This window comes from Panthera leo, chromosome E1, assembly GCF_018350215.1.
Source record: "Panthera leo isolate Ple1 chromosome E1, P.leo_Ple1_pat1.1, whole genome shotgun sequence".
Taxonomy (NCBI): Eukaryota; Metazoa; Chordata; class Mammalia; order Carnivora; family Felidae; genus Panthera; species Panthera leo.
The window spans coordinates 29,391,433-29,522,066 of record NC_056692.1 but is presented as its reverse complement, the minus strand read 5'-3'; the positions used below and the strand labels follow the sequence as shown (position 1 = coordinate 29,522,066).

Here is a 130,634-nt window from a genome sequence, read left to right as displayed (position 1 = left end):
ATGGACAGATCTGGATGAAGGATACCTTGAGGAAAGGATTAAGTAGTCTCAAGATTTTGAGCCTTGGAAGAATGGATTTGCTCAATAAATATTGACCGTGAATACATAAATGATAGGAATGGAGAAGTGCAGGGTTTCAAGCTCACACATACAAGGCCAAGGCCAAGGCCTAACTGATTCAACCAGTGAAGTTACAAGGAGCCGCTTTTCGATTTAGACAGTTTATTACTTAAAGAGGGGTGCCTGGGTGGCTCAATCGGTTAAGCATCCAACTTTGGTTCAGGTCATGATCCCACAGTTCATGAGTTCAAGCCTTGCGTCAGGCTCTCTGCTGTCAGTGCAGAGCCTGCTTCGGATCCTCGGTCTCCCTCTCTCGGCCCCTCCCCCACTCGTGTGCCCTCTCTCAAAAATAAACATTTTTTTAAACGTGTATTTATTTTTAAGAGTGAGAGAGTGTGTGCAGGGAAGGGGCAGAGAGAGAGGGAGACACAGAATCGGAAGCAGGCTCCAGGCTCTGAGCTGTCAGCACAGAGCCCAACGCAGGGCTCGAACTCACGAACCGCGAGGTCATGACGCGAGCCGAAGTCGGACACTCAACCGACTGAGCCACCCAGCCGCCCCAGTAAACATTTCTTAAAAATAAGTAAATAAAGGCAGCAAAAAGAATTAGCCAACGGTGCGAGCTCCCTGGGATTTTCGGCTCACCGAAAACCACCACAGCAGAGCAAGAGGGGCCAGGTGACTGCAGGGTGAGTCGTGGAGCACACCGTGCTGAAGAGCTGGCTCGAGACCGCGGGGAGGCAGTGTGAAAGTCTGAAACCCACGCCTCACCGGAACCCCGGAGAAATGCGAAACTTTCTCCTGACAGCTTCCCAGGAGAGACAGGAGGCAAACAGAAGATGGCCTTTCACCAGCTCCTTCCAGACCTCGCATCCACTCACGTCTGCGAGGATCGCGAGGCGCTCTGCCAAGATTCAGTGAAGGGGTGGTTCGAGCCTTGGCCTAAGTGGATGACATGTGCAAGGACACCGTGATACCGTGGCTGAGCTGTTCCTCCACACAAGGGACAGCTGGTTCTGAGCAACAGAAGATGAGCTTGGTTCTAAATAGCTGCACAGACCGTGAAGTTACACTGGGACCTTCGTGTAGACCTGATCGGGGCCGGCCACAACTACAGGTGCAGATCTGTGGGTCATTTGCGGAGAAGCAGGGGTGTGACCGAGTGCATTTCAGCTCCAGGGTTCAGGTTCCGACTGTCACTCACTACGTGTGTGTTCCAGTCACCATGGCCGTGTGACCAATTACCTGAAAACTTAGTGGCTTCGAGTAAGAATATTTATTTTGCTCCTGACTCTGCAACTTGGGCGGGACTCTGCATTTCTCACATGAGTCTATGTCTCCGCCCGGTGTCTGCTGGGGGCTGAGCTGGCAGAAAGCTCACTCATTCGCACACCCTGTGGGTCGGGACTCCAGCTGGGGCTGGGGCTCCCTCACATGCAATGTCTGAGTTCCCAGAAAAGCATTCCAGAAAGGAGAGCCAGGCAGAAGCCCCATCTCTTTAAAAAAAAAATTTATTTTTTAGTTTATTTTTTTTGAGAGAGAAACAGAGCATGAGTAAGGGAGGGGCAGAGAGAGAGAGGGAGAGGGAGACACAGAGTCCGAAGCAAGCTCCAGGCTCTGAGCTGTCAGCACAGAACCTGATGCAGGGCTTGAACTCAAGAAGCCTGAGATCATGACCTGAGCTGAAGTCAGCCACTTAACTGACTGAGCCACCCAGGCGCCCTGATGTTTGTTTATCTTTGAGAGAGAAAGAGAGAAACAGAGCATGAGTAGGGGAGGGGCAGAGAGAGAGGGAGACCCAGACACCGAAGCAGGCTCCAGGCTCTGAGCTGTCAGCACAGAGCCCGAGGCGGGGCTCAAAACCACAAACTGCGAGACAATGACCTGAGCTGAAGTCAGACGCTTAACCAACCGAGCCACCCAGGCGCCCCAGGAGCCCTATCTCCTCTTGTGACCTAGCCTCAGAAGTCACACAGTGTCGCTTCCATCACCAAGGTGGTGACAAAACTGCTGAGTTTCAACAAAATGAGAAATAGGCTTGGACTCTTAGCGAGGGTGTGGGAAGGTTCTGGAAGAGCATGAGGAAATGAAAAGAGGGCTGTGGCCATTTTGGGACTCTCTCTCTCACGCTGATGGTAAAATATACGTAACATAAAATTGACCATTTTAACCATTTTTAAGTGCACAATCCGGTGGCATTAAGTACATTCACAATGTTGTGCAACCATCACCCCTATCTCCAGAGCTTTTTCATCTTCCCCAACTGAGCCTGGGAACTGGAACACTGACTCCCTATTCCCTGCCCCCTCCAGCCCCTGGGAACCGCGGTTCTGCTTTCTATCTTCATGAATGTGTCTAGTCTACGTACCTCGGATAAGTAGCATGGTACATGATCTGTCCTTTTGCGTGTGGCTTATTTTACATAGCATAATGCTTTCAGACTCTAACATCATCTCTTGAGCCTGTTTTCCTCATCTACAAAAAAAAAAAAAAAAAAAAAAAAATGGAGAATAGAACCTGCTTCCCAGGGTTGCTTAGAAGATCTAATAACACATTATGGTCTACAATGTCATGACCATGTGGAATGCCTACAACCACTGTAGCCATTTTCTGACCATGAGGTAAGCAAGCCTGAAGACAAGGCCAACTGGCCAAGAATGGTAGTGTGGAAAGAAGGAAAGACCCATTGAGGGCAATGTTGAGGCACTGAGTCAGTCGACCCTGGAACGGCCCTGCCTCAGGCCTACTTGGTATGTGAGATGAAAATCTTCCCAATCTGTTTAAGTTGGGTTTTCTGTTCATTGCCATCAAAAGCAGCATCCTAACCAATATGTTCGTGTAAAGTCTGATATGTTACCGGGAACCCAGTAAGTGGAAATGAATGTCAGCGATGATGGTGGTGATGATGGTGATGGTAGGTGGGTTCTTGGAGGGCAGAATGTTGAGGTAAGGATAGCAGGGACTGTGGACAATCAGTCACCTTTAGGGGAGGGAGTGGACAAGCAGAATCAACAGAGGATGAAATGACAAATAACCAGGAAAGGAAAGGGGAAGGGAAGTGTGATGCAAGCCAGGGAGGTGAGCGTATCAGTACGCGAGGGATGGCCCCACCACGTAGAATGCCACAGAGTTCTCTTCCACTCACAGTGGTGGACCTCAACGGGGCCTGAACTTGACACACAAAAGCCCAGATGGATGTATTTGCTGATGCCCCCTGAGGTGTTCTTCTAGACCAGTAAATGATTCCCAAAGTGAGTCCCCAGCTCAGCAGCACTGGCAACACCTGAGAACCTGCTAGAAATGTAAAGTCTCTGGCCCCACCCTAGACCTTCTGAATACAAAACTCTGGGGATAGAGCCCCGGAATTTGTTGTAATTAGTCTTCCAGGTGACTCAAATGCCTCAGAAGTCTGAGAATCATTCAGACTAAATACCTATGCGGTAGGGAATTTGCTCCTATAAATTGCCTTGTAGGGAGACATGGAGAGAAGTAAAACCCAGGGCAAAATCAATCCCTGTGAAGGGTTGATGAGTTTCCCACTGGGGTAGGGAGGCTTTCTCCGTTCCAGGTTGAGGAAAGGACTCTCTCTCTGCCCACTAAAATCAGATGGACCCAGCAGAGAAAAGATAGGCTAAGCTCCAGAGAGCCTTAAGGGAACGCCTGCAAAGGATTTAACTTTGGCTTTTTCTTTTTTCTCAGGACTCTGGAAATAGTCATGTCTAGCATCAGATGTTCAATATTCCTTTTTTCCTCTGTTATAAACTCCTCTGGCTGATCCCAAACATAACAGCAGAGTCTTTTAGGCACACTGGAGCTTGTATTTGTGATGCTCATTCACATATTTGACAAACATTTCTTGTGTGTCTACTAAGTCCCGGGCATTTTTCTGCGTGTTTATGAAATAGCAGTGAACAAAAAAGACAGAACTCCTGCCCTCATGGAGCTTACTTTCTGGAGGGAAACGAGAGAGAATTAAAGGGAAGTGTGGCCTTCCTCTCATTACATCACACTTGGAATAAAATCCAAAACTATGCCACAGTGTTCTTCAGAGACCAGACACATGCCTGCCACAGGGCCTTTGCTCTTCTCCCCGAGCTTCATGTGGTCTGACCCTCTACTTCACTTCATTCTGGATGCTGATCATGTCACCCCATCAGTGGGATCTTCCCTGAACCCCTTATCTAGACCAGCACATCCACACATAAATCTATCATACTATGTCCTTACCTTACTTTCTTTATAGCACTTTTTCCCTAACATTTATCGGTGTTGTCTGTTCCCTCCATTAGAATGTAGACTCCAGAAGGCAGGGATTTGGATTTGCTTTTTTTCACTGCTGTATCCCCAGCATGAAAACAATACCTGATTATAATAAGAACTCCAAAAGTATTCACTGAATGACTAAGTCAGCCCTCTAGGAGAGCAACAGTAGCATTGTATGGAGGGGCGCGTAGTCAGAGTTCCACTCAAGGAACCACTAATGACCCCAGAGGCATATCTGGGAACATGTAGGTCAGGTGTCCTAAACAGAGCAACAGAAGATGACCTATGACCTGGGGAGGCACGCCCTTGGGCTACACCTGATTTGACACATCGGTGGGGTTTTCACTAACTACTGTAGCTTTGTTAAGGAACACAGGACGGGGCAGCACCGGGGAAAGGACCTGCCCAGTGGAAAGAGAACGATCAAAAGTACCAAAGAGAAGGGAAGCCCGGGGGACTCAGTCGAGCAAGCGTCTGACTTCGGCTCAGGTCATGATCTCCGCTTCATGGGTTCGAGCCCCGCATCGGGCTCTGTGCTGACAGCTCAAAGCCTAGAGCCTGCTTCAGATTCTGCGTCTCTGTCTCTCTCTGCCCCTTCCCTGCTCGCACTCTGTCTCAAAAGTAAATAAACATTAAAAATTTTTTTTAAAAAATACAAAAGAGAAGGGGCGCCTGGGTGGTTCAGTTGGTTGAGCATCTGACTCTTGATTCCAGCTCAGGTCACGATCTCGCAGTTCGTGGGTTCGAGCCCCGCGTCAGGCTCTGTGCTAACAGCTCAGAGCCTGGAGCCTGCTTCTATGCTGTGTCTCCCTCTCTCTCTGCCCCTCCCTCACCCCTGTTTGCACTCTCTGTCTCCCAAAAAATAAACATTAAAAAAATTAAAAATAAAAAAACAGAATCAGGGCAGTTTTTTCAATGATGACCACAGCATTATTTCCCATTCTGAAAACAGTCTAAATGTATCAATTAAAAACAGAAATTGTCAAATTTCTGCAAGATTGCAAAAAGAAGCAAGAATCAAACACATGCTGCCTATAAGAAAGACAGGTTATATAAGGTTGTATAACATCCTTCTCCCAAGAATTGATATAAGAAGACATAAATCATCAGTAAGGTTATAAATAAAAGACTCAAACAATACTGTCAACCAGCTTGACCAACTGGTCAGTTTATAACTCCACTCAACAACAGCAACATACACAATCTTTTCAAGTGCACATGAACATTTTCCAAGCTAGATCATGTTCTGAATCATAAATCAAAACTTGATACATTTCAAACAATTCAAACAATGCAAAGTACATTCTCAGACCACAATGGAATGAAGTTAAAAACCAGTAACAGAGGGGCGCCTGGGTGGCTCAGTCGGTTGGGTGTCCGACTTCGGCTCAGGTCATGATCTCGTGATTCATGGGTTTGAACCCTGCATTGGGCTCTGTGCTGACAGCTTGGAGCTTGGAGCCTGCTTCAAATTCTGTCTCCCACTCTCTCTCTGCCCCTCCCCCACTCACACTCTGTTTCTCTCTCCTTCAAAGATAAACATTAAAAACAATTTAAATTAAAAAAATTTTAAGAAACTGAAAAGCAGAGAACAGACTGAAAAGAAAACAAAAACAAAAAAACCCTAGAACAGAGCATCCAAGGGTATACACACAATAGGAATACCAGAAGAAAGAGAAAAAGGAACAAAACTATTTGAGAGAATAATGACCGAGGATTAACGCCAGATGCTAAACCACAGACCCAGGAGGCTCACAGAACACCAAGCACAATAAATGCCCCCAAAACTACAAACGTGGGAGCTGAACCTCCTAGAAGCACCATGGCATGCCGCCTCACCCTAGCCCCCATGCATCAGTGTTTCCTCAGCAAACTCCCGAGGGAAGCCGCCCAGCAGGACCCCCTGTGGACATTCAACCAGGAACTTTTCAAAATCCAGCTGGGAGGGGATGTGCCCCCACCTACACGTTTTCAATCGAGAAAATCCAGGAGCACATGGGGAAACATGAAAAACCTCAAGTGTCTGGACTTCTGAGAGGAAACACCCGGTCAGCACAGAAAATCTTGTCACAAAAGATAGGCTAGGGAAATCATCAGTCATGAGACGTTTTCACTCAAATTACCCCTTTCAACTTGCTTTCCTTATTATATCAGTGTCTCTTCTCATCCCTTCACTCAGACCTGTTTTTCTAGAGCCTTCCTACAGTTTATGTATTGAGACTCTTGAAAAGCGCAGGGAGACCACCCCTACAGGGTCAGCAAAGGCTGGGGTCCGTCCATCATTCGAGATGCAGGGGTGTTTCGAGACCACCTGGAATGAGGTGAGAACACAGAGGGAAGACCCAGGACAGAGCCCACAATCGGTGAATGCGGCACTCCCGCAACCACAGAGAGCTCAGAACCAGCCCTCAAACACACACGCGTGCTCACGGCTTTGCTCTACTACTAAGGAGTCAGGAGGTCCTGTCCTGGAACAGAAGCGTGTCCCGCGGAAGCCGAAGTGGCATCTCTAAAGGGACAGGCAAGTCTGTAACGGACATATTGAGCATATTGTGGGTACAGGGACAGGAAGACAAACACTGCAAGAGGGGTGGGGTGTGAGAGAACAAAACCAGACTTTAAACCCTGGAGGCTGGACACCGGAGAGAAGACACATGGGAAGCTCCTTTCAAGGACAGGGTGTTTCATTCAGAGAGACTGGTCGGGAAGGGCTTATTCCAAGCTTGCAAGTCCCACCACCTCTATGCTGACAGCACCTGGTGCACTGAGGCAATTCTGCCACTGACAGGCTGGCATCTGGGCTCTACAGGCTGAAGGACACGGCCTGGACAGGACTGTCTTTGCTTCAGACAGCAACCACAATTCAGGGTCCCCAGGCCACCGACACCTCTGGCTGGCTGGCAAATCCAGAAGGTAATGCTAACCTTGAAAATTAAAAGTCATTTACCAGCAAAAAATAGATTTACTCAGGAATAACAGAGAATTGCAATTCGGGACATGCAAGTCACAAAACGAACTACAGGCATGGCCTGAGAACAAAAGAGAATATTCTTTTAGAGAGGAAAGTGGGGGAGTTGGAAGGAGCTGTTACAAGCAAAAGGTCCATTGGTGTGAACTGGGAGTTCCAAGTGTAGGGCCCTTTCATTGGCTGACTCGGGACGGTCTCATTGGCTGGGCTGTTGCCAGGGATGGAGAAAAATCTCCCTTCCTCCTGCTGGGTAGCATAGGCTTCTTCCTGTGGGCAACGCAGGGTCCGCTCTTCCCATCGGGTCTGCAAAAGGCTGCAAGGAGTTGTACAGCCCAAGGGCTCCCCGTTCGGGCCTCCTAACTCCATTTTAAACACGGTTTCCTTTATTCCGTTTTGCACTCCCGGGGCATCTTAGTCTGGGCTGCTGTAACAAAAACACCAGAAACTGGGTGGCTTAAATCAACACATATTTATGTCTCAACAGTTCTGAAGGCTGGAAGATCCAGCCAAGAGCCAGTGCTGATAGGTTCAATTTCTGGGGAGGAACCACTTCCTGGTTCACAGACAGCCGTCTTCTTGCTGTGTGCCCACATGGCAGAAGGGGCAAGGGTGCAATATGGAGTGGTCTCTTTTATACAGGTACTGATCCCATTCATGGGAGGTCCGCTTTCATGACCTAATCTCCCCACCCCATACCATCACACTGGAGGTTACGGCTCAACATGTGAGTTTTGAGGCAACATGAACATCTAGTCCATAGCACATGACCTCCCTCGGGTTCAATAATTCACAAGAACTCACAGAGCTCAGAAAAGTGCTTTACTTTTCAGTGTGTGTAGACACCGTATGCACGGTCTACACAGACTTGCAAGCAAGAAAGACTACCAGACACCGCTTTTTACATTCACAGCTTCTAAGGCATGTCGACCAGCCTTGGCCCTAGTATTTCTCATGGGTTTCAAAAGATCTGTGTCTACAGCCCCAATGATGTCCTGAAGAATCAACTCTTTAAAAAAATTAGCTCGTGAAATAATAGCACAAATACTCCTACTAATTAACTAAAATCAATAGTGGGGAGAGGCAGAATAAAGGAGATAACATACCAGTATTAGTTATAGATCGCAGATCCATTTCTGAGTAATTAAAACAGGGGAACTGGCCAGTCTTGAATAATACAAAAACTTGGCCCTGCTCTGATCATGCCAGAGTGACTGAGTCAGTCCCTGATACCTGGAGTCCGGGATAGTATTTTTATGTCTGTTTCTGGGTTTTCTGACTCTTCCCCAGGGTATCAGGGGGCCATCTAGGAGGAATCTCCTCCATGATGGGATGGCCAGAGTCGTGAGTGGAGTCATCCAGTACCTCATCTGACTTATTTTGCAAAAGAGAAGTCAGATGAATACAATGTTGCCCCAAATCTGAGGACTCTAGGCTGGGCAGCAGCCCTGCAAGGCGAGAGGAGTGTGAGGTCTCCCCACTGCAAACAGAATGGCTTGAGACAGCGAGGATGCACACACCTCGATCCACATCTCCAGAGCACCTGGCAGAGTCCACCTTGGGCTACCTCCTCGCCTCTTAGAAACAGAGAGAACAGCGCTTCCCCATCATGACCTGTACGGTCGCCAGGGAAGAGCTCCCTCCGTTGCCCCTCGGGTCTGCAGGGAGAGCCACAGCAGGACCCCGAGGATTAACCCTCAGCATTCTCCTCTTCTAAGCCTAGCTGTTTCCCAAGTAGGAACTGGCTTCAGACAAGGCTTTTGTTTCAGAAGATCGACGAAGATCTTTTTGACCTCTGCCAAAAGCAGAGAAGAATCACCGAAGAACTCTCCTTCCCAAAATCAAAGGAAGGAAACTTAAAAACTGCATCTCAGCCATTGCAGGGATGTCTCCCCAAAAAAGATGATCTCTCTCCCAAGGAAGTGAAGGTCCTTACCAGGAAGGGACGCAGATCAACACACCTGTCAAGGGTTCGCAGAGCTCTGGGCCTGGTTCGAGAGCCCCGGGACTCCAGCACAAGGCCAGAGACACGTTAAACTCTCAAACATTCACAGAAAAGGTCCGGGGTCCCCACGTCCCCAGTGCTTGACCTCTTTTTTATACTACAAAGAGCCTGACCTGAGCTCCCCTCTTAGGAAATCCCAGGATTCGTTTCACCAAAATGAGGTTAAATTTCTCCCACTTTTGGACTGGGACTTTACATCCTGACAACATCAGGATAGAAGGAGCTTGGGAAATTCTGGCAATCCATTCCCTCCTGCCCCTTAGCAGACTGGGGTTATTTTCACTGCACAGAAAACACTGCAGGAAAAGATACCCCTTGTGCTTCAGTCCCGTAGCTTGTTCTCTCACTGGCCCCGAAAGTCTCTGGGCCCCCTAGCCTGGTCAGTCCCCACATCTGGAATTAGCTCAAATGAGGACAAGAGAAAGGGTTAATGCAGTGCCAGTGACAGGCGTGCGACTCGCAAGAGGGTCACACTGGGCCTGCATCCTGTGGCCAGGGATGAATAGGAATGTTGCCGTTTCCCACGGGACCTGCTAGAAGACTCCCTTGGCCACAGGTGGTCACCCCAGCAAGAGAACTGGCATGGTCCCGGAGGTAGCCCCACATGGCTCGTCTGTATGATCGTGGACCAGGGATATCAAGCTCAGCAGTCCAGTCGACTGTACTGGCCACAGTGGTATCTACACCAGCCAGTCAAGTACCTCACAGCCCTTCGGATGAGAGGCTCTCACTGAGCACAGTTGTAAGAAGCCACGACGCTGGGGCGCCTGGGTGGCGCAGTCGGTTAAGCGTCCGACTTCAGCCAGGTCATGATCTCGCGGTCCGTGAGTTCGAGCCCCGCGTCAGGCTCTGGGCTGATGGCTCGGAGCCTGGAGCCTGTTTCCGATTCTGTGCCTCCCTCTCTCTCTGCCCCTCCCCCGTTCATGCTCTGTCTCTCTCTGTCCCAAAAATAAATAAAAAACGTTGAAAAAAAATTTAAAAAAAAAAAAAAAAAAAGAAGAAGCCACGACGCTAGTAAGAGCAAAACCACCACAATGTCAACCCAGGTCAGGGTCACCCTTGCCCAGTGGTGTTCCTGGCTCCAAAGCCTAAGCTATGGGAAGAAGGCCTCCCGCAAGGCTCTCGTGGGTGCAGCCAAAGAGTGTCCACCAAGAGTGGGAGTGGGAAGGGTTCCCAACATGGGACCTGGGTCACCTTGACCTTGAATCACAAATTCAACACATTCAGATCATGGTTTGAAACCTTAGTCTGAAAAGTTTCCTGCTGGATTAAATATTTTAAAACCGTTGATGGGGTATGAGGTACGAGGAAAGGAAGGGAAGCAGGGCCATTCTCCAGTGGAGGGAGAGAACCCATTTCTTTTAGAAACTCTGATCTGGGTAGAGACCTGCGATGGGCAGTTTCCCTTAAGGACAGAAAATAACCAGGAGTCTGAGCATACACCCGAATCCCACATACAGGGGGTGAATAATACTGAAATTCAATGACATGGGATTTTTTTTTTTAAATCAATATATTAAGCTGAATAGCCCTATCGAGAGTAATCAAAACATTAAGATCCGAAGGCTGCCCCAGATGGCCAGGACCTTACACCAACCCCCCCGAGAAAGGGCCCACGGTGGCTACAGATTCCCTCCAAGAGGAAAGGGCGCTAATGACTTTACCTCCCAAAACCCCATCCAGCTGCCAGCAGCTGGGGACCTACGGGAACAAGAGGGAGGAGGTCACCCTGCCCTGATGGGCACCAGGAGGCAGAAGTGCTTCCTGGTCCACAGCGCGATCACCTCCCCCTCCCCCCACCTTCCCCTCCCCCCTCCCATACTCTCAACCCCGAAGAGTCGCAGGAAGCTCTGGGACAGTTCCACCTGCAGGCCTTCCACCACTGTCTTGGGCACCCAGAGGTCAGTGTCCGTGGCCGGCCTACTTGCAGGAGCAGATGGAGAGCGTGGCACCCGCAGAGAACACCCAGAAGGCCGGGTACACAGCTTCGGTGAAGTCCACCTTGAACTTATACATCAGGTGGACGTTGTCGGTGACGGCAAAGAAGATGACGAAGCCATGGTCACAGTTGAGAAGCACGCCGACCCGCGTGGCCTTGGTGGAGGGCAGCGTCTTCTCCACATTGTTGTGCCAGGCAGAGACCTTGGTATTGAACCACTCCACGCACCAGGAGGCGCCGTTGCGGCCCAGCCGGCTGTCGGGGCCCTGCCGCGGCATGCTGCCGTAGCAGATGCCCACCCCGCAGAAGTTGTTCTTCTGCAGCTCCACCTCCCAGTAGTGGATCCCCTTCCTGTAGTAGTGCAGGCCCAGCACCTGAGAGCAGTATGTGAACCTCTTGGGGTGTGGCTGGTAGCTCAGGGGCAAGTCGGCCACGGAAGCTACAGTGTAGTTCTCCAACAGAGCCACCTTGTTGTGGGCGGTGTTGTAGTCCAGGCTGAACTTAGTGGCATCTAAGAAAGCATGACCCAAGGAACCGATTACAAGGAGCCCAAAGCGTTCTCACTTTTAAACCTTGCCCCAACTGGTCGTATTTGCTCATTTCTGTTATCCACCTGTCCATCTATCCTTCCGTCTACCCATCCACACATCCATCTACCCACATAGCCGAATATCCATCCACTCACCATCCGTACACATATCCATCTATCCACCCATTTTGTCCAGCCAGCCAGCCATTTGTCCATCTGGCTAGCCATCAATCCAGCCATCCGTCCATCTATCAGCCACCCATCTATCTACTCATCCACCCAAAGCCATTTACTGAGCACCCGATTCTGCGCAAGACGCACGATTCTGAGCGGACTTGGCACCTGACTTCATGGAGTTCACGCCACAGCAAGCGAGGCGAGCCCCTCCGCACAACACTGTGAGAACACGCGCCGCTAAGTGGTGGGCACGCCGCTACAGGGGCAAACAGCTTACGTGAAGGGTGGGGAGAGCACGAGGGAACATTGCCCACGTAGGCTGGAATCTGAGCCGAGCAACAGGAAGATGAGAATTAAACAGAAGCAAGCGGAGCGGGGCAGAGGGCACAGCGAGAGCAGAGCTTGGGGTCACAAGGATAGTGGGCACGGGCTGGGACCAACAAAGGCTGGGCAACTGGGAGAGAGACGCCCTGGCAGGAGAAGGGGGACATATTGGGGCCACACAGCGGAGAGTTAAGGGGTCTAGATTTTATTTGGTGGGCAGCAGGGAGCTGAACAATGTTTGTGAGCATGGAAATTACCGGACTATATTCCCCTGACACTTCCAACCAGTTCCAGGGGAGCTGAAGACTGAGCTCAGCCCTGTGTGGTCCCCACCCTCCACCTCCTTCCTAGGACACACCCATCTCTACCCCTTCCCTCCCAGGAGACCCTGGACCCTGGGAGAAAGGTTCCAGGCAGCACTGCACAGGGACAATCCCTAGCCTGGGAACCTGGAAACCGGGAAACCAAGAGCCCTGGGGTTTCACCACCTCCTGCCACTCCCTTGCTAGGTGGCTTAGGGCAGGATGCTTTTCAGAGCCCTGAGTCTCCCCGTGGGCAAAATGAATGGGCTGGGGAACATGTTCTCTAAGGTCCTGAGCTGCTAGAACTCACTTTCCCTGCCCCGGAGCATGGGGATCCAGAAACACTTGGCTCAGCACACCACCAGCAGCTCAGCAGCAGTTAGCTCTGGCCCAGAGCCAGGCCTGGGTCTAGCATGGGGGAGGGGACGGCAGGAAGCTCCAGGGAGGCCGGTCCTGAGAAACCCAGGTACCCACCCATCCCCCCAGGCCTGCTACAGCTCTGGAGAAAGGGGGGCCAGGGCCGCAATTTGCAAGACAGATCATGGCCGCTGCAGGGAAGTGGGTACACATGGAAGGTGCTGCTGTGTGAGGCTGCGGGTACAAAAGGGAAACCGAGGGAGCGATGGTGGGAGGAGCCTAGACCTGGCCGTGAGGCAGAAACTCCAATCACTTCCACTTGGACAAGGGAGGGCAAGCTTGCAAAGGAGCTTAAGGAGTGACCAGTGACCAGAGGGGCAGGTGGAGCCCAGGGGAGCCCAGGGACTCAGCAGCCTTAGGGAGAGAGTGTTCCTGGAAGGAGGGATACAGCTGAGAGGTCCAGCCAACTGAAGGCTGAAAGGTGTCCTTGACATTTAGCTGCACGGGGGCTGCCACTACCCTCAGCCAGAGCTGAGCGTGGGGACAGAGGCCAGACTGCCCTGAGAGAATGAGACTCTTGGTTCTGGCCCCCCACAACCCTCCCCCCCGGCCCGGAAACTTTCAGAAACACAGAGACATGCAGGGAGATTGTGTCAAGCTCCCCGGGGCATCTGACACGCAGCCACAGCTGAGGACCAGCACCGGGGGACGACATTGCAGCTTCATTTTTCCATCTTCCCTCAAAAAGATCACCAAGGAAATGAGTTTCACAACAGCTTTCCAGGCTGGTCCCCTGCCGTCTGATCTTGCAGCACTGGCCTGGGGCCCAGGAATTTGTATTTTTAACCAGTATTCAGGTGAAAGGGAGGTGGACACAGCGCAGGAGCCAAGAAAAGCTGGCTGCACTGGCCACTGTTTTTGTTTTCATTTGTTTGTTTTGCTTTGCTTTTGTGATGAGGGAGATTTAAACACGCTGCGGAGGGGCAGGCCCCAGGAGAGGAGGTGAGGACGAAGAGGTGAGTGCCAGAGCAAGAGCATGAGTCCACAGCAGGAGCCTGGCTGGCCTTGGGGAGGGGCCAGGGAGGGCAGGAGGGAGCAGGTGTAGATGCAAGAGAAATGGCAATAACAAGAGCATGAGGGGCCCCTCTTCTCTGTGAAGCGGGGTGGGAAGGGCATGCAGAAGACTGAGGCTGTGACAAGTGGGAAGGCTCTAGAATGGCAGAGGAGCCGGCGGGAAACCTAGAGCGGGACTGAGGCACAGCCGTGGGCAGCAGGTGCCAGCCCAGAGAAAGGGACGAGCCGGGCTCACGAGGGCTGGGGGTTCAAGGCACCTCTGCAAGGTCTGTGCTGGCTAGGAAGGGAGGTGAAGAAGGGCAGGTGCTGACGGAGGACGGGCGAGTTGCTAACCGGGGTAGAGGGAGCCAAGCGGGACCTCCCAACAGTGGCGAGGGCAAAGGTCTGTGCAGAGAGCTAAACAGGAGAGCCCGAGGGCCAGCGGGACCGCTCGTCAGGGCCAATGCTACTCACACTCTAGGAGCTCGGGCCTGGACTTGGCTAAGAAGGTGTCCAGCACCTTGGTCGTGAGGGACACCGGGTTCGGCTGCACAGCGGAGGCTTTGGCTACAGCTGGATGAGGACACAGAGAGCCGTTTTCAGAACCAACTCAGGGTGGACACCCCACTGCCCCCTGCCCGCAATAATTCAGTCTCCAGGCCTGCTTGCTTTAAACCCAGTAACTGTTCTGGGGCTCCAAAGGTGGGCATATGGACGGGTGAGGCAGAGGCAGAGGAGGGGAAACATGAATTGAACACCTGACACAGAGTGACCAGATGGCCAGTCCTCCCTGAGGAAACTGATTTTCAAGAGCTACTTCCACAAACACACACCTGGACAGCCAGGAGGATACAGGTACGTCCAGACAGGGCTACACTCATTATTTGTCTCACTCACATACACTTGCCCTCACCTCCAACCTCAGGCCCGCCTGCCACTAGAGGACAGAATCCCAGAACTCGGGCCCCATCGCAGAACCTAATGAGAGAGGCGGCAGCCTTCCCTGCATTTAATTCCACACCTGGGCAACCTCAAGAAACAGAAAGATGTACAAATGCATAACTTACGAGGTTTCTTGTGTTTCTTTTCTTCTTCTGAAAAAGAAAATTTTTTAGAATTAAGCTACGTTCAAGCACTGCACAGTGACACTTTCAAAATACCGTAATAACAATCATTTGCTTGAATGTGACCCATGCAGATAAAGCTAGGATGTTTTAGCTGGAAACAAGCAAATGAATCTATGGGGACAGAAACCTGCCACAGTGGTTTGGGGGATTGACACTGATCATAAGGAGCATGAAGGAATTTTCTGGGGTAATGGAAGTTTTTTAACTTGATTTGAGTAATGGTAACACACATATGCATTTGTCAAAATTAATCTAACTGCACATGTAAGATCTGTACATTTTACTGTAGGTAAATTACATCTCTATAACAGGGAAAATGCAAGAGAAAACATACCAAAAAATAAAGGGAACCAGCAAAGAAATGGCTTGCCGAGTATCACAATAGTCTTTATTTTTTTTAATGTTTATTTATTTTTGAGAGAGAGACAGACAGAGACAGAGAGAATGCATGTGCATGAGTAGGGGAGGAGCAGAGAGAGGAGACAGAGAATCCAAAGCAGGTTCCACGGTATCAGCATAGAGTCTGATGCGGGGCTCAAACCCACGAACTGTGAGATCATAACCTGAGCTGAAATCAAGAGTCACACTGAGCCACCCGGGCTCCCCTATCACAACAGTCGTTAAAAACTATCTTGGAGTGTGCACCTGTGAAGACTAAGTTTAGCTAAAGCAATGACTCTCAGAGTGTGGTCCCCAGAAGCAGCAGCATCACCGGAGAATCTGTAGGAAATGCAAACTCTTAGATCTCATCCAAACACCCGCTGAATCTGAAAGCCTGGGGGTGGGGCCCAGCAATCTGTGTTTTACAAGCCCCTAGGTGACTGCGATGCATACTCAAGTCTACTTGAGCTAGAAGATTTCAGGTTCCCTCCACCACTTTCCTCGCCACTGGAATGACAAGGGGTGTTTTGGATCTTATCCCTGCCCTCCCGCAGGGTGCTTTACGCTCCAGATAAGCCCCCCTCTCTCCTATTATCCTCTCCCTCCCCCCACACCAGCCCCCACTCAGCCCCACATGACCCCATAGCTCTCCTTCCTCCCACTTCTGAGTCCTTTTTCCAGGTGTTGTCTTCACTCTGCCCCCATCTCCTCCTCACCTGCCCACTCCCACTGGACCAGCATCTTGGGAGGACCCCACGCTGTGCCACGGACCTAGGGCACGGCACAGGCCCCCTCCCCAGTCATCACAGCGGTTCAGAGTGTCATCTACACTGTGACCGATCCACTCCTTCCCTGCCAACTTCCCCATCTCAGCCCCCAGCCGGCACCACAGCTCACTCCTGCTAAGAGCGATGCTTGTGATCTGGGGCAGGGGCGAGGAAGCTTCTGGGGGAGCGTGACCTGAGAAGGACATAGGTGCACAGCATTTGTCCCCCTATCTTTCCCTTCCCCAGTCACACCAGGTGCCCTTCTACATTTTCTTGGTGAGCTGAGGGCTCCCTGCTCCCTCCACACCAGGCACCCTGGCCCCTGGCTCCACTCCATTTGGAAATGCCAAAGACAAACTAAACTCTAAAAGCAAACAACACAGACCAAGAGCTCCCTCATCCCCCAGGGGCAGCACTCCTCCGTTCACGCTCACTTTTCAGGGAAGCAGTAACAGCCACAGTTCAGTAGCATATTTATGGCCTTTGAAAGAGCTTCACAGGGCGCCTGGGTGGTTCAGTCCGTTGAGTGACCAACTCTTGATTTCAGCTCAGGTCATGATCCCAGGGTCAAGGGATGGTGCCCCGCATCAGGCTCTGGGCTGTGCATAGAGCCTGCTTGAGATTCTCATTCTCTCTCTCTCTCTCTCTCCCCCTCTGTCCCTCTCCCTGACTCACTCACTCTCTCTAAAATAAAAATAAAATAAGAGCTTCACAACCAACGTCTCAAGTGACCCTGAGGTTCACTAATAAGAATCCCGTGAGGTCAGTATCATTATGGTCCAAGTTGGACAGATGAGGAAACTGAGGACCTTTCTTCTCCCCAGCCCCCACCTCAACAGCATGTGCCTTCTCAATGTGTGGCTGATATGGCCCCAAAGGGGGCAAAAATTCATTCTTGGTGGAAGAGGGTGAAAGAAGTCTTACTCTTTATACGTATAAAAGCATAATATATAGGGGCACCTGGGTGGCTCAGTCAGTTAAATGACTCTTGATTTTGGCTCAGGTCATGATCTTGTGGTTTGTGAGATTGAGCCCCTCATCAGGCTCTGTGTGGACAGCAAAGAGCTTGCTTGGGATTCTTTCTCTTCCCCTCTGCCTGTTTCTCCACTCACTCCCTTTCAAAATAAATACACATATTTTTTTAAAAAAGCATAATATATAGGGGCACCTGGGTGGCTCAGTCGGTTAAGCATCTGACTTCAGCTCAGGTCATAATCACATGGTTGGTGGGTTCGAGCCCCGTGTCAGGCTCTGTGCTGACAGCTTGGAGCTTGGAGCCTGCTTCACATTCTGTGTCTCCCTCTCTCTCTCTCTCTGCCCCTCTCCCTCTCACGCTCTCTCTCTCAAAAATAAATAAAACATTAAAAAAACTTTTTTAAAGCATAACATATAAACAGGCATACTGCGGGGCACCTGGGTGGCCCAGTCGGTTAAGCATCCAACTTCAGCTCAGGTCATGATCTCATGGTTGGTGGGTTCGAGCCCCGTGTCTGGCTCTGTGCTAACAGCTTGGAGCCTGGAGCCTGCTTTGGATTCTGTGTCTCCCTCTCTCTCTCTGCCCTCCCTAGCTCATGCTCTGTCTCTGTTTCTCAAAAATGAATAAATATTAAAAACAAAAAAAAGTTAAACAGGCATACCACATATGTGTGGTATTAAAATTTCACCAATGTGGGCCATTAGGAAAAAAATGTCTTCAATGGCTGGGAGCAGGGCGGGTAAGAGAAGGGCAATAATGACAAAAGGTTAGGAAGTGCTATGATGGTACAAGCACATGACAACTCAAGACAGAACAGCGCTGAACTACCGGCGAGGGTTGGCCTCTGCTCCTCCAGGACCATGGCCAGGCCCCTCCAGGGGGCTCTGCCCGAGAGCCAAAACTTGGGTATCGCTAAGTATTTCTCAAGACGAGCCACCATTGGTAACCTTGCAGGCCCAGGCAGCCCACACAGCCAGTGCCGATGGGCCAGTCCTGCTAAGCACCCCAGGGGAGCTCCTGCGACAGCCCCTCCAACTTCCACTCGCTGTGGCCGCAGCCATGCCGGTCTCCAGATACACTCGGGCCCCCGGCAACCTGGGACGGGCTGAGCCCACCCAGAAGGAGCGGCAACACCTGTGAGTGTGTCGGCCAGAGCTCCGGCCAGCCACGGCCAGGCCACAGCCACAGGGACAGCAGCAGGGTTACTTACTCAGGACCTTCTTCACAAAGTGTGCGGGTTTGTGCGTGGACGCTGGGCCATGCTCTCCAGGGTTCCCTGGGCCAAAGAAGAAGGGATTAGTTTATGCAGCTCTTCCAAAGCAACCCCAGGAACCAGCTTTGCCACGGGCCGGCAGAGAGAGTGTTTTACAAAGGCAACTCCCACGGACTTTTCCCATCCAGTCATTTACAGGAGCTAGAAACAAGGGGACAGAAAGACGAGTTTGGTGTGTCCCTCTTTTCTCTGGCTTAAAACGTAGCCGGGATCAAGTCTTTTCTCTGCCAGCACCCAGCTTCGTGACCTCTGAACCCTCTCTACGCTTCCATTTCTCCCGGTGTAGCCGGGGATGAGCACCTTGCTTGTGGTGGGGTGGCCAAGATGCCTGTTGTGCAGTGCTGGTTCCTCTCCGTCCAGTTTTTCCACCACCCCTCGTCCCCCAGACCAGCGATCACTGCTGCAGCAGGAAAACAAATATGCGCGTCCAATGCATCAACAGCTTTACCCGCTACGGAGTGCACCACACCTGTCCCAGAGGCTCCTCTGCAAGGACACGTGGGTCGACAAGCTGGAATTCAAACTCCCCCCACCCTGGGTTACACAGTAAAATCTACTATGTGCCAGACTCTGTGCTAAGCACTGGGGAGAGAATGCTGGATGAAAAACAGACCCAGCCCCTGCCCTCACAGAAATGGCAATCTAGTGGGGGAAGAATAAAATGACAGATGTGCAAAGGTTCCCAAGGGATGACAAGGATCCTGGGACCTAGTCTGAGCAGTGAGAGTGGCGATAGGGAGGTCTGCTGAGAAACATATTGTTTCAACTGCTCTCTGAAGGGTGACAGGAGTTAACTGGTGAAGATGGTGGAGTCTGAGTCTTATAAGCAGTGAGAAGAGCACATACAAAGGCCCTGTGGCAGGAAGCTTAGCATATGCAAGCAACTGAATGCAGTGAGATGTATGGGAGGAGGGGACACTTCAGGGCTGGAGAAATAGACAGGACCTAACCAGGCAGGGGCTTCTAGGGCCAGGGTCAAGAGCGTGGTCTGAAACCTACAAGCAAGGGATATTTTCTAAACGGGGTGAGAGGGAGAAATCAGATCTGCATCTTAAAAAGCTCTCTCTGGCTGTAGCAGGAGTGGATGCAGGACTATTTAGAAAGCTGCCACAGGTGATAGCTGGCAGGGAAACCACTGGACTGAGTCAGGAGATATTTAAGAAGTAAAACCTGGTGATGGACTGGATATGGCAGCATGAGGAAAAAAAGGGAGTGCCGGGGGGAATTCCAGGTTTCTCTGACCCTAAAACCAGCCATTCTTCCACCAAACACACTGATAACCCAGGGTCCATTCAAAAGCCATCTGAGGGCTGCCTGGGTGGCTCAGTTCGTTAAGCACCCAACTGTTGATTTCGGCTCAGGTCATGATCTCATGGTTTGTGAGGTCAAGCCCCACATCGGGCTCTGCGCTGACAGTGCAGAACCTGCTTGGGATTCTCTCTCCCTCTGTTCCTCCCCTGCTTGTGCTCTCTCCCTCAAAATAAATAAACTTAAAAAGAAAAGAAAAGAAAAGAAAGAGCCACCTGAGCCAGCCTCAAGATCACATGCAAAAAGAGCCTGTCCAAAAGTCCCATCATTGACATCAAGGCCCCCAGAAATGTTTCAGGAAGGATGGCTACAATGTCAGGATGTTTCCCCACTACCTCCCAGATGGAGGGCGGATGTTTCAGGATCCCAAAACTGAAGCCCCAGTGCTCTGGGTCAAGACCCTCTCCCCGATTCCAAAATGCTGATTCCATTTCAGGGGTCCCAGAAGGGGAGCATGGGGGCTGCTAATAGTTACCTAAGCCGGTGGGTCCCTCGGGCTTCTTGTCCTGGGGCAGCCTGATATACCGCTTCAGCTCATTTTTGAGGTCTGAGGTGCCCTGGCAGACACCCTTTATCAGCTCCTGATTCAGCTCCATCTTGGGGACGAAGACCGGCTTTGTCGAGATTCCCTGAAGTTTGATCGCTTTCTGAAACAAGCCAGGGTATTAGTTCAGGCAGCTGCAGGGAAGCCAGGGTCTGAGCTCAGCCCTCATGAACTCCAGGAGGAGATTCCCCGTGTCCACGGGCACTCAGTCCAATCAGCCTTCTCAAATTACAGGCCAGAGGTTGCTGGGGGCTAATGTGCCACTTTTGGTCACAGCGCTGTGGATCAGGGCCCTCAGAGGCCACTCACCTACCAAGGGGGAAACTGAAGTCAAGAAATAACCAACGTGGGGTCCCTGGGTGGCTCAGTCAGTTAAGCATCTAACTCTTGCTGGTTTCAAGTCATGATCTCACAGTTCATGAGTTCAAGCCCGCGTCAAGCTCTCTGCTGTCAGCACAGAGCCTGCTTCAGATCCTCTGTCCCCTTCTCTCTCTGCCCCCCACCCCCGCTTGCACGCTCTCTCTCAAAATACATAAACTAGAAATAAATAAATAATGTGGAAGGAAAGGAGGAAAAGAAAGAGAGACAGAGAGAGAGAGGAAGAAAGGAATGGGGGGAGACAGAAAGAGAAAAAGTGTCCTGCTAGGAACACTGCCAATTGGTGGCAGGGACAAAGCTGGGACATAAATCTCCTGACCCCCGTGGATAATGCTCTTCCACTCCTCCAGCTGTGGCTGGAAAAGTACAGGAGACTCAGGACCATCTCCAACCCTCAAAAGACCAGCTCCAAACACCCATTCTAAAACTGGACAGGGCTGCCTCAGCGGGCAGAGGGTTCGGCCAGGGCACATCCAGGGAAAAGGGAGGATCTTACAAAAGTCCCCAGACTTGAGCTAAAATCGGGTCACACAACATCAAGAGGTCCCCAGACAGGGACTTGAATCCTTCTCCGAGAGCTCTAGGCAGCTACTCCAATACACAAGAAGGACCACAGAGATGAAACTCGATGGCACTGAGCCTAGGCCTGGAAAGAAGTCCGTGCGGGGGGAAGAGAAGACTCCCAGCCACTCCTCTACTCTCCCCAGGACCTGAACAAGGAACCTGGGCCTCTGAGGTGTCGTCACCCCATCGATGGGGCTCACCGGGACACCCGCTGCACGCTGCAGGCCAGGGGAAGGGGGCAGTTAAGAAGGGAAGGGCTGGCCCGAAGGAGCAGATAGCAGACACATCGACAAGCACATCTAAAACAACGCCACCGAGTGCTACAGCAGAGGCAGACCGACCCACTTGATCACCAGGAAGGGCAGAAGAGCAGGATCTGAGGAAGACGGGGGTGGGGGAGTCTGGAGCGGCCTTGGGAAAAGGACAGCCGCGGCATTCCCATCCAATGCCGGGTCTGTCTGGGTAATGGTGATGCTCTGCTGTGGTTGCAGCACGGGGCAGGAGAGGAGTGTGATGCCAAAGACAGGGGTGCTAAGGGACATGAGGTCAGATAGGGCGGGGGGGGTCTGTGCTTTAGGAAGACACTTCCAGGGTCCATGGGGAGGGGGGAGGGGGAAAGGGGCGTAGGCAACATTCTAACATGGCCCCCAAAATGCCCACCTGATCCAGGGGTACACACCTTATATAATCCCCTCCCTCTGAGTATAGGCAGGACAGTGACTATGGTAGGACGTCACTCCTGTTATCAGGTTACCTTAGATGGAAAAACTGAAGGAATATTGTGGATGTAATGAAGATCCCAAATCTGTTGGTTTTGAGTTCATCAGAAAGGTGAGTATCCCGGGTGGGCCTGACTTAACCAGGTAAGAGCCACTAAAAGGGACCGGGCTTGTAAGAAAGAATGAAATCTTGCCATTTGCAATAACATGAATGGAGCTAGAGAGCATTATGCTAACTGAAATTAAGTCCGAGAAAGACAAATACCATATGATTTCACTCATTTGTGGAAATTTAAGAAACAAAACAAACAAGCAAAGAGAAAAGAGAGAGAGAGAGACAAAGCCAGGAAACAGACTCTTAACTGTAGAGAACTGACAGTTACCAAGAAGTGAGTGGTGAAATAGGTGAAGGGGATTAAGAGCACACACATCATGGGGCACCTGGATGGCTCAGCCAGTTGAGCGTCTGACTCTTGATTTCCACTCAGGTCATGATCCCAAAGTCATGGGATCAAGCCCCATGACTGAGTGTGGAAGCCTGCTTAGAATTCTCTCTCTCTCTCTCTCTCTCTCTCTCTCTCTCTCTCTGCCCCTCTCCCCTGTCTGCACTCTCTCCAAAATAAAAAAAGAAGAAGAAGAAATAACTAATTTTGGAAAAAAGCACACTCATCACGATGAACACTGAGTAACGTATAGAATTGCTGAATCACTTAAGGAAAAAAAAAGAATTGTTAAATAACTATATTGTACACCTAAAACTAATGTAAAACTGTATGTGTTACACTGGAATATTAAAAAAAAACCACAAAAACAAAGAGGGGCGCCTAGGTGGCTCAGTCAGTTAAGCATCCGGCTCTTAATTTCAGCTCAGGTCATGATTTCAGTTCGTAAGATCGAGCCCCGCGTCAGTCTCTGCACTGACAACACAGAGCTTGGGACTCTCTTTGTCCCTCCCCCACTCGTGCTCTCTCTCTTCTCAAAATAAATAAATAAACTTAAAAAAAAAAAGAAGAATATTCTTTCTAAAAAAGGAAAAAAAGAAAAGATTAATAATCTAAGCAGGAAAAAAAGGGAACAGACTTTCCTGGAGGGAGAAATTCTCTGCTGGCTTTGAAGAGGTAACTGCCAAGTGGAGAGAGGGCCACGTACGTGGCAAGGAAAGGCAGCAGCCTGTGGGAACGGAGAGCAGACCTCAGCCACCGGCCGGCAAGAAAGCAGGGACCTCACGCCTGCACCACAGGAACTGAATTTGCCAGCAAGCTTGGAGATGCCCCAAGCTCAGCAGCCCAGCCGAGCTCAGCCGGTCCCAGCTCCTAAGCCATGGAGAGTGGGATAACACACATATGCTCTCCCCAGCCACTGAGTTTGTGGTAAGTTGTCACACGGCATAGAAAGTAGATACAGCGTGTGTCTGGGGGATGCTTCAAATGACCTCTTACAGCCCCACCTCGAGGGCCCCACTGCACCTATAATCAACATCGTAACGGCAGGCAGAAAGAGCGTTCATCAAGACCTACCTCCAGAAACTCGAACTCGTCCTCCTTGGTCAGGGCAAGTTCAATCTCCTCCTTCAGAGTCTGGATCTCACTCTTGTTCTTGAAGAGGATCTGGTAAATGTTGTCGAACTTGGTATTGACCCTCTTCTGCTCCTCCTTTATCTTTCGTGTGCAGATGGCCTCTGCGGCATCAATGAGTATCTTGATTTCCACATACTCTTGTCTGAGCTGCTCCGTCTTCCTGCGGGCAGTCTCCTAGCGGGGTAAGACACAGGGGCGTCCATCAGACAAAAAAGCTAAGCCTGTGTACAGAGCAGTGGTGAAGTGTGGAGCACGGGAGACTCTTCCCTGTACTTTGTGGGAGTACAGACGGGCACAACCGCTTTGGGTGGGAATTTGGCAACATCTAGTAAATCTGAAGGTGCTCAGACCAAATCAAGGAATATACTCAGATGCCCGCCCCAGAGACAGACTCAAGAACGCTCACAAGCAGCATTGTTTGAATTGGCAAAACCCCGGAAAGAACCGAATGTCTAACAATAAGAGACTCGAGGGGTGCCTGGGTGGCTCAGTCGGTTGAGCGTCCGACTCTTGATTTCGGCTCAGGTCACGATCTCACAGTTCGTGGGATTGAGCCCCACATCGGGCTCTGCAGTAAGTGTGCAGCCTGCTTAAGATTCTCTCTCTCTCTCTCTCTCTCTAAAATAAATTTGAAAGTTAAAAAAATTAAAAATAAGTAAGAGACTTGATACAAATCTACAAATTATTCACAGGATAGAATATTGGATAGTAACGAAAACTAATGAGCTGGGGCAATGCATGGACAAATGAGGGAAAAACCACCTGTAGAAGAAGACGTCCAGCATGATGCTCTTCATATAAAGCTTAGAAACAGACAGAATGGCTTCCTTTCAGTAAGAGAACACCCCTGGAGTTTCTGAGGGCACGTGGCTGCCCTGCCAGACTACATTTCCGAGGATTCCCTGCAGCTAGAGTTGGCCATGTGACTAAGCTACTCCCAGTGCAGTGTGAGCAAAAGTGGTATGTGTGACACTCTTCTTCCCTGTCCCTTTTACTCCCGGCTAGAACAGAGGTCTGATGGTGACCCAGCTTCAACCAAAGAAATGAGGAAAACCCCCCATAGTAGTAAAGTAATAAGAAAAGACTCTGGGGGTGCCTGGCTGACTGGGTCAGAAGAGCATGCAACTCTTGACCTCAAGGTCATGAGTTCAAGGCCCTCGCTGGGTACAGAGGTTACTTAAAAACTTTCCATATATATATGTATGTATGTATGTATGTATGTGTATGTGTACATATATGTGTATGTGTATATATACATATGCATTCTTCTATACACGTGTATTCTTCTATATACACGTATTCTATATATATTACATATATATAGAATAAATATATTCTACGTATATAAAACATAAATATACATAAATATATAAAATACATACATTCTATATATATGTATTCTTTTTATATATAATATTAAAAACTTACAAGATTTGTGAAAACTAGACAAAAAAAATCTCTAATTCTACCACTCCAATACTGGTACTACTATTCTCTTCCTATCCTTCCTTCCAGTCTTTTCTCCCATACTTCCCGTAATGGGTTGAATGGTGGCCCCCAAGAGATCTGTCCAGAACCTGCGAAGCTGACGTTACTCAGCAAAAGTCTCTGCAGGTGTAATTAAGGTAGGAATCTTGAGATGACATTATCCTGGATTATCCAGGTGGGCCCTAAATCCAATGACAAGTGTCCTTATTAGAGACAGAAGAAAAGACACAGAGGGAGGAGGAGGCCATGAGAAGACAAGAGGTGGGGGCTGAAGTAACACAGCCACAAGCCTAGGAACACCTGAGCCACCAGAAGCTGGAAGAGGCAAAGAAGGATTCTTCTCTAGAATGAGGAAGTGTGGCCCTGTCTTTGATTTCAGGATTCTGACCTCCAGAACTTTATGAGAATACATTTCTCCTTGTGAGCGGAGGTTGTGGTAATTTGTTATGACAGCCCTAGAACTGATACATTTTATTTTCATAAAAAGATGTAACTCTAGTGAGTATACACTTTTGCTTCCTGTTTTTTTTCCCATTTAAACCATGACCACTTGGGGCCTCCAACTCCTGATTTCCATTCAGGTCATGATCTCGCGGTTGTGGGATCGAGGTCCGAAGCACAGAGCCTGCCTGGGACTCTCTCTCTCTTTCCCTCTCTCTCTGCCCTTCCCCAGCTCGTGCTTGTGCGTGCTCTCTCTCAAAATAAATAAACATTCAAAAAAAAAAAAAAAAAAAAAAAAAGAAAGAAAGAAAGAAAGAACACATAATCACTTTTTATATTAATACTTTTTTCTTCATGATTTTTTTTTAATGTTTATTCATTTTTTACTGACAGAGAGAGACAGAGTGCAAACAGGGTAGGGGTTGAGAAAGGGAGAGAGAAAGAATCCAAAGCAGGCTCCAGGCTCTGAGCTGTCAGCACAGAGCCCAAAGTGGGGCTCCAACTCCCGAACTGCGAGATCACGACCTGAGGCGAAGCTGGACGCTTAACCGACTGAACCACCTAGGTGCTCCTTCATGACTTTTTTTTTAAGTCAGCTCTACGCCAGCACGGGGCTCGAACTCACAATCCCGAGATCGAGAGTCCCATGCTCTACTGACTGAGTCAGTCAGCCGCGTCTATATTACTACTTTTTAACCCTAACTTTTAGTGATTGACCCCGTCCTCCTCACACCAAGGTCAGGGCTTGTAGACAGTGTTCAGTCTCGGTCTATGAAGGATCTCCCCTGGGGACATGGCTTTCTGGATGTCCTGCATGGGTGATGTCTAATTCCGACGCCATGTGTGACACCATGTGTGTAGCCCTGTGGAGATCAGAGCTGAGCCTGTCCTGCCTGGAGGCTGAGGGAGGGTCTGGGGCCGGGGCTGGCAGTGGACAGCCCTGTCACTCACCCGTATGTCCTGCTGCCTGGCTCTCACGTCCTCCAGCGCCCTCGATGCGCCATTGATCTGATCGCATATGATGGTCAGTTTATGCTTCAGCTTGGTCTGCGGAGAAAACAAGCAGGTGAGAAATCACCTCAGCCCAGCCCCCACCAGCCAACACCAGAAGGTCCCACAGGCGTTTCTACTGGCCCAGGTCTTGCCTGCCTGTAGCTGTTTGAAGCATTCTCTTATTTATTGCCTCCCTTCCAACTTTTAGAGGGACAGTGCAAGAAAGAAGTTAGGAGCACAGGACTTAGACCGACCCATTCCCAGCTGTCCAAGAGTCTCTCACCTAGGTCCTTGGCCTTGAAATAGATACAAATGTTCCCACCCCGCAGGGCTAGTAGGAGGATTAACTGAAACAATGTAAGGATTTAGCATAGTGCCTGGATCCTAGTACAGCCAAACTAAAGTCAGCTTGCGTTACTAAGAGCTGCTTCGTTGGCACACCCATTTTACAGACAATGAAACTGAGGCAAGAAGCCCAGCAAGGGGGCCAAGTTCACACCATAGCCAGAACAGCTGGGGCTGGGACAGTTGCTTCAGTCATTCTAGCCAGCCCTCCCACTGCAAACAACCAGAAAAGCAGACAAATTACTGGGAAGAAAAATCTGCTTAATGACAAGGGAGAGCTAACTAAGCAGGGAAGGATGACACAGCCAAGATCTGGGAGAAGGAAAACCCAGAGAGAAAACCCTGGTTTCTGCAGTTGTTCTCCCAGAGTCATCTGCCAATTCCAGAACACAGCTGGAAGAGCCACGGTCAACCTCAGGGAAGCAGGAACAAGAGTCAGAGTCCAAGGCTCATTTGGTATGCCCCACAGGCAGGGACCTCCGCGGGCTAACACCCTAAGAATGAGGATCAACAAGCAGGAGGCCAGTCCACCACCAGGTCAACCCCCGAAACTGAATTAAGGTGACTCAGAATTACAAAGTCCTTAACCACCTCCAGGAACCAAGGTCAATTATGCATGAAGGAAAATAGTATCATCTTAGGTCTCTTAGTATTTCTATCAATTTTCAGAATCGATATTGGAGTGTCCTGCCTCCCTGCTCAGGTGAAACGTTATGGTGTAGAAATGGCAAGGAAAATCACCACCACCGTAAGAGTAGCTAGTGTTTCTTATATATTCACTGCAAGCCAGGCATTGTTCTAGTGCTTTTCAGGTATTAACTTAAAGCTAAAAACAACACTGTAAAGTGAGAGCGACCCACCCTTTATAAATAAGGACACTGAGGGGCGCCTGGGTGGCTCAGTCGGTTAAGCGACTGCCTTTGGCTCAGGTCATGATCTCGCGGTTTGTGAGTTCAAGCCTCGCGTCAAGGTCTGGAGCCTGCTTTGGATTCTGTGTCTCCCTCTCTCTCTGCCCCTCCCCCTCCCTCTCTCTCCCTCTCTCTCTCCCTCTCTCTCTCAAGAATAAACATTTCAAAAAAAACCACATAAATAAGGACACTGAAGCAGAGTCATGAAGTGGCTCGCCCTAGGTCACATCTCTGTTAACTGGTGTTCCAAGATCCTGGTGTTACAATCAAAGCACTGAGTACGTTAGAAAAGTCTAGACAAAAAACATTTACTTCCCCTAACGAGCTAGCTCAACATCCTCCAGCCCTCCCACACCACTAGAGATATTCAGTTCCGAACCTGACCTTGAATCTGGATTTGAACAACACAGTGACAAGTCACATAAGGCGCTAGAAGCGGAGACCAAGGCCACACTAACTTGACCCCGAAAGCCCAAGTTACTGATGGTGTTTCCAATTCAACCTCTGTGACAGTGCCCTCTGACCTGGCCTCTCACAGTAGCCAAGATAAACTGTGGGCCAAAGGCAGGAGGCCAGGCCATGGCAGATCCGGCCTCACAGGGGTCAGAACGGCAAGAGAACTCAGAACACCTGGGGGGCTGCCAACAGCCCAACACTGTTCCACCTCCAACAGCCACTCTTAGTGCACCCCAGACCTCTGTGTTCGGGAAAACTTTATCCGTCAGTAATCAAACACATATGACAGTCCCCTGATGGCAGAGAGGGGCCTCCTTGGCTCCAGACACAGGAAAGTGGCCCAAGGACTTTGAGAGGTGCAACATTCCCCTCATCAAGGGTAGAGAACTTTTTGAAGTTCTGAGGACCTGTTCACAGATCAGGGACTTGGGTCCGCCATGAGGACGTGGGAGGCAGCAGAGTCCCGGGTCTGCCCCACACCAGTGGTCAGGACGAACCAGCCTCCCACAGCTGGGCCACTGCCCAGCTGGGGCTGGCTCTGTCCCAGCAGCGAGCGGTGGCAGGGCTAGACGTGGAGGCTGATGGAAGAAGCAGCAAGGCAAGGCCGGTTACAAGGATTACGAAGCCAAGCGAGTATGGCACACAGGCACACTGGGTGCAGACTCCAGCTCCGGGCCCCAGAGGCCGAGAGAGATAGATGCAGCTCCCGGCCAGGCTGAGAGGAACCCTCCTGCCCCTACTTGCCTTCTGCCTCCCTGGATAAGAACTTCTAGAAGAGCCTTTTGGCAGAAGCCGGCTGCCCAAGTGCTCAGGGACAGGCCCGGGCACCCCAGGGCCACGAAGATCTTGGTCGCCTGACACCACCCCCAGCAAGCTCTCTTCCCAGAAACTACACCGGCAGGGCTTAGGCAGCGCTCACACGGCTAGGAAGAAGAGGCAGAATTGAAGCTCAGGTCTCAACACCCAGCCCAGGTCGGAGCCTGGGTCAACCAGCCACCTGCCTGACACCAGGACCTGCCCACAAAGCACTTCCCACACAGCTCATCTCCCCAGGGCCTCCTGACCACCCTTGCAGGTTGAGAAGAAATGCTCTTAACCCCATTTTACAGATGAGGAAGCGGGGCTGGGAGAACTGCAGCGACTTGCCCTGAACCACAGCTGATATGGAGCAGAGCAGGGCTCCTGGCTCGAAAGGCGAGGCAGGTTCTTTAGTGTGGCAGCTGGAGACCCAGGCGGCGAGGCCCGACATAGCTGTGCCTCAGAGGTCAACCCCTGGCCCTCCAAGACTCAGGGAAGAAGTCCTAAGGGACCCAGCTCAGACAGAGAAGCAGACCAGGCCCAGGAAGGGCCATGGCTTCATAGGAGCAGGGCCCGGAGCCTGGTCCCGGCGCCACCGCAAACCTCCGCTGGGTCTCTTATCTCCTTCGACAACAGGACAGTCCTTGACTGTGAAAATGAAAGGCAATCAGGCCATGCCTCGGAGCTCAGGCTGATATAAAAAAAGGTGGTTCAATTACACCTTTCAGCCTCTGCCTTGAGTCCACAAGGGGAAGTTATGATTTCCCCCAAACCATTAAAATCAACACAGATCTGGAAGGCCCCCTACGAAACCACCTGGTCCCGCCTCCTTGCTTTACTGAAGACTCAGGCCCCAGGAACCAAAGGCTGTGCTCAAAGTTGCACAGCCAAGGTGGAGGTCACTATGGTGCAAGAGTTTGGCTGTCCCTCTGGGTAGTATCCAGAGATATTTGGGACTCTGCCCACCATCCTGCTCAAAACGATCCTCCCTGGTCACTCTCTGGCTCACCAAAAGTTTTTGCACACATGACCTCAAGCCTGCAAGAACGTCACATCCTCCATGCACCCAGATATAAGGGTGGTCATGGAGAGAAACGGCAAACCGTAGAGTCAAACCCGTTGGGGTCCCAACAGCTCAGGCTAAATTAACTTCTCTGGACCTCCATTTCCTCAACTGTAAAATGGAACTAATTATATTCAATTTCAGCTGCCGGGATTTAAATGCGGAAACAGAGGTAACCTCCAGGGCTCATATTTGACGTTGGAAACCCTCTGCTAAACACCATCAGACAAATACTAGGCTTAAGGCAAGCAACCACCCGTCTTCAGCATTCCCCTTTTTAAGACAGAGGGTGGGGGGAAGAAAGTGGACCAAGGATGACAGAGGAGGGTTGTGTGTTCTCCCCGCCCCTTTCTATTACGACGCTGGGGACGCCCTGCCCCGGTTCTCAGGCCCAGCAGGGCCCATCCCCCTACCCCAGGTGATCCGTGGTGGGCCACTATGCCCACAGTGGCTCCCTCCCCCAACACCCCTTACCTGCAGGTCTGCACTGGCCTGGCTCAGGGTCTCAGGCGAGCAGGCCTTGTGCTCCACCAGGCAGATGTGACAGATGCACTCATCATGCTGGGGGCAGTAGAAGTCCCGCAGCCTGTTGTGCTGGGGACACTTGCGGCGCATCAGGTCCTTGACTGGCGGCTGCAGCTGGTGGTCCCGAAAGGCGGGGCTGTCGAGGTGCGGCTGCAGGTGTTCCTGGCAGAAGGAGGCCATGCACACCAGGCACGTCTTGACGGCGGGCGCCTTCAGGCAGTGGTCGCAGGCCACCTGGCAGGGCGGGCTGGGCTCGGCGGCGCGGGCGGGCGGCGTGCAGCCGTCGGGGGACGAGGGCGCCGCCCGGGCCACCTCGGCCTGCAGGAACTGCTCCACCACCGCGCACAGCACCGTGTTCTTGTGCAGCTGCGGCCGCTCCTGATAGCCGGCGCGACACTGCGGGCACAGGTACGGCGGCTCCTGGACGGCCCACGTCTCGTCCAGGCACGAGCTGCAGAAGTTGTGGCCGCACGGGGTGGTGACCGGCACCTTGAAGTGCTCCAGGCAGATGGAGCACGACAGCTCCTCGGCCAGGGGGACCAGCTCCGCCATGGCGCTCCTGGGGACCGGACGAGACGCGCTGGCACTTCGGGCGCGAACGCCGCGCGGCCGCCACACACAGCCTAGGAAACGAAAGTGAGCGGCGGGAGGGGCGGGCCCCGAGGGCCTTTCAGGAAGTCACGTGGGGGCAGGGGCGGGGCGGGCCGCGCTCCGGGGCGGGGGCGCCGGGGGTCGCGGCGCGCGGTCGCAGTCGACCGCGCGCGGAGCTCCAGAGGCTCCCTCGGGTGCGCGCGGGCGCCGGACTCGGGGTTTCAGGTTGCCCCCCACGGCCCGCCGAGGAGGAAACCTGCGCGTCAGGTGAGAACCCCGGCCCGGGTCGCGCTGCTGCCCCGGCGCGCCCGCCGCTAGTGCCTTTCTGAGGAGAACTCACCCAGCCCCGAGACGTCCGCTCCGCGCCGCCAACCGTGAAGCCGCGCCTCCCCGCCCGCCTTTAAACCCTTCCTCCCTCCCCCTCCCCCGCCCCGTCGGGCCCTGGCACAGGGACCCAGAGCCCCTGAAGGCCAGAGCCCATGGGCACACACTCAGACTTAAAGCTGGCGATTTCTTTCCATACCACCTGTACAATATGCTTTTTTTTTTTTTAATTTCCAGTTCTACTTTAGTGGGATTTGCAGACATCCCAGTTGTAACAAAGGTTCAAAGGTTTTCTCTCTCTCTCTCTCTCTCTCTGTCATACACACACACACACACACACACAATTTTGAAACAAACGTTTTTCACCAGATTGTGTATTTAGATTTATTTCCTTTTATTCGGCTCTGTTCCCGGCCCCTGGCCTGAGTGCAGGAAAAACGGGTGTACAGGAGGAGAGAAGAGAAATATTCAAGAGAGGGGAGGGGGGGCAAAAAAGCAAGGCAGTGCCTTGGGAGGAGTTAGTTGGAGTTTGCACTGGCGACGGGGCAAGCAGCAAAAATAAGGAAAAGGTAAATGTCTTAAACTACTGCTAAAAGTAAAAGCTACTATTTATGGGGCATCTACTCTCTGCGAGACAAGTCACATACGTATGTCATAAACACTAGAAGACAGATCTTATTACATCCATTTTATAGGTGAGGGTCACTTTTTTTTTTTTATTTTTTATTTTTATTTTATTTTTTTAAATTTTTTTAACGTTTATTTATTTTTGAGACAGAGAGAGACAGAGCATGAACAGGGGAGGGGCAGAGAGAGAGAGGGAGACACAGAATCTGAAACAGGCTCCAGGCTCTGAGCTGTCAGCCCAGAGCCTGACGTGGGGCTCGAACTCACGGACCGTGAGATCATGACCTGAGCCGAAGTCGGACGCTTAACCGACCGAGCCACCCAGGCGCCCCTTTTTTATTTTTTTTTTAATGTTTCATTTATTTTTTTTTAATTTTTTTTTTTTAACATTTATTTTTGAGACAGAGAGAGACAGAGCATGAACGGGGGAGGGGCAGAGAGAGAGAGCGAGACACAGAATCCGAAGCAGGCTCCAGGCTCTGAGCTGTCAGCACAGAGCCCGACACGGGGCTCAAACCCATGGACCGTGAGATCATGACCTGAGCCGAAGTCGGACAGTTAACCCACTGAGCCACCCAGGCGCCCCGAGGGTCACTTTTTATTTATTTTATTTTTAAGTAGTCTCTCCGCCCAACATGAGGCTCAAACTCAGGACTCTGAGATCAAGAGAGCAGGCTCCAGGGACTGAGCCAGACAGGCGTTCCTACCCTCCTTTTTTTTTTTTTTTTTTAATAATTTCTCCACCCAAGTTGGGGCCAGAATAGGGTCACATATTTAATACAAAACAGGACTGAGATTCTAGCTCAGGATTGCTTTGCTTAAAATTCTAATTCCTGGTTTTCCTACTTCTATTCCTCTGAGACTCTTAACCCCATTTATTCTCTCTCCTATTACATTGTTGTTTGCATGGGGAGGAGGAAGGCAGAAGGCAGGGAGGGGTCAGGAATCAGATTTACGCATAGTATCTCATTTAATCCTCCCACTAAATCTTTAAGGAAGGTATTATTATCTCCTGTTACAGATGAGAAAACTAAGCCTTGGAGAAACTAAATAGCTTCCTTAAGACTACAGATACTGTCGTGCAGCCTATCTCATTCTAGAAACCAAACATTTGCTACCAGAAAATGTTGCCTCCCAAGGGGAGGGATGGAGCCGTTTCCAGGAAATAAATTCTATGAAATCCTCCATGACTTAGCTCTTGTGGGTGAGGTGGCCTGGTGACTCAGCCAGAATGTCTGTAGAATTTTCTTTCCAGGCCAAGAAGTTTCAAAGGGCTGGTTAGACAGTGAAGACGACTAGGTGGAACATAGTTTATGTTTACCAAATTCCACGCACTAGATATTTACTACGACCTCCTGAGACAGGGAAGCGGAAGGGACTCCATTTTAGAAAGGCTCCATTTACGCATGCTCCGTATCCCACCTTGCGTCTAGGTAAACCAGAGAAGCTACCACGTTCCCACTCCAAGGGGGAAGCGAGGAAGTTAATCATTCTCTGAGTCTCGCCCCAGGCCCCCAAGACACATGACACCATCTAAGAAGAACCAGATCTCAGACATGTTCCAGGACATTAGCTTCGAAGAAACCTGGGTGGACACTGGCATCAGTCCCCCTGCCCTTCAGTGATTTGTGGAGTAACACCTAGCGTTCGCCTGACACTCCCTTTGAGGGGACCCTTTCCTGGATTCCCGAACCGATATGTACCCTGAACCCCTTTCCAGTATAAGCCCCTAACCCCAAGCAACAGGGAGACTCACTTTTCCTTTTCTGAGTCTCCTAAACACTCTGTCTGCTATACTCTGTCACACTACTCAGTAAACACTGTTCACTTCCTCCTTGACGTAGGAGCATGGGGCAAACTGGGGACAAAGTACAGGCTAACAGCACCCCTTCCCCGGGTAGAATATGTGTGGTATTCCTTCGACACTCCTGGCCACCCAAGAACAAAGGAAGGGGGTTTAAATGCTTACCATGGTGATGTGGGAAACTAAGACAAATGAAAGATTAAATTCCCTTAGTGCCTACAGCCCATTGACAAGTCCTTGAAACCAGCAGAGTGACCTCCCCCTAGGAGCTCAGCTGCCTCAATGATGACACTTTGCTAGGGGCAAAAGAGGACCTTAACATTATCCCAACCTCGAGGATCCTGTAAGTCTACTTTAACATATAAAAATTCCTTGGGAAACTGCCTTTATCTCAACTCCCCCAAGATCATACTCCAAGCTATGGCCCCCTGATATGCATCTGAAGGGTCTCATGACTGAGGTTTTACTAAATGGTAATAATTAGTGTGTTCCTAACACAGCTAGCCCCTCAAGGTCCTGGAAAAATACCTTAGAGACTTAATCTATCCCTAACCCCTCCCAACCTGTATGTATATAATAAGTTACCCATTACGACCTCAGTACAGCTCCCACCCAAAGGTCCTGTCCACATGTTTTAATAAAATCACCTTTTTTGCACCAAAGACATCTTCAAGAATTCTTTCTTGGCTGTCGGCTCCAGACCACGCCACCATCACCCCAAAACTTCATCACTCCTGGTTCACCTTTCATTTCTATCCTGCCTGAAGCCAAGGACCCTCCTGGCTGGTCCGTTGAGGACCCACTGTGGGTCCTCAGACCAGGCCTGCCTACATCACTATCGTGCTAAATTCATCCCATTGTGGTTGGAGAATATGCTTTGTATTATATCAGTGGGGTTTTTTTAATGTTTATTTTTGAGAGAGAGAGAGAGAGAGAGAGAGAGTGTGTGTGTGTGTGTGTGTGTGTGTGTGTGTATAAGCAGACAAGGGGTAGAGAGAAAGAGAGACACAGAATCTGAAGCAGGCTCCCGGCTCTGAGCTGTCAGCACAGAGCCTGACGCTGGGCTTGAACTCACAAACTGCAAGATCATGACCTGATCCAAAGTCCGACGCTTAACCGACAGAGCCCCCCAGGCGCCCCTTTCAGTGTTTTAAAATTTATTGAGACTTGTTTTATTTCCTGAATGTGGTCTGTCTTACGGGTTTACTGTTTGCGTGGCACCTCTTTCTCCCTCTTTGTCCTCTCAACCTATTTGTGTCTTTAAATCGTGGCTTTTGTAGACAGCATCATTTTGTTTATGCATCCAACCAACCTTCGCCTTTTAATTGGAGCATTTCATTCATTTCCATTAAATTACTGATAAGATTTACGTCTGCCATTTGCTGTTTCTTTTTATGTCTTCTATCATCTTGGTTCTTCTATTTCTCCATAACTGCCTTCCTTTATGCCATCTTCTGGTGCACTTTTTTATTCCTTTGCTATTTCTTCAGATATTCTTTCTGCCCTCCTCCTCTCCCCTCTCCTTAGGGAACTCCCAGCATGTGTGTGTTGGTCTGCTTGTTGATGTCCTTCAGGTCTCTGAGGCTCTGTTCATTTTCCTTTGCTCTTTTCCCTTTCTGCTTCGCAGACTGGATCATCTATCTCAGTTGATCTATATATCCAGGTTCACAAATTCTTTCTTCTGCCTGCTCAAATCTGCTATTGAACTCCATAGTGAATCTTTCATTTCAGTTTTTGTACTTCTCAACTCCAGAATTTCCATTTGGTTCTTTAAAACAAAATTTTTTTTCCTCCCTCCTTACTGATTTTCTCTATTGAGAGAGACACCGTTCTCACACTTTATCTCCTTAGACATGTTTTCCTAATGTTCTTTGAACATATTTAAAATAACTGAAAGTTTTTGTCTAGGGGCACGTGGGTGACAGTCGGTTAAGCTTCAGACTTTCAGCTCAGGTCATGATCCCACAGTTTGTGGGATCGAGCCCTGAGTCGGGCTCTGTGCTGACAGTGCAGAGCCTGCTTGGGATTCTCGCTCTACCTCTCTCCCTGCCCCTCCCTCACTTGTGCCCTCTCTCTCTCTCTCACTCTCTCTCAAAAATAAACTTTAAAACGTTTTTTTAAATTAATATAGACATTCAATTAAAAAAAAAAAAAAAAGAACTTAATGGTGAGCAGACAGCCTGAAGATAGAGAAAACTGAGTCGTGAGGGCAGGAAAGTAATTAGCCAGAACGTTCCCAGTCCCAACGATACAGGTGGCAGTGGGGGAAACGTGTGGCAGGTGCCCCACTGCTTACTGTCAGGCCAGACACAGCAGCTTTAGGGACAGCCACCAAAACATCTTGGGAAAAAATACTGCTCTGAAATTAGACTCTCTCTCCTCTAGATGGGTGATCTTTGGCAAGTTACCGAATATTATGTTGGGAGAAATTAGATGCATCGCTTCTTCAAATCCATAGGCTAATCCTATAGTATTCATAGCTGGCATCTGAGTACCTATTTCCTCATCTAGAATGGGACCACCAGCCCAGGCAAAGTGAGGCAAAGACTTAGTCCCTGGCGGCTACTTTTGCCCAGAACCTTTTCTCATCTCCCCTCTTGTCTCTCACTCCTGGAATAAACTGTATAGTTTAGAGTTCCCACATCAGACAATTATCTAATTTCAAGTAAGAAGAAATACAGCCACATTTTATGTGGCTATGTGTAGATTATGTTTTATAAAGAAAACTGAAATTTACTGGATGTGGTACAGTATTTTTCTTTCGTACTGCATCTTTCAGAAAGGTCATGCCCTCCTAGTTTGACATCATGACCCTTCTAGTAGGCTGCTAGTCACAGTTCAAAAAACACTACTCCAGAGGGAAAGGGGGACTCATAAACTGATTATAAACTGAAGAAAACACTCCCTGAGGTCAACACTTCTCTTTGGTCTAGTCAATGTTTATTAATTATCTTTTTAAACTGAGGTGTAATTGACATACAACATGAGTTTCAAGTGTACAACATAATGACGTGGTGTTTGTATACACTCCCTGCAAAATGATAACCACAGTAAATCCAGTTAACATCTATCACCATGCATAGTTACAAAAAACCTTATGTGATGAGAACTTTTAAGATCTGCCCTCCTAGAGGGGCGCCTGGGTGGCTCAGTTGAGCATCTGACTTCAGCTCAGGTCGTGATCTCACGGTCCGAGGGTTCGAGCCCCACATCAGGCTCTGTGCTGACAGCTCAGAACCTGAAGCCTGCTTCGGATTCTGTGTCTCCCTCTCTCTCTGCCCCTCCCCCATTCATGCTGTCCCTCTGTCTCAAAAATAAACATTAAAAAAGAAATTTTTTTAAATAAAAAAAAAGATCTGCTCTCTTAGAACTTCCAAATATGTAATATAGTATTATTAACTATAGTCACCATGCTGTATATTACATCCCCATGACTTGTAATGGAAGCTTATACTTTTTACCTCTGCCTTTGCCCATTTTGCCCACCCCTCACCTGCCCCCCACCCCCATCACTGGCAACCACCAATCTGTCCTCCATATCTGAGTTCGTTTTGAGTGGGGGGTTGCTTAGATTCCACATATAAATGAGATCACACAGTATCTCTTATTTCACTTACCATAGTGCCCTCAAGGTCCATCCATGTTGTCTGAAATGGCAAGATTTCATTCCTTTTTATGGCTGAAGAAGAAGTGCATGTACATATACATTTTCTTTATCCATTCATTCATTGATGGACACTTGTTTCCATATCTTGACTATTGTAAACAATGCTGCAATGAATACAGGGGTGCATACTGTTCCCTATAGTGGCTGTACCAATTTATATTCCCACCAACAGTGGAAATCCCTTTTCTCCACATCCTCACCAACATTTGTTATTTCTTGTCTTTTTGAGAATATCCATTCTAACAGGTGTAAGGTGGTGTTTCATTGTAGTTTTGATTTGCATTTCTGTGATGATGAATGATGTTGAGCATTTATTCATACACCTGTTGGTACTTACTAGTTAATTTGTTTTCCAAACCCTAGAAAGAAAGTGTGCTATGCAAGGGACGCCTGGGTGGTTCAGTCGGTTAAGCACCCGACTTCAGCTCAGATCATGATCTCAGAGTTAATAAGTTTGAGCCCTACTTCGGGCTCTGTGCTGACAGCTCGGAGCCTGAAGCCTGCTTCGGATTCTGTGTCTCCCTCTCTCTCTGCCCCTCTCCTGCTTACTCTCTCAAAAATAAACATTAAAAAAAAAAAAGTGTGCCACACAAGAACTTCCCCAGTACCAAGATCCACCATCCATGTTGAGCTCACTCTTTCTGGAGTAATACTTTTCATTGCAAATCAATAAATCCACATTTGATACACATAAATGTTATCCAGGTTAAAACTGGACAGCATCACTGGCCCAACAGCTCCTAGATCTGATGAATTTTGTTGGTATCTCTCGCCTCATTGTGAAACAAGACAGCAATACTCAACTCATGGAAGTTTAGTTCAATGTGATTTTATTTAGAAATTTGCAAAGCTGAAGGAGGAACCCGATGTTTTGTTAAAAGAAAGCAATTTTCACAGTATATATTTAGCCATTTTAGCTCTGTTTTGAATAATAACAGAAAAGGAAGTTTCTGTTCAGTCCTCACTTCACACTCAGCCAGGTGCTTGAGATCTTGTAGAAAGAGAACACATTCCCTGGGCCAAACTCCTAGGAAATCCTCTCACCCAGGTGGACCACCCGTTTGTCCCCAGGCAAATACACGAGATCTTATTTTCACTGTTCTACGCAAGGTTCTGAAAATCCTTAATTTTAATGTTGAGAAAAATGTGAAAGGATTCCTTAACTCATTGCCTGCAACAAATCCACCTACTTTTTAATTCTTGACAGTTACAAGTATAAAATACTTGAAATGTATAAGATGCTCCACATTTAATGGAACAACTTGAATATTAAAAAATTCGGTCAAGTAACATGCTTTCATGTCTTAAAATGTTACTTAATACAACGTTACTGAAACAAGATATGCAGCATTTTCTTGTACTTGGTGTTATAAACTCCTACTGACGATGGCTACTTGATGGTCAAAAAATAAATTAAAAAAAAAGAGAAGAAACCATATACGCTGATATATAACAATGCCTGGAGGGAATGTCATGTTTTAAATTTTGTTACTGAAATTAAGCCTGGAAGAAGGAAAAAAAAGGTCTACAAAAGCAACACCCATGTTATTTTAAATGATGAGGTAGATTTTTTTCCTATGCAGTAAAGTGAACAAAAAACGCACACAACTTTCAAATCTTTAAAAAAAAAAACAAGTTCAGGTTATAGTCCCTTTCACAAACAAGACATTTGTAGACTAGGAGGTGGAGAGGTCATCCTCGAGCAGGCTCTGTACTTGGTACGGTACTCGGAGGTTCAACGATCAGTCTTGGATCAATCAACTCTCTCCAAAAAACAGTGATCTGAGGAAAGACACAAAACATTTGGTTTAGAGGCTTCATTTTGAGGTCATCTGGGTTTTAGTCGATTAAAAACTTCAGTCAAGTATATTTCCATTTGTGCAGAATGGTTGAAGACCTGGAATGACGTGAGTCCCAGTAAGCTGAGTTCAATTAGGGCAGAAGAACTTGTTTACCTAGAAGGCAACTACACTTTACGTTAAACACATTTTACCCTTCTTTCATTTGGAGCAGGGGGTGGGGTGGGGCGCAGGGCGGTGGTTACAAAGGGGTCAGGGAGGTTTGCCCAACAAGACCCTGTGGCTAGGCGGCCCACGCACTCTTCCCGGGACTGCTGATGTTCCTCTGCGCAGCTCTACAGTCGCTCTCCTGTGCTGCCTAAAACCAGGAGCTGCTTCGCATCTCACCAAGAGCAGCCAATGTGAACACTCGGCCCGTGTGGACGAATCACGAGGGCCATCTAGTGTCAAGGAGAGGTAATTACAGGCTCTGCTTCAGGCCCCGGTTTAATAGGCATAGAGAGGGGAAACTTCCAAGGTTTAATTTTCCAATGTAGTTTCCAAGAATACATTTCAACAAAAAAGCGCAGAGGCATACGTTGCCAATAAAGAAGTACAGGAGATGTGGCCAAATCTGCTGATCCTACCACAGACCCTAAAAATGTGTTTGGGGAATAAATCCCTAAGAGTGTCATCGATCCTAAAGACAAAGCAAAACGCAGTCTGGTTAGGGTTTCTACAAGTTTACATTTCAGGTAAAATGTGAGTCTGCAATACTGAAAGCTACAGAATAATATCCATAACCTTTCAAATATAAACACCTTAAGAGGAAGCATTTTCTTAAATATAAATTCTAGTTAGTTTAATGCTAGCATAGCCTCATGAGCCAGCATTGCCAGCAACTCTGGAAGTCTGGCTGCCTAAAAGCTAAACCATATACTTCTTAAAAGGGCAATTTAAAGATTAAATGGAAGTCAAAAGACAGAATCATCATTTTCATGTCATTTTTCAAAACATCTAAGCTGGCATCAGTCAGAATCACGGTAATATTTGGGAGGTAGTAATGACTGCAAAGAGACACGATGGAGATTTCCGGGGGGGGTTGTCAATATCCCATTTCTTTTATCTAGGTGCTGGTGACACAGGTATGTTCATCTGTGATAATCGTTCAAGCTGTATACATACGTATAATTTTCTCAATGTATATATCAATAAAGGTTTTTAAATACACTGTTCTTTTCTACTGAAACCCTTATGCAATTAAGATTTTATACAACTCTATAATCTTAAATAAGACTTTGTTATTCGTGAATCTTGTCGTGTAGGCTCTTTGAGATCCGGGACGGTACCCTAACTTGGCACTTGGCACTGAACTCGCCACCCTGTAGGCAGACCAGAGATCCCAGGGCCTAGATCTTTTACGACTTTAATACAGGCAGTTCAGGCGGCTGCGATGTCACCTTCCAGACCACCAGAAACCGGAAGCTGCGATGTCACCTTCCAGACTACCAGCAACCAGTCGAGAGAGAATGGACGACCGAGCAATCCCAAGAAGAGAAGCACGCCTACCCTCTTCTCCTGCGTCACAGCGTACTCCACTACCTCAGTTCCATTTTCGTTGTGATAAACCAAATCAAATTTCCCAGGTTCTTTCATGGCTGAAACCAGACGGTAGGAAGGAGAGACAGTAAGTCATTTCCCAGTAGTGAAAATGTTCCTCTACAGGGAATTTATATCATTAGAAAAACAACCACAAACAAATTGTCCATTGAGGTGGAGGCTGGGTACGCACACGAAAGCATGGAGTGTTCAGTGACAGGAGACCCTCGGAAACACCCTGTAACAGCAGACGGGAGCCCCTGGGCCGTTTGCCAGAGACCATCTATCCTTCGTCAAAAAGAAATGAGCTCCATACACTGTTATTAGTACTCCCAGAAAAGAACGTGTGACCATTAGGTAACCCGACAGATACAGGACCTGTTTCAGCAGGTTAACGTGATATGAATTCTGCAAAATTTGTGTATTTTGCTCCGTCCTCAGAAATTAAACGTGCTTACTACTTGGTAATACAGCAATCCTCGCGTTGCATGGTAGTGTGGGACCATAAAAATGACCATCCAGGCTGACATCATGCAAAACTATCTGAATAATCAATGGAAAAATTATGATTGTCTCATGACCTTTAAAAACGATCAGAACATTAAAATTACTGTACAGGGAGATGAAAAGATATTAAAACTAGCATTTATGTAGTACACTGTAATCTAAGACCTCAAAAAGACCGAGAATTAGTGTTCTATTTCTTTGTAAGAAACTTATCAGGCGAAAGAAAAGAAAAGGAAACTTATCAAGGGTGGCTCGAACAGTGCTTGCCTTCCTGTCGCATAACAACAACACAGAGAATCTTTACACTTTACGGAACTTGCAGACACCTTTCTAAGCGTGGATCAGCTTTCAGGATTTTTTCCTTTGAGATCTTGACATCATCGTGAAATAACTCTTGGAGCTTCTTTGTTTCTGTTTTGCAACTGTGTGATGTTTTTGCTGATGCCACCTCCGGGACCTCTTTATCCCTGTCATCACCACTACCTTCTTCCTTTATGTCAAGTTCACATAAACTGCAGTTCCAACATCCCCACGGTTAGCGGTTTCTTCTAACTCCACAAGTTTAAACTTCACTTGGGTGTCACCTCCAGAACTACCACTTTTTGTTTCTTTGTTGTACTTTCATCTCTGTCGACCAATTCCCTACCTCCATTATCCTTTTTGTAAGATGCCCTGTGGGTCTATCACTGAGATTGTACAAGGAGACAGCACAGCCTCATGCGATGCTGCGTGTATGGGAACTGAGTAACAGGTGCACGGTGACTTATCACCGGGAGACTTGGAAGGACGTGACATGACTGGTCACCGATCATGATGGGCATCTGTTATTTATGTAGCGATCTGTGGACTGAAGAATTAGCAGAACTTTGTGCCACTAGTCAGTTAACAGGTAACATATCGAATGTCTTTGGGAACTGGCGTTATTTAACTAAACCATGGTAACTAAAGTTCCTATATATCAGAACCATGCAAAGCGAGGACTACCTGTATTTCCACCAGTGAGCAGATAAAAGACACTTCTTGGTGCCCCAAAGAAGGAAAGTTCTAATTGGATGTTATCACTGTCAATCACCTGACAAGCAGTGATCAGGCTGTGTCGTGGAATCTGACCATGGACAAATTTCTTTGCCCACCGTTCCTAGGAAGAGAGATTTCCTCAAATAAAACCTAATGAGAAGAAAGCTGGAAAACCAATTTAAGTTATATCTAATCATTTACTTAACATTATAAAGGGACTTCGTTGGAAAACCATGTTAACTGATTACTGTGTACGGGAGTTTTGAATCTTTTACTCACTACATTATTTAAACACAAGGAGAATATAATTAATTGCCTTTGGTTCTGCTAAAGAAAAAGGGTCTCCCCTGATCTGTGGCCAGGGACCCCTACAACACAACCCAAGTGAAGCCACATACAGTAAAAGCTCTCTTATTCTCAGATTTTAGAACCAATAATGGGTGAGATGAATCAGGGATAAAGCAGGGAGCCATTTAAAACGATGTGTGAGAGTGTGCATGCACATATACTTTAGACATTCTATTTTGACTTAACACACTGAAGTATGCTCATTTGCCAATCTTTGGAGATAGACCTGAGAAGGTCTTCGGAGCCCACTGACTAGAGTTCTCTTTCTTTCATAAACCACATACTTAATGTATACCTGCAATTTCTACAATTTCCAGTTCTGAGTTTTTCTAAAGGGATACAAGAATGCAAACACTAGCAAGGCAGCCTGAGTTCAGAATCTTCCTAGATTTTTACCAGATTCCTCCCAATCTCAAAGCAGATCCACCCACACGATTGAATAGTAAATTTCTTAGTTATACTCCTGGGTCGGCATTCAACTTGGGTTTCACAGAAATAATTCTTTTTGCAATCAACGTTCATTAGTTTATGCAGTTTTTATGAAACTGCATAATTACAGGAATAAGAACAACTTGCCTAACAGCTTTGTAAACAGATCCAACAATCCGTAGTGGACACACACCTCCACTAGGGGGAGCTCGGGTCTCCTGGGCTGCTCTGTGCGGACAGGGATAGTGGACAGTTAGTCCCAGAGGCCAAGCAAGAGAGCAGCTCCTGTGTGTAAAAGCTATTTAGAAACCAATGTAGATATAAAGAGACTAAATTTTTGAATTCTTTTCTACAAGACTCACCAGGTAAGGATGAAAGAATTTCTATATCTACTTGCTGGGTGTCTGGATTGTGGCTTAGTATTTTTCCTTCCTTTCAAAAATAAAAGTCCAAGTCAAAAACCAGCAGGTAAAACACTGGAATATACTAAAACCACTGAATTATACACTTTAAAATGGTTAAAATGGTAAATTTTACATTACATAAATTTTATCTCAATATGAAAACTTTTTTTCTTTAATAAATCAATATGTAGGAGAAATAAAACTCCCACACACCAAGCCAATATTTCCCCTGAATCTAAATCATTCCAGGGTCAGGTACCACACAACTAGGCACAGCCCCTATAGCCCAAAGTCTGCTAATTATTCAAACGAGCCAATCCTAAACTGCTTCCCCCATCCCGCCTGGCCTATCCCAAGGAAACCCCAATAAAGGCCCTGCCCAGGCTTTCTCTTCACTCCTGTCTCTGCCTCTGGATGACACCCTGGTGCTTTCTTCCAGGGTCCTGCATGGCGTGGCATTCCCCCTCCCTCGGGAAACGTAAGTAATAAATTCTTCTTTCATTGCACTGACTTCTGTGGCATCACTCAGCCACCTTCATCAATTAAAATCCCACAGGTAGGTACGTACACGTGAGACAGGGTTGAGCGTGGAGGAGACTACATCCTTTGAAGACAGATTTAACTTTTGAAGACAAGCTTCAGGAATAAAGCTAGTGATCAAGCTAGATAACAGCACTTGAGGTCAAGGCAAAAAAAAAAAACTGGTACTGATTTTCACTTTCCAAATGGTTTTGAAAATCATTTCCAGAAAGTTCTAAATACCGGGAAAGTAAGAAAATAGCTTTCCAGGGTAAGAACTATGATGACCAACATAGATTTAATATGCATTAAAAATAATCAGAATCAGGGTGTCTGGGTGGCTCAGTTGGTTGAGCGTCCAACTCTTGATTTCAGCTCAGGTTGTGATCCCACGGTCATGGGATCAAGCCCTGTGTTGGGCTCTGTGCTGAGCGTGGAGCCTGCTTAAGATTCTCCCCCAAGGCCCTTTTTATTCTGTCCCTCTCCCCCACTCATGCACTTTCTCTCTGAAATAAAAAACCAATAATGGGGCGCCTGGGTGGCTCAGTCAGTTGAACACTGACTTCAGCTCAGGTCATGATCTCACGGTTCCTGAGTTCAAGCCCTGCTTTGGGCTCTGTGCTGACAGCTCAGAGCCTGGAGCCTGCCTCGGATTCTGTGTCTCCCTCTCTCTGGTCCCTCCCTCGCTCATGCTCTGTCTCTGTCTCTCAAAAATAAAATAAAAAACATTAAAAAAAATTTTTTTAATAAAAAACCAATAATAAAAATAAAAAATAAAAAAATCAGTATCATCTAGAATCATAGTTTGTAGAGGTTGTAGAACATACCAATTCTATATTTCTAACTTGTAGTACATCACAGAATTAAAGTAATTATCTATGGTAAGGTGATAAAACATCCTGGTTTGCCTGAAACAAGTCCATTTACATTTCCTTCCAGGGTAATCATTAATATAATATTAACCCTTTTCATGCACAAGTATACTGCTTTAGATGACAAATTATATGTCACCTATATAAAGGGGTCAAGATGAAAAATGTGATAAAATACCAGTTACCCAGAACTGACCTACCTTCTAGCCTACTTTTGAGGAAAGGTTCTTACCAAGATTTTAAAAATCTTTCAAGGTTTAAAAAAAGTCTTCCAAGGTATCAACTCATTTTTTAAATGGACTTAATATTCCGTATATTACATAAAAATTAAAAAATGTGCATTTTAACAAAGTTTTCTTTTTTTTTTTAATTTATTCATTTTTGAGAGAGAGACACAAGCACAAGCAGGAGAGGGGCAGAGGGAGAGGGAGACAGAATCCGAAGCAGGCTCCAGGCTCTGAGCTGTCAGCACAGAGCCCGACGCGGGGCTCAAACTCGTGAACTGTGAGATCATGACCTGAGCCAAAGCCAGGCGCTCAACCGACAGTCACCCAGGCACCCCTTTAACAAAGTTTTCAACAAAATTTTGAATGGATGAAAAAAGGAAGGGAACATGTAATTCTGTAATCCCACTGATGGGGTCAAACTTTTACTGAATTGTGATAAAGCTCATGCCAATGTGAAGTCCCACACACGTGTTAAGTGAATAAATTACAGGGACAGTACTCGTGAATTACCTGTGGTGAACAGATAATATAAAAGGGGCCATGTTAGACCATAAGAATCTGCAGTAATTCACAATTATATAAAAGAGATTCCTATGATGAATGTAATCAAATTTTCTGGCTGAAAGCTATTTAGTATTTTCTTTCAAAGTTTAGGATCCTGGGAGAGTGGCATTCAAATAAGCTTGCTAAGCTGGTTGTCTAAGCTGGTTAGAAAAAAAAAAAAAAAGAATTAAACTTGTCATTATTCTACATTCTTCCCCAGATGTAAGGAAAATAACACTGGGGGCTCCACAGTGATACTGTTAAAAAGTTTACATTTTGATAATGCTCCCATTTTCTACAACATTATTTACTGAAAAAAAATCAAAATTATCCATATTAGCAGTATTAAATACGACTTTAGCTTGTTTAATATACTGACACTTAGTTATTTTTAAATAAAAAGCCTTACCTTGTAGTCAGAGACATCAGGAGAATAATCGGATGTCAGCTCCAAAAGCTAAAAAAGAAGAAAGAGCCCACAAATACACAAGCCCCGCAGTTCCTCTCCCCTGCCCCCAAGAAAACATGCAGTGGCGGGGTGCCCACTCCACCATTCTGGGAGCCCTGCCATGACCTGCGGCGAGACAGAAGTTCCAGTGGGAGAGGTTTCTTCGGTTTGGGGTGGAGAGGGGTTGGTGCTACGCAGAGCCTTTCTTAACTGAGCGCTTGCTAGGTTCCACACACCAAGCTCAGCCATTTTTATTCATTCAGAAAACCATAAGTAGGTACCTACTACATGCAATGCACCGGACAGATATGATCTGGAAAGGGTCTAGTACATACACATATATAATCCTGACCTGCCAATGAGTAAGTTTATTTGGAGGGAGAAGAATCTTTTTGGTGGTAATTGTTGTTTTAAAATGTACCTTAAATGCAATCTTTTCTCCAACTTGTGGGGCAGCTGCTAACAGCGGTAACAAACTGTAGTCCTTGTGTGTCTCTACCGGATTCTGAAAGACAGCATGAGTCACGTGACTTTGTTACTGGTGACAAAAGTGAAGCCGTGACATCAACTGCAGACACACCCCACGGGCCTAGCGGAAGAAGCGCACTCACGATAAATAATACTTGCCTGGATAATAGTAGAGGAGTTCGTTACCATTTCATTTAGTTGCTGGTGCTTCTGATACTCAGGGTTTCTATTTAACACAAAGGAAACAGCTTGCCCTCGGCCCCGGCCTCTCCCCCGCACACCCCGACCCCTAGCTCCCTTCCAAGAAAGAAGGTCCTCTCCTCTCCCCCAGCCTCTTCCCAAACTGGTGGGGAGAGTCACGTTGGGAGGGGGCCCGGGAGGAGCCTGTCTGGCACCGTTTGCGTCCGAGAGCTTCCACCCGGCAGCGTGTGGGGTCTGCGCGCACGGCCCCGGGCCCGGACAGCCTCTTCCTGCAAAGAGGCCTACAGGCTTTAAGAAACCCGCAGCGCGCTCCGGGGCGCTCTTCGACACCGTGCACTGGTCGTCCGACTCCGAGCTGGAGTCCGAACTGGAAGATGATGCTCTGGTCGTCTTGCACTTGACGGCCGCACAGGTGAAGCCAGTTTTGGCAGCCACTTTGTTTGCAGTCGTGTTTTTTGTCGAGGGCCCTTCCTTTGATAACTCGGTTGCTGTTTTCTCTGAGCAATTTCTGACCTCCAAGAGGACATTGCTGACACCATCACTGGTGGACTCATGAGAAGACTCAGACTCTGAGGAGGAAATGGGGCTGTCTTTTGGACAGACGCCCGCGCCACCTTTCCTTTTGGCTTTGACAAGGCTGTTCCTAGCAAGTGAGCCTTTCAGAGGACCACAGTTCGAGATGGCCCAGTCCTTCACCGTCTGTGCTTTAGAAGACCTGGAGTTCTTGGTCTGCCTTTTAAGTTCGCATTTCTCCTTCCTCTTTGGTGACTTTCTTTTGGTTTCTTCGTCATCACCATCCACTACACCACACATGGCTTTGTTTTTCCTCTTGCCCTTTTTCCTCATACTCTGATCTGTGGCAGCTTTAGGTTCTAGATCCAAGGTCTTCCCATTGCTACTGTTCTCTTGCCTCTTCCAATGTTTCTTTGAATTTCTGTAATCTAGTTCGGTTTCTTCACCCTCCTCCAACTTAAATGCCCTCTTCTTTGCTTTTCTGGGTAATAAATGACTATCGTCACCATTCTTGACTGTTACAGTATTCTCCGCGGTTTCTCTCTCTTCTAATTTAACTCTAGCAAAACAACAAGAGAGAAAGCTACAGTGAGTCATTCACAGGCATGTCTCTGGGACACAGTTAGATACCAGGATGGCCGCACACTATACCTGTCATCAGTCAATGGAAAAATGTCAAATAACTTCAGGACAAAAGACTCTTTTTGACAAAATGGTCTATATGGCATCCCTTAGAGTCAACTTTGAAGTGACGAGTTTTATTTATTGAATATCTACTGCATCCCAAGCATTTTCTAGACATTTTCTCTAATCAAATGCCACCATGAAGTAGGTATGCTTCATTTTAAGACAGATCACAGAATTACAATTCAGGTAAGTAACCCACCCAAAGTCCACAGCTAATAGGTAGCAGAGATGGGATTCAAACCTCAGTCTGTCTAACTTCAAAGTTCACAATCTCTCCACTCTATTATGCCGCCTACTCCAAATGGTGATACTGCAGAGTACCCACTCTTCTTTTTATTTTCTTTTTATTTTTTAAATGTTTATTTATTTTGAGAGAGAGAAGCATGCACGTGCGTGGAGTGGGGTAGGGGCACAAACTGTGGGATCATGACCTGAGCCAAAATCAAGAGTCGGACGTTTAACCAACTTAAATTGTATTAAAAATAAAAATTTTTATTTTTAAATGTGGGCTGCTTTTTCTTAAAATCAGACTTCATTTTCATTTTGTTGAAATTTAGGAAAACTTTCTAACAATTTATGTTCTCTGGGACAGTGACAGCCATCACAAAATTCCATGACATTCTGTGATTATTAATTTTATGTGTCACCTTGACTGGGCCATGACAGCCCAGATATTTGGTTAAACATCATTCTGGGTTTGTCTGTGAGGATATTTCTAGACGAGATTAATATTTGAATGGGTAGACAAATGCCTTGGTGGCTCAGTCAGTTAAGCACCTGACTTCCGCTCAGGTCATGATCTCACGGTTCATGGATTCAAGCCCCTCATTGGGCTCTGTGCTCTGGGCTCAGAGTCTGGAGCCTGCTGCGGATTCTGTGTGGCCCTCTCTGTCTGCCCCTCCCCCACTCATACTCCGTCTCTCTCTGTCTCAAAAATAAAAGAACATTAAAGAAAAAAATTTTTGAATGGGTACACTAAGTCCAGCAGATGGCCCACCCCAATGTGAGTGGGTCTGACCCAATCCATTGAAGGTCTGAACAGAATTCCTTCTCTCTGCCCAACTGTCTGAGCTGGGACCTCAGCCTGCTCCTGCCTTCAGACTCACACTAGAGCTGGAACTTACACCATCGGCTCCCCTGGATCTCAGGCCTTTGGACTTGGACTGGAACTTTATCATCGGTTCTCTTAGGTCTCTGGCTTGCCAATTGTGAATCTTGGGACCTCTCAGCCTCTCTATTCTCATGAGCCAATTCCTTATAACAGATTCATATCTCTATGTATTTATCATTTCCTATTGCTTCCAGTTCTCTGAAGAACCCTAACACACATTTCATCCAAAATGATTACAGTAAAGGAGCTCTGTTGCTCCATGGCCTGGCAACAGCTACCTCTAATATGTGCAGTCCAATGACAGAGAGCCCAGAGTGTCCCCAGTGTCAAGTTCATAGCGGGTGCTCAAAATCGTCTGCTAAAAACAGGCAATATACTTTTAATATGTTTATATCCAGCTATATATTTCATCAATTTTTTTTAGTAACCAGTGAAAGATGTATAATCATATTTGAAAATAAAGTATAATTGGTGAATAAGAATATATAAGCATTCTTTAAATTCTTTTAAGGGACGGTAATACCGGTGGATTTATCTCAATGTGGCAGGTGAAAAAATCCTCAATTATTCTTCAGAATACACAGATACACAGACACATAGAAAGCAAAGTCAAAGCTACTGATATCAGGATAAAGAGAGAAAAAAAAGTATGAACAATCAGAGATTTAGATTATAAAAATACATCATCCTGTATCCCCAGGATGGACTTCAGCATCTAGCAGCAAGGAAGTGATTCTTAAATGGGCAAAAACTAGCTGGAAATCCTGTGACTCTAAGAACAACTGGGGAACTTGTAAGAATAATGGATTGTCCCTTGACATTCTTGATTAATTTGTTTTACTTTGTAGCAATGCTATGATTCAAGTTTCAATTCTAAGGCAACCAATTAGGACTGAATTTTCCATCAAACTTTGAAAATGGTTGCAAGACTCTGTTCAGTCATTGTGGTTTATTAAATCACTGGAACCCGGCACCTGCTGCCTTTCAGAGGAGCCTGCAAGACCCTCATGCTTACAAAAGCAGCCCTTGGCATCACCTTACCCATTCTGAAGACAGTGAATCTGTGGATTCTGATACAAAGGTATGACCTATGACTGCTGCCGCCTTATTCACTATCTGTGATTCCTGAGGAGAATCATTTCTGTTGGGAACATAATAAGATTGAGGAACAAAATGCCATCCAGAAAGTAAGAAATGGTTCACCTGGGTCTGCCGAGTTACCAACCAATTCCTTTCAGGGTATGCACTTTCCCTGGCAATGTCCTTCATTTCTTTACTTGGATCACAGACAACAAACATAGCTGTCCTTGTACAAAGAGAAGTGAATTACCTATGTAATTAGCAGTGAAAGAGATTTAATTCCAAGAAATTTCTAAAACAGACTCTCCAGTGTTCATGCAAACTCTGTAGGGCAAGCCAGGTGATATTATCAAAATGCAAGGTGATCCTTTTTTTTTTTTTTTTTAAGATTTATTTATTTCAGTAATCTCTACACCCCCTGTGGGGCTTGAACTCAGACCCCGAGATCAAAAGTCACATGCTGTTTAGACTGAACCAGCCACGTGCCCACGTTAAAGGTGCTTCCTTTAAATGTGCAATTTATTGGGGCGCCTGGGTGGCTTGGTCGGTTAAGTGTCCGACTTCGGCTCAGGTCATGATCTCACGGTCTGTGAGTTCGAGCCCCACGTCGGGCTCTGTGCTGACAGCTCAGAGCCTGGAGCCTGTTGCAGATTCTGTGTCTCCCTCTCTCTCTGCCCCTCCCCTGTTCATGCTCTGTCTCTCTCTGTCTCAAAAATAAATAAACGTTAAAAAAAAATTAAAAAAAAAATAAATGTGCAATTTACTTTCTTTCTTTTAATGTTTTTTTATGCGGGGGGGGGGGGGGATGGACAGAGAGAGGGAGACAGAGTATCTGAAACTGGCTCTGTGCTGATAGCAGTGAGCCCGATGTGGTGCTCGAACTCACAAGCCACAAGATCATGACCTAAGCCGAAGTCGGACGCTCAATCGACTGAGCCACCCAGGCGCCCCTAAATGTGCAACTTCCCTTCTAGGATTCGATCACACAGAAATACAGGCACGTCCAACTGCATAGCCTGACCCCCCCACCCACTGCGGGCCACCCACTTTTGGCCAAGGCCCAAGCGATTGGATTCAAATCCTTGTTCTGCCACTTTAAATTTTTAAAATAGTAGCTCAACCTTTCTCATTTGTAAAAATGGGGATAGTGATAATAATTTTAATACTCAGATGAGCTATCATGTATATTTAGGGCAGTGCCAGACTCAGAGCAAGTACCATCCAAATGTTAACTCTAATTTTTGTTAATACAATAAATGTTGTTAGTCCTCCCAGGGCAGGAGTTAGTGGGCTTTAATGAATTTGTCCCATCAAACGGAGATGGAATTCAACAAGGAGAGTAAAAAGGTAGAGCTGGACTCTCTTTGGGTCCCCTCTGTTCCCTGCAGTCTCCCTCCCGTCTGGCTGTGGCATTATCACCTTCAGAGAGGTAAAGCTACTGGACCAAGGGAACACAACTGATGAGTCAAGATGCACACCCAGGGTTCTGACTCCCGACCTTGAATTCTTAATCACATTGCTGTCTTCCTTTTCACACAATACTGAAAAAAAAAGTAACTCCTATATTGTTGGTATAAAGACAGACCTGTGCAACTTTTCTGGAGGCTAATTTGACAGTACTTACCAAATTTTAAAATTTGACCAACAAGTACCTCTTCTGGGAATGCATCCGGCTAAATCACTGCCCAAGCACACACAGACACGCAAGAATGCTCACTACAGCAATGTTTACCAGTGGAAACCAGAAAACAACTACCATGGGGAGTGCCTGGCTGACTCAATTGGTAGAACATGTGACTCTTGATCTCAGGGTTGTGAATTTGAGCCCCACGTAGAGATTACTTAAAAATAAAATCTTAAGAAACAAACAAAAACAAAACAAAAAAACTGCCATGGTCAAAATGTTGGTGTCCCCACAAAATCCATGTTGAAATCCTAACCACCAGTGTGATGGAATTAGGAAGTGGGGACTTTGGAAGCTGCTTAGGCCATGAGCGTGGACCTCTCATGAATCAGATTAGTGCTCGTATCCAAGAGACCCTACGACACTCCCTAGTCCCGTCCACCACATGAGGACACAGTGAGAAGGTGCCATCTACGAACCAGAAAGCAAACCTCACTAGACACCAAATCTGCTGGCACCTTGATCTTGGACTCCCCAGTCTCTGAACTATAAGAAATTAATTTCCGTTGCTTTATTTTTCAATTTATTTTTAATTTTTTTTAACATTTATTATTTAGTTTTGAGACAGAGGGAGACAGAGTATGAACAGAGGAGGGTCCGAGAGAGAGGGAGACACAGAATCTGAAACAGGCTCCAGGCTCTGAGCTGTCAGCACAGAGCCTGACGCGGGGCTCGAACTCACAGACAGCAAGATCACGACCTGAGCCGAAGTCGGACGCTTAACCGACTGAGCCACCCAGGCGCCCCTTTAATTTATTTTTTAGATTTTTTAATGTTTATTTATTTTTGAGAGAGAGACAGGGACAGAGTGTGAGCAGGGAAGGGGCAGAGGGAGAGGGAGACACAGAATCCGAAGCAGGCTTCAGGCTCTGAGCTGTCAGCACAGAGCCCTACTCGGGGCTCAAACTCACAAACCTCAGGATCATGACCTGAGCTGAAGTCGGACACTTAGCTGACTGAGCCACCCGGGTGCCAATTTCTGTTGTTTATAAGCTACCCAGATTATGGTATTTTTATTATAACAGCCCAAATGAACTAAGATAACAACCTAAAATGTCCATTAGGAAGAAATTGGTTAAATAAATTTATGGCATGTAAAAGAATACTATGTGGCATTTAAGAAACATTGTTTTTACATTTATTTATTTTTGAGAGACAGAGCGTGAACAGGGGAGGGGCAGAAAGAGAAGGAGACACAGAATCCGAAGCAGGCTCCAGGCTCCGAGCTGTCAGCACAGAGCCCGACCCAGGGCTCAAACCCATGAACCGTGAGATCATGACCTGATCTGAAGTCAGACGCTCACCTGACTGAGCCACCCAGGCACCCCTACTATGTGGCATTTAAAAAGAAGCATGTAGGGGCACCTGAGTGGCTTATAGGGTTCAGCATCCAACTCTTGATTTTGGCTCAGGTCATGATCCCAGCGTCGTGGGACTGAGCCCTGCGTCAGGCTCCACACTGAGCATGGAACCTGCTTAAAATTTTCTCTCTCTCTCTCTCTCTCTCTCTCTCTCTCTCTCTCTCCCCTTCTGCCCCTCTCCCCAGCTCATGCACTCTCTCTTTAAAACAAAAAAATAAAATAAATTTAAAAAAAGAATGATGTACATCACATACCATATACACTAAAATGAAAGATACCCAAGATATGTTAGGTAAAAAAGTGAGGTGCAGGGGTGCCTGGGTGGCTCAGTCAGTTGAGAGTCAGACTCTTAATTTTGGCTCAGGTCATGATCCCAGGGTCATGGGGTCAAGTCCTGCATCAAGATCTGCGCTCAGCACAGAACTTGCTTAAGATTCTCTCTCTCTCAGGGCGCCTGGGTGGCTCAGTCAGTTAAGCATCCAACTCTTGATTTCAGCTCAGGTCATGATCTCACGATTCATGAGTTCGAGCCCCTCAGGCTCCATGCTGGCAATGTGGAGCCTGCTTGGGATTCTCTCTCTCCCACTCTCTCTGCCTTTCCCCAGCTCTCTCTCTCTCTCTCTCTCTCTCTGCCCCTCTCCCCCAATGGTACTCACTCTGTCTCTCTAAAAAAAAAAAAAAAAAAAAGTCAGGTGCAGGACAATATGTATATTATAATGGCATGTGTATTTAAAAAGTATATGTTTGCGTGTGTATGAGAAAAAAAATCTAGGAAGACAGACCCCAAACTTAACTGAGGATACTTCTAGAGAGTGGGGTAATACCGGAAAGAGTATGTGAGAAGATAAATAAGGGACTCTTTACCTTGAGCCATTTTAAAGTATAAATCTTTTTTCGTCTGTCAAAGCAGAAAAAGTCAGACTGTGGGCGCATAAGAGAATGGGCCGTGAGGAAATGGCCGTGGCATACAAGTGAGGAGAAACCTCTCCAGCCTCACGGGATAGCCACCACCTGGCTCACCTTTCCCCATGAGACTTTTCAGTACTCCGGCAACCCCTACAGAATCCTTCTGCGGCCAGATGCATCTCTTCACCGAGTCAGGCTAGCTTTTGCCTCCACTAGTAATGGGCTACCCAACATTTCCATTTCCTACATGTCCTTCAAGGTGCTGCAAAATTCCCTGACCCCTTGTGTTTCACGAAGATCTCTCCCTTCTCCACTGTCTCCTGCGCTTAGCAACACAATCTAGTGTAATTATCCAGGCTGCCTGCCTGCATCACACAAGAAGGTAACATACAAAAACATGAAACTAGTTATCTTGGTCTACTCCAACAATATTAGGAACCTTTAAAAAAAAGAGACTAGGCTTTCTTCTGCAGCTCTGGAGAAAGGTGAATCTGTTGGGGGAAGACAGAAATGATGGAAAACAGGAAACCACAAAAACATATGAAATTTTTACAAATTGGGGCACCTGGGTGGCTCAGTCGGTTGGGCGTCCGACTTCGGCTCAGGTCATGATCTCACAGTTCGTGGGTTCGAGCCCTGCGTCAGCCTCTGTGCTGACAGCTCAGAGCCTGGAGCCTGTTTCGGATTCTGTGTCTCCCTCTCTCTCTCTGCCCCTCCCCTGTTCACGCTCTGTCTCTGTCTCAAGAATAAATAAACATTAAAAAAATTTTTTTAAACAAAAATTTTTACAAATTCAATTTTTTTCCTAAGGTCTGCCCCATTAACCACCAAAGCCAGCTACAGAGATATTTCTTACCATACACAGTTATGCATTTTAAGTGTTTAGGAGGAATTCGGCCTGCCACCGTGCTATGTTTATTTCTTATAAAAGCCATCATCATTTGCTTTTGACATTGTTCACTTCATTATACAGAGTGCAATTCCCAGGTGATTCATTACTTGAGGTGTAACTGCACTGCAGTTAGTAATTCATTAGGCAGGGGGTAGGTCAGAAAGTAAACTTCACAGGAGGGGATACAGTCCTTACAACCGTAACATTTAAGCAGTTCCTGAATTGCACAAATAATGGAAAGCTATTTCAGTGAATAAAAAGGAAAAAGAACTCTTTTTGAAATTTTAACTATTTCAAATTGTCTTTAGAAACGACTAAACATTAGTAAATCACAGCATTCCCATTTTTAAGAGAGACACACACACAAAGATGTAGTAATTGTTCCAAACTGAATTCCCTGATGTTCTGAAGAAATCTCATGAATCTGACATGCTCTGAGGAAAGAATATTCAACAAAGAGCAAGCAGAGGAAGCAGCCTGGTTCAAAACTCTAGAACTTTTTCATTGTACCTGAAGTTTTAAAAAGAAGCCCTGAATAAATTAGTCTAAGATAAGAATCCAAACTGAAATGATCCTGTCTTACCATTTTATCGAGACAAATCAACCACACATGGGCAATTCATACCACAATGGCTCCTCGATACCCACCTCTGTGTCATTTTTAAATTTTATTTATTTATTTGGAGAGAGAGAGAGAGAGAGCGAGCAGGGAAAGGGCAAAGACAGAGGGAGAGAGAGAATCCCAAGTAGACTTTGCACTCTCAGCCCAGAGCCCTACTCAGAGCTGGACCTCACGACTGTGAGATCATGACTTGAGCCAAGATCAAGAGTCTGAGCTCAACTGACTAAGCCGCCCAGGCGCCCCCTCTGTATCTTTTTTTTTTTTTTTATTTCCAAAAGCATATTTAAAACTATTTTATTTTCCAATTCACAACCCAAAAGGTCCCAAACACCTACTTAAATGAACCATAAAATACCCAGGTGAGGCAAGAATGACACCGTAAGTCTCAGGAGATCTGGCAGGAGCTTACTAAGGCTGGACAAACTGCACGCTTGGAAGAGAACATGACTGTTCTATTTGCCTGGGCCCCCTGCACCTGACCTTGCCAGCCGCCAGGGGAAGGCCAGGTCTCATGCACATCCGCATCCGGCGCATGTAACACAGTGCCTGGGTAAGAACGCGCTTGCTAAATCAAGGTTGCAAGAAGCACGCGCCCGGCCCGGGCACCAGATCACGGTCTTCCCAGGCTTGTCCCAGTAACCACTTGCCCCCGGAGCACTCCGGGAAGGATGCTCCTCCCAGTGCAGATTCCTGAGCCCCATCCTGGCCTAGACCAATCAGCATCCCTCCGGTGCACGAATGAGCAGCTTGACAGCCCCACCCCACGCCCACCCCCACTCCACACCCCTCACCCACGCGCGGCCTCCAGAGGCCCGAGGCGCCCCGGGCGTGCGCAGGCGCGTCCCCGGCCCGCCGCCCACCCCGCCACCCCCAACCCCGCGCCTCGCCCACCTGAGGCAGTCGTTGTCTCGTACCAGGCGCGCGCTCTCGGCTGGGGGCAAAAGCCCCCCCTCCAAGTAGAGGCCCAGGATGGCCCCAGAACTGAAGCCGAAGCGCTGGCGGATGAGACTAATGAGATCCGTGACCACTCGGCATCTGTTCAAGTCGACGAGAAGCCAAAAGGCCGTGCAGTGAGGGGTAGCTGGAGGCGGATAATCAAATTGAAGCCGTAGCCTAACCGTCTCGGAGGCCGCCATCTTGCCCGTTGCTCAACGGAAGCCGAGAGACACCACAGGGCTACCGAGAGGCGTGCTCGGCGGCCCGCCCCCTGGGGCCTTTTAACGTGTGCCCTCTATTGGCTGCCAGTGGCTACTGCAGGCTCCCGTGACCCGCAAGAACGCGGAGCGGGGTTGATTCGATTCCATTTTGCTCATCGCTGGGCTAGGGAAGGGCATAAGTGAAATAAATGCCTTCACTCCTTTCCCGCTGAGCTCTATGCAGGGTCGAAATTTAGGCAACTCTCTGGATAAACAAGCACTTCTCAGTCGTTGTCTTCTAAGATATTTGCTTATATATGGAAAAGAATTTCAAAAAAGCAGTTACTCCCAATACATTTGACAATTTTTTCGTTGGTAAAGAGTTGGAAAAGATGCATTTCCTGGTATATTGTAAATATACGTTTAAAATAAAACCACTTGTCACTCCTTTACATGTGCCTAGTGGAATTGAAAGACCTTATCGGTGTAATACCTACCACCATCCATATTTTATTTTTATATTTTTAATGTTTATTTTTGAGAGACACAGAGCGCAAGTGGAGGAGGGGCAGAGAGAGAGGGAGACACAGAATCTGAAGCAGGCTTCAGGCTCTGAGCTGTCAGCACAGAGCCCAACCTGGGGCTCGAACTCATGAATCGCAAGATCATGACCTGAGCCTAAGTCAGATGCCCAACCGACTAAGCCACCCAGGTGCCCCATCCATATTTTAAAATATAAAAATAAGCCCCCTTATTAACCACTAGGTAAGTAAATCATAAAGTGTACATCATTCAAATTTCCATTCCATCCGTTCACATAGCATATTAATTCCTTTAGTTTTCATGACAAAGATATGAATTATGAACTATTACTATTCCCATTTTGAAGATTTAAAAAAAAGGGTTTAGATTAAGTAACTAACCCAAGGTTACTGGACTAGTAAATGCTAATATTTTGTAGTCATTGGACACATTGAAAGAAAATTTTTTGGGAAATTTTATTTTCCTGTAACCCTAATGCTGTAGATCTTATGATTGAGTTATTATTACTGTTATGAATGGTACACAACTGATCAAAATAACATAAAACATCACACATTTGGTACATAATTATTAAACAGGGAAAATAAAATGGACATGGAAACATCTATTAACGAAATGGAGCTGCCTTTTTTTTTTTTGTTAGGTCAAGTCTTTCTGGATGAATATTGCTAAAAGAGACAGGGCTCCACATTGATTCTAGATCAATTTTTTTGTTTTTATAGATGTAAAATCCTGAGAAAACTTGTTCATTTATATAAGTGGGTAAGACTAGAACGGCTTGGCGCCTGGGTGGCTCAGTTGGCTGAACGTCTGACTTGGGCTCAGGTCATGATCTCACTGTTCTTGAGTTCGAGCCCTGCATAGGGCTCTCTGCTGTCAGCACAGAGCCTGCTTTGGATCCTCTCTCTGCCCCTCCCCGGCTCACACATGCATGCACTCTCTTTCCCCCCTCTCAGAAATAATAAATAAACATTAAAAAAAAAAAAAGAATAGAAGGACTTATGTCGTTGGCAATGTCAGCCAGTTGTTTAAACTCCTTCCACGTTACATGCTAAAGTTTCCTAGAGATCTTCCTTTAAAATTTTTTTTCAGGGGTACCTGGGTGGCTCAAGCCATTAAATTAAGCATCCACCTTCGGCTCAGGTCATGATTTCGCGTTTGTGAGTTTGAGCCCCGCATCAGGCTCTGTGCTGACAGCTTCTCAGAGCCTGGAGCCTGCTCCAGATTCTGTTGTCTCCCTCTCTCTTTGTCCTTCTCCCACTCAAAATCTCTCTCTCTCTCTTCCTGAAAAATAAAGAAAAACACTTAAAAAATTTATTTTCAGTACTCCATCAGCCAACAATTCAATTATGTTGCATAATGTTAAAAACAAAGAATTGGGAATCACCTGACATCCAAAAGGAGCGTTTGCCCAGTCGCTAGAGTCATTCACTTTCTCAATATTTGGGAAGCTCCATTGAGACTTAAGGGATGACTACACCACTTAATCTTACATTTAGAGGTGCTTGGTTTATGGAGCTAAATGAGATGAAATGGGCAAAAAATGAGAATTGTAATCAAAGACTTGAATATTCATGGGTAGAGAGATAGTGGACGTTTGAACTATTACAGATTTACTAGCAATTTAATTTGATAGTCGAAATCAATTATGTTTATAAGCACTCATTTGACTGAATTGAAAGAGAGTATTAATATCTAAGAGAAAGGAGTTGATCCCAATAGAAAGAAGCCGTTTTCTCAAGGTCAGGGCATTACTAGATTTTATGTATCAGTGATTGCTGCCTTGTCCATTATTTACTGTAGAATGCACTACAGTTCTCCCTAAAGTTAATCTAAATTTAATAAACCTGGTACAAATAAATAACCAAGTATAGTAGGTGCCAGTAAGGCTACATAGATGGAGACAGGAGAGAGAAAAAGATACTTTTACTTTGGAGAACAGAAACAGTGCCATCACATTCTCAGGCAATCAGCTTTAGGAAGAAGTTCAAGTGGGGGCGCCTGGGTGGCTCAGTCTGTTGAGTGTCCAACTCTTGATTTCAGCTCGGGTCATGACCTTACAGTTCTTGGGTTTGAGCCCCGTGTCAGGCTCTGTGGTGACAGTGCACAGCCAACTTGGGATCCTCTCTCTCTGTCCCTCCCTCTTTCTGTCTCCTACAAAATAAATAAATAAGTAAACATTAAAAAAAAAGATTCACAGATGAGAAAGAAAAGATTAGTGAACTTGAAGACACAGTAATAGGAGCTATCTTAAATGAGACACAGAGGGGCACTTGTGGCTCAGTCGGTTAAGCATCAGGTCATGATCTCACAGCTTGTGGGTTCCATCCCCTTGTCAGGCTCTGTGCTGACAGCCCCAAGTTCAGAGCTTGTAACCTGGAGCCTGCTTTGCCTCTCCCCCGCTTTCACTCTGTCTCTCTCTCAAAAATAAATAAGCATCAACAACTTTTTTTTTTAATGCTGAAAGAAAAATACTGTGACCTTGAAACTCTTTACCCCATGAAATTGTCTTTAAAAAATGAAAGTGAGTGGTGTCTGGGTGGTTCAGTGAGTTAAGTGTCTGACTTCAGCTCAGGTCAGGATCTCATGGTTCAGGAGTTTGAGCCCCACATCAAGCTGTCTGCTGGCACCACAGAGCCCACTTTGGTTGCTTTTTTTAAAAAAATTTTTTAATGTTTATTTATTTTTGAGAGAGACAGAGAGAGAGAAAGTGCAAGAGGTGGTGGGACAGAGAGAGAGGGAGACACAGAATCCAAAGTAAGCTCCAGGCTCTGAGCTGTCAGCACAGAGCCCGACATGGGGCTCAAACTCACAAACCGTGAGATCATGACCTGAGCCAAAGTCGGACACTTAACCAGCTGAGCCACCCAGGTACCCCAGCACAGAGCCCACTTGGGATCCTCTGGCTCCCTCTTTCTCTGCCCCTCTCTGGCTTGTGCTCCCTCTTTCTCTCTCATAAATAAATAAATAAATAAATAAATAAATAAATAAATAAATATTTTAAAAAATGCAGAATCTCGGGGCGCCTGGGTGGCTCAGTTGGTTAATCGTCTGACTCTTGATTTTGGCTCAGGCCATGATCTCACAGGTTACTGGAATCTAACCCTGCATTAGGCTCTGCACTGACAGCCCAGAGTCTGCTTGGGATTCTCTCTTTCCCTTTCTCTCTGACCCTCCCCCTGTCTCATTCTCTCTCTCTCTCAAAAGAAATAAACTTAAAAAGAAAAAAAAAGGAAGAAGTTCAAGTGAAAAAAAGAGATGTATAATCTGATTCTCTTAAAACCACGCAGTCCTGTTTCACCTTAGAAAGTGTTTGGGTAAAAAAAAAGAAAAAAGAAAAAAAATCAGATATAAATCCAGAAGCCAGTTTAAAAAAAGAAAAGAAAGTGTTTAGGTACTCTTCAGCACTTACTTGCCCCCAGTTCGAAGACTGCTACTCCAAAAGCGAAAAGGTACTTAAGCAGCAGGTGGCTTTTAAGTGCTTGCATGACTATTCTTGTTTCCTTCCTGGAGATAGTCAAATGTCACCATTCTCTCTACTATGGGAACCAGGCGTGATGACAAAGGGTCGACACTACACTGTAATTCTAAGAGTCAGATCTAACCTTAGCTATAATCCAATTGAATCTAATGTAATCTAAGAGTCTGAAACAAAGTATTAAATTATTTTAATAAGGCTGGGTGGTAGGTACCCAATTCTGTGTGCTTATCTGTATTTTGCCATGTTCGTGACTACAAAAATTTATAGAAAGGACCTATTCTTTTTTCAAATTACCCTTTAGAAGTTTCTAAACACTTGTCTAAATTATAAATTCAGATACCCTTTGACCTGGCAATTCCACATCTAGGCATTTATCCTACAGATAGACTAATACTATGTGCAAAGGCTCCTGCGTCGTGTTTGCTGAAACGTTGTAAAAACAAACAACGAGAAACAAATAGTCATCGACGGGGATTTAATTGAATAAAATTAGTGTACGTCCAATGGTTGTATAGAATTCCGCTGTATCAAAATGTATTCAGTTAAACCCCTATCGAGGTAGTTCCAAATACATTGCCATGGAAATGTGCCTAGGATATAATGAAAGGGCAAGGAGCAGAGAAGTATATATTTTATGTTTCTATTTGCTTTCCTTTTTCAAATTAAGTTTTTTTAGTATGAGATAATTATAGAGTCACATGCTGTTGTAGAAAATAGTACAGGGAGATCCATGTGACCTTTGCCCCAGTGATAACCAGGACATTGACATTGATACAATCAAAGTACAGAGCAATTCCATCATCACAATGATCTTTCCTGTTGCTCTGTTACAGCCACTGCAAGGCTTTCCATTTCTATGATTTTGTCATTTCAAGAATGCTAGGGGCGCCTGGGTGGCTCAGTCGGTTAAGCATCTGACTTCAGATCTCATGGTTCGTGAGTTCCAGCCCCGAGTCAGGCTCTGTGCTGACACCTTGGAGCCTGGAGCCTGCTTCAGATTCTGTGTCTCCCTCTCTCTGCACCTCCCCTGCTCGCATTCTGTCTCTCTCTCTCAAAAATAAATAAACATTGAAAAAGAAATTAAAGAATGTTATAAGAGAGGGGCGCCTGGGTGGCTCAGTAGGTTAAGTGTCTGACTTTGGCTCAGGTCACCATCTCAGGGCTTGGCTCCTGAGTCTCCCTCTCTCTCTGCCCTTCCCACACTAGCACATGACATGTACTTTCTCTCTCTCTCTCTCTCTCAAAAATAAATAATACACATTTTTTGAAGAAGTATGTTATATGAGTGAAATCATAAAGTATATAACCTTTTGGTGTTGGCTTCCATTCCCCCTCAGCAGAACTCTCTGGAGATTCATCCAGGTTGTTGTGTGTGTCCACAGTTTGTTCCCTATTATGGTTGAATAGCATTCCATGGCATGGATGAACCAGTTGGTTTAACCATTTGGGTTGAAGGCCTGTTGGCTCTGTTCAAGGTCATTTGGGTCGTTTCTAGTTTGGGGTTACTACAAATAAAGCTCCTATAAACATTTATTTACAGATTTTTTTTTTTTTTTTAATGGGAGCATAAGTCTTTATTTCTCTGGGATAAATGCCCAGGACTACAATTGCTGGGTCATATGATAGTTGCATGGTTAGTTTTTTAAGAAATTGCCCAACTGTTTTTCAGAGTAGGTGAACTATTTTGTATTCCCACTTGCCATGTATGAAGTGATTCAGTGTCTCCATACCCTGGCCACCCTTTGGCATTGTTGTGTTTTTCATTTCTACCTTTCTGATAGATATGTAGTGGTTTCTCATGGTTTTAATTTGCATTTCCCTAATGGCTAATCGTGTTAGACACATTTCCCTCTACTTATTTGCTATCTTCTTCTGTGAAATATCCCTTCAAGTCTCTTACCCATGTTCTGTGTGGATTGCTTGCTTTTTCTACTGTTGAATTTTGAGAGATCTTCATATATTCTAAATACTTCTACTACTATTCTGTTAGATGTGGTGTTTGCAAATATTTTCTCCCACTCTGTAGTTTGTCTCATCATTCTTTTAACAGGGCTTTCCATAAAGCAATAGTTTTCCAAATTAATGAGGTCCAGTTTCTCAGTTTTTCCTTTTGTGAGTCATGTTCTTGGTATTCTTTGATAACCTAGTAACTCTTTGCCTGGCACCATGTCCCAAATTTTCTCTTCTCCCCCACCCCACAAACTCTTATATTGTGCATTGAAGTCTGTGGTCCATTTTGCGTTATTTTTTTGTATAAGATGTGAGACTTATATTGAGGTCCCTTTTCTTTGCCTCTGGATAGCCAATTGCTCTAACACCATTTGTTGAAAAGGCTACGTTTCCTCCATTGAATTGTTTTTGAACTGTTGACGCTGAGGACACAGGTCACCCCAAGATGGGCCACTTTGACATGAAGATTATTTTGAGTCAAAGGCAAATGAGACCCTATGGGCTCAAGAGAAAATTTGCCCCTCCCTTAACTACATAGAAGAATCTAAGTTGGGGGTCTTTCCCAGAATAAGGGTTATTAGCAGGGACCAACTTTATCTGAGGGACCCATCTGTATGGTGGGGCGCTGCCCCACCTAATTACCCCACCTAATTACCTTCTATCTGTTCTTCTTCTTATGGCTCTTATTCTTTCCTCTGAAGTGCCAGACCCTTACCCCTTTCTCCTCGGTTCAGGATGACATATGTACCTCATTTTGCTTGTCTCTGGAATTTCCATGTCTGTGTGGATTCCCCGTATGTGTGCTGTTACATTTGATTTTCTCCTGTTAATCTGCATGTATATCTAGCTGTATATCAGCTAGAAGGACCTTTGAAGGGGCAAGAATTCTCACTCCCCCAAAAAACCTTTGTCAAAAATCAGCTGGGGGGCAGCGCAGAGCCTGATGTGGGGCTTAAACCCACAAACCCATGAGACTGTGACCTAAGCCAAAATCAAAAGTTGGACCTTTAACTAACTGAACCACCCAGGTGCCCCCTAAGGTTTTATTTTTAAGTATTCTCTACACCCTAGGTGGGACTCAAACCCACAACCCTGAGATGGAGGGTCACAAGCTCTACTGACTGAGCCAGCCAGGTACCCCAGGAATGTGATCTTTAATAGCCAAATTAGAATTTCCTGGTAAGCTCTAGTTAAGTAATCTATGTGATAACTCGCTTCCCCCACCCCAAGAAAAGCCTTGCCTGAAACAATCCTTTCTTTTCTTTTGTTTGTAGCTTCCTTGTCCAGAGGTTTCTGCCTACAAAAGCCTTCCATTTTATATAGCTCCTTGGATCCCCTTTCTTTCTGCTAGACGGTATGCTACCAGATTCATGTATCATTGAATACAGCCAACAAGATCTTTAAAATTTCTTTCAGTTGAAGGATGCCTGGATGGCTCAGTTGGAGGAATGTGGGACCCTTGAACTTGGGGTCATGAGTTTGAGCTCCGTATGGGGTGTAGAGGTTACTTAAATAAATAAAACTTATAAAAAAAAAAAACTTACTCAGTTGAATTTTACTGGTTCAACACACCTATATACATTACCATTACTTCAGGAAATTACCTTATGTTCCTTCCCTGTCAATGTCTGAGGTTTTATCCCCCCGGGGGCAACCATAGTTTCTAGTTGATTTTACACCATTGTTTTATCAGGCAGTTGCCTGGCCCTTACCTGTATTTCCATACCATATAAGCCCATCCCGTGCTTAAAAGTTATATAATAATGTTTGTCGACTTTTATGCAATAGTTATCACTTCTATTTTATTTTAGAGAAATAATCCCAAATATGAAAAATACCATATGGAAAAATATATTTACTATAGCTTTATTTTTACAATGAAAACATGAAACCCTGTAATGGTTAAGAGTATTTAAAGCTCTGGTGACAGAGACCAACTTGGAAGCTTTATTATTTTTTTTAATGCTTTAAAAAATTTTTTTTCTTTAGAGAGAGAGAAAGCACCCATGAGCAGGGGAGAGGGGCAGAGAGAGAGAGAGAGAGAGAGAGAACCTTAAGCAGACCCCATGCTCAGTGAGGAGCCTGATATGGGGTTCAGTCTCATGAACCTCGAGATCATGACCTGAGCCAAAATCAAGAGTTGGATGCTCAACTGACTGAGCCACCCAAGCATCCCCAATTTGGAAGCTTTAGATAAGGAAAAGCTTAAAATAATGTTTGTAACACAGTTATTTCTGTTTGACTAAGGGTGTAACTTGGATGTGTATCTTTCTAACGTTCCTCTACGGGCTTATCCCCAATACCCTCATAATGGCATTTTACACACTCCCGGAGCACCCCTGAGAACCCAGTTGCCTAATTCTTTTCTCTGGCCCAAATCTCAGTGAGCTTGCCCTTCACTGGCAGGACTGTCATTCCACAACGCTGCAGATAAAAACATCTGTCCACTTAAGACAGGCAGGGGGAGAGGGATGCAGAGGGGAGCAGGAAAAGGAGTTGTTACCTGGACTTTGTTTTTGTTTTGTTTTCTGTCAAGTGAACGTTTGAAATAGAATATATGGCAGCAGCCTTACTCTCATACTGTCCTTGTATTACCCTGTTTCCTAGCTCTACGAGGTGAGTTATTCAGTATACTCAGAGAAAAAAACAAAAAAAACAAAAAAACCTTTTCACACACACACACACACACACACACACACACACACACGAAACAATCCTACCATTCTTTTCCTCCTTTCCCCTTCCCAAACCTGTAATTCCCTCTTAAATGACTGTGGTGGGGTGCCCAGGGTTTCAGTCCACGAAGCAACCAACTTTTGATTTCCACTCAGGTCATGATGTCACAGTTTGTGAGTTCGAGCCCCACATCTGGCTCTGCACTGACCGCAGGGAGCCTGCTTGAGATTATCCCTCTCTCTCTGCCCCTCCTCCACTCTCACACTCTCTCTCTCTCAAAAATAAATAAACATTATAAATAAATAAACTTAAAAAAATAAAGTTGGCTTAAAAATTAGAAAAATAAAATGACTTGTGAAGACAATGTTAACACAGAATGATACTATTGACAAATTAGCAACACAGGAAAAAACAATAATTTTTTTTATTATTGTACTTAAAACGAAGACTAGAGAAAAATATATCCCAATGCCAACAATGGTTTGTTTCGTAGGATCTAATTTTTTTTTAATTTCCAAAATGTTCATAGTATATGTAACTTTATAGTCAAAATAACTTTAAAGATAAGTCTATGAAAATGGAATCGCAGTTTTCAACGACCAGCGGGTTCAAGCATCATGTGTTCGGAGGTAGATGCACTAGCTTTTGAAATGTCAGCCCTGTTGCTGGGGAGGGAAGAGATGAGCGGGGCAGAAAGGACGGTTCTCGCCACTTCTTCGCAGCGTCTCAGTCCTGTCCCACGACCCAAGTCAAACAAATGTATTAAACGCCTCAACCCCTCTGATCCGTCCCCAAAACGGCAAAGGAGGTCGCGGTGGGGCAGACAGACAGAGCACCTAGACCGCCACTGCCTGGCTCGCGGTCGGGAGGCCCAGCAGAGTGCCCGCGGGCCACTAGCAGCCGCGAGCCGCTCAGGCCCCGCCCACGTCCCGCCCACGCCTCAGGCCCCGCCCACGCCTCAGGGCCCGCCCAGGCCCCGGTCGGAGCCAGGTCCCACCCACTGCCGTCACGTGGTGGGGCTCAGGGTTCAGCCTCGGGCTGGTGTCGCCGCGCCGTATTCGCCATGGAGCTGGTGCCGAGGACCTCTCCCGTGGTGCTGCTGCTGCTCTTGCTGCTGGGCCTGAGTACCGGTAGGTTCGGGAAGAAAGTGCACCAGAGGCCGGTGCATCCTTCTCCAGGGATGAGAGTCTGTTAGTGGGTTTGTGCTTTTTAGAGCAAATGCCTTTCCCCGTTTCTACCTTCCGTGATCAAACTGCTTTAGGACCTAGCTCTTTTTTTCTTTTTTTTCTTTAAGATAAAATACTAAGTGCTTTTAATACCCCTTCCTGGCGCTGAATAGTCTGGTGCTCCTCTCTTCCCTACGCCTAGGTAGGAGCAATTGTGCAAATTACTTGAGTTGGGGAAACTGCTGGTGGGTGAGGTTACCACGATCCTAAATCCACCTCCCTTTTCCTGCCGTGATTGGCTGCTAAGTGGGATTATGGGGACTTTTTCTTTTGAGCTGAAACATGCGGTCCAAAGGACTCTGAAAAGTCCTACCTCGAATGGGACGTTTCATTGAGATAAGGGCTTTTTCTCTCTACTTGATCCGTACAGACAGGATAACATCTCCCTTCACTGCGATTCTTTTTGACAAAAACAAATTCGTGTTTAACAGGATGACTTGGAAATTGATTTTCAGTCTTTCAGCAAAATGTCTTGTGGTCTGAATCCAGATCTGGGAACTGGAACTGGCCGCAAACTTGCCTTGTGACTCGAGGCGGGTTGCTCCACATTCCTCCTCTTCCCTTGTGTAACTGGGGATACTCTGGCCCTTCAGCTTGGGTCTGGAAAATGTTGTCAAATAGGTTGTCCATCCCCTCCCCTCCTCCCCCCCCCCACACACACAAATTTTAACAGTCCTCACTGCCAAGGAAGGGAGGAGTGCCAGCCATTAAGTCAAAAGGGACCCAGGCCGTATCTGTTACTTTCCAGGAGGTAGTGTGATCTTCTGTCACCCGTACCTCAAATCTTACAGCCACATCTATGATCTAGCCATTCTGTTCTGCCCCTCAAGCCACTTTCTGGTTTTCTTAATCAGTTACAAAACCCCTTTGTCTCCTCATCTACTCCCTTCTTTTCTTTTTGAGACCAGTTTTTGTTGTTTTCCTTGTCACAGGGGCTTGGAAGTTAAGAAAAGAGGAAGTGGAAGGCAGGAAACGCCCATCATCGAGGGTCGCCTCTCATCATCTTTGCACATTATTGGCCTTTTTTTTTTTTCTCCACCCTCAGAGGGTATTTGAGAAAAACAACTGTAACTTGAGAGTTGTTACTTTAGCAAAGGTGACATAGAAAATGTGCATAACTTACTCTTTTCTGATACCTATTTTGCAGATGCTACAAAGATAACTAAGGAAAATTGGAGCTGCGGGATTGAAGGATGTACATGTATATATATGGCTTTTAATCTATGGAATATCTTTCTTTTGCTATTTGGAAAGCCAGACTGCCTTCCCGAAAAGTGATGCTGTGTGCACTCTGGCCAACAGTGCTGAGGGCCGGTCTCCAGCCTCCTTGTGGACATTGAGCACCCGCCATTATTTTGTTGTCTATCAAATAAGCGAAGATTTTTTTAGTGACCTCATATTGCTTTACTTTTCATGTATGAATATTAGTGATGTTAACCCTTTTTAAGTTTATTTATTTTGAGAGAGAGGTGGGGTGGGTGCAGGGAAGGGGTAGGGTAGAGAGAGAGGGAGAGAGAGAGGATCCCAAGCAAGCTCCAAGCTGTCAATGTAGAGCCTGACTCCGGGCCCAAACCCGCTAACCATGAGGTGGAGCTGAAATCAAGAGTCAGAGGCTTAACCAGCTGAACTACCCAGGCGCCCCAGGATCTTCCTGTTTTCAATTTATCTACGCAACGGGGCGCCTGGGTGGCTCAGTCAGGTAAGCGTTTGTCTGTCTCTGCTTCTCAAAAAATAAAATAAAAACGTTAAAAAAAGTAAAAAAAAAAAAAAAAATTGATCTACACAAGTAAAGAAAATTGCTGTTGTGCATATTTGTCACAGATCTGTCTTTGTTTGCCTTTTAATTTAATTTTATTATTATTTTTTTTAATATTTATTTTCTTTTTGGGAGACAGACAGAGTGCAAGCAAGGGAGGGGTAGAGAGAGAGACAGATACAGAATCTGAAGCAGGCTCTAGGCTCTGAGCTGTCAGCACACAGCCCCACATGGGGCTCGAACCCACCAAGCACGGGATCGTGACCTGGGCCGAAGTCGGACACCCAACCGACTGAGCCACCCAGGCGCCCCGATTTTATTTTTGATGTACATAAATTTTATTGTACAGAAAATGTAACAAGTTCCTGTCCTCAACTCTGTTGATAGTTTTCTTTATATCTGTGGGGTATGCCTACATCATTTCCCCATCCAGAGATCAGAAAAACATTCAATTATATTTTCATATTATTTTTAATATCGAAATTTTAGAATTGAAATACTTTATCCACTTGAAATTTATTTTGGTTTAGAGTGTTAAGTAAGGACCTACATTTGTGGGGGCACCTGGGTGGCTCAGTCAGTTAAACGTCCGACTCTTGGTTTCACTTTGGGTCATGATCTCACAGTTCTTGAATTCCAGTGCCTTGACTGGCTCTGCATGGACAGCACTGGGCCTGCTTGGGATTTTCTCTCTCCCTCTCTCTTTCTCTGCCCCTCCCCAGCTTGCTCTCTCTGTCTGTCTCTCTCTCAAAAAGTAAATAAACATAAAATTTTTTTTTAAAAAGGACTTAGATTTTTTTTTTTCCTTCACAAAAGCTAACAGTTGCCCCAATATAATATAGTGATTCTTGGTCTCTCTAATTTGGGATACCTCTTTAATAATACATTAAATGAGATACAAAAGCTAGCATCTTGCATTTTGAGATTTTTTCCTTTTTTCCCCAAAATGTAAATCTCTCTCTCTTTTTAAAACAGAATTGTGGGGGTGCCTGGGTGGCTCATTTGGTGAAGTGACTTCGGCTCAGGTCATGATCTCGAGGTTCATGAGTTCAAGCCCCGCATCGGGCTCTTCGCTATCAGTGCAGAGCCTGCTTGGGATTTTCTCTCTCTTTTCCCCTACCCCACTTGTGTTCTCTCTGTCTCTATCTTAAAGTAAATAAAATAAAGTTAAAAAAAATAAGAAAAAACAGAATTGTAAAAGTGTTCATGCCTACTGTTAAAAATTCAAATATTACAGACGGTGCAGAGGAAAAAGTGAAAGCCCCCAATCTCCTCTGCCACTATTAAGTTTGGTTTCTTTTTTTCACAACTGAAGTGTCTTTTCCTTATCTCCCCACTATATTAGAGTGAGTACCTTGCCAAAAATATAAACCACATCATCTCTAGCTTAGCATGGCCATCTCTACAGCCTTGGAATTTACCTGGATGGTTGACCTTCTTCAGGAAAATCACGTTGTGCTTCTGTTTTAGGAGCAGTCATTGACTGGCCCGCAGAGGAAGGAAAGGAAGTGTGGGATTATGTGACTGTCCGCAAGGATGCCCACATGTTCTGGTGGCTCTATTATGCAACTAACCCCTGCAAGAACTTCTCAGAACTCCCTCTGGTCATGTGGCTTCAGGTAAAAGTGGCCTGGCTGCCTGGCCCGGTTTTCCCCTCTTACCACTTTGCCGGCTTGTAAAAGCTCAGGGGGGAAGGACTGATCTGGGGTGGGGGGTGGGGGTCCTGGCTGGGGGCGGGGATTTGGTGTCCTCCTGAGGCAGGCAAAGACAATGGTATGCTAAGAGGCCAAATCAGAGAGTGAGGGGTGCTAGCCTTTGCAGAGGTCTTTTTATAGTGAGCCCAGTCAAGGGACGCCTGGGTGGCTCAGTCAGTTAAGTGTCCGACTTCAGCTCAGGTCATGATCTCACGGTCCGTGAGTTCGTGCCCCATGTCGGGCTCTGTGCTGACAGCTCGGAGCCTGGAGCCTGAATTCTGTCTCCCTCTCTCTCTGCCCCTCCCCCACTCATATTCTGTCTCTCCCTCTCTCTCTCAAAAATAAATAAACATTATATTGAGTCCAGTCAGTGGTAGGATGCCTTAGCAGAAGCTCCTGTAGACCCCTGTGACTAAATGCTGACAGGTGTTCGGAAAGGTTCCCGAGCAGCCCTTTCTCTCTGTCTCTTCTCCCAGTCCTTCCTAGACCCTAACTCCTTGCCCCCAGAAAAGCCCCCTTTTGAAAGGACTCAGCCTTTTGTATCTTAGAATTCAATGTTGGGTCCTATCCTCCCTGAGTGTGTTTGGGTTTTAATCTTGAGCTCTGATTGTAGGATGGAAGGCTGGGAACCGGTTGGAGGCAGCTTTGGGGGGCAGGCAGAGGATCCTCTCTTGCATTCCTAAAATATTTGCCTAGAGGTGGCCCACACCCACCTGGAAGACCAGCCTTTAGGGAGGGGTTGACGAACACAGTTTTGCTTCAGCTTCTGGAAACTGGCGGTATGGCCCAGATTGGGTTCCAGGTTGCGCACCAGTAAATAGGGTGTCAGGGTACTCCTCTCCATGGGATGCACGTGTCACTTCCTCCCAAAATGTCAGTATTCACGAGCACCCTGCTGGTGCCCTGGGCTTGGCCTCCTCAGCTAGCCCTGGTGGACTCTCCTGATGAGACAGAGTGCAGGTGAGCCCTGTGCGGGAAGGGGGCGTTATCACAACTGTCTCCTTTGAGTGCTGGAGGTGAGGCCTGGCCCGAGGGTGCAGATGTAAAAGTGTCTGAGAAGAAGATGCCACGGGTGTATCCCAGGGCCCTTCTGTCCACCCAGGGCTGCGGTAGGTAGAGATGCTGCAGGGTTCCGTTTTCTGGGCTTTGGTTTTTGTTTGTTTGTTTGTTTATTATTATTTTTAATTAAAAAAAATTATTTATTTTTGAGAGAGAGAGAGACAGGCAGACAGAGTGTGAGCGGGTGAGGGGCAGAGAGAGAGGGAGACTTAGAACCAGAAGCTCCAGACCCCAAGCTGTCAGCACACAGCCTGACACTGGGCTCGAACCCATTAACTGCGAGATCATGACCTGAGCCTAAGTCAGGTGCCCCACCGTTAGAGCCATCCAGGCGCCCCTGGGCTTTGTTTTTTAATCTGAGGGATTTTTAAGGTTTTTCAACTTTTTCTTCATCAGCAGGACTCTTACCACTGTCAAGTGAAAGCTTCTATACGGAGCCCAAGTGGAAAGCAGAAGGGCTGGAGTGTAGGCCGGGTCCTACCCTGGCCGCCTTCCCTTTGTCACATGCTCGCCCCTCAAGCACCTTCTGGGCTCTCAGGAATTTAAAAACCATTGAATTTCAGAAGTTGCAAAACCTTCCTATTGTTTTATCTGGATTAGTTGCCAACATTTTATTTTATTTTATTATTTTTTTAATGTATGTTTGTTTGTTTATTTATTTATTTATTTATTTTTAAGTGTTTATTTATTTTTGGGAGAGAGAGTGCAAACAGGGAGGGACAGAGAGAGGGGGAGACACAGAATCTGAAGCAGGCTCCAGGCTCTGAGCTGTCAGCACAGAGCCCGATGCGGGGCTCAAACTCACGAACCGTGAGATCATGACCTCAGCTGAAGTCAGCCACTTAACTGACTGAGTCATCCAGGCACCCCGATGTTTATTTATTTTTGAGAGAGAGAGAGAGAGAGGGAGCATGAGTGGGGAAAGGGCAAAGAGAGAGGGAGACACAGAATCCGAAGCAGGCTCCAGGTTCCGAGCTGTCAACGCAGACCCCAAGGCGGGGCTAGAACTCATAAGCTGTGAGATCATGACCTGAGCTGAAGTCGGATGCTCAACTGACAATGCCCCGGCACTGAGCTCTGCTCACAGTCCTGCCCTGCCATTGGCCCTGGATGCACACAGTATTGAGTCCTTCCTGCCCTGGGACTTCTACATTTACTAAATTATATCCCAGGATCCACATGATCAAACTGCCCTTCAGTCTGCGTCCCTTGTTGGTCTGCAGGGACAGAGGAGAGGTGGTGGGGTGAGGAGTCACAGGGCCCCAGGTCCAGTCTTGGCAAAATGGACCCCTAATTGCCATGTCCCTTACCTGGGCCTTACTGCTCATCTTGGAGATGAGAGGGGTTGGCCAAGGTGTTTTGAAGGTCAGTGCCCAGCATGCCCCATGGCGGGTCAAGAGTCAATCTCAGAGGATCAGAGGTAGGAAAATTCCTTTTGGGGCTCGTAAGCCAGGTGTTTTCTTTCATTTATTTATTTATTTATTTATTTATTTATTTATTTATTTATAAGCAATCTTTACACCCAACATGGGGCTTGAACTCACAACCCCAAGGTCAAGAGTCGTATGCTCTATTGACTGAGCCAGACAGGTGTCCCTGAGTCTTTTCCCTTTAGAAAGACTTCAGCAGTTACCAGGGGCTCTGTCGGTACAGACCCCCTGGTTCACCAGGTCAGTTGTGTCTTTCGTAGAATGTTGACTGAGCCAGCACTAAATCATAAATCATTTAGAGTGAATGTGGTCATTGTTATAATGACCAAGATTTGACTAATGTTTTCTCTGGGCTTATTTTGTTGTTTATTTTCTCTTCCACAGGGTGGTCCGGGCGGTTCCAGCACTGGATTTGGAAACTTTGAGGAAATTGGGCCCCTTGACAGTGATCTCAAACCACGAAGAACTACCTGGGTACAGTGAGCACAGCCTAACTGAAACTGCCCTGTGGCCTCTCCAAGGCTGAGCCCCACCTGGCCCTACCCCATTCTGGGTGGGGTCACAGATTAAGCAATCCCGCTCCATCCTCTTCCCCAGGGGTCCTGGGCCTTGTGCACTTGTCCCTAGGCTTCCGCTGTAGCCAGCTTCTTCCATTTCTGGGGGCAGCTTGTCCGTCCCCTGGCTCTCTTCCCTTCCCACGTCGGTGACCTTTCCATTCACTTGACGGCCAAAGCCTATTCCAGCAGACACCCTGGACCTTGTCATTTCCTATTTGGCCATCTCTGCAATCTGACCGCAGGATCCCACCCTCTGGCCACGACGTCCAATCCTGTCCCCTCTCCACTCTCCTACCCTGCTTCTTGACTTCATCAAGACTTCAGAGCCTTTGTCCTCTACCTTTTTGGTGTCTCTCTTGTTCTGTCTCCACCCCCTCCCTCGTTCTTGGTTTCACGTCTCGCCCTAACCCCTCTCTGCTCAACCCCTGGCTCCTTCATCCTTTTCCCCGAAGAGCCAAGCCACCCTCAACCTTGGATCAGTCGCACTGTGCACCTGCTCGGCCCCTGCTTCTGGGTGCCAGACACTGGCGGACAAAACCACAACCTGGTTGTGGGCTTTGCCTGAGCTCGTGGCCGCCCTCTGCTGTGTGCTGCTGCTCTGCTCCCTCCCTGTCTGCCCTGTCTCCCTGCCTCACCGAGAGGACAGAGTCATTGCCTGTGACCGGCTTTCCCCTGTCCTCTCTACCCCTTCCTGCCCCTTACTATCCTCCTGCCCATCTCAAAATAACACGAGGCCCCTCTCTGCTGGGGTCCCTTTCTCAAAGATTCCACTTGGACAGTTAGTACCTTTCTACATCCTTATGCTGTCTGTAGGCTCTCTGTTCCCTGGGCTACAGACATGCACAGGTTTTTCCCAACCTACTACCAAGCGCCTCCAGCTACCACCTTTTCTTGAAAGAATTCTTTATACAGGCATACCTTGGAGACATTGCGGGTTTGGTTTCCAGACCTACAGTAAAGCGGGTCAAATGAATTTTTCGATTTCCCAGGGCATAGAAAAGTAACGCTTACACTATACCATGGTCTGTTACATGTAAAACTATGTACGTTAAATTAAAAATAACTTTATTGCTAAAACAGCTAACCATCATCTGAACTTTCAGTGAGTCCTAATCACTGGTTACAGAGCACTGTAACAAGCACAGTAATAACGAAACAGTTTGAAATATTGCAAGAATTACCAAAATGTGACACACAGACACGAAGCAAGCAGATGCTGTTGGGAAAATGGTGTCTATAGACTTGCTCAACACAGGGCTGCCTACAGACCTTTAATTTGTTAAAGAAAAAATGCAGTAAAACAAGGTGTGCCTGTATTTACTGCTGTCTAGTCTTTACCTCCTATTTTTTAAAAAAAAATTTTAATGTTTATTTATTTTTGAGAGAGAGAGAGAGAGAGAGAGACAGAGCACAAGCAGGGGAGGGGCAGAGAGCGACAGAGACACAGAATCCAAAGCAAGCTCCAGGCTCTAAGCTGTCAGCACAGAGCCCTGTGTGGGCCTCGAACCCACAGACCGCGAGATCATGACCTGAGCTGAAGTCGAATGTTTAACCGACTGAGTCACCCAGTGGCCCCTGGTCTTTACCTCCTATTTATGCCTTAGCCCAGAGCTTTCTCACCTGGGGGCTGGGTGCTGGGGGCAGGAGAGAGTACTTACTAGGGAACCCAGTGCACATTAGCTCTAGGATGCAGTACACTTATCTCTGAGGGCGTGACAAGGTTGGGAAGCACCGGCCTGACCCGCTGTAGTCTCTCCCCAGAGCTGTTGTCCCCAAGGGTGTGCTGGCTTCCCAGTTCCAAAGTCCCGTTAGATCCTTCATGGGATTCTTTTCATTGGATTTCTTTGCCACACTGTTGGCCATTCCCATGTCTTAGATATTGTTGTTTCCTGTACCCTGTCCTAGGTAACATTCTCTTCTATGTGTTCTTTGGGCGGCCTTGTCCTCTCAAACTGCTTTAATGACACATAGAAGGTGATGCCCCCAAGTCAGCATCTCTGGCTCAGAACTTTTTGCCCAAGAACTATTTCTCCATTTGCCTCTGAGATGCCTCCTTGTGGATGTCTCTCATACGTGCCCAGTTCGACATATCCCAGGCCATATTCATTATTACACAAGACCCTCTATCCATCCACAAAACCAGCCAACTCTCATGTGTCCCTTGTGGTAAATGGTACCACCATCCAATCATGCCTGAGGCAGAAACCAGAGAGCCATCTCATCTTCCCCTGCCCCTCCCTCTCCCACCCTCCCCCTCATCCAATCAGTTTTACCTAAAAATGAATTTTTTAAAGTATAGCTTTATTGAAATACAACTCACATACTATATAATTCACCCATTTAAAGTATACAATTCAATGGCTTTTCGTATATTCAGAGTTTTACAACCATTACCACACTCAATTTCAGACCATTTTCACTAGCCTCCCATCCCAGAAAACCTCATACCCCTTAGCTGTTAACCACCCATCTCTCCTTAGGCAACTTGCCACAAATCAACTTTGTCTCTGTAGACTCGCCTGCATTAGCCGTTTTGTAACAATGGCGTCATACAGAATGTGGCCTTGGGCGTGTGGCTTCTTTCACTTAGCATAACATTTACAAGGTTCATCCATGTAGGATATACCACTACTTCCCTTTTTGAAGGCTGAATACTAGTCCACCGTATGGATATACCACATTCTGTTTGTTCATCTGGTGACGGACACTTGGGTTGTTTCTACCTGTTAGCGCTTGTGAACAGTGCAGGGAACACTGGTGTACAAACATTTGTTTTGAGTTCCTGTTTTCAGTTTCCGAGTGGAATTGCTGGGTCACGTGGTGACTCTGTGTTGAATACCCGAGTGCTGTTAATATCCTTCATCCCTTTTCCATCCTCTCTAGGGGCTGCTTTCAGAGCGCCTCTCCAATGCAAATCACTCCTTAGTTTAATGTCTTTCAGTTCCCAGAAGACCAGATCCAGATTCCCGGGCATGACCTGGTCTCTGCCCACCTCCTGCCACATTTCCAACATCCGAGCAAGTATACTTTACCGTCAGGCCCCGGCCTGGGCAGTTTCTTGATTTGGACTTCATTCCTTTGGCCACTCATTCACACCTAGCTTACCATACTCACATCGAGATTCTGTAACTCTGAGCCTCTTTGGAAGAGGTATTAAGATAGATTCCGTACTTGTAGTGCACCGAGAGGCCAGGCCGGTGTGGAAATTGGATTCACCTTAAAGAAAACTGATATGTGGTATTCAGACCTTGGACGTACCCTCCCTGCTTCCAGCTGTTGCTTGGACCGCGTGGTTCTACCAGAGCTAACGTATTACATTTAGGACCCCGTATTGTGTGAAAACTGACCGCTTATGTGTTTTGATCCCCATGTATGTTAACCTTTCCTTCTTGCCTCTCCTTTTCTTCGCCTTAGTAGCCTATGTTTATAATTTTTTGAAATCCCTTTTAGCGGTAGGCTTGTAAGCACACTGATATCCTCGCGTGTGGGTTTTGTTGAGCTCATAGAAGAGAGTGGAAAGACAGTTGGTGACTGACCGATGGTGCCACTTGACTTTCCCGTGTGACGTGTAGCTCCAGTCGGCCAGTCTCCTATTTGTGGATAACCCTGTGGGCACTGGGTTCAGTTACGTGAACAAGAGTGACGCGTATGCCAAAGACCTCGCCATGGTGGTGTCAGACATGATGATTCTCCTAAAGACCTTCTTCGATTGCCACAAAGAATTCCAGGTAAGCTGTAACTCGGGGTCAGCTAAGCAAAGCGCTCACAGTCCCACTGTTACATCCATCCTAATAAACTTAAATTCCCCCAAGAGTTCAATGTCCAGCTGTTATCAGAGACAACCCTTCTGCACCCGAGATCAGGTTGTGGCCTTCTGTTTCTGTCATCTCTCAAGGTGGTTTTAAGCTTGAAAGAATGACCTTGGAGCCTGGTACTCTAACCAGATAAGGGGGGGAAAGACCAATAAAAGCAGATTTTTGTCTGGCCGTTACATGCAATAGAAATCTGAAATTAATTTATGTAAAAAAAAATGCACTCGGGATATTTAATTCTGTGTAAATTCCTTTTCTTGCTAGACGATTCCGTTCTACATTTTCTCGGAGTCCTATGGAGGCAAAATGGCCGCTGGCATTGGTCTAGAACTTTATAAGGTAACAGAAGATGTCTTTCTTGTTTTCGTTTCAGATAAACTGATTCTGTTCCTTTTTATATCAGCTGATATTGAATATACTATGAATAGGACCTTGTGGTACCTTGTACATGCAGAGTAAGGTTAAATCTCTAATAATAACCATGAAAAGTTTCAAAGAACACAGTGAAGGTTGCCCTAACGGATATGAAATGAGTTATAAGAAAGCTATAGTGGGTAAAACAGTAAAACAATGTGGTACTAGCTTAGCAGCAGACTTCAAAGCAGCAGGGTGAAGAACCTGGAAACAGATTTTACATATACTTCTGTGTGTATGTAAGTAACATGTATGTGTCATGGATATGATCATGTGGCAGAATCATACCAAATGATAACATGGCATTTCAAATCATTGGGCAACAGACAATATTCAATGAATGGCACAGAAACGAATGGCTCTCACTTTGAAAACCAGTAACATTGAATTTCTTCTTCCATAAAACGTCAGTTGTAGATAGATTAAAAAATCAAAACATAAAGAAATCTAGGGGCACCTGGATGGCTCACTTGGTTAAGCATCTGACGCTTAGTGGGCTCAGGTCTGTGATCTTGTGGTTCACAGTATCAAGCCCCACATCAGGCTCTGCGCTAACTGTGGAGCCTGCTTGGGATTCTCTCTCTCTCTCTCTCTCTCTCTCTCTCTCTCTCTCTCTCTCTCCCTCCCTCCCTCTCCCTCTCTGTCTCTCTCCCTCTCTCCCTTTCTCCCTCTCTCCCTCCCTTACTCCCTCTCTCCCTCTCTCCCTCTCCCTCTCTCTTCCCCTCCCTCCCTCTCTCTCCTTCTGCCCCTCTCCCCTGTGCACACTCTCTTTCTGTCTCAAAAAAAAATCTATGTATATAATAGGAAAGGTATTCTTATTGATACTCCATAAAAAAAGAGAATATTCTAAGAAAGACAATATTCTTTGCGAATTGGCAAAGAATACAAACAAGCAATTTATAGAAGAAATGCAAACAGCCTGTGAACATATGGAAAATGCTCAACTTTTATTAGTAGCTGAATCTGTGGGATTTACAAATATTTAAAAGATTGGTGATACCCAGTTTTGGTTAAGAAGTCAGGGAAATGAATAAAACATTTTAAAATGGTAAATCATTTTATTTATTTATTTATTTATTTTTTATTAAGAAAAAATTTTTTTAATGTTTTTTTTTATTTTTGAGAGAAAGAGACAGAGTGTGAGCAGGGGAGGGGCAGAGAGAGGGAGACAGAATCCGAAGCAGGCTCGAGGCTCTGAGCTCTAAGCTGTCAGCACAGATTCTGATGCGGGGCTCGAACCCATGAGCCGTGAGATTATGACCTGAACTGAAGTTGGATGCCCATCTGACTGAGGCACCCAGACTCCCCAGACTCCCCAGTGGTAAATCATTGGCAGTATCTGTCAACTTTTAAAGTCTATATGCCCTTTGACCAGTAATTTCAGTTCCGGGAATCTGTCCTGTGGGAATTCTTTTTTTTTTTTTTTTTTTTTTTTTTTTTAAATTTTTTTTTCAACATTTTTTATTTATTTTTTTGGGACAGAGAGAGACAGAGCATGAACGGGGGAGGGGCAGAGAGAGAGGGAGACACAGAATCGGAAACAGGCTCCAGGCTCCGAGCCATCAGCCCAGAGCCTGACGCGGGGCTGGAACTCACGGACCGCGAGATCGTGACCTGGCTGAAGTCGGACGCTTAACCGACTGCGCCACCCAGGCGCCCCTGTCCTGTGGGAATTCTTAACACATGTTTGTGTGTTGAGAATGTTTAATACACTATTGCTTACAATGTCTGTCAACTGAAAACAAAGTCAGTGGCTATCTGTAGAGGATTACTTAAACAAAATAGATGTATCCTTCCGTGATGGGGCAACCATCATAAGGAATGCATGCATCTCTATATACGTGTGTGTGTGTGTGTGTGTGTGTGTGTGTGTGTGTGTGTGTGTAAAAGCTCGTGAAAGCAAAGAAAGGGCTGAGAAGCATATGTAACATCTTAACTGTGGTGAACTGGTGAGCGGAGGGGGTGCATGTGGGACAGAGGGGAAAGTTTTTCCACATTTTCTCCTGTCTCCTGTGGTGTTTAAGTTTGTTTACAGTGAGCTTGTATGAGCTTCTTTTTTTTTTTTTTTTAACGTTTATTTATTTTTTGAGAAAGAGAGCACACGCATGCATGCACAAGTTGGGAAGGAGCAGAGAGACGGGGACATAAGATTTGAAGCAGGCTCTGCACTCACAGCAGAGAGCCCAATGCAGGGCTCAAACTCACGAACCAAGAGATCATGACCTGAGCCAAAGTCGGGCGCTCAACCGACTGAGCCACCCAGGCCCTGCCACCACCTGATTTTATATGACCTGTGAGCTAAGAAGGGCTTTTACATTTTCAAGTGGTGGTGGTGCAACGGCAGGGTTTAAAAGCAAAGTAATATTTCATGATGCGTGAAAAGTACATAAAACTCAAATTTCAATGCCCACAAATAAAGTTTTATTAGAATTGTTCATTTGTTTACATATTACCTGTAGCTGCTCTAGTGTTAACAGTGGTAGAACTGAGTAATTGCAACACAGGCTGTTTAGTCTACAAACCCTATAATATTTTAAATTCTGGCCCTTTCTAGAAAAAATTGCCACTCTCTGATATATGTGATGTGTACTTCACTTTTAAAAAATATTATTTATTTACTTATTTATTTATTTGAGAGACATAGCGTGAGTGGGTGAAGGACAGAGGGAGAGGGAGAGAGAAAATCTTAAGCAGGCTCCATGCTCAGCACAGAGCCCCCTGCAGGGCTCAATCCCATGACCCTGGGATCGTGACCTGAGTCGAAATTAAGAGTCGGATGCTTCTCCCTCTCTCTCTGCCTCTCCCCTGCTCATGTTCTGTCTCTCTTTCTCTGTCAAAAATAAATAAACATTAAAAAAAATTTAAGTAAACAAAAAAGGGGGGCACCTGGGTGGCTCAGTCATTTGAGTGACCAACTTCGGCTCAGGTCATGATCTCACAGTCTGAGTTCGAGCCCCGCGTCAGGCTCTGTGGTGACAGCTCAGAGCCTGGAGCCTGTTTTGGATTCTGTGTCTCCCTCTCTCTCTGCCTCTCCCCTGCTCATGTTCTGTCTCTCTCTCTCTCTGTCAAAAATAAATACACGTTAAAAAAAATTTTATTTTTAAATAAAAAAAAAAAAAGTCTGATGCTTAACCAACTGAGCCACCCAAGCACCCCTGTGCACCTCATTTTGCTTCAACTCAGAAAGGACATAATATCTAGATCTAGTCTGATTTTGCCACTGGACTCTTTCACCTTCCGCCTGCATAGAAAGTTACCTGAGTGGTGTTATCTTCACACTATATGGATGTCTAATTCTTCATCCATCTTTCACCTAATAATTTTACATCAATTTTTGATTCTCATGTGAGTCAGTAATATCGTTAGGAGTTACAAAATGATGGTTTTCTCCTCCTGTCTTTTTGTTCACATCCATTAGCTGGTATTCTATAAATTGGAACTTTCCCCCATCACCTGGGCTATTTAGGTGACTTATGAAGTAAATTCCTTATGGAAAACCAGATAAATGCATAATTCTTTCTCTGTAATTACTAACATTCAAAGTCAGGATGGTCACTGTGTTCTTATTTTAGATCTCTGAATAGTTTGTGCATGCACATAATTCAAAATTCAAAACATGTAAAAGATACTGGAAAAAATCTCACCCTTGCCTCCCCCTCTCCCCTAAAGCAGCCTCTGTTATTAGTAGCTTCTGTAGCTTTCCAGAGGTATTCTGTGCCTACGTAAGCTAATTCACATACAGTTAACCCTGAACAACATGGGGGTCAGGAGCCATCACCTGCTCATTCAAAAATCCACATACAACTTTGTTTGCTTGTTTGTTTTTCACATATACCTTTTTATTTTTTTTAATTAAAAAATTTTTTAGTGTTTATTTATTTTTGGGGGGGCAGGCAGAGAGAGAGGGAGACACAGTCTGAAGCAGGCTCCAGGCTCTGAGTTGTCAGCACAGAGCCCGATGTGGGGCTTGAACCCACGAACTGTGAGATCATGACCTGTGTCAAAGTAAGATGCTTAACCGGTTGAGCCACCCAGGCGCCCCCGCATACAACTTTTTTAAGCAAAAAAAGTTTTTTGTTTGAGACAATGTTATATTAGTTTCCGATGTGCAACATAGTGATTCAGTTTCTCTATAGAAGTAAGTCATGCAATGGAAAATCCACATATAACTTTTGGCTGTCTCAAAACTTAACTACCCACAGCCTACTATTGACCACAAGCCTGACTGAAAACCTCAACAGTTGATTCACATCGTTCATATATTACGTGTATTCTATACTATATTCTTACAATAAAGTAAGCTAGGAAAGAAACTGCTACTAAGAAATCGTAAGGAGAAAATACATTTATAGTACTTTATTGTAGTTGTTGGGAAAAACCTGCATATGAGTGGACCGGTGCAGTTCAAACCTATTATCAAGAGTCCACTGTATATTCTTTTTTCTCATTTTTATACAAATGATAGTATAGTCCTGAGGCATCCATCCCACCCTCAAGGATCTCCTGAGGAGGCCTGCCACCCCCGCAGTGACTACCCTGTGGTCAGTGATTGTTGTCCCCAAGCCTCCTACCCCTCCCCTCCCAGCACCTTGTGAGGAATCACAGACCTTGGGGGAAAGGGTGCTAGTGACCATCTGAAAGAAAAGGGCTGTACCAGACCCCACGCACATCCTGCCAACATTCTTTCAACAACAGTAGAGGGAGGCGCCTGGGTGGCTCAGTCGGTGGGACATCCAACTCTAGATTCCGGCTCAGGTCATGATCTCACGGTTCGTGGGTTCGAGCCTCACATAGGGCTCTGCACTGACAGTGTGGGGCCTGCTTGTGCTCTCTCAAAAATAAATAAATACATATTAAGAAAAAAATCTTAAAAAAAAAACAACAACCAGTAGAGAGATGCCCAAACAGTTCTTCCTCACTTTGCATATGGCAGCAGGAAAAAGTCACCCTCGCTCTCTAGTGGGTATCTGAGGTCTTTGGATACCCAAGGGATCTTGGAAAGGATGGGCAAAAGTTTTCAGTGCTTGGCAAAGGTGGTGCATAAAGGCTTGGCCCCCTCCTACTGAGGAAGGGATGGAGGTCATTGGGTTCCCTTGGCAAGGATGTTGACTTCTCTTCTTTCAGGCTGTTCAGCAAGGGACCATCCAGTGCAACTTTGCTGGCGTTGCTTTGGGTGACTCATGGATCTCCCCTATAAGTAAGTACGGAATTTTCATTTCTTCTTTCCCATTCTCTATTCTTCCCTGGGACTTTGGGCTGTGTTGTGCAGATCAGGGAACAAGGCAACAGAATTTTCTGGGTCATTAGAGATATCAACCCAGAAAGTATTTGCTCCAGGAGTGTCTGAGAAGTTTGAGGATGAGAACTCATTTACGGAGCTCCTACCATGGACCTCTGCCGGCCAGACTGAATTCTCTTATTTGACTCTTACAACAAAAGAATCAAATTTTACAGCTGAAGACCTTCTAAACACTCAGAGAGGAGGTGGAATTTGCTCTCTGACACACAGCGTGAGTGGCCTGATCGGGATGCACAGCCAGTTCTGTTGGTCATTTGTTCCCCACCACTAGCATGAGGGTTTGGGGTGAAATTCCTGTGTGTTGCTCATATTGGTGGTGAGACAGAGTTTCCATCAGGTCCTGTAGCTCAGGTATGTAGTTTCATAACCTGAGTGTCCTCTTCAGGAGTACAGATAAGAGTTGTTTATGATGCAGACATCTGGGGTGTGGCTTCCGACATCTGAAATAGTCACCTTGGTGGGGTTCACTCTAACACAGGATTTCTAAATCTCAGGGCTACTGACATTTTAAGCCACGTATTTCTTTGTTGTGGGGGCTGTCCTGTGCATTGTTGGATGTTAGCATCTCTACCTGTTAGATGCCAGTCTACCCACCCCAGTGTGATGCACAAAAACACCTCCAGATGTCCCTGGTTGAGAACTACTCTAACCTAACAAAAGGTAACTTCACAGGCAAGACCAAACCACAAAGTTAGAAATTAGAAGAGAAGTTACCCTCTGGAGGAGGGAAGGGAATAAGCTGGAAAGGGACACTAAGGAACTTTCTAGGCTGCCTGTGTTCTATGTCTTCACTGCGGTGGTTGTTACATGGGTGTTTGCATTTACCAAAATTTCTGGGTTTTGTTTTAAGTAGGCTCCACACTCAGCATGGAACCCAGTGTGGAGCTTGAACCCACGACCCTGAGCTCAAGAACTGAGCTGAGATCAAGAGTCTGACGCTTACCCAAATGAGTCACCCAGGTGTCCCGCGTTTATCAAAACTTCTAAATTTACATTTATGGTTTCTGATGTGTGATTATGCCTCAGTTTTTAAAAATAGTAATTTGTATGGGGACCTGGGTGGCTCAGTCAGCTAAGCGTCCAACTTCGGCTCGGTTCATGATCTCATGGTTCCTGAGTTCGAGCCCTGCGTCGGGCTCTGTGCTGACAGCTCAGAGCCTGGAGCCTGCTTCAGATTCTGTCTCCCTCGCTCTGTGTCCATCCTCCGCTCGTGCTCTGTCTCTCCAAATAAATAAATAAACGTTAAAAAAAAAAATAGTAATTTATAAAAAGTAACATTTTTTTCCCTGAAAGGTAGGGATGTGGTTTGTCACAGAGCTGTGTCCCTAATGGATTCGAGATATTCTGATACTACTTGGAATGGTATTTTTTGCCTTTATTCTTGGCATTACCTAGGACTGAAAGGGAGCTCTTGAGTTAGCATCAGGAGAAGGGCTGCTATTTGTTTTTCCTTCCTGGGTGGACCTTGTAAGACATCATGAAACTGCAGAAGCCTTGATCAGAGACATGAAGCTCACCATCTCACTTAGAAACACACGCTGCTTTCTGCGGTCTCATCATTTTCCTAACAGCGCTCAACACTTGAATGTGTTATGCAAACACATACGACAGCTCCATGGATGGATGCTGTTATTATCACAGTTTTGGAGATGATGAAACTGAGATTCAGAGAGGTTAAGCAATTTTTGTAAAGTCACACAGCTGGAGTCAGTATTCACCTCTAGGCAGCAGGCTCCAGAATCTATGCACTCACCTATTTACACAAGACCAGGAAGTTTAGTCTCATGGCTTCGCAAGTGCTATTCATCCTATCCACAATCTACCTTTTTTCACCTTGCTGTGACCAGCTTCCCCTTAGAAATCTTCTTGCCAGGGACTCCTGGGTAGCTTAGTCGGTTAAGTGTCTGACTTAGGCTCAGGTCATGATCTCACAATTTGTGAGCTCGAGCCTAGCATCGAGCTCTCTGTGCTCAGCACAGAGCCCGCTTTGGATCCTCTGTCTCCCTCTCTCTCTACCCCTTCCCCACTGGTTCTTTCTCTCTCTCTCAAAATAAGAAAGAAAAAAAAAAAGTAAAAGAAAGGAGGGAGGGAGGGAAGGAAGGAAGGAAGAAACCTTCCTGCCCAGATCCCTCCTTTCAGACTTTCAGATCCACTTAAGTTCTACCCTTCCATCCCAGAAGTACTCCTTTTTTTTTAAACGATGTTTATTTATTTATTTGGAGAGAGAGAGAGAGGAAAACAGAATCCCAAGCAAGTTCTGCACTGTCAGCGCAGAGCTGGACATAGGGGCTCAATCTCACGAACCCTGAGATTATGACCTGAGCCGAAATTAAGAGTCAGACATTTAGCTGAGTGAGCCATCCAGGTGCCCCAGACGTTACTCCTTTTTTGAGAGAAAAATACTGTTAATTTGCATGCACAGTTATGAACTCTTTGCTAGGTAGTAGGTGCAAAGTTTTAGGAAAGATGCACAGACGTGTTCTGTGTCTTCAAGACCTACACAGTTCAAGATGGTAGCCATAGCCGTGTGCAACTAAATTTAAATTAATTAAAGTACAATAAAAATTTTAATCTTTCAGTTGCACCATCCACGTTTCAAGTGTTCCAGTCGCCACACGTGGCTATTGACTTGTTTGGGACCACATAGATACGGAATATTTCCATCATTGCAGAAAGTCCTGTTGGACATCAGAGGTTGGCAAACTACAGCCTACAAGTTGAGTCTGTCCTGCCACCCATAAGTTTTTTATTGGGACACGGTCACGCCCGTTGATTGACATGTTGTCTGTGGCTGCTCAGAGGATGCCACAACAGAGTGGAGTGGTTGCAACAGAGGTCAGCTGGCCTGCAGAGCAAAAAAAATGTTTACTGGTTGTTCCTTTACAGAAAAATTTTGTCAGTCCCTGGACTAGATCAAGCAGGGAATGGGACACGTTGGAGAATTGCAGGCGATTCTGTATGTGAGGAAACTTAAGGCACACGCTTGATAGTTAAGCAGGGGAGGTGGATGACGGCTAGGTCCCGGAGGGCCTGGTGTGCCCGCGTTTCCCAGGGTGTGCTCTGAAGGATACGAGTCCTATGAGGTATCACCGTGAGGTGCCAACACGGAGGGCTCCAGAGTCAAATAAGTTTTGGAGGTGCTAAATACTGACTCCACCTCTTCAAGGTTTCATAGGCATGTTAGAGACTCTGAGAAGTCCCGCAGGGAAAAAAAATATTTTTTTCTGTTTTGCATAGCCTTAAAGATACTTAACTGAAGAACCACTTTTTCTTCTCTAATACCTAGAGTAAAATCCTGCAGAACTGAGGTTACTTGAAGCATACTTTGAGATGCTTAGCCTTAGGAACTATTGAAGGTTCTTAGGCAAAGGAATGACACATTCAAATGTGCAAGTTGTGGTCCTTGGTACTTTGTTGGCACATGTCAGTGGTACAAGCGTTACCTATAGTTCTGGGAATTGGGAATCATCCAAACTAAGCCCAACTGTTCTCTTTGAGGGCAGGCGTTGTTTTACTCATTTGTTGTTGTTTTTTAATTATTTTATTTTATTTTATTTATTTATTTACTTTTCTTTTGCGGGGGACAAATGAGTGAAGGGCAGAGAGAGAGAGAAGTGGGGCTCACATGGGGCTCATGTTTTTACCCAAATCGGGTCTGGAGCTCTCCCAAAGTGGGGCTTGTGCACATCCGACGTGGGGCTCAAACTCACCAACTGTAAGATCATGACCTGAGCCGAAGTCAGATGCTTAATGACTGAGCCATCCAGGCACACTTTTATTTTATTTTATTTTATTTTATTTTAAATTTATTGTTTACATCCAAGTTAGTTAGCATATGGTGCAACAATGATTTCAGGAGTAGATTCCTTAAGCCCCTTACCCATTTAGCCCATCCCCCTTCTGCAACCCTTCCAGCAACCCGCTTTTTGTTTTCTATATTTAAGAGTCTCTTATGTTTTGTCCCTCTCCCTGTTTTTATATTATTTTTGCTTCCCTTCCCTTATGTTCATCTGTTTTGCATCTTAAATTCCTCATATGAGTGAAGTCATGTGATATTTCGCTTAGCATAATACCCTCCAGTTCCTTCCACGTAGTTGCAAATGGCAAGATTTCATTCTTTTGGCTTGCCAAGTAATACTTCATCGTATACATATATGTGTATGTATATGTGTGTGTGTATTATATGTGTGTCTATAGACACACATATAATACACACACACATATACATACACCACATCTTCTTTATCCATTTATCAGTCGATGGACATTTGGGCTCTTTCTATATTTTGGCTATTGTCGCTAGCGCTGCTATAAGCATTGGGGTGCATGTGCCCCTTCGAAACAGCACACCTGTATCCCTTGGATACCTAGTAGTGCAATTGCTGGGTCATAGGGTAGTTCTATTTTTAGTTTTTTGAGGAACCTCTATACTGTTTTCCAGAGTGGCTGCACCAGTTTTCATTCCCACCAGCAGTACAAAAGAGATCCTCTTTCTCCGCATCCTCGCCAACCTCTGTTGTTGCCTGAGTTGTTAATTTTAGCCATTCTGACAGGTGTGAGGTGGTATCTCATTGTGGTTTTAATTTGTATTTCCCTGATGATGAGTGATGTGGAGCATTTTTTCATGTGTCAGTTGGCCATCTGGATGTCTTCTTTGGAGAAGTGTCTATTCATGTCTTTTGCCCATTTCTTCACTGGATTATTTGTTTTTTGGGTGTTGACTTTAATAAGTTCTCTAGATTTTAGACACTAACCCTTTATCTGATATGTCATTTGCAAATATCTTCTCCCATTCCATTGGTTGCCTTTTAGTTTTGCTGATCGTTTCCTTCACTGTGCAGAAGCTTTTTATTTTGATGAGGTCCCAATAGTTCATTTTTGCTTTTGTTTCCCTTGCCTCTGTAGACGTGTGGAGTAAGGAGATGCTGCAGCCAAGGTCAAAGAGGTTTTTGCCTGCTTTCTCCTCGAGGATTTTGATGGCTTCCTGTTTTATATTGAGGTCTTTCATACATTTTGAGTTTATTTTTGTGAATGGTGTAAGAAAGTGGTCCAGGTTCATTCTTCTGCATGTTGCTGTCCAGTTTTCCCAGCACCGTTTGCTGAAGAGACCGTCTTTATTCCATTGGATATTCTTTCCTACTTTGTCAAACATTAGTTGGCCATACGTTTGTGGGTCCATTTCTGGGTTCTCTATTCTGTTCCATTGGTATGAGTGTCTCTTTTTTGTGCCAGCTTTTTTTATTTTAGAGAGAGAGTGTGTGTGAGCAAGGAAGAGAGAGAGAGAGAGAGAGAGAGAATCCCAAGCAGGCTCCGTGGTCAGCACAGCGCCTGATGTGGGGCTGGATCCCATGACCCTAGGATGATGACCTGAGCTGAAATCAGGAGTCAGATGCTCAACCGACTGAGCCACCCAGGCTCAGTATCTTTTAAAACTCCTTGCTGGCTTTAGACCCTTAGTAAATTCTCAATATGTTTGTGGAATAGAAAAGAATTGGTTGGCAGTATAGTCATAGACATTGAATTACAAAATCCTTAGTCTTCTTCCTTAATTAGCTCCTTGGCAGAAGCTAGTGTCCCCAAACTGGAGGAGCAAATACAGAGCAGAAATGTGAGGGCGGGGGACATATTTTAAGCTGTCAACATACCTAGAGGTCTAGCAGAGAGGAACCTGCACGCACACACACACACACACACCCCCTACCTGTAGGGATGCCATCGCTGGCTATCACTCACTTGCTGGGCCAGTATCAGGTCAAATTAACATGTCATTAGTCCTGAGTCAACAGAAAGGCTTCCACATCATCCCACCTCCCAACTCCTGAGACATCAGCCCTGCACGGAGCCTTGAGACCCAAAGCCACCAGGTTTCTTGCATCTGTCTCTGCTTTGGGAGGGAAGCTAGTACGGTTTTTCTTTGGGAGGACAGAACCACGACAAACTTACTTTGTACATATGTGGTTTCCTTTAGATTCGGTGCTCTCCTGGGGACCTTACCTGTACAGCGTGGTGAGTAGATGCATCCCCAACCCTGCACCCACCCTGGTCAGCAGCCCAGCTGGCCTCTTCTGGCTCTGTCTCCAGGAAGAACAGGCTAGCTGAGTTTGCCTGTGAGGTTGACACTGCTCCTTGGGGGCAAATTTTAAAGAAACATCAGCATAGTTACCCATTTTTCCAGGTACCAGAAACACAATTTTTTAAAAATCCCCCCAACTTTTAATTTTTTTATTATAAAAAATTTTATATATTTTTAATATATATTTTATTATAATTTGTAATACATTTGTAATAAAATATATCTTTTTATTACAAACATTTTCAAATATGCAGAAAAGTGGAAAGATCACTGTGAACACCCAAGTACCCACCATCTAGACTCTTAACATTTTGCCGTATTTTTTTCATCAATGACTACGTGACTTAAAACAATACACTTTTTTTGTTGTTGTTAATGTTTATTTTTTAGAGAGAGAGAGACAGAGTGTGAGCAGGGGAGGGGCGGAGACAGAGGGAGATGCAGAATCTGAGCCAGGCTCTGAGCTGACAGCAGAGAGCCTGACACGGGGCTCAAACTCACGGACCATGAGATCATGACCTGAGTTGAAGTCGGATGCTTAACCAACTGAGCCACCCAGGCGACCCAACAATTCACTTTCATATGTGGTCCCCTTTCTCCCTCCCAGTCTGTCGGCCATCCCTAGCTGTACGTGATGCCAGGTTTGTGTCTCTGAGCAACATGGGCCTTTTCGTTCTCGGTTTGCGTTCTAGTCTCTTCTTGATGACCAAGGTCTGGCAGAGGTGTCTCAGGTTGCAGAGCAAGTCCTGGATGCCGTGAATAAGGAGCACTATGTAGAGGCCACCCAGCTGTGGGGGAAAGCAGAAATGCTCATTGAACAGGTAACAGGACACCCTTGGAGGCAGCCCACTTGCCTTGTTCCCATGGAGGAAGGGCTCCTGGTTGGTGTCGTTGGGATTCGGGTCTTATCCCGAGACTCCCCACGAATCTGAAAGTGATCGCATGCTAAGAGATAAAGCTGATGAGTCTGAGCAGTGAGGAGGTCAGAAAGCCACCCAGGCCTGTAAGACCTGCTCGTCCTCGGCTGAGCGTATGGACTGTGTAAGAAGTGATGTGTCTTGCCGACATGAACGTTTGGATCCTTGTCAAGCATCGAAGCATCCCAGAAGGGAAGGATGCCGGGCTGAGGACTTGAGTGTGTAGGGCCCTCCGCGGCTCTGTACTCCCTATAAGCTAACACAAGGGCCCTTGTTTTCTCCAGCAACTGAGCTCCCCTCGGACGAGCCACTCACTACCCCCAGGAGACTCAGCTGACAGCTGGTCTCAGCCCTCGGAGCCGCTGCTCTGATCCAAGCACATTTACAAAGTTAAAGCTGTCCTTGGATAAGATGGAGAGCCAGTTGTCTTTCTGTTTTGCAGCCTCGATCATGGACAAATCAAACAAACAGCCGCATATAATTCTCTGTTTCAGAACACGGATGGGGTGAACTTCTATAACATCTTAACTAAAAGCGCTCCCATGGCTGCGATGGAGTCGAGCCTGGAGTTCACCCAGAGCCACCTAGGTAAGTGGACCTGGAAGTTGCTAGACCCTGTCTGTCTGTCTCTGTACAAGAGGAAATCAATTTATTTATTTTTTTTAGCTTTATTGACATAATTTACATACCGTAAATTGCACCCATGTTAAGTGTATGATTCAGTGGTTTTAGTGCATCCACCGGGCTGCACTGTCATAACCACCATCCGGTTCTACCAGCATCCACTAATCTACGTCTCCACATATGCCTTCCTGGGGCACTTCATATAAAGGGAACCGTGCAGTGGGTGGTCTCTTGCACCTGGGTTCTTTCACTTAGCATAGTGTCTTGGAACCCAACTTCTGCCCATCAGATTACAACGTCAGTCCCCCTGAAGGCTGGATCGAGTTGTCTTTCAGCTGACCCAGGCTCACTGGATGCCCATATCTGGCATCCTCCCTCCGGGAGAGGCCTATAACGGCTGCAGGAACCCCTCGATTCCACTTGTTAGCCGATTTCCATTGGCCGTGGAGAAACTCAATGGCCCCAAAGTACATAAAATGCAGCGATCAAAGTTAATAAGCATCTCCACTTTCAACGTGTTTCTGGCCTTCTTCCTCCATCTGGGGTGAATTAAGGCGACACTTTTCATTTTCCAGCTGAAAGCCTCCCTCTTAGACACTGTGTCCCAGCAGCTTGGGAAAGACATCGTCTTGGTCTTATTTCCAGTCCTTTGAACTCACCGTGTACCAGTTTGTTTTAGTTCATCTTTACCAACGCCACGTGAGACACCTACAACAGGATACCTTAAGTCAGCTCATGAACGGTCCCATCAGGAAGAAGCTCAAAATTATTCCTGAGGATTGCTCCTGGGGAGGTACTTGCGTGACCTAATTAAGTGCTGTTGGTAGGGTTGGGGGGCAATAGAGGTGAATTCAGACGTCTTAATTTGAAGAATGGGTTTTGTGGATGGGTTGACATGTTGAAGCAGAACAGCTTTACTATCCATGTTTTATAGATGAGCAAAAAAAATAGAGAGACAGTAAATAATGCGCCAAAATTGGTTGAGAATAAGAGATTAGTAGGGAAGTGGGGAGATGGGGGAAGGAATGAAATGATGGGTTAGGTGTTGATAACTGATAAACTGGATTGTGGATTGATAAGCCAGATTGTGGGCACCTGAGAATCTTCCCGCTGGTTTTACTTTTGTATGAGTTTGAAGTTTCCCGTAATAAACAAAATTGAGATTAAAAAAAAAAAAAAAAAGCCATGCCCAAAGCCACAGTCGGTTGTGGGTATGACTTCTAGACCAAGGTCTTTGGGGCAGGTTTTGACCACCTCCCTGGCAGGCCTCCCTGGGTCCTGACGCTGGGTGTGGTCTGGGGTCTACCACCTTCAGTTCTGGGGGCCATCTCTGGGGGAAATATTTGGGGTTCTCATAGACCAGGACCAGGTAGGAATCTTGGATAAGTTCCCGCTCGGTCCTATAGGGAGGCCGTGAGCGAGTGGGACTCCCAGATTCCTGGAGGAGAAACACTCAAGCTGAAGAGGGTTTCCTTTATGTCTGAGTTACCCCAGGGCTATGTCTTTCTAACAGCCCCTTGATGGCTACTGAGCCGCTAAGACTCGACCCTGGCCCTTGCTTCCTCCGGGGATGTGGGCCACCCTCCCAACCTAAAGTTAGAGGATTCATCGTAGCCCTGGTGTTTTCATTTCTGCCTCACCCCTTAGAGTTTTCTAGAAATGAGGGGGTGAGTACATTATTTTTAACATTTATTCATTTTTGAGAGAGAGAGACAGCACGAGTGGGGTAGGGACATGGGGCAGAGAGACAGGGAGACACAGAATCGGAAGCAGGCTCCAGGCTCTGAGCTGTCAGCACAGAGCCCAAGGCGGGGCTTGAACTCACAAACCGTGAGATCACGACCTGAGCCAAAGTCAGATGTGTAACCGACTGAGCCACCCAGGCACCAAGGGGCGAGTTAATTAGATCAAATAATAAGAATCTGGTGTCAGAGCATGGGGAAGTACAAGCACAGGGAGCCGTTGAGGACTGAGAATAGAGGTGTGAGCCATCACAGGAGGCCAGCTTAAAGGTCGAGCCTGCAAGAGCACCTTTCCAGCTCAGCCCCTTCAGTTTATCTTTGTGATGACAGCGTTTTCCATCCAGCTTCTCTAGCGACAGAGACTCTCACTCCCTGCCCATGCGGCTGGACGGGCAAGGGGACAACATTTTTGCGGACGTTGACTGATAGAAAAAACTCCTTTTTGGCTCCAGCTGTATCTGTGTATGGTCTGGAAAGGACAAACTCTCTGGAAGTACCCACACCCAGGGTCTTGAGCTCTGGTTTGCAGTGAAGCCCACATGCTTTGGAGTCAGCCAGGCCTGAGCCCAGCCTGCCACTGACTAGCTGTTTCCCCCTGAGCATGTCTCTGAGCCTCGTGTTCATTAACTCCTGCGCTAGGTTAAGACTCCTCATCTCCTAGGGCTGATGAAGAGGAAGTGGGTTGTTGTTTGTAAAGTGCTTGCTGAAAGCAGCGACTAGCAAATAAAAAATAGTAGCAGCTGTCGTCATTACTTTTGCATTCGATGTTATGGTGACAACGGTCAGGAATCCGGTCGCACTGTGGTACCGACCACCTGTTCTCTTGCCAGGGGCTGGTCCTCCTTGCAGCCTTACTGAGGGCTCGCTCGGCATTGGTTTAGGTCTGATTTGGCCCCACTTGTTCAGAACTTAGAACTTGGCCCCAGTGTTACTCAGCAAAGGAGGAAAACTATCACTTGCCCAAAAGCAGAGTTTGTTCCTTGAGAGGACAGCGTTTTCTGAAGCTCCCTGTTTGCTCGGGCATGAAGCCCTCTCTGGGTTTCAGTTCCTCCTGAAAAATGATGTCAGCTGTCAGCACGTGCACTGGAGTGAACAGAGCACATTTGCCTGACAGGCTTCATTTTAGGTGACTGGCTCACGGCAGGGGTTTCTGGGCCGGCTGGTGAAGCATTTGTGTTTTCAGCCTCTGTTATGTGGAACGCGGTGGTGCCTTGTGGGTGCCGGAGCCCAGGATGCTCTGGACTGAAAGGTGCCTCTTGTTCTGGCAGGTTGCAAGCTGTTCCCTCTTTCTGCTTCCTCATGTGCAGGCCAGTCTGCCAGTGTCTTCCAGAACATGGAGGGGGACTTCATGAAGCCGGTCATCAGCATTGTGGATGAGTTGCTGGAAGCCGGGGTCAATGTGACCGTGTATAACGGACAGCTCGATCTCATCGTGGACACCATGGGTAGGAACACAGTCCGTGGGGCACGTGGAGGCAGTTAGTTCCATGGGTTGAGCTGGAAGGGAGCCAGCCTCGGACGTGTCAGTCTTGAGGCTGGCGATGTAGAAATGCCAGGAGGAAGGCCACTTCCTGTTATGCCCATGTGCCCTGACCTTGACTTCTTTAAAGAGGACAGAGCTGTGGACCCTTAGAGAAGCCTGGGCCTGGCAGATTTTTGAGGCCCTTACATATGATGAAAGAAAAGGAGATATTCTCCTGGTCATGGGATAAATGCACCGTGGAACCGAGGGAAAACCCCGTCTCCGTGCCCCGTCACAGTAGGTGGTAAGCCCTGCAAGCCGAATTGAAACTAAACCCTACTGACTGTAAACCCAGGGGAAACGGGTCCTGTGTGGTTCTGGCTGCAGTAAGACCAGGTGAAGTTCTCAGAACCGGCAGGCAAACCGAGGCACGCAGTCTGACAAGTGTGATGCCTTCACAAGGTCGGCAGGATTGAATATTTCTGCCACTTGTACACCAAGGGCGCTAAGGACACTTTGAAAAGGTTCTGCGTTTCTTCCATGAGCTGCTCGGGTGAGCCACGTTAGCATCTACTGACCCTCAGACTTCTCAGTCCTCTGGAGAGTCCTGCCACCTGCACAGGCCCCCAGTTTCCTTCCTTCAGAGCATACAGTGATGGGAGAGTCAGGGGCAAACGTAGCCGGACCTCAGAGCTTCTAAGTGCCTCCCCGTTGTCTTGGGTATCACTGGGGGTTTGCTAGAAATGCAGTCTCAGTCCTCACCCAGCCCCACTGACTCAGAATCTGCATTGTAACGAATCTCGGGATGAGCCTTATGCACATTACAGTTTGGGAAATGTGAAATTATGGGCCCTGGATTTTTGTTTCTACCCCACCCAACTGTTGATGCCAGACCCTTCTTTGTCCCTCCCACCAGGTCAGGAGGCCTGGATGCGGAAATTGAAGTGGGCCGAACTGCCCAAATTCAATCAGCTGAAGTGGAAGGCCCTGTACAGCGACCCTCAATCTTCTGAAACGTCTGCTTTTGTCAAGTCCTACAAGAATCTGGCTTTCTACTGGATTCTCAGAGCTGGGCACATGGTGAGAGAGAGTCCGGCAGCCTTTGTTGTGGGCTCTCAGCTGTTCTGAGAACAAAGCCACGGGCAGTTGATTATGCGTGGGTGCACTACCTGTTTCGGCCTTAGAAGAAGTGCTTTGGGCTTGGGAGTATTTTGAAGTCTCTGATTAATTTTTGCTATTAGTGCTTCATTCCTTTGAGTCTAGAAATTCTCATTTATTTATCTATTATTATTTTTAAGATTTAAAAAATTTTTTAAGTAACCTCTACATCCAATGTGGGGCTCGAACTCCCAACCCTGAGGTCAAGAGTCGTACGCTCTACCAACGAAGCCAGGCGGGCGACCCTTGAAATTCTCATTTAAAAAAGCAAATCCTTCTGAGAGCGTTAAGCTAGGCTCTCTATCCTTTATTCCTTAGTTTAAATGAATTTAGTGTGACTTTCCTTTTCGTTCATCCTGGGGGAAGAAGGGAGAAGTTGTCTTTCCCTGACATTTTCAGGGAGCAAAACCCAAAGTTCAGTGGTCTGGAAAGCAGAGTCCCAGTGCGTGGTACAAGGTAGGGGGCAGTGTTTTCGAGCAGCGGTAGCTCCAGAATTTCAGTTTGGAAGAGGCTTTCTGTGCAAAGACGAGGCCGCTTCGCTCCTGCATTTCTGAGCGAACACACTATTTCCCCTTAGGTTGTATGTTGACTGAGTGGCTTTCCGTGGGCCGGGGGAGATTATAAAGGGATAAATCCACTGTATACACACACGTGTGCATGCCTGTGCACGAACAGACACCTATGCAGGTACCAGAGGAGAAGGCGCCCTGTGGGTTATGCTTTGGTTTGGCTACTTAAATACAGGGTTTCTCTTCTTCCCAGGATGGTGGTTTCCTGGAGAAGATTCATTGGGAGGGATGGTAAGGTGCCCTCTGGCCTGCCCTGCCCACTTGGCTCACTTGTGCTTAGGACACACTCCATAGAGAATGAGCTGAGGGGCAGTAGTCTGCTTAGAAAGTGGGTCTAGGGGAGCGCCTGGGTGGCTCAGTTGGTTAAGCGTCTGACTCGTGGATTCGGTTCAGGTCACGATCTCACAGTTCGTGAGATGAGCCTTGCGTCGGGCTCTGCGCTAACAGTTCGGAGCCTGCTTGGGATTCTCTCTCTCCTTCTCTCTCTCTCCCTCCCCCACTCTATCTCTGTCAAAATAAATAAATAAACTTAAAAAAAAAGCGGGCCTGGGAAACTGGTCTTTAAGCTCGGTTTGTACATGAAGCACATAGTTTGTACATTAAACATACACAGTGTGTTTATTTGGATGGCTGGGGAGGTGATGAGAGAGATTTTGGCAGGGACCTAAGTGCCCCCTCCACGAACCACTCCTCAGGGCTATCAGCTAGGCAGAGAGGAGGTGTAGGAGCAAGGAGAACAGGATGTGCAGGTCCAGAGGAACCTTCAGACCATCGAGGCCGCAGGCACTGGGGAGAGATACCGAGTTAGGTATCTCCCTGTCCTGAAAGCAACAGTCGGGCTGTTGAGGGTCCTAAAGCAAAGGAGCGAAAGTACCAGATTTGTCTAAGAAATAACATTCTAGCAGCAAAGGGCCTGGGACAAGACTGGGGCAAAGAGCCGAGCCGATCAAAGATGCTTTTATAGGGGCGCCTGGGTGGCTGTCGGTTAAGCATCCGACTTGGGCTCAGGTCACGATCTCGTGGTCCGTGAGTTCGCACCCCATGTCGGGCTCTGTGCTGACAGCTCTGAGCCTGGAGCCTGCTTCGGATTCTGTGTCTCCTTCTCTCTCTGTCCCTCCCCCACTCACGGTCTGTCTGTCTCTCGCTCTCTCAAAAATCTATAAACATTAAGATGTTTTCATAGTGATCCAGAAGGGAGAGAAGTGAGGAATTTGATACAGGAGAATGGTAACTGCCTGTAGAACAGCCAAGTGGGATGCCCATAAGACAACTGAATATATATGCTGTGTTTCTATGACCTGGAGGCCAATTTTTGTTGTGGGAGAGAGAGATTTGGGAGTGGAATATGAAAAAGGCCTGGGACAGGGCCCTGGGAGCACCAGGGTGTAAGAGGCAGGAGGCGAAAGAAGGACATACAAATTGAGACTTGAGAAGGGGCAGCCGGGAAAGTAGGAGAGAGGCCGGGGACTCGGGCATCCGCCAAGTAGAGGGGCCAGTGGTGCCGCAAGCCGCCACGAACTCAGGTAAAGGAGTGACGTGCGGGCTCCCTGGTATCCATAGTGGTCGTGGCAGGCGCTCTCAGAGCAATGGAAAGGACGGAGCAGGTGGATGAGCAGTTTTCCTCCAGAAACCGGAAGGAAGTAGAGCCTGCCCTTTGAAGACACTTGATCTGAAGGGACCATGAACAAGGCTGCAGGACTTGGGGTTAGGACGGCATTTTTGTTAGGGCTTTGAGTATGCTGAGTCCCCTCAATATCAACTAGGAGAAAGCCAGTAGGATGTCTTAGGACACAGAGCTGTGACTGTAGGCCGCATAGGCAGGTGGGAGGGGAAGCAGGAAGGGACGGGCTGCATGCTGTCAGTGGTGTGTTGGAGTTCAGGCCCGTTTCCTCTGGTTTGTCACCTAGGGAACAAGAGATCACTTGGGGCAGGTTTAAAATAGTTCTTGGAAACTGTTATTAAGTTCTCCCCAACCACTTCCCCTTTAGTTGATGAAACGTCATTCTGCTATACCCCACTGTGCCTGTGCTTCCTGGGGACCGGGCTGGGAGAGAGGGTCGGGGGCAGCAGTGTGCCACAGAGAATCAGGGAGCCATGGAGTTTCAGAACTCGGTGCCATCAACTTGACCTCGATCATTGTGGAGGAGAAACTGAGGCCTCCGCCCCTCCCCTTTTTTGATGGTGTGTGGGTAGGAGGTTTATAAAGGAATTACTCGAAAAATCTAAGGGAGAAAGAAGGTTGAATGTAACAATACAAAAATGGGGTGCCACCCCAAAACAAAGCATCTTGTTTGTTTGTTATCTGTTGACAGATTTCCTACTAGCTTCCCTCTTGGCTATTTCGTACTCCATTTCCAGTCTGAGATCCTTCCTGCACAGAGCATCCTTTAAAATGTCTAGCACCTTCCCTCTTCCTTGAATAGGCTAGGTGCTGGTAACGTAAGCATGGGTCTTATAAAGAAACCAACTGGGGCGCCTGGGTGGCTCAGTTGGTTAAGCATCCGACTTTGGCTCAGGTCATGATCTCACGGTTTGTGAGTTCGAGCCCCACATCGGGCTCTCTACTGTCAGCGCAGAGTTCACTTTGGATCCTCTGCCTCCCTTTCTCTCCCCCTCCCCCGCTTGTTCTCTCTCCCTCCCTCTCTCTCTCTCTCTCTCTCTCTCCCTCTCTCTCTCTCTCTCTCTCTCTCAAATAAGTAAAAACATTAAAAAAGGGGGGGAAAAGGAAAAAAAATCAACAGATCAGCCCCAAATGGAGTGGAAGGTTCTTTCCTAAATGCTGACTTCTTTAGATCCCTGTAATCTGACAAGCTTTTGTCCCGTGCAGGGGTCATTTCGCAGATGGGACCCTCCCTTACAGGGCGCACTCAGGTGCAGCTGGCCTCTCAGGCTGCTGTCCCAGAGCTGTACTTCCCGTGGGAGCAGGGTCTCAGGATGTCGCCCCTGACCCCAGAACCAGGGACAGAACCAGGAGGGCTAACTCGGATCCTGTTCGGCTCTAGGTTCCTTCTGACCAAGGAGACATGGCTCTGAAGATGATGAGGATGGTGACTCAGCAGGAATAGGATGGACCGGAGGTGAGTTGCTTGGCCTTGGGGCACAGGGGCTGAAGCGAGCACCCTGCAGCTGTAGGAGGCACTGCTCTCCCTTGAACCCACTCGCCTGTGCGCGTGAAGTTTCCTGCCTGCTTCTCCAGAGAACAGAATCGCTGCCTCCGTGGCAACTTGGAAATCAGTTCTGCTTCCGAACAAACCTAAGTTGTTTTCTTCTCTAATGGATTTGTTTTCATCAAAATGAAAGGTTGAAATAAGTTAACATGTTTGTATTATGAAAGTAAATTATGTGGTTTATGGGGGAAAAAAAGAGAAAGACAGGTAAACAACAAAATAAACACCCTTTTACTCCCTTCCCCGGGATAAGTTCGGCTGTCAGTTTAGTGTCTGTCTTTGGAAGTCTTTTTTTGCTATATATGCGTGTATATTTTTTACAAGAATGGAATCATTACTGTATGTTGTTTTACTACCTTGTTCACATATTCGTTTGTCCTAAACACCTCTTCATGTCAGTAAAGTTTCTTCTGTAACATTTTTTTTAATGCTTATTTATTTTTGAAGGAGAGAGAGAGAGACAGAGCGTGAGTGGGGGAGGGGCAGAGAGAGAGGGAGACACAGAATCCGAAGCAGGCTCCAGGCTCTGAGCTGTTAGTACAGAGCCTGATGCGGGGCTCGAACTCATGAGCCATGAGATCATGACCCGAGTCGAAGCCAGATGCTCAACTGACTAAGCCATCCAGGCACCCCTTTCTATAACACTTTTAATAGCTGCTGAAGCATTCCATTTTGTGGATGCACCATCATTTATGTACCAAATGCACAACTGTTTCACGTAAGCAATGTCTCCTTTGTCGCTGCTATAAACAGTGCTCTGGTGATTCATCCTGACAGTTATATTTTTATACACATCCTCATTATTTTCTTGCAATAAATTCCTAAAAGCATAACTGTGAAGTCAAAGAATTGGAGCTTTTCTTTAAAATCAAAATGAGGGGCACCTGGGTGGCTCAGTTGGTTGAGCATTCAACTCTTAATTTTGGCTCGAGTCATGATCTCACTGTGAGTTTGAGCCCCGCGTCGGGCTCTGGGCTGACAGCACAGAGTCTGCTTGGGATTCTGTCTCTGCCCTCCCCTATGCATGCTCACTTTCTCTCTCTCTCTCTCTCTCTCATAATAAATAAATAAAACTTAAAAATTTTCTAAAATTTTTTTTTGAAGTTTATTTATCTTGAGAGAGAGAGAGAGAGGAGCAGAGAGAGAAGGAGAGAGAAAATCCCAAGCAGGCTCCACACTGACAGCACAGAGCCTGACGTGGGGCTCGAACTCACCAACCGTGAGATCATGACCTGAGCCGAAATCAAGAGTTGGACGCTTAACCTACTGAGCTACCCAGGTGCCTCAAGGTCTTTAATTTTAAAATCCAGGCTTTTAAGTTTTAGTGTGTGGCTCACGATCTGCAGAAGGGATGTGATAGCCTCTATGCTGATCCTGAAAAGAACACTATTGCCTGTGGTTGCAGGGCTGAGATATTGAAAACCAAACCCAAAGTCTTCCTGCAGCACATAAGGAGAGAGTTATCAGCGGGTTATGCCTGCATGACCAGCCCTTTTGGACCTGAGATTAAAACAGGGACACCCCACACTTACCCACGGTTCGCTGTTGGAGGGCAAGCGCTCCTGCGTGCCGTGGACAAGGAAGACAGGCTTGTCTGTCTGTCAGTTTTGATCCCTCTGGACTCCACCAGTGTATGTTCTCCTGCGGCTTCTGCTGCATATCCTTTGCTGGAAAAAAATTTAGCTATGAGTATAACTAGTCACTGAGTGTTGTGAGTCCTGGTATTGAATTACAACACAAATTGAATCCCCAACCTCACAGGAAACCTCTGTTTCATTAGTCGTTAGGGGACTAGGGGCGCCTGGCTGGCTCAGTCAGTAGAGTGTGTGACTCTTGATCTCAAGGTCATGAATTCAAGCCCCCCGTTGGGCACGGGGCCTGCTTTAAAAAAATGAAATAGAAGCTAGGGTATTAGTTGGGAAGGAATGTGAATTTGACCATTAGGAAGGGCCATGTAGACAGATTCCAGTGAAGCTAGGGCCAGCGAACCTTTTTTGCCACTTGAAGCAACCTTCTATCCCTGCCTGAGGAAGTTAACGTTCTCCTGCCCTGAGATCCGGTAACCAATCCCAAGATGCCCAAAGCCGTCTTCTTGCGACATTATATTCTCTCTCAACCCACACCCATGGCTTCATGGAAATTCCCTATGATCAGCTCCCTGGGGAGGAAGTCTCGGGCTTGGTTTATAGATAGCTCCACGTGGTGGGCATGCGTCCCCTGAGAATGGACAGCTGTAGCACGAAAGCCCTTCTCCGAAACAGCCCTGAAACATGGTCGGGGAAATCCTCCTAGTGGACAGAACTGGGGACACTGTACCTGTTTGTTCACTTTGCCTGGAAAGAGAGGTGGTCAGAAGAAAGGGTCTGCACCCAAATCATCATTTGGCTGGGTAGTTGCACTTGGAAGGAACACAACTGAAAAATCAAAAGGTCTGAGGAAGAGGTATGAGCATGGACCTCCGAGTGGCAGAATAGGAGGATAGCTTGTGTTCCGTGTGAATGCTCACCAAAGCAGAGAGGAAGATTTTAACGATCAGGTGGTTAGGATGACCCATTCCGTAGACATCAGACAGTCTCCTTCCCCAGCAACCTCTGTGAACTCAATACCAATTGAAGTGGCCACTGTGACAGCGATGGAGATTATACATTTGCTACTGGAACATGGACTTGTGCTCACCAAGACTGATCTGGCTATAGCTGCTGCTGAGTGCCTAATCTGCCAACAGAAGGAACTGCACTGAATCCCTGATACGGCACCATTGCCTGAAGGCGTCAGCCAGCTACCTGGTGTTAAGTTGATTACATTGGACCACTTTCATTATGAAAGAGGCAGCAAGTTGTTCTTATTGGAATTGACGCTTGCTCTGGACTTGGATTTGCCTTCCCTGCCTGCAGTGTTTCTGCCAAAACTACCATCTGTGGCCTTACAGAATGTGTCGTCCGCCATCATGCTATTCACAACAAACGAAGCGCAGAAGTGGTTCATGCTCTTGGAATTCACTGATCTTAACCATGTTCCCCATTATCTTAAAGGGACTGCCTTAACACATGGTTGAATGGCTTTTTGAAGATTCAGGTACAGTACCAGCTAGGTGGTGACACCTTGCAGGGCTGGGGCAACGTCCTTCAGTATGCGGTGTATGCTCTAAATCGGCATCCCACGCTTCTCCCATGCTCTGGATTCAGGAGTCCAGGAATCAAGGGATACAAATGAAAGGAACTCCTCACTATCGGCCCAGTAGTCAAATTTTTGCTTGCCATTCCTGCAACTTTAGCCTCTGCTGGTGTAGAAGTCTTAGTTACAAAGGCAGACACGCTTTCATCAGGAGACACAGCAAAGATTGCATTGAACTGGAGCTTGAAGCTGCCATCTGGCGTCTTTGGGCACTGGATAAACAGGCAAAGTCCAGGCTGGGGTGATTGATCCTGACTATCAAGGGGGAACTGGGTTGCTACTACACAGGATTAAGGAGGGAGAATGCAAGAGATCTTTTGGGGTACCTTGTAGTACACCCATAGCCTCTGGTTAAAGTCAATGGAAAATGATAATAACCCAATTTAGACTGGTAGTGGCCCAGACCTCGCACAAAGGTTTGGGTCATTCTACCAGTCAAGGAATTATGACCAACTAAGGTGCTCGCCGAAGGCAGAAGAAATATGGAATAAATAGTGAATGATCTAGTTATTAATACTTGCTGTGACCTCGTGACCTGTTGTAGAACAAAGACTATAACAGTTATAAGTATTTCTTCCTTATTTTGATGTGAATATATTATAAATATTAACCAAAATCTTGTAATCTCTTCTCTCAACCCTTTATCGTCTAATTTAAGATGTGCTCATAATAGATAACTTTATATGTAAGTATCTAAGTTATAAGATGTCAAAAAGGGAGTATGAATGAATCAGCTAGGAAAAGAATGTACGTTATCCAAAGACAAAAAAGGGACTCTGGTGTTGTTCTGGGGGAGAAAGTCAGCGTGGCTTGGGCCGTGTGGGGGATATTGCGTGGTGTTCCGCAGAAGCGTGATTTTGTTGCTGTCTTTATTTGGAGATTAAGCATAGTTTAAGGCACTGTGTACGGGTGCCAAGTCGAAAATGGATGGACTGTGGGGTCTTTGTAATGTTTCTACTTGCCCAGGCCAAATTATATTTCCCAGAATTACCTCTCCTGTTTGTTTCTGATTAGAATGGCCCACAAGACTGGAGATTCTCGTGGAGATTTAGAGGATAGAAATGAGGCAGCAGCCAATGTTAGCTCAAATGTGCTGTCATTTATCTGCCGGCTCAGCTCATGAGCAGCTGGGCTTACAACAGTCTGCCTTCCCTTGGACCCTCCTGGAGCTTCTCTGCCTCTTGGGCCAGAGATGAGTGTGCTTAGGTCTGTGATGAAGACCGAACTGGCATGAGTTTTGTTCCATGGACTGTGTTCATGGACTCCAGCTCTCGTTCTTCTTATTTTTGAGAGAGAGCGCGAGCAGGGGAGGGGCAGAGAGAGGAGGAAAGGGGATCCGAAGTGGGCTCTGCACCGACAGCAGAGAGCCTGACGGCGGGGCTCAAACTCATGAACCACGAGCTCATGACCCGAACTGAAGTCAGATGCTTAACCGACTGAGCCACCCAGGCGCCCCAGGTTGCTGTTGTTCTTTCTCTAGTTAGAGAAAGAACTTTATGTCCATTGTCCCTTCCTGACCGCTTGCCCTGTGGACTTCAGTCCCCAGCATCACATTTTGAAGGCACCAGCCTCAGGAAGACTGCCTACCCAGCTCCCACGCTGCAGTGTGTAGTCGAATCCCTACACACACACACACACACACACACACACGCGCGCGCGCGCGCGCACACACACACACATGCACACACACGCACACACATGTACACACGTGCACATGCATGCACACACATGTGCGTGCGCACAGTTCCGCTTCTCTGATTGAACCTGACTGATACCATAAATTAGATTCAATTATTTCTTAACGGATTCAAAGTAGCCCCACAACTGGAACCTGAATATTTGATAAAGGCTCTCTGTTCTGTACAACTTAATCAGCTGCAGAACCCTTGGGTCACATCTTTCCTTCATTGTTGGTATCAGCTGCTGCTGAGAAATTTGAAGCCACCTTGACTTTGTATTTTTTACCTTTATAAACAGGTAATTTTATACCTGGATGCTGGACACTTGTTTAATCTTACAAAATGGTAACTTCAGATGGTACATTGATGTGTATAGTCTTGAATTAATTTTGCCTGATATTTAGTGAGCTTTTTGGTTTGTAGGTTTAGATCACCAGTTGAGCAATGTTTTCCACTGCATATTTGAATATTGTTTCAAGCTCTTTTTCCCACTTTTCTGTGCTTGTTTTTATTCCAGGGACTTTGTTTTTTTCTTTAAAAAAATTTTTTTTATGTTTTATTTTTGAAAGAAAGACAGAGTGCAGATGGGGGTGGGGCAGAGAGGGAGGGAGACACAGGATCCAGAGCAGGCTCCAGGCTCTGAGCTGTCAGCACAGAGCCACCTAGTCGCCCCATAGGTGCTTTTAATCAAGACTGCCATCAGCAGGTGGTAGCCAACGCTATGGCAGTAATCATTTCGCAACTTAGAAATGTATTAAATCAATACATTGTACACCTGAAACTCACACAATCTGTCAGTGATAGCTCAAAAAAAGCTGGGAAAATCAAGGTTGCATCAACATCAGTACTTCGGTTTTTGGTAAAATTTGGTCAATTTTCGACGTTTCTGAAGCACTTTTATTTTCTGTAATTATCTTTCTCCTTATTTCCCCCATTATGCCAGCTGCTGTTTCCCCTTCTTACTGATGTCTTCTCGTCTGCTTCTTCATTTCCTGTTTCGTGGATTTGTGTCTGCTCTAATGTCCTTGAGAGGGAGCAGTGCGCAAACCTCTTCTAGTACAAACCTTCCAAAGAATGTTCCTGATTGCTTCTCAGCCTTTTGGCTGAGATCAAGTGTAGTATCTGTTCTAATCAGTTTAATATCTTACACGTCCTGTATCCAAAGAAGGTTCCTCATCTGTCTTTTGTATCTCATGTTAATTTCCTCCATTTTAGTTGACGTTCGGTTTTTCATGTTTGTGTGTTTGCTTTTTGTTTATGTGTACATATCTCTGAATGAGGATAGTTATGGGAATCCTCCAATTCCTGATCCAGTTCATCTGGTTATTTTTTAGATTGTTCACTTAGTTCTTGTTCCAGAATATTTGGTGTTGTGGATGCACATGGTCTATTTAGTCTTCCAGTTGCCTGAGGGAGGTGGAGCTGGGATGTTAGGCAGTAATTATTGGGAACATCTTCCCTGTGGCCAACTAATGGCAGAAAGCACTCAGATTTTGTTGCGTTTCCTGCTTTAGGACAGACCAACCATTTTGCTAAGAAGTAAAGTCAAGAGAGAGCTAGGGACTTACTTGATGGGCATTTTAGTTATCTACTGCTACATAATAAATTACCCATAAACTCTGTGACTTAGGACATTTATTATCTGATAGTTTGTGGGGGTCAAGAACCTGGGCATGGCTTACTGGGTCCTCTACGTGAGGGTCCCTCACTAGACTGCCATGAAGGTGTTGGCTAGGGCTTCAGTGGGTGGTCTCGGGACTCCAGTGGGGAAGGACCAGCTTCCAAGCTCACTCATGAGGTTGCTGGTGAGATTTAGTTCCTCACAGGACTGAGGGCGTCCTGCAGCTACTTGCCATGTGAACCTCTCCACAGAGCAGCTCACCTTGTGGCAGCCTGCGTCATCAGAGCAAGCAAGAGAAGAGTCAGAGTTCAGGCAAGATCAAGGTCACCGTCTTATAACTAATTTCAGAAGTGCTGTCTTATCTCCTTGACCTATTCTGTTCTTTAGGAGCAAGTCAATAACCCAGCCCACGCTCAAGCAGAGGAGATTATGCAAGGGCGTGAATGCCAGGAGGTGGACCATCATTGGAACCATTTAGAAGCCAGCTACCATGGTGGTAGCTGTCTTTCCTCACTTCACATCTCTTCTCATCAGGGGCAGGGTCTGTGGAGAAGGCATGGTGACGTGTGGCCTTTTGGGCTCTCCTCACTCCCCACACATAGGGGAAGAACAGGCTCACCAGGGTGTTTCACGTCTCTCCCGGCACCTGCCCGACTTGTAAGTCCTTCTTACAAGTGCGAGGAGTGTTAGTGCGACCCTGAAGAATTGCATCCACCCACTTTGCACCATGTTTCATTCCTGCCTTGAAAGGGGGAGCTTAGGTGCCTGGGTGGCTCAGTCGGTTAAGCGTCTGACTTCGGCTCAGGTCATGATCTCACAGCTCGTGAGTTCGAGCCCCGCGTTGGGCTCTATGCTGACAGCTCAGGGCCTGGAGCCTGCTCTTCAGATTCTGTGTCTCCCTCTCTCCTGCCCCTCCTCTGATCTCACTCTGTCTGTCTGTCTCTCTCTCTCTCTCAAAAATAACTAAACATTTAAAAAAATAAAAAAATTAAAAAAAAAGAAAGAAAAGGCGAGCTTGTCTCAAACCTGCTCATCCTCTGGCAATTTGGTCCAGATTTGCAACATATCACATTCACCACATATCATAGTCGTTGAGCGTTTATTATATACAAGATGCTTTGTATGGATTTGTACATCTTAATCCCCCAGGCTTCTGGAGTACAGTAATTGTTGCCATTTTAAAGAACAGAAGTGGAAGGCTTGGCGAGATCGCATAACTTGGCCACGGTCCCACAGCTATGAGCGGCAAATCCGGGGTGTTAAGGGTGTAACCAGCATATAAAGTTTCAGAGACTGTCAAGCAAACTCATTGTTTGGGGTTTGGTTTCACAGAGAGGGTTCTTTAAGTTCATCCAAATTCATTTTGCATACTTGATTCATTAGTGATTACAATGTTGGATTCAGATTCCCCCCTTTCCTGCCAAGCACTATCCTAGGCAGTTTTCCCCTTTCTGTTCTCCTGAGATAAAGATTTAATTATGTCCAGTTTACAGATGAAGAAACTGAGACCCAGAGGTCACACAGCCCATGAGGGGCAGAGTCAGGAAACCAACTCCTTGTACTTCCCGCAATCGTTTTCTCCTTGTTTGGCTCTTTTGTCCATTTAATGCCTTTTCTCACTTTGGGCTCATCACTCAAACATGATCCTCTGATGGCTTTCCCACAGCCTTATGTTCAAATCCACAGGCCTTTTTTAAGTGTATTTATTTTGAAAGAGAGAGAATGTGTGTGACATGTGCACACAAGCAGGGAGGGACAGAGAGAGAGAGAGAGAGAGAGAAATTCCAAGCAGGCTCCACACTGACAGCACAGAGCCTGACTCGGGGTTCGAGCCCATGAACCGTGAGATCATGACCTGAGCCAAAATCGAGAGTTGGACACAACCAACGGAGCCACCCAGGTGCCCTTCTTGGGCTTTATTATTTAAGTTTTTCCTTTTCTTTTCTTCATCGAGATGTAATCGAAACCTAACATCGTGTACGTTTCAGGTGCACAGCATGCTGCTTTGCTACATTTATCTATTGCGCTATGCCTATCAGCACAATGTTAGCTAACACCCGCGTCACATAATTATAATTTGTGTGTGTGTAGTGAAAACAGTTAAGATCTAGTTTCTTAGCAACTTTGAACTTTTTAATACGGTTGATTATCATCAGTGTGCAGTGCATTAGATCCTCCAAACCTGTTTACCCCACTCTTATGTTTTAACTTCACCAATAGAGTGAACACAGGAAATGCTAGGCCCCCACCCTCAACCCAAAAAAGGCAGGACCCCAGGTCTGCAGAGCTCTGTCTTTATCCCTGACCTCGGTGTGTCTCTCAGGCTGCTGTGAACCCTCCAGGGCTTGTGACTAAGAAGCCTTGTTTTGTTAAAGTTCCCTGATGGCTGTTGTGAGGGGAATCTTGCAGTCCGGCAGCAAGGTTGGCCCCACTGCGGGGAGAGGAGGCTCATGGCAGTAGGAGGGGCCCAGGCGAGCGCCCCAAGGCCTCCCTCGCTGGTAGCATCGCAGGCTGAGACACAAAAACAGATACCCCTCAAATGACTCACCCTTCCTCACTGGGGGGATGAAGGGAGGGCAAGAGGCCAAGAGTCTTAAGGGAAGACTGAAAACCAAAAACAGGGAAGAGACATTTCTCCTCTCTACCCCAACATCCAACACTGGGCTGGTCCTGTGCCCTTCTTGCCAGAATAGCTCCGCCACCCCTCCCCCCCACCCCCCAACCTGGCTAATTTCTTACTTATCTTTCAGGTCTCAGTAAAAACAGGACACCCTCCCAGAACCTTCTGTGATCCCCCAAACTAAGTTAGGAGCCCCCTCCCTCGCTCTCCTAGCACTCTGCCTGTCCTCTTGTGATTATGTCCTTGTGTCCCTGGCATGGAGCAGGCCTTTAGCACTCTGCATGTCCGGCTGACTGGCCTTCCAGGCGGGGAACGGAGGAAGAGTACGACGGACCCCCTCTGGATTATGGGTTGTCCCGAGCTGCATTCTTGGCCGACTGGAGCTTGCTCTATTACAGCTTCCTACCTGCCTCATTTGCTTTGGCTGGAATTTCAACATTCAGTGGTGACACCCACTTTTTGCCTCATCTGTTCATGAAAATTTGCCACCTTTCCTCCTTCCACAAAGTCGGTCTCCTTATTTGTGCCGCTGCCTTTCCAACTCTGTGGGCAGATGAAGTTCACTGCAGCAGAGTCCTTGAGAACAGTATCTTCAAGGACAGCAAGAAGGAGGGCATTTCTCACAAGGCACTGTGCTGTCAACTTAGGGCTCACTGTTGCAAGGCTGGACTTCATGGACGTTGTATCTATGCAGTGGTGTAGATAATCCAGCTTGTTGTAGGTTGAGTGTGCCAGAACTAAGAGCCTTTTCTATCTTAAAATGGGTTTGTCTTATATCTTACAGCACTTAAACTACCTGGATGGGTCCTCTCTGACTTCACCTTCACGTCCCATTTTATTTATGAGGAAATCAGTTTAAAAAGAGTAAGCATGAGGGGCGCCTGGGTGGCTCAGTAAGTTAAGCATCTGACTTCAGCTCAGGTCATGATCTCACGGTTCAAGGGTTCAAGCCCTGCATCGGGCTCTGTGCTGACAGCTCAGAGCCTGGAGCCTGCTTTGGATTCTGTGTCTCCTTCTCTCTCTGCCCCTCCCCTGTCTCTCAAAAATGAATAAATGTTAAAAAAAATTTTTTTAAAGAAAAATTAAGTATGAGCTCTTCCAATTTTGATCCCTATGGAAGTTTAATTTTGATATGTTTTTAAACATGATGTGTTTATATTTTATGCCCTACCCTTTTTTCATTTAATAGTATTGCACAGAAGGCTTTCCAGGTACTGGGGCTTCCAGATTGGTGAACAGACGCAGGTGCTGGGAGGGTGACAGACTCAGAGAAGACATGAAAGTTCCATGCCCCTCCCCCCACACCCTCCCCTCCCCCCATACCCTTCCATTTGGCTGTGGAGTTATATCCTTCACAATAAACCAGTAATAGTAAATAGAACAACCACAACCATTTTCCAGTTTTTGTGTGATTTTTATAGTTCCCATTTTCTTGGCTCCTAGTAACTGATTTATAATGGTCTGTGTCATTCATCCATTGTTAGCTTCTTTTTACATTTAACTGCCACAAGCATTCTTTACGGCAAGCTAATATTTTGAAATATTAATCCCTGTGATTTTCTTTGTCTTACTGAGTGTACGATCCCTCACCGAATCATCCACGGAGATCTAAAATGCCTGGAGAGGAGCACCTGAGTGGCTCAATCCATTAAGCGTCTGACTCTTGATCTTGGCTCAGGTCATGATGTCAAGGTTTGTGGGATCAAGCCCCACATTGGGATTCTCTCTCCCTCACTCTCTGCCCCTCCCTCACCTGCTTGCTCTCTCTCTCTCTCAAAATAAATAAACTTAAAAAAAAATACAATGCCTGGAGGAGGATCAGAGCCATTAAAACAGAATGCAAATGGGGCACCTGGCTGGCTCAATAGGTAGAGCATGCAAGGCTTCATCTCAGGGTCTTGAGCTTGAGCCCCATGTTGGCTAGAGAGGTTACTTTAAAAAAAAGAAAAAGATAAAAAAGAAACATTGAGAAGCAATAGCTTTTGATTTGCAAGAGAAAAGAAAGGGTATTTGAGAATCAAAAAGATCCTGCAAGGAAAGGGCAGAGAACTTACGCCTTAATAACAGATGGTGTCAACGTGCAAAAAAGCTGAACCCTAATTGGAGGATAGATCTAGAATGGTAACTGAGGACAGTAATGTCATAGCAATAGGGAACTGAATTCAAATTCGGTTTGTGTAGAGGTCTGAAATAGAATTATAAATCTGGGGTCGGTGGTGTATAAATGACCTGTATAAATTTATACAATTTGTCCAATATCGATTCTCTTGTCGTCTAATTGAGACACAATGGATGTAACAGTGTGTAAGTTTAAGTTTATGCAACATGTTGGCTTGCTACATTTATACATTTGCAATATGATGACTGTAGTAGCATTAGCTAACACCTCTATCACGTCCCATAATTCTTTCTTTCTTGTGGTTAGAGCAATTAAGATCTAGTCGCTTAGCAACTTTGAAGCTTGTAATTCAGTATTGCTGACTGTAATCACTATGCGGTGCGTTGAATCTCCAGAACTTACTTATTTACTAGTGGTGCCCCTGGTAACTACCATTCTACTCTCCGTTTTGATGAGTTCAGCTTTTTAAAATTCCACATACAAGCGGTATCATACGGTATTTCTCTTTCTCTGTCTGCCTTACCTCACTTACCGTGATTGCCCTCAAAGTCCATCCGTGTTGCTGCAAATGGGCTGGATTTCCTTCTTTCCCGTGGCTGAATAATATTCCATTGTAGACATATATAAATTCTCTTCGTTCTATCAGAGTCTTAAATTGGTTCAGAGTGCAATGGGCCTAGTTAAAGATACTTTCCCTGACTTTCTGGCTGCTAGGATTGGCCAGCCCTGCCCGATGACAGGTAAGCAGAAGTGGGTGGATAGACTTCCGGGAAACCATACAAAGGGATAGATGAGATTCGGGTGCACATTGGTCTTCCCCCATCTGCGTGTAATGTAAACTTGCCAGAGGCAGAGCATCCGTCTTGTTATAGAAGGCAAAGAGAGCATGCACATGCAAGCTACCTGTGAGGATGGTGAAGGGCAGAAGAGGCTCCCTGGAACAACGATGGCACGGGAGAGCTGCCTGCCAGTCCTAGATCACGTACTTTCAGTCTTACTAGAAAAAGAAGCCCCCATTTGGTTAAACTAGTATAGTCCCTTCTTCTGTTACACGGACTCCAGTGCCACCCTGATGTTGATGGCAGCTGAGCCCAAGAGCCTTCATGAGGTTGCCGGGGAGAGTCTAGACTGTGAGGCGAGAGGGGTCCTGGGAAGAATCCCGTGGGAACTTGTAACACTCAACAGCCAGGCAGAGGAGGCCGACTTGCAGGAGGAGTTGGAGAAGTAGAAACCTGAAACCAGCGTTTGGGAAGCAGTGCTCAGAACCTAAGTGTCGGCAAGACCAGGAAGCAGAAAGGTTAAAGGAACCGTCTCGTAGCCAGATTACCTGAATTCAGCCCGGGCTCAGGTCACTGCTATCCAGGTGGCCTGTGCCTCAACCTCCTCATTTGTAAAATGGGGATAATAATAAGGTTATTGGGGCACCTGGCCACCTCAGTCAGTGGAGGATGCGACTCTTGATCTTGGAGTTGTGAGTTCGAGCCCCGTGGTTGGTGCAGAGATTACTTAAAAAAAATAAAATCTTTAAAAATAACAATAATCAGGTTAATCATTCTGCAGAAGCAGGAAGGTGTTTTTGTTTGCTTTTTTTTTTTTTTTTGTTTTTTGTTTTTGTTTTTTTTGTAAAGGCCAAACCCTTGGGAAACCTGCAAATGGTGTTATCCTCTGTGGAATTATCAGACATTAGTCATCAGACAGGCCTAATGAAAGACAGTTTCCTCTAGGGTGTTGCAAAGGGTCCTTCCTCTGAGTCTGGCTGGCTCATCCTGTAGTTAGTGCACTGACCAAGAGTTTTCCATTCAAACAAGCATTTAGAAGCATTCGTTGGACCCCTTCCGTGTGCACGGACTGTGTCGGACGAGGGTGGGATACAAAGATGAATACAGTATGGTGGGTGCGTGTGTGCGTGGGTGGGGAGATCTCTCTGGGGCACCAACAGCAGCTGCTACCTTTTTTCTGCTGGGCTTGAACCAGGACGGATGTGACCCTGAAGAGACATCTCAGGACACCTGAAGACGAAGCTAACTTGGCACAAGGCAGAGCCAAGAGATGGAGAGAAATGCAGTCACAAGGCAATGACGTGTCGGAGCCCCGAATCAAATAACACCCGAAGGGAGAAGTATTCTCCAACTTTTCATTTATGGAATCCAATGAACTGCTTAAGCCATTTGAGTTAGCTTTCCCTTCACTTGCAAGTGAAGCAGCTCTAAACGCTGCAAGTGATGTCTAATTAATATTTGCCTCCTGCCTTAAAATTCACTGCTTTATTCACAGTTGTGAATGCTTAATTAAGCGAACTGTTGACATTGCATAGCTAGCTGGGTTCAGAAACTGGGGCGAATCTTGCATACCATTTTTGTTTTTGTTTTTGTTTTTTTACAAAACTATGTTATGGAAAATTTCAAATAAATACAGAAGCAGAGACAATCGTATAATGAACCACCGTGTCCCCATCGCTCTGTTCGGACAATGATCAACTCATGAGCAAACTTATTTTACCTATTCTACCTTCCACCCCCCAAAATGGATTATTTTTAAAGCATATCCCATGCTTCATTTTATCTGATCAGTGTGCTCAGGTCACAGGACTGCATTATATCTGCCAAGGAGCAGACAGCAGAGACCTAGCCCCTTTAGGGGGCTTTAGCAGTCCTTTAGCAGAGGACTCCCCTTGACGCTGGTGGGTCAAGGTGGTGACTTTCCATCACAAGTGGTCTTAACAGTGATGCAGAAGACAGACGGAGGGACGAGGGAAAGCTTTGGGACAGGAAGGAGTAAATTGAGCCCTAAGATGGCCAGAATATAGGTACCTAGAGAGACTAGATTTATTTTATTCCTAATAAAACAATAAGCGTAATAGTAAGAAAAATTAGAAAATAAGGAAATGTGGGAAAAGTAGTCATTCAAAGTCTCAACCAAAAAAGGCATTGGGCTTGGTTTCCAGTTTTTGGTGGGTTTTGTTTCTTTTTTCCTCTCTCTCCATAGGTTAGTTGTAACTGTGCTGCAAATCTACATCCCTGTATTTTTATTAAACAGGATAAGCAGTTTTCTTTGTTACTGTGGACTCTTTGTAAACATAATTTTTAACAGATGCATAAGAGTTCATTAAGAACGTATTCCATAGTTTATATGATCAATCCCCCCACACTTTGGCATTCTAATTCCATTTTTTTGTGTATGTAATTATAAATAACCATATGATGAATATTGTTTTGCTTAAAACTTAGATTTATTTCATTATTACTATGGACTACCCAAAGCAAAATTACTGGTAAAAGAGTATGACTATTGGGGCGCCTGGGTGGCTCAGTCAATTAAGCACCTGACTCTTGGTTTCAGCTCAGGTGATGATCTCAAGGTTCATGAGTTCCAAAACCACAGAGCCTGCCTGAGATTCTCTCTCTCTCTCTCTCTCTCTCTGCCCCTCCCCTGCTCATGCTCGCTCGCTCTCTCTCAAAATAAATAAACTTAAAAAGGAGTGTGACTATTATGAAGAGTGGGGCATTTCTTTATTTTTTAATTTTTTAAAGTTTATTTATTTTTGAGAGAAGGGGGAGGGGCAGAAAAAGAGGGAGAGAGAGAATCCCAAAAAGACTCTGTGCTGTTAGCATGGAACCTGATGCAGAGCTCAAACTCACAAACCCGTAAGCTCGTGACCAGAGCTGAAGCCAAGAGTCAGACACTTAACCAGCCGAGCCACCCAGGCACCCCAAGAGTGAGGCATTTCTTTTTTTTTTTTTTTTTTTTAACGTTTTATTTATTTTTGAGACAGAGAGAGACAGAGCATGAACGGGGGAGGGGCAGAGAGAGAGGGAGTCTCAGAATCGGAAGCAGGCTCCAGGCTCTGAGCCATCAGCCCAGAGCCCGATGCGGGGCTCGAACTCACGGACCGCGAGATCGTGACCTGAGCCAAAGTCGGACGCCCAACCGACTGAGCCACCCAGGCGCCCCAAGAGTGAGGCATTTCTAATACTGATTTTACATCATCTTGTATTGTTATACAGTAACCTCAAGAGGTGTTTCAATTTTTTCAAGATAAATTGATAGAAACTGATGAATTTTAAGAATATAAGCCCTAGAGTATATGACAGAAATAGGATTTATAACTGGGCACACGACCTTCTAGAATAAAGGACTACATTTCCCACTGTTCCTTGTAGCTCAGTGTGATCATGTGACTAAGTTTTAGCCAATGGGCTATAAGCAGAAGCGTTCCCCACCCCTGATAGTGGCTGGAAACCTTCCTCATTATGTTTCTTTTGCCCGTGTTTTTCCCTATCTTTCTTTCATTTACTAGAAAGTGGATGCCACCATTTGGGGTAATAGGCACAAGGACCAAAGCACAGGCATGGTGGGGAGAGAAACTGGAAGAAGCCAGGGTTCCTGAGAACTCTGAATAGAGTCACCATTCCACTTTTCCACACTTCCCTCTCTTCGTGGGAAAGAAAGTTCTATCTTAAGCCCCTGGTGGTTTGGGTTTTCTACCTCGGGTAGCCAAACCTAATTCTAGGACAGTGTAGTTTTAGAAACTAGGAATGGCATTGCCACACTCTTTTTCGTAAGCCCAGAGAAGTTGAGAATTACTGCCATGGGAAGCATTTCAGATGTATTTTGAGATCATATCATTAGGCTCAGCTTCTTAAGTATTCCTGATCCTACCACGAAAGAAAATCTAGCGTCAGCAGCAGGTAATTCCAAGTTAAACTGTAAGATTCATGACATCCAACTTCTCATATGTATGGTTGCCTCAAGTGTAAAGGAAAAGAAAGGACTTGGGGCAGGGTAATCTCCCAGTTTATCTTGTTTCCAGAGATTGCCATCCGCACTCCAAGAACTATTAAAAGGCCCCAACCAAAAATAAAGGAGCATTTGGCATCTCTGTGGGAACACATTTAAGTCTGCTCCTAGAAGAATAACCTGTTTTAATTTGCTAAAAACCTCAAGGCAAGCCGTGTTTTCATCTGGGCTGGGAAAAGGAAACCACTGAGAAAATAGTTTAGAATAAAAAGACCAATCTAAAAAAGAAGCAAGATGCCAAGTCCAAAGAAGGTTGTGTTAGAATGTACTTTGGTTACAGTAAATCAAGTCTGGTGAAAACACACACACTATGGGACTCCAATCTACAATACGTTAGGAATGAGGAATCAGGGGTTTTGTTCCTCAAAAAAGGTGATTATTGGGGTGTCTGGCTGGCTCGGTCAGTAGAGCATCTGACTCTTGATCTCGGGGTCGTGAATTCGAGCCCCACGTTGAGGGTAGAGATTACTTTTTTAAAAAGTTATCTGTGGGCATGGCGAAGGGAGTGCAATATTTTCTGTGATGTTTAGAGCAATCCTCATGATTGCTCTTTTCTGCCAAAGTTAGAATTGGTCGGCAGTGAAAATCAGGGTCAGACTCAACAGCAAAGAGCTGCATCCAGGTGATTCTCTCCAGGATTAAGTAGTAACATCGGGTTAGCTTAATTTGATGTCCTCTGGCATACAGAATTCTCTTTTCCAGTCTCCCTGCTCACTGTCCCCCCTATACCAAGCCATGTGCGATTGGTCGGGCCGGTTTCTGCAAGGTTCCCTCTTCCCACCCTAACTCGCTATGGACCGAAACTTCAGGTATGTGCACAGTCATCTCTCGAGCCAAAGAGAGGCCATGCAGTCTGTGATTTGCACATGGCAGCGTGTGAACCTCACCAGCCATCCCCCTGCCCGTCTGCACACCTCTGGACTACTCCAATCTGTTGCCGCTCATCTGGGGAGAGCAAACAAAGTTAAGTGTTATTTTAGGCAAAGCCTAACAGAGGCAGCAAATCTCTCTCAAAAGAAATCATGCAGCACATCTCAAAGTCAATATGATTAAAAAGAAACATGCAACCCCCTCGGCCATTCTCTCGTAATGATAAGACCCCTGCCTTCAGCAGGTCAAATTATCCATTTATGTATGGACTTTAGGAGGTTTCCGATATTATAACTCTTTTCCAGACTAGATATTTCACCTCTAGGATAAAGGAGAACCTGGCAATGAAATCTATGCTCTCTTGGGGGGAGGGGGAGGGTGTGGAATACCCACATTTAATCAGTGATGGGTTTTAACATTATATTCCAGTGTGTTCCACCAGGGTAACAGCTCATTGTTACCTTGTGCTTTTTATTTTATTTTATTTATTATTTATTTTTAGTTATTTATTTATTTTTGCACTCAGTCGTTTTATTGTTCACATCTACAAACTTGAAGGGAAAAAAAGGTCCAGTTTCATTTAAAAATGTCCTGATGAAGCAGTAAAAATTACTAATTTTTGTTAAGCATCAGCCCTGAATTATACATATTTTTCACATACTGTGTGAAGACATAATATATAAAGAACATCTGCATACTAAATTATAACGGCTCGCTTGACAAAAGGCACTTGTGTAGTTATTTTAATTGCAACCTCAACTAGCCACTCTTTTTCTTGAACGTGCTTTATTGTAGTGGAAAAAAAATGATTGACAAATTATGATGATTCAGACTTGGGTACTCGGTAGACATTTTCTTAAAGTGAACCAAAATGAGCCTGCTGCTCAAGAAACACAACTTCCAGTGTTTGTTGCCAGGGATAACATTTTAGATTTCAAGAGAAAATTGGAATTTTAGGAAACTTACAGAGATCACCATAAACTTGAAAAGTTCCTAATACACACAGAAAAGATGAACTGTGTCAGCATTGAGGAAATGTGCATAATGTGCGAACCAACATTTTTCAAATGTTAATGTGAGTTACAAAATCATGCATGGGTAATAGAACCATTCCTAGTGAAATATAAACCAATGGGGCTTTGCAACTGACAATGAAGAAAAATTACTTGTCAAGTTTTGGTGTAATAGCAAAGGAGAATATTATATGAAAAGATGTTTAAATATACCTTCTTTTGCCAACGGCATATCTTTGGAAGGCTGGATTGTTTTTTTTTTCCTGTGTGCCTTGACTGAGACAACATATTGTAATAAATTAAATCCAGAAACAGGTATGAAAGTCTAGCTGCCTTTGATTAAGCCAGATATTAATAAAATTTACAATAATGTAAAATCATGCCAATCTTCACACTATTTGTTTTGGAAAATATAGTTGTTTTTCACAAAGCAAGTCACCTATTCTAATGTAATAAGTTTGTTGTAGTTATTTTTTAGCTGGACTGGATAAAATTTTTAAATAGTTACTAGTTTTTGTTTTAAAATAATATATAGCTATAAATGTAACCCCTCCAAAACAAAAGCTTTACAGGTTAATCAGTAACTTTTCAGAATGTAAAGGATCCTGAGACCAAAAACTTTGGGGACCACTGAGTGATATATGTAAATTTGGGGGTCATTGGCTTGGAGGTTTCATTTGACATTGTAGAAGTGGTATTATGTTTTGAGCGAGATAATATGGAACAAAAACTGGGGCTTCAAAAAGGAAAACTGGCCTAGGATTTCGAGGAATGAGTGAAAGAAGAAAAAAGTCAGCCATAGAGGATGTAAGGAAATCAATGCCATCAGTTTTAGGGGCTGAAGTACCCAAGAGAGTGTGAGCCTTGGAAGGAAGCCGCTGCATTTGGTTAGGGTCTATGAAGACCTCGAGCCATTTCAGTGGACCAGTACAGCCTTTAACTTGAACCATTCCATTATCTCTCTCTGCCCGCCTGAATCTTCCTCTACTCCCTGATGGAATTTACAGACCATCACCAGCAAAAATCCCTCTATCCTCAACCTTCATCTCTGAGTGGAACTTGACATTCTTGTTCTCACTAAACCTTAGTACATCTTCCCTTACAGTCTCTGCAGATACAGATTGTGGTTTTGGAGAGTTGGAGGTGAAGGGCAAGAGTGTTGTTTTGTGTTTTTTTAAAATTTGTTTTATTTTTAATTTTTTTAAATTTACATCCAAATTAGTTAGCATATAGTGCAACAGTGGTTTCAGGAGTAGAGTCCTCAGTGCCCCTTACCCATTTAGCCCATCCCCCCTCCCACCTTGTGCTTTTTAAAAGCCACCTGCCTGTTGCCACAGCACCAGAAAGGTTGCCTTTGTTCCTTGCTCACTTTCCCTTTAAGAGTTGTTAGCATTTCAGCTGGTAACGTTCCAAGTGCCCTCTGGACTAATTGGCACGACGTGAGAATTTTCCAATTTGAAAGAGAAAGGGCCTGTTCTCCAGGGAAGGCTCTTCAAGGTAATTGCTCTCTGAGAGATTCCTGCCACCACCTTTGGCAGCCTTCACCAGAGACAAATCCCTCTTGCTGTTAGGGGGAGCTGGAAACCCACAGATGGAAAAACAGGCGCTCAGGACAAACTTGCCGAGACCTTTGAAACCAGTGACCTTTCAAAAGGAAGGAAGTGGGGAAGAGGCCAGTGCAGGCAAAGGCGGACGAGCCCCCCTCCCCCCCTCCCAACACAGGCACAGCAGCTCAGGCTAGACTGCCCTTGTCCTTCTTTTTCTAAAGTGCTTCAGCGAGGGCAGGAGGCTGTAGGGGGACCTCATGGACTAACCAGGATTCCAAGCAGGGAGAGAACAACACTTACTTGGAACAAATACTTTCACAAACCACAGGGGCTGGAGGGAGGACCCAAAGGAGGTACTGTATGAGAAAAGATAGTGGTTGAGGCCCCTGTCTGGCTCGGTCTGGTAGAGCATGTGACTTTTGATCTTGGGGTCCTGAGTTCGAGCCCCGCACTGGGTGCAGAGCTTAATAAAACAAACAAACAAACAAACAAACAAATAATAAATAAAGATAGTGGCCAACCCAAACAAGGCTCCAAGAAGAATGTGTGTGTGTGTGTGTCCGGGGGGTCAGTGGGGAAAGTGAGAAGAAAAGACAGAGCTACGATCTGCCACCCCAGAGGGCAAGGGGAATGTGTGGGGAAAAGGCCGAGAGGGGGATGACTGTTTTGGGTGGTAAACAATAACGGTGTTGGACACAGAGGTAGGAAAGCCCCGGCTGGGGCCGCGGCACTTTTGTTTCACTGTGTGTTCACATCACAATCTTGGGAAATGGCAGAAAGGAGATAACAGTCGAGGGTATCGGGAGGGGTGGAGAAGTGGAGTCTCGAAGCCGAGCTAAGGGGCACCCCCAAGGTGAGATCGCCAGCTAGATGTGGATTCAGCACTGCCTGACTCCAAAGCTCCTGTCTTAATTGTCTGGATGGCCGTGTCCCTCCTCCTGGACGGGGCTTTGGGGCTGTTGAAGCTAGTGCCTAAAAGCTGCTGGCCTCTGTTTCTGTAGAAAGAGTGTAGCATGGGCCATATACAGGTGTGTTTTGGAGCCAGATTCTCTGGGTTTGACTTCTAGCACAGGTATTTTCCAGACCTTGGACAAGTTATTCTGATTCTCTGTACTTCCATCTCCTCATCTGCAAAAGCAAGAAAATAATGGTGCCTTCTTTATCAGGCTATCATGGGGAGGAAATAAGATTATGCACATAAACATTTTAGCACAATGCAATAAATATCAGTTGTTATTTTCATTACTTTCTAACAACACGGGACCATGCCATGAATAGCCCTGAAGCTCAGCAATGCTGATGCTATCTTTTTTTTTAATATTAAAAAAAAAAATTTTATATTAAAAAAATTTTTTTTTTAATTTTAAATCGGGTCCATGCTCGATGTGGGGCTCAAACTCATGACCCTGAGATCAAGAGTCCCGTGCTCTACTGACTGAGCCAGCCAGGCGCCCCTTGATGCTATCCTTTTATCTTTCTGATCCACAGAAAGAATTCAGGTTCTGGAGTCAAACAGATTTGGTTCGAATCCCAGCTCTGCCCCTCCAGCCGGGTCACTCTGGTCACCTGACTTAACCTTCCGGCAAAAGAGGTGAAAAACACCTCCCCTGCCCTGCAGGGTTTTTGGGAGAATGAACTACCGTGGAAAGTGCCTGGCCGCGTCCTGTGCGCATCTGGTCCGATGGCGGAATGGTCCAGCGGTTCCCCGGCCCCACGCTGCTTTACTACACACATATTCTGAACAGCTCCGGGGTCCCCTGGACTTTTCCGACTTTTCCCACGTTTGGTTAAGTTTGGCTGGAGTTACGCTCGCTTGGTGGTAATTGTTCCCTCTGCGTTGTCTGGGCACGCAGTTAGCCTCCGCTTGGCTCTCGCTGGGCAGGCCGGCTGAAACAGGACGGGGTGGGTTCAGCCACACGGGCTGTCTGTCTCGAGAACTGCCGGGAAACCACACGGACACAGATGGAAGACGCGGAGGCAAACACGTCTGTTGTGAGCCCTACGTTTCTCTCGTTGCTCCAGCTTTACCTTCGTGCCCATGTTGGCTGCTCCTGCCCTGCTTCCAGGGACCTCCCTGGGGGCTTCTGTCACTGCATGCTGCTGTCTGTAATGTTTACTCCTCACGGGGTGCCCAGCCCCATAACAGCCCCTCTAGAAGGCTTGATCTCCCTCGGGATGTTCATGGGGACCATGACGTTCTGCTTGGCTGTGGGGAGAGGGAACCACAGAAAGCTGGAGGGCTTGGGCCCATATGTATCTCTCTATACATGGTCAGCGATGCATTAACGTTGCCCTAGAAGAATGTATCTAAAGGCTAATGGTGGCTTTCTCTCAATGTGGGGTAACATGGTTTTATCCTTGCTAAAATCTGTACTTTATAATCTTTCTTACAATGAAAAGGTATGGCTTTTGCAAGAGGAGGGAAATGACTGCTCAAGGTGAGATTGATATCCTTAGCTAGAAAATTCATCTGGCAGATATTTACAACGTCTGGGTCATGGCCAGCACCAGGTGTGGCACTGGATGAACAAAGGGGAGAAGAAAGACTCGTGTTCTCAAAGAAACTGCAACAGACTGGGGAAAGCCTTCAAGAAACAAATAAATATGTCATGACAAATTGAGATGTACGTGACAAAAGAAATGACCTGGCTGGGGCGCCTGGGTGGCTCAGTCGGTTAAGTGTCAGACTTTGTTTGGCTCAGGTCATGATCTCGTGGTTTGTGGGTTCGAGCCCCGCATCAGGCTCTGTGCTGACAGCTCAGAGCCTGGAACCTGCTTCGGATTCTGTGTCTCCCTCTCTCTCTGCCCCTCCCCCGCTCTCTCTCTGTCTCTGTCTCTCTCTCTCAAAAATAAAAAAAAAATTAAAAAAAAATTTTTTTTAAATTAAAATAAAGAGATGACCTGGCTGCTATGGTTAACCTTAAAGGGAAGAGGCTATGCGCGATGGAACCTACTTTAGAAGGCGGCTAACAGGCGGCGTGTAGGCCCAGACTTGAAGGAGGAAAAGGAACTCGCGATACAAAGACCAGGTGGCAGGCAGTTCCAGATGCAGGAAGTGCCTGCGGGATGGGCCTGTGGCAAGAGCGAGCTTGGCACTCGAGGGCTTTTGGGGAGTGGGGGTGGTATCGTGGAGGGCCAGGGGCCGGCCGGCTCATTCCAGACGCTGAGTCTCAGCGAGGATTTTGGTCTTTATTCTAAGGGCAAGAGGAAGCCAGTTAGGAGGTTCTTGAAAGAGAAGAGGCCAGAGTGGCACCAATGGAGTTCAAGAGGTGTGTGGGTTTAGGGCATTTTGAAGGGAAAACAAGTAGACAAAAGAGGCTGTTGGATCAGAGGTGGGACTAGCGGGAGGGAGGTGCCATGGGTGGCTTCCCATTTTCTGGCTTGGAATCATCTACCGGAGTGAGGCAGACCGTGGGAGGAACGGGTTTGGGCATGTGAATTTCAGACGCCTGGGTTTATTAAAAGGGTGGCATTCAGAGGTGACTCAGCCCTGTGATGTGATGAAGTCCAATGCAAACAAGAGAAACAATTCACCAAATTGCTTTGGCATAGCTAAACAGCTTTATAAAGGTTTCGTTCCCTATTTATAGAACGGTTAGGGATCTTAAAGAGTCATGTATAATTTTCAATTGTACTTTATTTCATTTTATGGGCGACAGTATGTGCTATGGGGGCATTTGGTAGTTTGGGGTTTCATAAGGATAATGGGTGTAATCCTTGGTAGTTTGGGGTTTCATAAGGATAATGGGTATAATCCTCATGAATGCCAAAGGTCTTCTTAGCTCTACTAGACAATATACTGGTCTGATTTCCAGGACAACTTTATAGACAAGGTGAAGTGGCTGATTAATGTGTAGTCTGTGGATAGACCAGAGTTCTCCTTTATCTAGCACTCGGTAGGTGCTACACATTCTGTTACACACTCTATAAATCTCCTGTGAGCCTTTCATTATTTATCATCCGTTTTACATACATGTGAGAAGAAAAAGCTCAGGTGAAGTAACTTGCCCAGGGTCACAGAGCAAGTAAGGGGCGGAGTCTGTATTGTCCCCAGATCTGAACTGACCAGAAGGGTTGGCCTTCTCTGAAGCAGGTATCGTCCTTGGTTCCAGAATGGGTGGAAGTAGAGGCTGAGATGTGGTCGAGAATGAGAGAGGTTTACCGGGGAGGGAAGCCCAGAGATGGACGAGACCCAGGGCAGACCGGCGAAAGTCTCTGCCAGCCCAACATGGAGTTCTGAAGGAGAGACAGTCCATTCAGGAGGTCCTGCCTTGGGCAGAGGTGGGTGGGCCCTTGTACCACTACTTCAGCTCACCTGTTGGCTGGAAAAGAGCACTCCAGGAAGAGCATGATCCCAGCTTGAACACTGGGCTGGCCCCTCAAGGCTGTCGGTTAACTGCTCTCCTTGCCTCTGGGCGTTTAAGATCATGTAAGATGTTCGTCACCTGCTCTAAAAATTGCCAGCGCTCCTTTCATCCAAGAGAAGGCTGTGTGTTATCTATTGCCGTGTAACCAACCATGTATGTGTGTTATCTACTGCTGTGTAACAAATTGCCCCCAAATGGAGCCACTTAAAACTGCAAGCATTTGTTATTTTATAGCTTCTCTGGGTCAGGAGTCCACACATGGCTCGGCTGGGAGCCTCTGGCTGGCGGTCTTTTGTGAGGTTGCAGTTAAGCTGTGGCTGGGGTCACAGTCTCATCTGAAGGCTCAACTGGAAGGGGAATATGCTTCTGAGCTCACTTGCATGGTTGTTGGCAGGCCTTGGGTCCTCGTCGCCTGTTCCTAGGCCTTTCCACAGGACTACCTCATGACATGATGGCTGACTTCCCTCAAGGTAAGCAACCTACGAGGCAGTGAGAAATAGGAACCAAGGCAGATCTACTTTTTATGATCTACTCTTGGAAGTGACATCCCATCACCTCTACCACATTCTGTTTGTTAGAACTGAGTTAGTAAACCCAGGCCATACTCAAAGGACGTATCAGAAGGCAGGGATCACTAGTGACCATTTCAGAGGCTGCCTACCATAGGCAGGCGCATATTCAAATAAACAACACTAATGAAGGGTGTCTGGCTGGCTTAGCTGGTAGAGCATATGACTCTTGAGCTCAGGGTCATGAGTTCTAAGCCCCACATTGGGCATAGAGCTTACTTAAACAACAACAACAGGGGCGCCTGGGTGGCTCAGTCGGTTAAGCGCCCGACTTCGGCTCAGGTCATGATCTCGCGGTCCGTTAGTTCGAGCCCCACATCAGGCTCTGTGCTGACAGCTCGGAGCCTGGAGCCTGTTTCAGATTCTGTGTCTCCCTCTCTCTCTGACCCTCCCTCATTCATGCTCTGTCTCTCTCTGTCTCAAAAATAAATAAACGTTAAAAAAAATTAAAAAACAACAACAACAACAACAACAACAATACACTAGGGGCACCTGGGTGGCTCAGTTAGTTAAGTGTCTAACTCAATTTCTGCCCAGGTCATGGTCTCACAGTTTGTGGGATCGAGCCCCTCATTGGGCTCCGTGCCAACAGCAGGAGGCCTGCGTGGGATTCTCTATTCTTTCTCTCCCTCTCTCTCTGCCCCTCCCCCATTTCCTCTGTGTCTCTCAAAATAAATAACCATTTTTAAAAAACCACCGATGACAATATAATGATTTCACCCGCCATGTGTTGAACATTTGCTATGAATCAGAGGTGGAATGAAGGCTTCACGCATATCACCTCATCCTTACTCCTTCATTCACTCTGGGTCCATCAGCTAGCAGGCACTGAGCTGCTGAGAACAGAAAGACAAATGAAGTATACTTCCTGCTGTTAAGGTGCTCATGTCCAGAGGTACAATTTGATTCAATTTTACAAAGGAGGAAAAGAGGGGTCACACAGTAAGTGGCCGAGCTAGGAGGCCAAAGCTGGTCAGCGTGACATCAAGGCCATTAACTTCTGTGAAGGTGCCACACCCCTGAATCCACAATCTTGGAAACATGGCTAGTCTCGGAACAATCGTGAGGAAGAAATAAGCCCCCAGAATACATACAGTATTATTCCACTTGTATGAAGTTCAAAAACAGGAACTTGCTTCAGGGAGTGCAATAGCAGCCACACTGAATAGAATAGCAAACACTGATTTCCACAAATCAGGACAGTGGCCATCCCTGAAGGGAGGAGGGGAATGTGATGAGGGCTGGGTACCCAAGGGGCTTCTGGGGCACTGAGTACTCTTCTGGACCTGGTGGTGGTAACCTGGCTCTCCAATTTATGACACGTGAAACTATACATGTGTTCTGTCTACTCCTCTGTGTGTATGACGTATGTCACAATAAGTAAAATTACAGTGAAAACAATTGCGTCCCGAGGGATGTTATCGGCCAGGAGGGGGCACCTGTGAGGGCAGGTAAAGAGCTCTCTCTTTCAGAGACGCAAGCTCTTTTTTGCTTTCCACAAATGTCCCGCACAGGTGCACCTGCAGGCTGGCGCACCGTTATGGTAACGTGCATGATACCCGGAATAAATTCTGAGGAGGACGGCGCTTGGTGAGATCATCCAGCCATTTGATGGAACGTGCCTGAGCATTCCTAGAAGAATGAGACCCCGTTCACGTTGTAACAATAGCCACTTGGAGCTTTCCACAGCAAAGAGCAACTCTGTACAAAGTGTGAGGGAAAACTCACTCCCAGAGTACCTCAGAATAATTAGGCTTTAGTTTATTCTCTGTCTCAGCCAGTCAGAAAAGCAGAGGGGGTTGCCTGGCCGGCTAGAAGAGCATACAACTCTTGATCTCGGGGTTGTGAGTTCAAGTCGCATGTTGGGTGTAGAGATGGGTAAGTAGATAGATAGATAGATGATAGATAGATAGATAGATAGATACTTAAAAAAACAGAGGGGACTTTTGGGTCGGGTTTTGCTTGAGACTCTGGAGCCAGACCAGTTGGAAATACGTGAGAGGAATTTGGAGGTCAGTCTGTGTCCACAAGGAGGATGGAGGGGAGGGGAAGGGGAGGGAGACTAGGAGAAGATGTCCTAGCTCCTTTGAGGACTTTGAGTTGATTCTCTCCGGTCCCACTTTGGTCAAGACAGAGCTTTGCTTTCTGAATTACCAGCCTTCCGGGTGCCCCTGGGCTCATGACAGTGCTCTCCCTGTAGAATTGGAGGTGGTTACCGGTAAGGGAGGCAGGGTCCCACGGAGCCGAGGTGCATTTAGAGCCTAGAAGAGCAACTTTTCGGTATCCGTGTGTGCGCGTGTGGTGAGGGGAGGCGTACGATTGCCAGAGAAAGTACTGGACACCTGTTAAATTTAAATTTCAGATAAACAATAAGATAACTTTTTAGTATAAGTATGCCCCAAGTGGTACACGGGACATACTTAAAAAATGATGCGTGACTTACCTGAAATTCAAATTCAACTCAGTATCCTGTGTTTTTATTTCCTAAGTTGGGCAACCTAGGGGGAGGGCGCTCAGCACCGACACCTGGGAACAGGCGGGCTTCTCCTGAGCTCCGTGCGGCTCGCAGTGGACACTGCCGCGATCTCCACCTGAACCGCCCCTGACTCCACTTCTGTCCCCTTCCCCAGCCTTTGCAGTTCACCTGTGTGCAGGCTGTGCACCTGCTCCGCATTGGATGTTTCCTAATGTTTTTTTAAAAATTTTTAATGTTTTTATTTATATTTCAGAGAGACAGAGAGACAGAGTGCGAGCGGGGGAGGGGCAGAGAGGGAGGGAGACACAGAATCTGAAGCAGGCTCCAGGCGCTGAGCTGTCAGCTCAGAGCTCAATGCAGGACTTGAACTCACGGACTGGGAGATCATGACCTGAGCTGAAATGGGATGCTTTAACTGATTGAGCCTCCCAGGCGCCCCAGATGTTTAATAATATTAAGGAATTATTTCTAATTGTGTTGTGTGATAATGGTACTGTTGTTGTATTGTATTTTTTCAATTAACTAATTAATTTGAGAGAGAGAGAGAGAGAGAGAGAGAGAGAGAACATGAAGGGGGAGGGGCAGAGGGAGAGAGAATCCCAAGCAAACTCCATACCAGAACGGAGCCTGACATGGGGCTTGATCTCGTAACCATGAGATCATGACCTGAGCCAAAGTCAAGAGTCGGATGCTTAGCTGACTGAGCCACCCAGGCGCCCCTGGTTTTTTGTTTGTTCAATTTTTTTTAATGTTTATTTTTGGGAGAGAGACAGAGAAAGAGAGAATGTGCAGGCAGGGAAGGAGCAGAGAGAGGGAGACACAGAATCTGAAGCAGGCTCCAGTCTCTGAGCTGTCTCTGAGCTGTCAGCACAGAGCCTGATGTGGGGCTCAAACCCACGAACCATGAGATCATGACCTGAGCTGAAGTCGCATGCTTAACTGACTGAGTCACCCAGATGCCCCCTTTCCCTGTGGTTTTTTTTAAAGGGCACCTTACCTCTTAGAGTTATATACTAAAATATTTCTAAGCAAAGTGATAAGATTTCTGACATTCGCTTCAAAATAATATGAGGGGGGATATGCATACTGAATAAAGGCAGGTCAGGGTGGTCTGGGACTAACAGCAGAAGGAAGGAAGAGACTGCAAAGAGGGCCTGGGGAATTTGGGGGATGCTAGAAATGTTCTGTATTTTCATGATGACAGTGGTTTCAAGAGTGTGTGTGTGTGTGTGTGTATATATATATATATATATATATATATATATATATATATATAAGATCTTATCCAATTGTACACTGAAATGGGTGTAATTTATGGTCAGTGAATTGTATCTCCATAAAGAAATAACCTCAATAAAGGGATACCTCAATAAAAGTACTAGTTGGAAAACTGAAATATGGGAGGGGAAGTGGACTGGGTTACGGATGACACAGGGTCGGCCACAGGTTCCTAGTTGGTGGGACAGAGTGGTGCTTACACGTGGGATTGGTTACACTGATTATGGGCTCTTTGAACTGTCTACGTACAAAATTTTCCATAATAAAAAGGTTTTCAAAAGGTAATAAGGAAAAAAGCAGAACATTCTAAATTAGATGTTTCAGAATTTTGCCGTAAGGTCAAAAAAAAAAATCATTGGAATTAGATTCGGTTGATTGAATCTAATTTGCTGAGATTGATAACTGTGAATGCCTGATATAAAATTTTTATTATCTGGAAGGAGCTTTTGTTCAGATTTCCTCTAAGTGACTTTTACTTCTCACTGCATATTAAGAAAAAAAAAAAGAGAATCCAAAAAAGCTAGAATGCATGGCGGCACAGCCACTTTGGAAGACAGTTTGGCAGTTTCTTAGAAGCTAAACATAGTCTTACCATACCATCCAGCAATCACACTTCTTGGTATTAACCCAAATGAGTTGGAAACTTATGTCCACACACAAACCTTCATGTGAATGTTTATAGCAGCTTTATTTATAATTGCCAAAACTTAGAACCAACCAAGATGTCCTTCAGTAGGTGAATGGATAAATAAACTGTGGTCCATGCAGACAGTGGAATAGTATTTGATGGTTTAAAAAAACAAAAAAAACGAGTCACTAGAGGTTTGGGGTGGGGGGAAATGAGGAGTCATTGGTCAAAGGGCACAAACTTCCTTTTATAAGATTAACAAGTTTGATGGTCTAATGTACAGTATGGTGACTAGAGCTAATAATACTGTGTCATATGAAGAAGGATAGAAGCAGAAAAATGTTCACCTTTAGCCCAGAAGGTTGACCTATGGCCTGCAGAGTTTTGATAAGGATCACATACCTGCTGGTTGCTGTGTTCTTTTTTTTTTTTTAATGTTTATTTGTTTATTTTGAGAGACAGAGAGTGCAAGTTGTGAGGGATGCAGAGAGAGAAGGAACGAGAGAATCCCAAGCAGGCTCCGTGCTGTCAGCGCAGAGCCTGACGCGGGGCTTGATCTCACGAACTGGGAGATCATGACCTGAGCCAAGATCAAGAGTCAGATGCTCAACCAGCTGAGCCACCCAGGCGCCCCCGGTTGCTGCATTCTTAAAGGGTCTAATGACTGTCCGTACGTCTTACTGATAGTTGATATCAAACTAAATAATAAGCACCGAAGAAATCTTGTGAAAGTAATTTTACACATAGACATCTGAAGAAACGTATATGATATGATACTTGGCACATTCCCTCCCCCTTGAGCACTAAGCATATAACCACCAGCTTCGTACAGCAAAAGTGCAGCTCCTTCTCCCCATGGGTCCTGTCTCTGTGCTACTTAAATAAACTTACTAAATTGCACCGTAAAATATCTCAAGAATCCGCAACATTTTGGGTGGCCCATATGGGGACAATGGAACGAGTCCAACAGCCTGGAGAGACTTGATGAGTCTTCTTTACCCCCAGTCTTTGTTTGTTTGTTACCTGAAAGGGACCGGTTGGAGCTGTTCTCCAGTTGAGGCACTCACCCAACAGGGGCTGCTCCCTTGGGACTAGATCATGGCTAAAGCTCATGAGAAAGTCTCTCAGATTAGATAGGAGTTCCATACTTTTTTCATGATTCTCATTTGTCCTTACCCACGGGCTGTAGAGCATTCTCTATCCTGCTCTCAGATTGAAAGTATTTTTTTAAAATATTTATTTATTTTTGAGAGACAGAGTGCCAGTGGGGAAGGGGCAGAGAGAGAAGGAGACACAGAATCCGAAGCAGGCTCCAGGCTCTGAGGTGTCAGCACAGAGCCCAATGCGGGGTTCGAACTCACAGGCCGTGAGATCATGACCTGAGGTGAAGTCGACGCTCAACCAATTGAGCCACCCAAGCTCCCCAATAACTGCCCCTTCTTAACAAAGGCCAGGGCCTCTTTCTCATCCATTAATACTAGATCCAGAGGCTTACAAAGGGTATTATTGGTTGCCAAATATATCAGCTCCCCCGAAATGGAAAGAGGCAGCCCCAGTCTCTGGCATTTCAGTCCACTCACCGGCACCTACTGTAACCCGGACATGGTAGGGAAGTGAAGGGAGGTTGACAACCCTTCTCAAGTAGGTGTCAGAGCAGTTGAGGATAAGGGGCACCTCCCTCCACTCTGAACCCCAGGAACTTTCAGCAATATTCCTGGTGGGATATTCGGATGATGGGATCGTTGGGAAGCTGAGGGTGATTTTGGTAATAGACTCCTAGTTAATTGATGTACGATTTTTGTTTTATAGGAATTAACTATGGGATCTTCCGTGATCCCAGGGGATTCCACATTGGACTCTCTCCTAGCACGCTGGAGTCAATTTGGACAACAAGACTTAAAGAAGAAGCACCTCAGCGTGACTAGGGGGCTCAGTCGGTTGAGCATCTGGCTCTTGATTTCAGTTCAGGTCATGATCTCATGGTCGTGAGATCAAGTCCCACAGCCTGCTTCAGATTCTCTCTCTCTCTGTCTCTGCCCCTCCCCACTCTCTTTCGCTCGCTCAAAATAAACATTAAAAAAAAAGAAGAAGAAGAAGTGCCTCGTCTTCTTCTGTAATAATGCCTGGCCCCAGTATTTTCTGCAGGATGATGAAAAATGGCCCATTAACAGGTCCTTAACACTTCAGTACTATTTATCAATTAGAACGTTTCTGCAGGCATCAGGGAAAATGGACCAAAGTGCCCTAAAAACCCAGGCCTTTATGCCACTAAGTCAGGATCCTAATCCAAGAGAGACTTGTAGGGTGTAACTGGTAAGATTCCAGGCCCCTCTACCTTTAGATATATATTTTCAAATTTTGTTTATTTATTTGAGAGAAAGAGAGAGAGAGAGAGAGCACATGCATGCATGAGCAGGGCAGAGGGACAGAGGGAGAGAGAATCCCAAGCAGGCTCCACGCTCAGCACAGAGCCTGATGTGGGACTCGATCCCACAATCCTAGGATCATGACCTGAGCCCAAATCAAGAGCTGGATGCTCAACCCACGGAGCCACCCAGGCGCCCCTACCTTTAGATATTTCAGTTGATGATTGTTTAAGTAGACCACCCCCATCAAAGAAACCAATTGAGTCAAACAAGAAAATCAATGAGCCTAAGAAAAAAATTGAAATAAACCTGCAAGCAAGCCCAGGTCCCTTCTTAACTCCACTGCTATATAAACCTATGGAGTCTTCCCCTCCTAGCCCAGCAGGACTAGAAGCTCCTAGAAGCTCCTAGAAGTGACACATCATACCTACCAAATACTCAGACTAAGGCAAGGCTGTTTCCACTTTGGAAAGTGGCAAACGAGGTCCACAATTAAGGTCCGTGTCCCATTTTCCAGGTCAGATCTGGCTCGAATAAAACAATTAGGACGATACTCAGAGGGTCCATCCAAGTTTATAGATGAATTTCACTAGGTGTCTCTAATGTTGGATTTAACCTGGCAGGATCCCTATATTATTCTAACGCATTGTTGTACCCCAGAAGAAAAGGCCCCAATTTGGGCTGGGGCACAAGAATTTGCACACGAGCAGGGAACTAGGGCTAGAAATCACTATCCAGAAGGAGGAGACTCTCTTCCTAATGCCAAGCCTCACTGGAACTGCTAAGAGCACGGACCTGGCAGGGAAAGACAAGACCATATGGTCACCTGTTTATTGGAGGGAATGAAAAGAGGAATTTCTAAACCTGTCAATTAAAAAAACATTTTTAATGTTTATATTTTGAGAGAAAGAGAGAGAGACAGAGCACGAGT

At 46.3% G+C, this 130,634-nt stretch overlaps 3 protein-coding genes and 1 pseudogene across 5 annotated transcripts; 2 read left to right on the top strand and 2 right to left on the bottom strand.

Moving 5' to 3' along the window:
• Window positions 1-11,124: 11,124 nt before the first annotated feature.
• Window positions 11,125-31,223, bottom strand: TRIM25 (tripartite motif containing 25). 2 transcript variants are annotated; one of them, XM_042915422.1, is made up of 9 exons: window positions 30,555-31,223; window positions 26,469-26,564; window positions 23,529-23,762; window positions 20,282-20,453; window positions 18,436-18,501; window positions 15,042-15,068; window positions 14,629-14,710; window positions 14,449-14,549; window positions 11,125-11,743 (listed from the first exon to the last, which is right to left on the bottom strand). In XM_042915422.1, the coding sequence occupies exons 1-9, from the start codon at window positions 31,155-31,157 to the stop codon at window positions 11,214-11,216; spliced, it is 1,911 nt and encodes a 636-aa protein (XP_042771356.1). In that variant the 5' UTR covers window positions 31,158-31,223; the 3' UTR covers window positions 11,125-11,213. The 2 variants fall into 2 exon arrangements, with proteins under 2 accessions (XP_042771356.1, XP_042771355.1); XM_042915421.1 differs by lacking the exon at window positions 14,629-14,710 and having other exon boundaries at window positions 14,449-14,547.
• A 7,208-nt stretch (window positions 31,224-38,431) lies between these two features.
• COIL (coilin) lies at window positions 38,432-57,012 on the bottom strand. Of its 2 annotated transcripts, XM_042916065.1 has the most exons (7): window positions 56,726-57,012; window positions 46,937-48,050; window positions 46,731-46,814; window positions 46,271-46,318; window positions 43,659-43,728; window positions 40,966-41,054; window positions 38,432-39,400 (listed from the first exon to the last, which is right to left on the bottom strand). In XM_042916065.1, the coding sequence occupies exons 1-7, from the start codon at window positions 56,968-56,970 to the stop codon at window positions 39,311-39,313; spliced, it is 1,740 nt and encodes a 579-aa protein (XP_042771999.1). In that variant the 5' UTR covers window positions 56,971-57,012; the 3' UTR covers window positions 38,432-39,310. The 2 variants fall into 2 exon arrangements, with proteins under 2 accessions (XP_042771999.1, XP_042772000.1); XM_042916066.1 differs by lacking the exon at window positions 40,966-41,054 and having other exon boundaries at window positions 39,314-39,400.
• A 9,633-nt stretch (window positions 57,013-66,645) lies between these two features.
• On the top strand, window positions 66,646-99,001 carry SCPEP1 (serine carboxypeptidase 1). Its single transcript, XM_042915935.1, has 13 exons — window positions 66,646-66,750; window positions 70,073-70,221; window positions 73,170-73,259; window positions 76,915-77,070; window positions 77,419-77,493; window positions 82,693-82,765; window positions 88,836-88,873; window positions 89,633-89,761; window positions 90,352-90,445; window positions 91,161-91,274; window positions 93,531-93,668; window positions 94,602-94,765; window positions 98,415-99,001. Exons 1-13 carry the CDS (start codon window positions 66,684-66,686, stop codon window positions 98,475-98,477), a joined length of 1,350 nt encoding a protein of 449 aa, XP_042771869.1. The 5' UTR covers window positions 66,646-66,683; the 3' UTR covers window positions 98,478-99,001.
• Window positions 99,002-104,515: 5,514 nt separating this feature from the next.
• LOC122207505 lies at window positions 104,516-104,627 on the top strand (annotated as a pseudogene).
• Window positions 104,628-130,634: the final 26,007 nt, after the last annotated feature.

What these genes read in the sequence shown, in the direction of transcription:
- TRIM25 (XM_042915422.1), bottom strand. Translation starts at nt 31,157, where the DNA reads ATGGCGGAGCTGGTCCCCCTGGCCGAGGAGCTGTCGTGCTCCATCTGC. An exon ending in AGGCCAGTGCAGACCTGCAG is followed by an intron (nt 26,565 to 30,554) that starts GTAAGGGGTGTT and finishes TTTTCTCCGCAG; the next exon opens with ACCAAGCTGAAGCATAAACT. An exon ending in CGAGGGACCCACCGGCTTAG is followed by an intron (nt 18,502 to 20,281) that starts GTAACTATTAGC and finishes TCTTTGGCCCAG; the next exon opens with GGAACCCTGGAGAGCATGGC.
- COIL (XM_042916065.1), bottom strand. Translation starts at nt 56,970, where the DNA reads ATGGCGGCCTCCGAGACGGTTAGGCTACGGCTTCAATTTGATTATCCG. An exon ending in ACTCCTCTACTATTATCCAG is followed by an intron (nt 46,815 to 46,936) that starts GCAAGTATTATT and finishes GCTGTCTTTCAG; the next exon opens with AATCCGGTAGAGACACACAA. An exon ending in GAGAAAAGATTGCATTTAAG is followed by an intron (nt 46,319 to 46,730) that starts GTACATTTTAAA and finishes CTTCTTTTTTAG; the next exon opens with CTTTTGGAGCTGACATCCGA.
- SCPEP1 (XM_042915935.1), top strand. Translation starts at nt 66,684, where the DNA reads ATGGAGCTGGTGCCGAGGACCTCTCCCGTGGTGCTGCTGCTGCTCTTG. An exon ending in GCTGCTGGGCCTGAGTACCG is followed by an intron (nt 66,751 to 70,072) that starts GTAGGTTCGGGA and finishes CTTCTGTTTTAG; the next exon opens with GAGCAGTCATTGACTGGCCC. An exon ending in TCTCATCGTGGACACCATGG is followed by an intron (nt 93,669 to 94,601) that starts GTAGGAACACAG and finishes CCCTCCCACCAG; the next exon opens with GTCAGGAGGCCTGGATGCGG.